Here is a 131349-nt window from a genome sequence, read left to right on the forward strand (position 1 = left end):
AGACATGGAGCTGTCAACCTGTTGATAATAGTCTGCGAAAGGTGTAAAATGCAGTGGGAGACAATAGTGTCTTCTCAGACTGTCTCTATGTACGTCGGGACAATTGACTTTGTAATTACTGCTGAGCCTCTGTGTAAGGGTTTGCAAAGATCACAAGACCACGGCAGAACATGCTGAGGAGGAGTTCCACAGGCAATACAGAACTGGAATGTGATGAAGGTTTGAGATAATGGACTGATGGATAGATGAGTTTGGAGACTCCCAGCAGACTTCCCACCCTGCAGGGATGGATGCACTGGACTGTTCCACCACAGTCTGTGAAAGCAGCAGACACCAGAGTCAGAGGAAGTGAGAGAGTGGCAACCAAAGGTAAGATCTGAGGTCATGTTGAAGGTTTGCTTTAGTCTGTTTTCTTTTTACTTAGCGCTAATGATTATTTTTCTTTTCTCAGTTTGAGTCATATGTCCATCCTTAAGGAAGGCTGGAAGGGGAATGTTGTGGCCTGACCTGATCCACCAAGACCTGGACACCACCTAGATCTCTGGACCTCACCTCCGAAGGACTGTTGCAGGCCACATTACAGAAGTCTGCAAGCTGCTCTTCAAACTACAGGACACGACCAGGAAGTGAGTCTGCTGCATCTAGGAGGTGGATGGCTGATTTTCTGCATAGTGAAGCTCAAGTGCTGATAGAGCACAGACTGTGACCATTTATTAAGTCTATTGTTGGAACCGAACTTTTACCAGCTTTTCACTTGTGATGCCTAAAGAGGAGACGGTCTCAGGAAAGTGCAAATGAAACACAGCTGGATCTGTGATGTTGGCTTTCTCAAGTGGTTTTTTTAGCTCCTAGATCATGTGTTATGAATGAATTGTCCAGCTGTGTTTTTGTGTTTTTTTTTGTTAGATTCAGAAACAAACTTTTTTGTATGTGTGTCAGATTTAGAGAAACTTTATTAATCCCTGGAGGGAAATTCTTTAGTTACAATCAAACTCCCAATGGAAAATGGAGAAAATGTACCGTAGTATGCAGAAGAGTTGGAAGACAGAAGTAAGATAAAAACATTTTTTAGATAAATTTAAATTAAAAATAATACACTTAAAAATAAACTACTACCCACCCCTTAGAATATACATACACCTCAAAATCAGTAAAAATAAAAAGACATCTTCATATTTATATTTACATATGTACATTATAGGTCTGTTGTTTACAGAAGTAATTACTGTTGAGGTAAAAAGGTAGAGTGTGAGCAAGGAGACTGATGACTGGTTTAAATGGAATTATTGATAGAACATTGCTGTTCTGATCTGATGAATTGGTTGTAAATGAGTTTTCAATGTTGGCTTTCTCAAACAGTTATTCAGCCCATGGATGATGTTTTATCAGTGCATTTCAAATCTGTATTGGCTGCTGAGATACATTTGTGATCACATTTTTTGATATTGAGTAAAATCACTGTTAGGTCAGTAAGTTGCTAAGTTTTCCATCATTAAATGGTGGAGATACAGGGGAAGGTCCGATGTAAATAGATTGGGGATCCTCCAAAGTAAGAGTTGTTGTTTAATAGTATTCAGCCTGTGTCCTGAGCATAGTGGCATTGCTGTTCATCATCACCAGCCAAATTTTGATAGAAGCTTTATTGTACAGGCAGGGTGAGTTGGACTTTGAGGTCAAACACTGGCTCGTCTCGCTCTGCCAGGTTTCGTTCCAAAGGGAGTCAGGAGTAGGACCTTTCTGGGTTGAAGTAGATGTGTTGAGGAAAAGTTTTGCGACTCTTACGTTTTTTTGGCGTCGGCACATAGGGAGGCCTCCCAGCAGGGGAATTATTCCCACCCCTGTAAAGCGTTACGTACGGTAAATCACAGACAAGATTTATTGCAGTATCAAGCGACGTGGGGTTATTTGGGTCAGGTTTAAGTGTAGGTGGGGTTGTACATGTTTTTTTTCTTTATTGGGTGGTGGACAGGGTAAGGGAAGGAAGCCTGGCAGAGAGACGACTCAGATAGCTCAGACTGTAAAGATGCACCCAGTTTGGGTATATTTGCTTCATTTTCCATCTAGTGGTGATGATGAACACAGTGACCACCGTGAAAACCTAATAGATATGTCAGCTTTACCAGTTTGAACAATAATGATTAATTTGCTCCTACTGAGCTACATGTTATTGATATACTTGAAATGAGACATTGTCATGGGCTGAATTGAAGAGAACGTCTTAAGGAAATAGGCTTTGTCTTGAAGTAGAACTGCTAATTTTTCTAAACAAATGTGAAGAGAGTGAAAGCCATTTCAGAAGGCAAACCTGTAAAGATGGTTACAGATGGTAGAGAAACCTTTGACTGTTTTGAAAAGCCATGTCAAAGACACTAGAGGGGAAGACACAGTTAAGGCCTTGTTCCAGTGCTTGAAGGAACAGAGTGAGGAAGACATGTTGAAGTTTTGACAGATCATATATTCTGCTTAAATGATTGTGTAGCTGCTGTAGTTCAATTGTTAGTGAACTGAGGCCTTATTCTGTGGCTGAACTTCCAGTGATGGTGCTACTGTCTTTATCCATATTTACTTTTATGTTGTCTGTTGCACACATTGCTCCCTTGTTAGTTCTTTGTCCTTTAGCACTTTTTCCAAATACTTGTCATGTTATTTATTTTAATTTTACTTTATGTTTTTCTTTTGTTTTCATATTTATCCTTTTTCTTAAATTTCTTAATTTATTTTGAATTAATTTAATTTTGTCACTTGGATGAAGAAAATCTTGTACTCTGTAGTGCTTGCTCATTTGAGGTTGTTGGTTTTTTTTTTTTTTTATTTCTTACTTCACATTTGGACTTTTCTGTCTCTGAGCCCAAGACATGGAGCTGTCAACCTGTTGATATTAGTTTGCTAAAAGTGTAAAGTGCAGTGGGAGACAATATTGTCTTCTCAGATTGGTCAGACTGTAGCTAGCTTGATTATGAGTAAACTGAGGCCTTATTCTGTGGCTGAACTTTCAGTGATTGTGTTACTCTCTTTATCTATTCTGTTTACTTTTACTTTGTTTGTTGCACACATTTCTCCCAAATTGTCAATTTTATGTCATTTAGCACCTTTTTCAAATACTTGTCATTTTGTTTTAGTTTTACTTTACATATTTATATGTATTTTATTTTATTTATTTATTTATTTATTTATTTATTTAGATTTTGTTTTTATATTTATCCTTTTTTTAAATTTCTTTGTCATTGTGAATTTGGTTAACTTTGTCACTTTGATGAAGAAAACCTCATACTCTGTAGTGCTTGATCATTTCTTGTTTTTTTTTTCTTCTCATTTTTAAATTTCTTACTTTACATTTGGACTTTTCTGTCACTGAGCCCAAGACATGGAGCTGTCAACCTGTTGATAATAGTCTCCGAAAGGTGTAAAATGCAGTGGGAGACAATACTGTCTTCTCAGACTGTCTCTATGTACGTCGGGACAATTGACTTTGTAATTACTGCTGAGCCTCTGTGTAAGGGTTTGCAAAGATCACAAGACCACGGCAGAACATGCTGAGGAGGAGTTCCACAGGCAATACAGAACTGGAATGTGATTAAGGTTTGAGATAATGGACTGATGGATAGATGAGTTTGGAGACTCCCAGCAGACTTCCCACCCTGCAGGGATGGATGCACTGGACTGTTCCACCACAGTCTGTGAAAGCAGCAGACACCAGAGTAAGAGGAAGTGAGAGAGTGGCAACCAAAGGTAAGACCTGAGGTCATGTTGAAGGTTTGCTTTAGTCTATTTTCTTTTTACTTAGCGCTAATGATTATTTTTCTTTTCTCAGTTTGAGTCATATGTCCAACCTTAAGGAAGGCTGGAAGGGGAATGTTGTGGCCTGACCTGATCCACCAAGACCTGGACACCACCTAGATCTCTGGACCTCACCTCTGAAGGACTGTTGCAGGCCACATTACAGAAGTCTGCAAGCTGCTCTTCAAACTACTGGACATGACCAGGAAGTGCGTCTGCTGCATCTAGGAGGTGGATGGCTGATTTTCTGCATAGTGAAGCTCAAGTGCTGACTAAGCACAGACTGTGACCATTTATTAAGTCTATTGTTGGAACCGAACTTTTACCAGCTTTTCACTTGTGATGCCTAAAGAGGAGACGGTCTCAGGAAAGTGCAAATGAAACACAGCTGGATCTGTGATGTTGGCTTTCTCAAGTGTTTTTTTTTTTAGCTCATAGATCATGTGTTATGAATGAATTGTCCAGCTGTGTTTTTGTGTTTTTTTTTGTTAGATTCAGAAACAAACTTTTTTGTATGTGTGTCAGATTTAGAGAAACTTTATTAATCCCTGGAGGGAAATTCTTTAGTTACAATCAAACTCCCAATGGAAAATGGAGAAAATGTACCGTAGTATGCAGAAGAGCTGGAAGACAGAAGTAAGATAAAAACATTTTTTAGATAAATTTAAATTAAAAATAATACACTTAAAAATAAACTACTACCCACCCCTTAGAATATACATACACCTCAAAATCAGTAAAAATAATAAAGACGTCTTCATATTTATATTTACATATGTACATTATAGGTCTGTTGTTTACAGAAGTAATTACTGTTGAGGTAAAAAGGTAGAGTGTGAGCAAGGAGACTTATGACTGGTTTAAATGGAATTATTGATAGAACATTGCTGTTCTGATCTGATGAATTGGTTGTAAATGAGTTTTCAATGTTGGCTTTCTCAAACAGTTATTCAGCCCATGGATGATGTTTTATCAGTGCATTTCAAATCTGTATTGGCTGCTGAGATACATTTGTGATCACATTTTTTGATATTGAGTAAAATCATTGTTAGGTCAGTAAGTTGCTAAGTTTTCCATCATTAAATGGTGGAGATACAGGGGAAGGTCCGATGTAAATGGATTGGGGATCCTCCAAAGTAAGAGTTGTTGTTTAATAGTATTCAGCCTGTGTCCTGAGCATAGTGGCATTGCTGTTCATCATCACCAGCCAAATTTTGATAGAAGCTTTATTGTACAGGCAGGGTGAGTTGGACTTTGAGGTCAAACACTGGCTCGTCTCACTCTGCCAGGTTTCGTTCCAAGGGGAGTCAGGAGTAGGACCTTTCTGGGTTGAAGTAGATGTGTTGAGGAAAAGTTTTGCGACTCTTACGTTTTTTTGGCGTCGGCACATAGGGAGGCCTCCCAGCAGGGGAATTATTCCCACCCCTGTAAAGCGTTACGTACGGTAAATCACAGACAAGATTCACTGCAGTATCAAGCGACGTGGGGTTATTTGGGTCAGGTTTAAGTGTAGGTGGGTTTGTACATGTTTCTTTTCTTTATTGGGTGGTGGACAGGGTAAGGGAAGGAAGCCTGGCAGAGAGACGACTCAGATAGCTCAGACTGTAAAGATGCACCCAGTTTGGGTATATTTGCTTCATTTTCCATCTAGTGGTGATGATGAACACAGTGACCACCGTGAGAACCTAATAGATGTGTCAAGTTTACCAGGTGGACAATAATGATTAATTTGCTCCTACTGAGCTACATGTTATTGATATACTTGAAATGAGACATTCTCATGGGCTGAATTGAAGAGAACGTCTTAAGGAAATAGGCTTTGTCTTGAGGTAGAACTGCTAATCTTTCTAAACAAATGTGAAGAGAGTGAAAGCCATTTCAGAAGGCAAACCTGTAAAGATGTTTACAGATGGTAGAGAAACCTTTGACTGTTTTGAAAAGCCATGTCAAAGACACTAGAGGGGAAGATACAGTTAAGGCCTTGTTTCAGTGCTTGAAGGAACAGAGTGAGGAAGACATGTTGAAGTTTTGACAGATCATATATTCTGCTTAAATGATTGTGTAGCTGCTGTAGTTCAATTGTTAGTGAACTGAGGCCTTATTCTGTGGCTGAACTTCCAGTGATGGTGTTACTGTCTTTATCCATATTTACTTTTACGTTGTCTGTTGTACACATTGCTCCCTTGTTAGTTCTTTGTCCTTTAGCACTTTTTCCAGATACTTGTCATGTTATTTATTTTAATTTTACTTTATGTTTTTCTTTTGTTTTCATATTTATCCTTTTTCTTAAATTTCTTTGTCATTGTGAATTTATTTAACTTTGCCACTTGGATGAAGAAAACCTTTTACTCTGTAGTGTTTCATCATTTGTGTGTGTGTTTTTTTTTAATTTCTTACTTTACATTTGGACTTTTCTGTCTCTGAGCCCAAGACATGGAGCTGTCAACCTGTTGATATAATTAGTCTGCAGAAGTTGTGAAGTGCAGTAGGAGACAATAGCGTCTCCTCAGACTGTCTCCATGTACGTCAGGACATTGGACTTGCTCATTACTGCTAAGCCTCTGTGGAAGGGTTTGCAAAGATCACAAGACTACGGCAGAACATGTTGAGGAGGAGTTCCACAGGCAATGCAGAGCTGGAATGTGATCAAGTTTTGAGTTAATGGACTGATGTTTAGATGAGTTCAGAGACTCCCAGCAGACTTTCCACCCTGCAGGGATTGATGCATTGGACTGTTCCACCACAGTTTGTAAAAGCAGTAGACACCAGAGTCAGAGGAAGTGAGAGAGCGGCTACCAAAGGTAAGATCTGAGGTCATGTTGAAGGTTTGCTTTATTCTGTTTGCTTTATACTGATGGCTAATGATTATTTTTCTTTTCTCAGTTTGAGTCATATGTCCAACCTTAAGGGAGGCTGGAAGGGGAATGTTGTGGCCTGACCTGATCCACCAAGCCCTGGACACCACCTAGATCTCCGGACCTCACCTCTGAAGGACTGTTGCAGCCCACATCACACAAGTCTGTAAGCTGCTCTTCAAACTACAGGACACGAGCAGGAAGTGAGTCTGCTGCATCTAGGAGGTGGATGGGCTGAATTTCTGCATAGTGAAGCTCAAGTGCTGGTTAAGCACAGACTGTGACCATTTATTAAGTCTGTTGTTGGAACCAAACTTTTACCAGCTTTTCACTTTTGATGCCTCAAGAGGAGACGGTCTCAGGAAAGTGCAAAGGCAGGGGAATTATTCCCTCCCCTGTAAAGCACTACGTACGGTCAATCACAGACAAGATTTATTGCAGTATCAAACGACGTGGGGTTATTTGGGTCAGGTTTAAGTGTAGGTGGGTTCGTACATGTTTTTCTTTTTTTATTTATTGCGTGGTGGATAGGGTAAGGGAAGGAAGCCTGGCAGAGAGAGACGACTCAGATAGCTCAGACTGTAAAGATGCACCCAGTTTGGGTATATTTGCTTCATTTTCCATCTAGTGGTGATGATGAACACAGTGACCACTATGAAAACCTAATAGATGTGTCAAGTTCACCAGGTTGGACAATAATGATTAATTTGCTCCTACTGAGCTACATGTTATTGACATACTTGAAATGAGACATGTCATGGGCTGAATTGAAGAGAAAGTCTTAAGGATAATAGGCTTTTTCTTGAAGTAGAACTGCTAATCTTTCTAAACAAATGTGAAGAGAGTGACAGCCATTTCAGAAGGCAAACCTGAAAAGATGTTTACAGATGCTAGACAAACCTTTCATTATGAGCACAGTGAGGAAGACATGTTGAAGTTTGGACACACCATAATTTCTGCTTAAATGATTCTGTAGCTGCTGTAGTTCGATAATGAGTGAACTGAGGCTTTAATCTGTGGCGGAACTTCCAGTGATGATGTTACTCTCTTTATCCATGATATTTACTTTTACACTGTCTGTTGCACATATTTCTCCCAAATTGTCAGTTTTATGTCCTTTAGTTTTTTTTTCATACACTTGTCATTTTATTTATTTTAGTTTAACTTTACATATTTATTTGTATGGGCTTTTTTTATTTTGTTTTCATAGTTATCCTTTTTCTTAAATTTCTTTGTCATTTAGAATTTATTTATCTTTGTCACTTGAAGAAAACCTTATACTCTGTAGTGTTTGATCATTTGTGTTTTTTTTTTTTTTTTGTAATTTCTTACTCTACATTTGCACTTTTCTGTCTCGGAGCCCAAGACATTGAGCTGTTAACCTGTTCATATTAGTCTGCGAAAGGTGTAAAGTCTTCTCAGACTGTCTCCATGTACATTAGGACATTGGATTTTGTAGATACTTCTGAGCCACTGTGGAAAGGTTTGCAAAGTTCACAAGACCACGGCAGAACATGCTGAGGAGGAGTTCCACAGGCAATACAGAACTGGAATATGATGAAGTTTTGAGTTAATGGACTGATGGATAGATAAGTTTGGAGACTCCCAGCAGACTTCCCACCCTGCAGGGATGGATGCACTGGACTGTTCCACAACTGTCCGTGAAAGCAGCAGACGCCAGAGTCAGAGGAAGTGAGAGAGCGGCAACCAAAGGTAAGATCTGAGGTCATGTTAAAGGTTTGCTTTAGTCTGTTTGCTTTTTACTTAGTGCTAATGATTGTTTTTCTTTTCTCAGTTTGAGTCATATGTCCAACCTTAAGGAAGGCTGGAAGGGGAATGTTGTGGCCTGACCTGATCCACCAAACCCTGGACACCACCTAGATCTCCGGACCTCACCTCTGAAGGACTGTTGCAGCCCACATCACACAAGTCTGCAAGCTGCTCTTCAAACTACAGGACACGACCAGGAAGTGAGTCTGCTGCATCTAGGAGGTGGATGGGCTGATCTTCTGCATAGTGACGCTCAAGTGCTGATAGAGCACAGACTGTGACCATTTATTAACTCTGTTGTTGGAACTGAAGTTTTACCAGCTCTTCACTTGTGATGCCTAAAGAGGACACGGTCTCAGGAAAGTGCAAATGAAACACAGCTGGATCTGTGATGTTGGCTTTCTCAAGTGATTTTTCAGTTCATAGATCACGTGTTATGAATGAATTGTCCAACTGTGTTTTTGTTTTTTTTTGTTAGATTCAAAAACAAACCATCTTCTTTGTATGTGTGTCAGATTTAGTGAAACTGTAATAATTTCTGGAGAGAAATTCATTAGTTACAATCAAACTCCCAATGGAAAATGATATGGGTTTTTTGTATGGTTTTTTTTTTTTAATTTTGTTTTCATAGTTATCCTTTTTCTTAAATTTCTTTGTCATTGTGAATTTATTTAACTTTGTCACTTGGATGAAGAAAACCTTGTACTCTGTAGTGCTCGATCATTTCTGGGGGTTTTTTTCTCCCTTTAATTTCTTACTTTACATTTGGACTTTTCTGTCTCTGTGATGTTGGCTTTCTCAAGTGAATTGTCCAGCTGTGTTTTTGTTTTTTTGTTTTTTGTTAGATTCAGAAACAATCTGCTTTGTATGTGTGTCCGATTTAGAGAAATCATAATAATCTCTGGAGGGAAATTCTTTACTCATAATCAAAACTTTTTTTTTTGTTTGTTTTTTTTGTTTGTGTTTTTTTTGTTTGTTTTTTGTTTGTTTTTTTTATTTGTTGTTTTTTTGTTTGTTGTTTTTTGTTGTTTTTTTGTTGTTTTTTTAAAAATAAAGATAAATGTAAATTAAAAACAACAAATATAATTATAAAAAAAACTACAATATCCACCCCTTAGAATACACATATGGCCCAATATCAGAAAAAATAAAAACATGTCTTCGTATTTATAGTTACATATGTACATTGCTCCCAAATTGTCAATTTTATGTCCTTTAGCACCTTTTCTTATCCTTTTTCTTAAATTTCTTTGTCATTTAGAATTTATTTAACTTTGTCACTTGGATGAAGAAAACTTCTTGGGCTGATTTTCTGCATAGTGACGCTCAAGTGCTGATTAAGCACAGACTGTGACCATTTATTAAGTCTGTTGTTGGAACTGAAGTTTTACCAGCTTTTCACTTGTGATGCCTAAAGAGGACACGGTCTCAGGAAAGTGCAAATGAAACACATCTGGATCTGTGATGTTGGCTTTCTCAAGTGATTTTTCAGCTCATAGATCACGTGTTATGAATGAATTGTCCAGCTGTGTTTTTGTTTTTTTTTGTTAGATTCAAAAACAAACCATCTTCTTTGTATGTGTGCCAGATTTAGAAAAAATATAGTAATTTCTGGAGAGAAATTCATTAGTTACAATCAAACTCCCAATGGAAAATGAAGAAAAGCAGATCATAAATTCTGCTTAAATGATTGTGTAGCTGCTGTTGTTTGAAAATGAGTGAAATGATTCTTTAATCTGTGGCTGAACTTCCAGTGATGGTATTACTCTTTATCCATTCTGTTTACTTTTACATTGTCTGTTGCACACATTGCTCCCAAATTGTCAATTTTATGTCCTTTAGCACCTATTTCATATACTTGTCATTTTATTCATTTTAGTTTAACTTTACATATTTATGTGTATGGGTTTTTTTTTAAATTTTGTTTTCATAGTTATCATGTCATGTTGAGTTTATTTAACTTTGTCACTTGGATGAAGAAAATCTTGTACTCTGTAGCGCTCAATCATTTCTGGGTTTTTTTTTTCCTTTAATTTCTTGCTTTACATTTGGAGTTTTCTGTCTCTGTGATGTTGGCTTTCTCAAGTGAATTGTCCAGCTGTGTTTTTGTTTTTTTGTTAGATTCAGAAACAATCTTCTTTGTATGTGTCTAATTTAGAGAAATTATAATAATCTCTGGAGGGAAATTCTTTACTCATAATCAAAATGTTTTTTTTTCTGTTTTTTTTTTAAATAAAGATAAATGTAAATTAAAAACAGCAAATATAATTATATAAAACTACAATAACCACCCCTTAGAATATACATATAGCCCAATATCAGAAAAAATAAAAAAATGTCTTCGTATTTATATTTACATATGTACATCATAAGTCTGCAGTTTATAGAAGGGATTACTGTTGAGGTAAAAAGGCAGAGTGTGAGCAAGGAGACTGATGACTGGTTTAAATGGAATTATTGACAGAACATTGTTGTTCTGATGTGATGAATTGGTTGTAAATGTGTTTCTGATGTTGGCTTTCTCAAACAGTTATTCAGCCCATGGATGATGTTTTATCAGTGCATTTAAAATCTGTATTGGCATCTGAGATACATTTGTGATCACATTTTTTGATATTGAGTAAAATCATTGTTAGCTCAGTAAGTTGCTAAGTTTTCCATCAGTAAATGATGGAGGTACAGGGGCAGGTCTGATGTAAATGGATTGGGGATCCTCCAAAGTAAGAGTTGTTTAGTAGTATTCAGCCTGCGTCCTGAGCATAGTGGCACTGCTGTCCATCATCACCAGCCAAATTTTGATAGAAGCTTTATTGTACAGGCAGGGTGAGTTGGACTTTGAGGCCAAACACTGGCTCGTCTCGCTCTGCCAAGTTTCGTTCCAAGGGGAGACAGGAGTAGGACCTTTCTGGGTTGAAGTAGGTGCGGTGAGGAAAAGTTTTGCGATTCTTACGTTTTTTGGTGCCAGTACATAGGGAGGCCTCCCGGCAGGGGAATTATTCCCTCCCCTGTAAAGCGCTACGTACGGTCAATCACAGACAAGATTTATTGCAGTATCAAGCGACGTGGGGTTATTTGGGTCAGGTTTAAGTGTAGGTGGGTTTGTACATGTTTTTTTTCTTTATTGGGTGGTGGACAGGGTAAGGGAAGGAAGCCTGGCAGAGAGACGACTCAGATAGCTCAGACTGTAAAGATGCACCCAGTTTGGGTATATTTGCTTCATTTTCCATGTAGTGGTGATGATGAACACAGTGACCACTATGAAAACCTAATAGATGTGTCAAGTTCACCAGGTTGGACAATAATGATTAATTTGCTCCTACTGAGCTACATGTTATTGACATACTTGAAATGAGACATTGTCATGGGCTGAATTGAAGAGAACGTCTTAAGGATAATAGGCTTTTTCTTGAAGTAGAACTGCTAATCTTTCTAAACAAATGTGAAGAGAGTGACAGCCATTTCAGAAGGCAAACCTGAAAAGATGTTTACAGGTGCTAGACAAACCTTTCATTATGAGCACAGTGAGGAAGACATGTTGAAGTTTGGACACACCATAATTTCTGCTTAAATGATTCTGTAGCTGCTGTAGTTCGATAATGAGTGAACTGAGGCTTTAATCTGTGGCGGAACTTCCAGTGATGATGTTACTCTCTTTATCCATGATATTTACTTTTACACTGTCTGTTGCACATATTTCTCCCAAATTGTCAGTTTTATATCCTTTAGTTTTTTTTTCATACACTTGTCATTTTATTTGTTTTAGTTTAACTTTACATATTTATTTGTATGGGCTTTTTTTATTTTGTTTTCATAGTTATCCTTTTTCTTAAATTTCTTTGTGATTTAGAATTTATTTATCTTTGTCACTTGAAGAAAACCTTATACTCTGTAGTGTTTGATCATTTGTGTTTTTTTTTTTTGTAATTTCTTACTCTACATTTGCACTTTTCTGTCTCGGAGCCCAAGACATTGAGCTGTTAACCTGTTCTTATTAGTCTGCGAAAGGTGTAAAGTCTTCTCAGACTGTCTCCATGTACATTAGGACATTGGATTTTGTAGATACTTCTGAGCCACTGTGGAAAGGTTTGCAAAGTTCACAAGACCACGGCAGAACATGCTGAGGAGGAGTTCCACAGGCAATACAGAACTGGAATATGATGAAGTTTTGAGTTAATGGACTGATGGATAGATAAGTTTGGAGACTCCCAGCAGACTTCCCACCCTGCAGGGATGGATGCACTGGACTGTTCCACAACTGTCCGTGAAAGCAGCAGACGCCAGAGTCAGAGGAAGTGAGAGAGCGGCAACCAAAGGTAAGATCTGAGGTCATGTTAAAGGTTTGCTTTAGTCTGTTTGCTTTTTACTTAGTGCTAATGATTGTTTTTCTTTTCTCAGTTTGAGTCATATGTCCAACCTTAAGGAAGGCTGGAAGGGGAATGTTGTGGCCTGACCTGATCCACCAAGCCCTGGACACCACCTAGATCTCCGGACCTCACCTCTGAAGGACTGTTGCAGCCCACATCACACAAGCCTGCAAACTGCTCTTCAAACTACAGGACACGACCAGGAAGTGAGTCTGCTGCATCTAGGAGGTGGATGGGCTGATCTTCTGCATAGTGACGCTCAAGTGCTGATTAAGCACAGACTGTGACCATTTATTAAGTCTGTTGTTGGAACTGAAGTTTTACCAGCTTTTCACTTGTGATGCCTAAAGAGGACACGGTCTCAGGAAAGTGCAAATGAAACACATCTGGATCTGTGATGTTGGCTTTCTCAAGTGATTTTTCAGCTCATAGATCACGTGTTATGAATGAATTATCCAGCTGTGTTTTTGTTTTTTTTTGTTAGATTAAAAAACAAACCATCTTCTTTGTATGTGTGCCAGATTTAGAAAAAATATAGTAATTTCTGGAGAGAAATTCATTAGTTACAATCAAACTCCCAATGGAAAATGAAGAAAAGCAGATCATAAATTCTGCTTAAATGATTGTGTAGCTGCTGTAGTTTGAAAATGAGTGAAATGATTCTTTAATCTGTGGCTGAACTTCCAGTGATGGTATTACTCTTTATCCATTCTGTTTACTTTTACATTGTCTGTTGCACACATTGCTCCCAAATTGTCAATTTTATGTCCTTTAGCACCTATTTCATATACTTGTCATTTTATTCATTTTAGTTTAACTTTACATATTTATGTGTATGGGTTTTTTTTTTTAAATTTTGTTTTCATAGTTATCATGTCATGTTGAGTTTATTTAACTTTGTCACTTGGATGAAGAAAATCTTGTACTCTGTAGCGCTCGATCATTTCTGGGTTTTTTTTTTCCTTTAATTTCTTGCTTTACATTTGGAGTTTTCTGTCTCTGTGATGTTGGCTTTCTCAAGTGAATTGTCCAGCTGTGTTTTTGTTTTTTTGTTAGATTCAGAAACAATCTTCTTTGTATGTGTCTAATTTAGAGAAATTATAATAATCTCTGGAGGGAAATTCTTTACTCATAATCAAAATGTTTTTTTTTCTGTTTTTTTTTAAATAAAGATAAATGTAAATTAAAAACAGCAAATATAATTATATAAAACTACAATACCCACCCCTTAGAATATACATATAGCCCAATATCAGAAAAAATAAAAAAATGTCTTCGTATTTATATTTACATATGTACGTCATAAGTCTGCAGTTTATAGAAGGGATTACTGTTGAGGTAAAAAGGCAGAGTGTGAGCAAGGAGACTGATGACTGGTTTAAATGGAATTATTGACAGAACATTGCTGTTCTGATGTGATGAATTGGTTGTAAATGTGTTTCTGATGTTGGCTTTCTCAAACAGTTATTCAGCCCATGGATGATGTTTTATCAGTGCATTTAAAATCTGTATTGGCATCTGAGATACATTTGTGATCACATTTTTTGATATTGAGTAAAATCATTGTTAGCTCAGTAAGTTGCTAAGTTTTCCATCAGTAAATGATGGAGGTACAGGGGCAGGTCTGATGTAAATGGATTGGGGATCCTCCAAAGTAAGAGTTGTTTAATAGTATTCAGCCTGCGTCCTGAGCATAGTGGCACTGCTGTCCATCATCACCAGCCAAATTTTGATAGAAGCTTTATTGTACAGGCAGGGTGAGTTGGACTTTGAGGCCAAACACTGGCTCGTCTCGCTCTGCCAAGTTTTGTTCCAAGGGGACCTTTCTGGGTTGAAGTAGGTGCGGTGAGGAAAAGTTTTGCGATTCTTACGTTTTTTGGTGCCAGCACATAGGGAGGCCTCCCGGCAGGGGAATTATTCCCTCCCCTGTAAAGCGCTACGTACGGTCAATCACAGACAAGATTTATTGCAGTATCAAGCGACGTGGGGTTATTTGGGTCAGGTTTAAGTGTAGGTGGGGTTGTACATGTTTTTCTTTTTTTGTTTTTTTTTATTTAGGGCGTGGTGGATAGGGTAAGGGAAGGAAGCCTGGCAGAGAGAGACGACTCAGATAGCTCAGACTGTAAAGATGCACCCAGTTTGGGTATATTTGCTTCATTTTCCATATAGTGGTGATGATGAACACAGTGACCACTGTGAAAACCTAATAGATGTGTCAAGTTCATCAGGTTGAACAATAATGATCAATTTGCTCCTACTGAGCTACATGTTATTGACATACTTGAAATGAGACATTGTCATGGGCTGAATTAAAGAGAAAGTCTTAAGGAAATAGGCTTTTTCTTGAAGTAGAACTGCTAATCTTTCTAAAAAAATGTGAACAGAGTGACAGCCATTTCAGAGAGCAAACCTGAAAAGATGTTTACAGATGGTAGAGAAACCTTTCACTATATTTTAAAATAATGTCAAACACACTAGAGGGGAAGACACAGTTAAGGCCTCGTTCCAGTGCTTGAAGGAACAGAGTGAGGAAGACATGTTGAAGCTTGGACACACCATAAATTCTGCTTAAATGATTTTGTAGCTGCTGTAGTTTGATTGTGAGTGAACTGAGGCTTTAATCTGTGGCTGAACTTCCAGTGATGGTGTTACTGTCTTTATCCATGATATTTACTTTTACATTGTCTGTTTCACACATTGCTCCCTTGCTGTCAGTTTTATGTCATTTCGCACCTTTTTCAAATACTTGACATTTTATTTATTTTAGTTTAACTTTACATATTTATGTGTATGTTTTTTTATTCTTTTGTTTTCATATTTATCCTTTTTCTTAAATTTTTGTCATTGTGAATTTATTTAAGTTTGTCACTTAGATGAAGAAAGCCTTGTACTATGTAGTGTTTGATAATTGGTTTGGGTTTTTTTTTTTTAAATTTCTTATTTTACATTTGGACTTTTCTGTCTCTGAGCACAAGACATGGAGCTGCCAACCTGTTGATATGATTAATCAGCAAAATGTGTAAAGTGCAGTGGGAGACAATAGCGTCTTCTCAGACCGTCTCCATGTACATCAGGACATTGGACTTGCTAATTACTGCTGAGTCTCTGTGGAAGGGTTTGCAAAGATCACAAGATCACGGCAGAACATGCTGAGGAGGAGTTTCACAGGCAATACAGAACTGGAATGTGATGAAGTTTTGAGTTAATGGACTGATGGATAGATGAGCAGACTTTCCACCGAGCACGGATGGATGCACTGGACTCTTCCACAGCAGTCTGTGAAAGCAGCAGACACCAGAGTCAGAGGAAGTGAGAGAGCGACAACCAAAGGTAAGACCTGAGGTCATGTTGAAGGTTTAGAGTAAGGGAAGGAAGCCTGGCAGAGAGACGACTCAGCTCAGACTGTGAAGATGCACCCAGTTTGGGTATATTTGCTTTTCCATCTAGTGGTGATGATGAACGCAGTGACCACTGTGAAAACCTTATAGATGTGTCAAGTTCACCAGGTTGAACAATAATGATTAATTTGCTCCTACTGAGCTATGTGCTAGTGACATACTTGAAGTCGAACACCTGAATCCAAACCTTGGAGAAATTGTCTGAACACATGCTGGTATTTGTGTTCTTTAAAAATGAAGAAATCTTATCTTCTAAAAAAATTTTATATTAAAAAAAAAAAAAAAAGTTTGAAGTCAAAGGTTTTCTTTGTCCCTTTTCTCTTATGTTTCTCATTTAATTTTGTCACTTGGATGAAGAAAATCTTGTACTTTATAGTGTTTAATTCTTTGTATTGTCTTTTATTTAGTACTCACATTTTGGCAGTAATTTGGTGTCATTAACAGGATTCAATTGGCCAGAACTTCTCTATTATATAGTGAATAAGGTCAAACTGAGTCGGTTCATATGACATAAGATGTGATACTAATATGACATAGTGCTGTTGTAAGTAGTTATTGTTCATTTAGACTGTTGCTGACTCTGTCTTGAAGCTGCGTTTTTAACAAGTGAGTGATTCTATGAATGAATTTCAAATCTCCATTGGCATCTGAATTATGTGTATGTTTAACAGAAGAAACCATAGCAAATTATTGTTTTAACTTTAGGTTTTTATGATATGGGATATTCTGCTGTTTCCAACGTTGCCATTGTCAGTTTGTACTATGAGGTTGGTATTAGCTGTTATTGTGCTCTCTCTTGATTGTTAGCTGATGCTTTGTGTCACTTCCAGTCTCTGGTCAGTCTGTGTTGAACTGCGATAAGTATGTTCATGATATAACTGAATGTGATGTAATTAGAGACCCAAAGTAATTTGTTCATATTTTATTTAATTTTATTTAAATGACACACACTACTATTGACATCATTTATCCTCCCTAACTCCACTTAACATCTCCTACTCATTGATATTCATCTTTTCCTCCCTTTCCTAACTCCTCTGTGCCCCCATCCCCATCTATCCATCCTTTCTCTGTCCTTCCTCTACCCTCCCTCCCTTCTTTCTTTCCTACAGTAATTTTCCATACTTGCCCATTTTTATCATTCCTCCCCCCTCTGTGAATCGGACCCTTTTCTATCCTTCCTACGCTCCCTCTCTTCTTCTCCCACCCTCTCTTTTATCATTCTTTCATTTACAAAGGTCAGGAATATGTTTTGGTTTCTGCTTTACAGTAACAGTACAGGCAATGAATGGGACAGCACAGCACACTGCACCACTCTCGCAATTTCCCACAGGGGAATTGTCTAGTTATAAAATTCTTCTTCTTTTTTTTTCTTTTCTTTTGTTGTATTGGCGTCCAGACTGAAAATCCACAGATGCATATCTGAATACAAACAGCAGTTTTTGGAGAATGGAGACGTGATAGTGAAGTTGGTAGAGGAATGTTACGAGAGATCGAGGTCACAGTTCACATCTGCACCTGGTGGCCTTAATGACATAAATGATCTGAATTATAGGGCAAGTGTTTTATCTATTCTCTCATCACCTGCGCATAGCTGCACTTTGGAGCTCAATTGTTGTCTTCATTACAGCATGTGCTGAGAGAAGGAACCTCGCAGGTGAACACACTTGAAAAGGAGTGATGCACCAAATAAAGTGCTTCCAGTCGTCTAATCTGCAACAATGAGTCGTGTCTCCACACCTGTTTTTCAAAGAGGAGCTAAAAAGTGAAATGTTTGTGGTGAGTGTTACAGTCTGAAACCAAAGTTTGCCCCTCGACTGAAACCAATTAAGTTAATTACGTCTTCATGTCCTCCCATGACTTAAGACAGCAGGGAAATCAAAGAACTATCCCCATGAGTCAAAAGGCCCCATCTGGGGAGGAACGCTACATCACGGCAAACTGAGATAGATGTGAAGCACAGGCCCTCCTCCCGTTTCCTGCCAAGGGGGCCGATGAAAGAACTGTCACTTTCCCGATGCCTCTGGTAGATAAGCGATAATAAAGACAGCAAGATAGAGCCTGATGGTACCCAGTTATCACACCAGAGCTCCTTTACAGTTCACACAGACAGCAGAAGAGATAAAGGCCAAGAGCTGATCTCAATCATCAGGCATTCAGAGGCAGGTGGAGGTTCTCTGTGAAAACAGAATTACTCTGGAGAAGGCGTAGAAGTCTGATAATTAATAAGAGTGGAATACAGCACTTGGCATCACATCAAGCAGTGGTTCACCACAAATTAGCACCGAAATAGATACAGGTGGGTTTGTGTCAGGAATCACTGAGATTGACTGTGCTGCATGATGAAGCACAGAGGGAGGCAGCAGTTTGAAATGAGTCAAGCTTACACACAGTGCCATTGCCTGTAATAAGCAGGGATGGGAACTGATATGACTTTATTGATACCTGTGCCATTACTGAATCTGCTTGTTGGTCTGATTCTTTCTCGAATCAGCAGAATACAGCCTACAGTGTGGAGGGCCTGGGGGCTAGCTGGTGCAAATGTCTGTCTGTCATCACCTAAAATTTAGGTTTCACCATTTGCTTGATAAAGCAGAGAGCTTAAATAATGAATCATTTGCCATTCATACACCAGCTGTTTTGGTTAGAGTTTTTTTGTTTGTTCTCTGATCTGCGAGAAACCTGGGAAAATATATATGTGTCTCTGTAGCTCCAGTCATAGCTCCACCTTTGGCTGGACAGGGGTTACCTGGAGGAGGTATTTGTGGGTAATGAGAGGGAGGGTGACGGCTGTTTCACAAGCATGCTGAATATCTGTATTCAGGAAGTTCAACACCTGGTCTATGCTGTTCATTGTCACAGTGGGTGCGTGCAGGCTATCTCCCTAAATTATCATGTCTTCATAGACGTCACCTCACTGATCCTACCTACCTCCATATTAAGTCATTAAGTTCTCAACCTCTCCCATGCAGGTTATTAATAGACATAATTTGGACTTAATTACAGGTTTATAATTCACTAGTAATGATAGGAAGCACTGAGCCTCTCTTTGAAGTGAGATCCCAATTTTCTAGAAGATGGATAAGCACCAGTCCCCCCAGATCAAGCTGATACCTTCATGTCAACAGCCTCAGAGGTCATAAGGAGAAATGCTGGATGATTTGTAAAACATACTGTTGCTTCAGTTTGTTAGATCGCACATTGCAGCAAGCCTGAGGACTGCTCTGCTGCTGTGGAAGAAACACATACATTGCAAGTAGCACTTTTATGTGTTTGTCTTTTAGGTGTTTGAGGGGTCATTAGGTGAGGAATTTGAAGCCCTTGGCATGTGTAGAGCTCTGAATGTGCACACCCTGTTTGAACAATGTCTGTGATGCATAATTTAGATTTTGGATTTTAGATTCACAGATTTACACAGGTAGCTGCATTTAAGGTATTTTAATTTGGCGTTCTGGATGAGCTGGATTTCTACTGTCACCAGATCATTTATAAACACAGATATACAACATAAGAGTCTGATTCGGGAGGTGACCCATTCTGAACAATGTTCCCTTTATGTGTCCCCCCTCCTGTGATTATCTGTCAACTCCCCCCCGTCCTCCTCCCTCCCGTTTGGGTTTCCCAGCAGTCAGACAGCTCCGGGTCAGTCTGTCAGGTAAGTTTTACCTGCAGCTGAACTCTGCACCACCTCCTGCTGTAGCCAGCAGCACCGGCAGTGCTCTCTTATCCACTAAGCAAACGGTGAATTCCAGGTTCATGTCCTGAGGCTGTAATACTTCCACCATAGACCTAATATGTTTTTACACAAAGCTTCTAATAGTGAAAAGGGAGGATTTGCTCCTGCGCTGCTGCTCGTATCTGGGAAAGGATCATGTTGCTGGTTGTCAGAACATTTTTCTGCCTAGAATGACATTTACATTATTTCACTTTGAAGGTTAAATTCAGCCTTTTGAAATACAATATTTGCTCATTTTGTGCATTCTTCTGCTGTTTCACACAACTGCAAATCACTTGTCTCGGCTGTGTTTCGAATAAAACTGTCCAAATACATTATTATCAGTTCTGATACAGAACAGGGGGCCAATTCTAAACTGTCATTTAGAAAAATTGATGTTTTACATATTTATGTTTTACAGTTTGTAAATGTAAATTTACAACATACAACATATATCAACACATCATTATAAACACAGACAAACACACTTATCATTCACTAGTCATTCCTGTGATACTTAAAGTTGTACAATCCTCAGAAGTTATTTAAACAACAGAAAAGATTTACAGTTCCCTCCCTCTCAGTCCACATTTGCAGCACTGTGTGAGAAAAAGACAAAAATGTTTCAAACTGTCCCACAACCTGTCTTGCAGAGGACACACTGACCAACAGGCTGAGTTCACGCCTTATTTTCCAAACACAGCTTGATCGTATTTGTGTGTAAGTGAATTTAATCTTTATGTCACTAATCTTGGCCTCTGAGATGGGCTCCCCCCATGGTTTTGGTAAGATGGATGTGGGTTTCAGGGGTCTTGTGTGTACCCTTAGTCCTCTTATGTCCACCTGCTCTGCAACTTTTTCTCTCTCTTTCCATTTCCTGTTTCTCTGCCATTGTCTTGTGACGTTTTGGTGACTGTACCTTTGTCTGGTGCTGCCTTTCTTTGCTGCTTTCTTTCCTCTACTTGGACAAACAAGATTCCTCTGTCTGTGTCTGAGACACGGTTGTAGTCACTGCCATCACTCATCACTCTGTGAACCCCAGTTTACCCCAGTTTATTTCTTTGATTGGGATTCAGGAATGCCCCCTCAGCTTCAGACAAACATCTAAACACGTCTGTTTACTAAGTTTACAATAAAGCCTGTGCATGCCTGAACATTGTACCTGGGGATAACTTGAGTCTCAAATATGTTCTGTATACAGTAAGGCAGACTGGCAAAGCAAACCCTGTGCTGAGAACCAGCAGTTGGATGATCCAGGCTGTGCTGTTGCAGGAGGGTAGAAGGTAGATTCCAGTGCAGCAGCTGTGCAGCAGTTAAGAGCTGAGGAGGAGGTGGTGTGTGAGGATTGGTCAGACTTTGGCAGCCGAGCCAAAGTCCATAAAGTTCGCTTCATCTTCTGAACTGTTTTCTGCCTTTTTATAGCGTGGAGGTATCTGGCAGATACTTGTGCCAGTTCACTGCCTGTGCAACATTCAGGTTCATCTAAAAATACAACTTAAACACAGTGAAAACCCACAAAATGGCCAGTACTTGTTACTGTGCCTAGGCACTCCTGTTATCTGATTCAGGGGTCAGAGAGTGTCGTATGCTGTACAGACTGCAAAAGCCCCTTGAGGCAAATTTGTGATTTATGATATTGGGCTTTTTAAATAAGATTTGACAGGATGTTTTACTGCGGAAGAAATATTTTCACTTTTGACACTTCAAGTGTATCTTACTGATACAACCTTTGTACCTTTACTTAAATAAGATTTTAAATGCAGGACTTTTACTTGTAAATGAGCATTACACGTTGTTGTACTGGTATTTTTACCTTAAATTTGTGAATGCAGGTTACTGCATTTTAATTAATTCTAATAAAGTGCATATTACTCCAGATTTATTCAAACATGACTTTTGACATAATTCTCTATGAATAAGGTTTAAAATGTGAAGAACTCTGGTGAGAATATGATGATGAGTCACAGACACACCGACCAGCCATTTTATAGTTACTTCTACTGTATTATTATTATTATTTGTGAATTAATTTTTTATTTGTGTGCTCTGGGCTGCTGGAAAGATTGGCAAATGCTATTCTTTCTATTCTTGAGTATTTAGGAGGAGGCAAAGTTGAAACCAGTGCACATATATACATTTCAAAGATTCCTCCATTCTGCTGCACAGCTGCAGCTGGCCGGCCAACAGGTATAAATCTCAGGCCTAGATCATATCAATTTTAAAGTTCTCTGCAAAGTCCTTTCATTGGTGCACATTTGACATCTAGAATTATTAATGCCAGGAATTTTGCAGATCCATGTAAGAACAAGTGCAACTTGTTTTATGTTCTTTGAAGACTTATTCACTTACAAGCAAAAATTCCTATCCCTGTATTATCTGACCAACAATTTACAAAGACACACCAAATACCAAATGGAAACAGTGCACACCTCTGTACACAGAGTTTTACCTCACAGTCTTGGCACTCACATAAGGAGTCTTTCATGTGGAACCATTGTTACACATAACTGTACACTGTACAGGTTTAAATTGCTCAGAACTGGCTGAGACCATAAAGCCTAGGGTTACAGTTGTGACAGTTAGCCTACATGCCACACACAATGACAGGATTCATTATCTTTTCTCAGACAGGGTGGCATGAGAATAAAAAAGAGACCAAGTGCAATTGTGTGATTTTTTTTTTTTTAGCCTCATGTTTTATAATAATCCTCATAAATGATCAAACAGGTCATTTTCCAGCAAGACTTACAGCTTGTAACTTGGAATATTTCTGAAAAAAAAGGTCTTTTTACAAACTCTGACCTTTAAGAGCAACGTTTCATTATCATCATGCTGAATCATCAGCACTGAATCATGAAACTACGTCTGCAAAGCCTCCAGATTCCCATAAACAACTCCGGCAATTGCATGTTACTTTTTGTCCTGATTCACTCAGTCCCCTGGAAGAACACCTAGTTCATGAGACAGGTGGAGAAAAAGAAAGCACTTGTGCTTTGCAGGCTCCAACCTTTGACAATTAAACACATGGCTGTTTGGAGTAGAGGACAGAAGCAGGTTTTACTAGTGAGGACAGGACCGCACTGGAATTCCTGAGGTGTGCACTAAGCAGGCAGTAAAAACACTCCACGTATCCATCCAGGACTCCCACACACAGTCAGCCTAGTGTAAAGTGGTCATGCATCCCGACTGATCTGTCACCAGATGCTTAGTGTGTCCCACAGTCGCTGACGGCCTTAGCCCGGCTCTTTGTCTGTCTGACTGCCTGCACAACAGAGCAAATTCACATTCCCCACATCCACAGGCAGCACTCGGCACTGCTCTGTGGGAGGATACTTTATGATGACCTGACACACATTTTGTCTTCTCAATTTGTCATGCAGTGAAAGGATGTTCATTAGCTGTGGATGGGAGCCATTTCTAATCTGAAGGCAGGACTCAGGTCAACTGCAGCCAAAAACTCCACTGCTCAGTGCTGCGTCAGGCTACATTTAGCCAACTGTACCTGTTCATTTAGAGGGTTTTGTCTGCCGCATTGTTGCTGGGAGTGAGTGAGGTGTAAATCACAGAGGGGCTTCCTGCCTTAATTCACAAGGAGACAGAGCTATCAGCACAGCCTGAAACTTCACACACTATAGGGAAAATGTCTTTTGTAATAACAAATAGTCCATGAGAATTCAATACTCCAGAAGCACTGCTTCTCTCAAGGCGAGGCCCAACTCTTCATCATCATGAAGGTCTGTCCATTACTTGGCTTTGGGAAATTTATTGGCCCTAAATCCATTTGCAAAAGACAACATGCATTCCTGAGCTGATTTGTTACTCAAGGCAACAACTGACTAGAAAGCATAGAAGAATGTCCAGCTGAGAGGAAGATACAGATACAGATACAGATAGAGAGGGAGAAAGAAAGAGCACATGTACTGAATGTGGTGTTCAAAATACAACTGTACAGTTTGTAGAAGTTGAGGTTTCTATGAATACTAATGGAAGGATAATTCTGGTTTATTAGTGTGGTTTATTATCAATAACTCTGGATTTGTTCTGTATACAATACATGATTGCAGAAATCTGGGAATGTTGTGATGGGAGAAGAAACACTATAGTACTGGGATGATGAGCACAGTTGTAAAAAAAAACTAACACCAGAAACGACACACTGAGGTTCATCAGGTTAGTAGAAGGTTGGTGAAGCAGTGACTACTTGCAGGCAAGGAATGTATATAGAAAAAAGGCTGCAGCAATAGCTGGGAAACTAGTTGACATTAAAACACTAGCCAGAATGGAACATGCTGGAACTCATCAGATCACATGCTTGGCTGCTTGGTTAACTGTTCACTAGGTACCATCAACTTTTATTTAAGAGGCTTGAAGACTCATAATTGTCTGGAAAGCATGCCTCTTTTGCAGAGCCGACATCAGCACTTTCAGAATGACTAGGATATGTGTTCATATCTCAGAAGTTCTCCAAAGTTAAACTTGACTCCAAAGATTTGTGTGGATTAGCATGTTGTGTGAGTGATCGCCAAGCTCCATGAAAATACATAGGCAAGAAATGTATCTGTTTTAGATGGTGGTGTGGTTGAGTATTGAGACCATACACACTGTAGTAATTCAAACACTTTTCCCCTGCAATGGTTACCAACATTTTATGTGCACTCTCTTATGGTTTACTTCCAAATCAAGTGATAATCTGAATAAATGGTTTGTTTAAAAACCAACAGAAAGCCCATTTCAGCTAGAGTTTATTACCTTGTCAGACTTTGTTGTAGTGATGTTTTGCTCTCACTGAGAAGTCTCAGTGCTTGACCAGAAAATCATGAGAAATCACACTGAAATTTCTGTATTATGATTCAAATGCCCAAAAACGCATTCTGGGAGTATGAGTAACACTGCTTGCCATTGCTTGCTGGTTTTTCTTGCGCATGTATGCACTTGGGTAAAACCCTGTGAGCGTGATTCACTTGTATCCAGTGGAGTCTGGTGGAAGTCTTTTCAGAGCGTAAATAAATCACCCTGAAACTGAGCTGATCTCGGCAGAGCCCAACAAGTAGCTTTGATTGAAGCCCAAAGTAATGTCACAGTCTGTGTGTGCGTGTGTGTGTGTGGTGTGACAGCAGCAGCACAGAAGCAGACTGCATGCCACACAGTGAGACAGCACTGGGATCCGTCATCAGAACCATTATCCTTTGTTGGAGGCAGACCCACCTACGTCAGGCGATGAAAGTTCAGGTTAAAGTGCACTCGGCTGAGAAAAGCTCCCTGCTCTCTGCTTTCTCAAATCCCCAAGTTGATCTGGCTTGATAGGGCGGAAATCTTTACATCCATTACATGACTGTGTGAGTCACTGTGCAGGGATCTTCAACAAGTTTTTTTTTTTTTTTTTTTTTAAATACTTAATTACACAAGAGCTAAAGTTCATTTCCAGTTGCTGCATTAATAGATATTATTACATTACTGACATATATAAGAGTTTTAATGAAAAAATAGCTTCAGTCAAAACATCCGGCCTTTTATTATAAATCAATTATATCTATTACTGTACTGGACTGCTGAGACTGCACTTGCATTATGTCTCATCTGCCCAAGTACAATTATAAACCCAATGCTTTTCAGCTGAAGGCGAATCTAATTATTTACTCCTGTCTCAGATTCAGTTTACTGATTTTTAGTGGTGTGTTTCTAAAATGTATTTTTAACTTTGAATTATAAAATGAAGTTGGTGTTGCTTAACCACTTCCTACCATAAGAACCTGACTTTTAGCTAAAAGAAGCTAGGAATTATGCTTTTCTCTGGAAAAGAAGTATATATTTATTTGATCTTCTAAAGGCTATGGAGCCTTTATTCCAGAGCAAAAGGTGAAGAAGCTTACAAGAAAGACTCATATGCTGGTCTGCTCCTTCTCATCTGTTCTTCAGGATCTTCTTTGTGTCTCAGTTGGGCAATTGTTTGCAGATGCTCCTTGGACAGAGCTGTCATTTCGGTCCAGAATCACATTGGCATTCATGACGAAGAAAGAACTGAATAAGCCTCTTGGATGAGAGTTGAAATGTATCCATAACCAAGTCAAGTTGCCTTGAATTAAATTTTTCTTGGAGAAACATGACCTGGTGACGGAGAATTTTCACAGACATTGAAATTCATCCACTTGTCTTTGTGAAAAAGGCTTAGTAAACTATTGCAGTTGGCAAACTTACGGCTAATGTGCTTGGCAAGCCCAGAACATGCTTGTACCAGTCAATCACAATAGCTCACAAGATTGACTGAGAATCTGTTGGTGGACATCAGTGGTGAGGGAGCCTGTCAAGCTGAAGTTGCAGGACCTTTCAGGCATGGTTGGCCTGGGGCTCTCCCAAAGCGGAAGATGCACACCAATAGACCAGAAGGTGTTGCTCTATCCCCATTCGTGGACTGAATGGCACGTTATAGGGAGCTATTTAGTCCTTATACTATCAGATTAAGAGCTGTGTTTGTATTCCCAAGCAGGAAGTCAAACATGTTTCCAGTTGGTGTTGGCCTCTGCCAGGATTGTCCTCTGTCGCCAATCTTGTTTGTGATTTTCATGGACAGGTTCTCAAGATGCAGCTGGAAGGAAGAGTGTGTCCAGTTTTGGGAACTCAGAATCGCCTCTCTGCTTTTTTTCAGACTACATGGTTCAGTTGGTGACATCGTACCGTCACCTCCAGCGTGCACTGGGATGGTTCTGGCAGCTTAGTGTTAGCTGGCATGGGACTTAGCACCTCTAAGTTCGAGGCCATGGTTCTCAGCCGAATAGGATGGATTGCTCCCTTTGGATTTGGAGCAGATTGGTGCCTCAGGTGGAGAAGTTTAAGTATCTTGGGGTCTTGTTCACAAATGAGAGTTAAATGGAGCATGAGATTAACAGGTGCATTAGTGCAATGTCAGCAGCAATGCGTGCACCGTACCAGACTGTCATGGTGAAGAGAGAGTTGAGCCTGAAAGCAAAGCTTTCAATTTACCAGTGAATCTACATTCCTGCCCTCATGAGCTTTGGATAGTGATCGAAAGAATGAGATTGTGAATACGAGTAGCTGAAATGGGTTCCCTCCTTAATATGGCCAGGCTCACTTTATAGATAGGACAGGTTAAGGAGACATCTGGAGAATAGATGTGCTGCTCCTTCGTGCCAAAAGGAGTCAGTTGAGGTGGTTCAGGAAACTAATTGGAGCTTTTCCGGCCCTTGGGTAGACCCAGAACATGCTGGATGGACTAAATATCTCATTTAGCCTGGTAACGCCTTGAAGATGCAATTCCTTAGGAGGAATTGGAAGGCTTGCTTGAGAGAGGGACATCTGAACTACCTTGTCCAACCTGCTGTCATCGCAACGTGACTCTAGATAAGTGGTTGAAAATGGATGGATAGATGGGTGGATGGATTCTTTTTCTTTCTCCGTACTGAGCTGTTTACTTACCTGACGTTTTGCTCTCATCAGTCTATTCAATAGAATGGTGTTTTCTGCTGGTAACATTTCTCCACGGCGGTTCACCACACCAAAATCTTTGCGACCACGGCAAAAAAAACAGTCAATCATCTTAGGTTATCTACATGCTTTATGGCTGACTAAAGTAATATGAGTACACTTCTACACTTCTCTCACACACCAGCCGAGACCCACTTCCCACAACAAACCTGCCTTGCTAGACTGAGACACATATACTCAGGTGCAGTTGTTGTTACTTTGCTGAGTGAAGAACTGCAGACGAACTGCTGAGGACTTAATTTAGCAACTGCCAAAAAAGACACAGTTACCTGAAAATACTAGCTTACCAAATATCTTCAAATACCTCAACTGCAGAAGGTAACAGGCCTTTATTTGAAGACGGGTTTTATCATAGGAAGGCCTTTATTTCCAATTCCCTCAGTTTGATAAGTATAAGCTACATGTAGCACCATAGACTCTTAGACACCCTTATAATGTTGTTCTGTTTATACTCCAATAGAGGTTGGAGCTGAGGGTTGAATGAACGTGGATAGTGCAACAACTACACTAGCTTCCTTCATTTTGGACTCTACAGTACCATCCATCTATACCTACACTCTGCGTACACCCTGAACAGGTTGCAAGTCTATCATTGGGTTGACATTTAGAAATAAACAACCATTCACATTCACACCTATGGACAATTTAGAGTTGCCAATTAATCTAATCTGCTTTGGACTATGGGAGGGAGCTGGAGAACCCAGAGGGAGCCCATGGTGGCATGGGGAGAACATGTAAACTCTACACAAAAAAACCAATAGAACCTTCTAACTATGAGGCAACAGTGCTAATCTGTGCACCACTGTGCTGCCCCCTACAGCTCTCTCTTCCTATAACAATATAGGAACCCCTTGCTAGACCAGTCATTCCATGCCTACATCAGTTTATTCACCAATAGCATTTCCATCCATTTATTTGATTATTTTGAATTGTAAGACCACTGACGCTTTTACCTGCAGGTGTTTGCAATATTGTGGAAAGTCATCGTTTAGAATTAGCTTTTTAATGTAGTATTTCCTTGCCTGGATGAGAACTTATTTTACTGTTTTAAAATCCTGCACCTTTAAAAGAACACACAGTCCTCTGTGTCTATTTTGTGTGTTTTGTCACTGTTCTGCATCATTCTACTCATTAACTTCACATTCCCACAGCAGCGAAAACCTAAGAGGAGGTGGGGGATTATTGATTGAGTGCACAGAGAGACAACAGCTAGGTCTAGATTCACAGAAGGTTACAGTTAATTCCCTCTGAGCCTCACAGCCAAACCACAAACACAGGAGAGGCCACCCACAAAAATGTTTCTCATAACAGCTCCAATCTCCACTGATAAGCCCAAAGCCAAGATAAATAAGAACACGCTCCTCTGCCAGACTCCTAGTTTACACTGTAAATACTGCAGGAGTGTGCAAGGCAGTTGGTCAACATTTCCTCTTTTAAATCAGCCACACCCCAACTAGCATTACAGGTCCCCAGCTGTGGGCTCGTCAAAGCCAGAGGTAAAGATCCTCTTCTTGCAGCTTTCAAGAAATCTGGTCTGGGGATCAAGTCCAACAGCTCCCGTGAATTAACATGTTCTTTACACTGATGCATTGTTTGTTCAGCAGGTATTAAGATACTGACTGAAAAAAGCTCTTTCAGAAAAAAAAGTAGTAGTCTATCACTTTTGAACTCTATAACTGTTGAAAGAACAAGTTGTGATCAATGAATGCCTGTTTTTTTTCCAAAACAGCCGAACCCCCTTTCTTCTTGAATCTTGAAGTGTTTGAACTGTTGGTGCACGTGTTAAACCCCTAAATTCATTATCACCTCTGATATGTACATGTTGAATGGATGAAACGGATCCTTGAACCCTTTTTGTTTATCAAACAGAGAGCTTGGTAAAATATCTGCCACATCAGAGGGGAAAAAAAAAACGTCTGGCTGGTCTGGGAGAGGAATTAACAGGAAACACAAAGTCGTGTGACGAAAGACGACTGATGGAACGGAAGCAGAGATGTGCTTTGTTGGCCGGTCAGGTGTCATCTGTCCTCTGACCCCAGTGTAAGCTTTCAGACAGCACACACACCTTCCACAGGGAACAGCTATGGTAATTCAGATTTTTTTTTAGGCTATACAAAAGTGGGCGCACACACACACACACACACACATAATATGATAATGATGGTGATAAGGATATAATTCTATAATTTAGGTAGAATATTTATAACACAAAATATAAGATACAGCATTTGTAACATGTTAGATAGCACAGAACTCTTTAATCCTTTCTCTTCTAGTTTGTTCATGTATTTTTTTGGTATTTCTGTAAATGTATTTCTGTAAATCTGACAGTTTTCTCTCCTGTGCCAATAATTGCCACTTTCAAATGTTGTTGGAGTCAGTATCCTACCTCACAGTCATTATTTCTATTTTCTCAGAGGACTCAAGCCCACAGGTTGCGTAAATGAGGGTAGAGGGAATTCGCTGTAGTGCTGCTGGTGCTGAAGAACTCGCCCTGTGTTTTCTCTTTAAAATTGCTGTTAGCTAACTGACTTATAGAATAAAAGAGCTCTCAATCATGGTTATCACCCGTACACCCAGACAATGAGCTGTTTCTAACATGTGATGTGAAGGTGGGTGATCAGAGACCTTGATTCGTGGCTTTCTCCCCACACACCCATTTCACTTGTTTCAGTCATTGTCTTGAAACATGTGATGGTACTGTAAAATGGAATTACATTTGTTTCAGTCTCATAAATGTAATGTCCTCTGTGATGTTAAAGAAATGATTCTTTGGATCAAGTTTTTAACCTCACTAATTCAGCAGGTGTCCCAGTTTTTCTGTGGGTCCAACACTTCCAAACGTCACAGTTCCACCCTTCAAATGTAACTGCTCTACTGTAGATCTAGCAGAGTGGCCTCAGATATCACCTTTCAGATTTACTTGGTGATAAACCTCAAAACCAAATCAGTTTTGTTTGGAAATATAAAACAGTGCCAACATGCTTCAGCATAATAAGTAGTTCCAAATCCTAGAGAGGTAATATTTGCATACTGACACCAACAAGCACAAGCAAGAGCACACGCTTAAATGAGCCTTTCATCTTTTCTCTATGTAGAGATAGTGATCAACAGCATCTACTGTGTGCTTCGCATTAACGCAACCATGAGCCTCAGGAATGCCCAGACTCTACAAGATAGCACAACTTACTATAAGAATCAATATAAAGGAAAGTTTCTTTATGGTCTGCAGCTCAATACCTGTTTATCCCCCATCACATAGCACAGTTCCTTTCATGATGGGAGCCCTGTCTTTGTGTTACATAGCAACTCAAGTGTATGCCTCACTCGTTCAGTATTTCACAACCAGTTAAAGAGGCAAATGGCCAACTGTTGAATTCATACTCCAAATTAACAGGAGGTAGCAGCAGGTAGCAGAAAGTTGGGGTGTCCACCCCTAACATGGAAATGGTTGATGCTTTAACTGCAAACTGCTTTGAGTTGCCTAAACATAAGAATGAAAACGGGAATCATTTTAGTTGCCTCAAATCGATATTGTGGGGAAGACAACTAGATGGAAATTGTGCAACTTAATTGTACAGAAAAATGTTTCCATATATAATCTGGGCAGCATTATGTTTCTGTGGAAACCTATTTACTGTTGTAAATGAACAGTATATTATGGTGGACTTTTCAGTCTGCTTTGGAACATCACTGACTGAGGGCGTGTTTGTCTAAACATTAACAACCTACCTCCCACAACATGCACTTTTCCCTCTGCTTCCTGAATTGATCTTCGAAAAAATTGAATAAATCTGATTAATCAGAAATACCAGACTCTTAGAGGTGTACTGGTGCCAGGAAACATAGAAACTTAATTATTAATCTGCTGACTTGATCAGCGTAACCATCAGTGCTGCAACATACCATGCCCACACTGCAGACTGACCGATAGAAAACTGTCACTACACGGGGTAGCAAGTTAATGGTCTATCATTTTCAAGCGTTCATAAAGCCTAAGGCATAAACCACATGTTTGCATACTGGTGAGCTGTCATTGATGAACAGTGATTGATATTTACATGTGATAAGGGCACGGACTGAATGAGTTTCTTAGCAGTGAAAAAATGGGAGATCTTTCATCATGGCAGCTGGAAAAACAGAGTCATTAGATGGGACTGTTAATCACATTTATGTTGTGTTTGTATTCTTTATCAAATGACGCATCTGCACTGAATTTTGAAATCACATTGACAGTTATGTTGCACAGAATTTCAAGCGTTCTTGATCTGAGTCAGAATCCTCAGCCATCAAGTCCAGTATCCAATATGGTTCAAATAAGAGACTAACAGAGTTGCTTTAAGAGCACAACTGTTTTAATACACCCATTTTTTTAAGCACAGCTTTAGCCAAGATGGCTTTTTGGATGAAATGATGAATTCTGTGCTGATTACACTGGATGGCATTAATTCAGCCTCCAGTACGATTGTGAGCAACCTTGGAGTTATTTTTGATCAGGATTTGTCCTTCAACTCGCATATAAAACAAGTCTCTAGGACCGCCTTCTTTCACCTGCACAATATCAGTAAGATTAGGAACATTCTGTCTCAGAGTGATGCTGAAAAACTAGTCCATGCTTTTGTTACTTCTAGGCTGGACTACTGTAATTCCCTATTATCAGGATGTCCAGTTAACTCTCTAAAAAGCCTCCAGCTGATCCAAAATGCTGCAGCGAGAACACTGACTGGAATTAGCAAGAGAGATCATATTACTCCTGTATTAGCTTCTCTTCATTGGCTTCCTGTAAAACCCAGAATTGATTTTAAAATCCTTCTCCTTACATATAAGGCCCTCAATGGCCAAGCTCCTTCATATCTCAAAGAGCTGATAGTACCATATCATCCCAACAGATTGCTTCGTTCCCAGAATGCAGGTTTGCTTATGGTTCCCAAAATCTCTAAAAGTAGAATGGGAGGCCGAGCCTTTAGCTGTCAGGCCCCTCTCCTGTGGAACCAGCTGCCAGTTTGGGTTCGGAAAGCAGACACCCTCTCTAATTTTAAAATTAAGCTTAAAACCTTTTTGTTTGACAAAGCTTATAATTAGTTGTAGTTACAGTTTTACAGTTCAACAGTCACAATTATCTCTATAGACACTGTTACAGTTAAGGATATAGCCCTTAGTAGGGCTGGCTCAGGCAACTGAACCATCCCTTAGTTATGCTGCTATAGACCTAGGCTGCTGGGGAACTTCCCATGATCCTCTGCACACCTCTTCTCTTCTTTTTTTCTCTCCTCAGGCCCACTCTCACATTTATTAACCTTTATTCCATGTCATTAACTCTGTGTCCTCTCTGTCCCTTAGTCCTGTGCTTGTTTCTCTCTGGTCTCTCTTTCCCTGTACCTTTCTGCAGGTGTCTCTGGCTCTGGAGCTGCATGTTCTCTGTCTGTGGTCCTGACTCCACCGACCTGCTGCTGTTTATTGTCTACAATTATCTCTAACACATTACTATGTTTAATGTTCCACTTTGCTTCAGATACATTTTCGATTAATATTCTATGCCAACTGTAATGTAAATAATTACCAATCATGACAGCTTGATGACAGCCATCGGCAGGAGGATCCCCCATATCAGCCAGGTTCTGCTTAAGGTTTCTTCCAGTTTTTTCTTGCCACTGTCAGCTTAAGTGCTTGCTCTGGGGTCAGGCTCTGGGTCTCTGTAAAGCTCTTTGAGATCATTTTGATTGTGGAAGGCGCTATATAGATAAAATTGAATTGAATATAATTGAAGGTGTTCAGGTATAAAAATCCCTGCTGTAGTCACCACTTTAAACTCATCATTTGTATGCCCTGTAAACTAAGAGCCTTTGGAAGAAAAGCAGAGGGAATTACCACAGTGCCCCAGGGGATGAGACAAGAGCTGATAATAGCTGCACTGCACTCATCATGGCATGCAGTGAGTAATTAAAAAGCTACCTGTAGTTTCTTGCTGCCTTACAAACAATATGAACCTCTCTGAAGGTCAAGGTGAGGAACTGTTTTCCACTTTCTGTGTTTACTTCATAGAAGGTAAATACATGAAAATAACCATTTTGATGGGTTGATAAAGGGTTCGGCTATGAAACTGGGGATATTAGGCGTGTTTATAGCTGCAATAATTAATAATTCTATACTGAAAATGGATCAAATGACTGTGTTATGTGAAAGGGGTTACTCACAAACCAGATATTTATCAGCCAACTCTGCAGCTCTATGGAGCTTTTTTGGCCTCATTTAAGTCATTGTTTTGGTTGTAGAGATTATGCTCTCCTTGCAGCAGCTCATTTCAGCAGAAACATTCTGATAAACCCATTGTAGATGAACTGCCCTACACCAAACAGCAGACAGAGGAAATTTAGCAATTAGCTGGTGAACATAGTGGAGCATTAAGCAGCTAAAGAACAACATTTCAAAACGGATAAAACAGAAACACAAGTCTAAATGCTAACATTGCTGTCTGTCCTCTGCGTGTGTAAATAGGTGACTGATTTCTAACATGTTGGCCAAATCAATTTTATAAGTTAATACTATGTCTAATGTATGTGTTTCTCAGCTCGTTGTGGACTTTTTCTGTCCCTGTGTAGTTAACAAAAATCAGTCAGTGCACCTTATAAGCCCCTACATGAGGGATTTGAAAATCTCTGACTCCCTCTAGTAACTCCTAGTATTAAAGTGAAAACAAGACACTTTGATAATCTTGATAGAATAATAAAATGAATCCAAAAAGACACTTTTTGTGCAGATGTGAAACATCATCCTGAGTGCAGCTTTGAGCTTCATAATCACAGCTCTGGAGTGACCTGTGGCTGATTCAGCTGACCTGAGGATCAAAGCAGCTCGGTGTACCTGTGCGAGCATCACTTGTTGAGTACAAAGGCCTGTGCTGTCAGCCTGACCCTCGATGTAGCTGACCTGCGGCATCCAAGCCGACTCAGATGTGAACCCACCCAGCCTCAACAAACACACTGCTGGACAACTTCAAACACAGCACTCAGTTCTGAACTTCATTACCTCACATGAAAGACAAAGATTCATCTTTGAGCCAGACATTTCGTTTGATGCAATGCACTGACCTATGTGGCCACAGTGCAGGTTTGGTTCTTGACAATCAGGCTCAGATCTGTCACATTACATTATGTAATGTGCATGTACAGTACGACACACTTCTACTAAGATCAGTAACTAAATGCCATCTCATTCTCTTTGCATAGACATTTCTTTGGCTCCTACAATGCTGTAGCTCTTATAAATCCATTCAACAAAAGTAATGTCCTTATTACACACCACTGTGGATATAAATGAGGGAACTCACTTCCTAATGTTTCTGTTAGAGCAGCTCTTACAAAGCAGTTACTCTTCAGTGAAACTGGGAGGCAAAACATTTCAGAGTTGGGGGAAGGTAATTTTTCTCACTTAGCCGAGGGAGCAGTGCAGGGTTGTGTGAAGCAGAATGGGGGTTTGAAAATGACCTGTCAAGTCACTACAATCCAAAATAACACTTTTTTTTTTTTAAGTCAGTGGAATGCACCTTTCACAGTCCTTAAGCTACACCACGTGGCCCTCACAGACACATTAAAATGCCTGCATTCCGATAAGAAGCAGGACATGCATTTTTGATGAGTTACAAAGGCAATCAGCTTAATTCTTTAGAAGCTCAAGTTTTCAGCTAAAACAAAGTTAACATTTGCAGTTTTACTGGTAAAGTCTTAAAGAAATATTAACTGCTATTTTGATAGTTGGGGTAGTGGAACAAGATAAAAACATAGCATTGCCATGAAAAGTTGTTGTGTGCAAACACATTAACTAAAAGTTGATAAACTTGAGTCAAATATTCACGCTACTGTTCGCTCTGGTCTCTACAAACTATGTTCACCAGCTGCTGCTGGAAACAGGTTTGATGAGAACTGCGAGACTGAATCAAAACAAATAGCTGCAGGGTGTAAAAATCAAAACAATGAGCTGAAAGATGCTAAAAAAGCCCTGTAAATATGAGGGGACCTGCAGAGTTGGGTGATAATTCTCTGTGGTTTCATCCATAATGAGCAACTCCTTTCTTATTACACAGTAATTTAATCACATGTTAATATAAAACTATTGATTAGTGCAACTTTAAAGAAAAAATAAACATAACCACACAAAGTGTTTTGCTGAAACAAAGCCAACTTTAGCATAATTGTGCTATATCTGAAGAGTTCTGTAAAAGATACATTTGAAAACCCATTCTGATATTTTACCTGTTTATCACAGTTGCATTTCCTTGTCTTTTGAGGATACTGTGCCAGTATACCTGGTTTTAAGTTTATTTGAACAAACATGAACATGAACATCCTGTTCATGGAAAAAACATGAAACTGAACTTAACAAAGATAAGCTACATGTCAGCCATGTTCCCTGAAGGCCGGAAACAAGTGTGTTAAGGAATGATAGAGAGAGCTCTTTTTACTGTCTGTGCCGTAGGGAAAATTAGTGCTTGGTATGTCAGGGAAAGTCTCTCCTTACCTCTGGTCATATATCCATGTACATAATGTATTGGCACTCATTCCTCTTGGTTACCAAAACAGTTGACAGACAGGGATTTACATGTTCAACTCTTTTCAGCATATAGCACACACATAAAGTCTTCACAATGTTTCAAAGTTAAAGGTGCAGTCAGTAATATTTGATTGGTTCCTTGCACATAATGACCATAATTTGTCAGCGAGATTTTGCAAATGTTGCTGATTGTTATCGCTCTTTGTTTCCTCAATTTCATCTATGATTTCAAGCTTTTGAAACAGGCATTGCTAGACCAGTGGTGTGTTTTTACTGGGAATGCTCCAGTCTCCCAGGCCCCAGTGTGTACCATACTCTTAAGGCTCTAAAGCCAACCAGAAACATCAGTGCTGCAAAGTGGAAGGTTCTGAAAAACATCAGTACCAATGTGGAGTTGATCCATAGAGCTGGATGCTGAAATGGACTGCATTGACAAAGCGCTTTTCTAGTCTTATTGTGGTCATTCCCACAAGCTAGACTGCACTTCACTGAGGCCTTAGGCGGTTAGGGGCTATGTTATACCTTGTTTCCCTCTCAGGGAACACTGGTAATGTGCATGACCCCTAGTTGCCTTTCAGTCAGTACATGCCGTACAATACATCAGAGCAGGGAAATAGCCTCATGCCCAGAGATGCCCATGAAGAGACTATGATGACAGGGCCCTGAAACAGCAGAGACAGTGATAGCCTCTGTATCACTTCCCTGCTGAAAGAACTACACGACTGATGTCCTGGGCGGTCACGTCTAGGCAGTAAAATTTAACAAATGTATGAAGAGCCATATCTCCATATCCTCAGGGTCTAAAAACTGGGTGAATGGCAGGGAGAACAGGGCCTTGGGGGATGCCAAGGACTGGATGAGCTCCATAATAAAGTCAGGAAAGACAGGCACACTAGGCAAGCCTCATATGTATGTGTTGGCTAAGCTAAACTATCATGGAGAAATGTAGCCAGTTAGTTAGCTAAACAGACAAAATTGTTAGCTGGACTAAATGGTGGTAAGGGAATACAGCTAGTTTGCAAACTGAACACACACAACACAGTAACAGGGAGCTAGCTGTCCTCCAAAGTTGAGTTGCATGCTCAGACTGCAGTACTGCAGATCAGGATACGTGAGGTGAAGTGCAATTAGACTGAGGAGATGAAACTGTGCAGCATCTTTTATACTTCTTAGGGAGGGTAAGGCCTCCTATGCCTGCAACAGTCTCATTAACTCTGACAGACCTCTTGAAAATAATTTTTCAGGTTGGTCTCGCAAGGATGCAGTCCCCATACAGATGTGTTGTACTGGGTGTTCTGACCAAAGGGGAAATGGATTGATTAAAATAACTGCATATCTGTTCCATCAGATGCACACAACGGCTTTTTTATGTTTTTTTTTTTCAATCTGTGGACCTTTCCACGTACACTGTGTAATTAAGAAGAGCAGTGGGAGCAATTATGATTGAAAATGAGGAGGAATTTTCCATAACGGGCCCATCCAAGAAAAATACTCTATCACTCCATCACTTGAAATGGCATTTCATCATGATTGCAGTTATGAAGAAGAATTAATCAAAATGAGGTGCTGCTTGTCACATCAAGGAATGTTCCAAAGCACATTAAACCTGGGAAGAGTCAGATGAGTATGACTAATTGTGAGTGTGCTGACAATTGTGAGGTCTGCAGCGTGGTAAACAGAAGGAGGATCTTGCCCAAACAGAAACTGTTTGATTTCTTTGTTTTTTTTGGGCATCCACAGGCTTCACTGACGGGTACAGTGTGATAAAAGACTTTTATATCTCTGTGATTACCGGAGAATGGGATGAGTAGTGTATAATCAGCCAATCAGGGGCATTGTTTAACCCCAGAGAAGACCTGGCGTTGTTGTCACGGAGAGATTTCTCTGCTTTGGAAGAAACACATAGCATCTGTCCATGGAAAAGCTGAGTCATGATTTCACACAGAGTCTGCATGATAACCATCCACTAATAGTTTGGACTGACACATTATTACGGTGGGAATGTGATTAACCCCAGCAGTTAAATGGAATCAGTGGTGTGGCTCTATAGTGAGGAAGCTCCTGTGAAAAGAACGGGAATGTGTTTGTGCTCACGTGCTGGAATGGAAAATGTAGGTGTGCATTTGATGTGCTGACGCTCAGACTGCTTACGCAAGTGTATTGAGCAAGTGAACATTCTTTTAACAGCATACTATGGCTGTTGGATTGGTACAGTCTGCTGCCCCCTATTGACCAACCTGAGGTTGCCACAGAGAAAATTTGAGAGCACTGTCAACCTGAGGGCTCCTGATATTCAGGGGCCAATTTAGAAACCTTTGAATCAAGGGCCCAGATTGGGGCTGGGTTTTAAAGGTGGTCATATTTGTAAAATCTGTTCACACTCATATTTAAAGCCCTGGATTTTAGCAACAATGAACTGTACATTATTAATAGTTCCATGATTTGTTTGGTGTAATGAGCAAATGCCAAATAAATGACCAATATGAATTAGTAAAAGTTTTTCATATTAATAATGAAGTATTGTATTGTATTGTCCATGGCTTAGAGCCATGCATATATTCTGTGATACTAACCCTAACCCTCGACAATGAATCCTCCATCCCTCCTAGACTGGAGCAAGACCTCAGACTGAAAGAGACTCTTTCTGGTAATTTTGTCTCATTTTCATTTCATTTTAAATCTCTCTGAGTCCATTAGTCTTTGAATCCATTAGTGGTCATTATACATGTGTGTAGTCATTTTTCATCTCTTTGTGACTGTAGTAAACTGTTAGCTGAGAGCTAATGGTGAACATCTGCTCTTATTGACTAAAAATTAATAATTACATGCAACAAAAGCTAAAAGTTAAAAAGAATTGTTTGTTGCTTCCATGTTGGATCATAGGCCTATAGAGAGATCCATCCACAATCATAACAAGCCAATTATCTGTCACCTTCTTACATCTGACTTACATCCATGACTGAAGATTTTCATTAATTCAAGTGTGAAAATAAAATTTTAATATAAGTAAGGTCCAGGCTTGGCAAGGCTACAATACGGGTAAAATGATTAATAAAGTGACTGATAATATAAATTCTTTACAGGCTAAATGGATATTTACTTGTGTTTCTTTTGCCAGTTTCACACTTAGTAGATTAAAGTAAAAAAACAAAAAAAACAAAAACAAAACAACAACAAGCAAAGTTATTACTAAAAACGATATGCTGGCTCCATACTGCAAAATACGTACGAACATTTAGCCTCCTCCATTCTGCTCATTCATGATAATCATTTTAACATATTTCTTGTTTTAATCAGGTTTTTACACAGTCCTGAATGGAAATTAGTCATAAAATCCTGAAAAAAACGTTTTTTAATTTCTGAATTGAATGTATTTAGGCAGTATGAGTTTAGGACCACAGAATTCACACAAAATCAAACAGTCAGTAACAACACAAGAGAGGTTTTTGTTTTCAGTTTGAGTCCAGATGAGATATTATCATAGTGTGTTCCAAATTGTTTTATAGGGCTAACACAAATGTTAGTTTCTCCAACAAGCCAACATCACCAGCACCTTATGTAATGTGTAAACCAGGTTGTATTTCTAACTAATTTAGCTGAACATTTCTTTCACACCTAACAAGCCACAAGAAAGAATATTCAATATACTTGACAAAAAACATTACATCAATGCTTCTTAAAGTCTTGAAAAGTGAAATGTGACCATTTTCAAATCTTGTAAAATAAGATTTAATAAAAGAAGTGACACATTTTACATTTTATGTATGCACTCCCCACTCTCTTCCTGTCTTATTTGTTACAGGGTCTTCTTGGACCAACATCAGAGAGGGTGACAGAACCAGCAAATGGAAAACACAACTAGTATCAGGAGCTCTGTGCTGCACCATGGAAGAACCAGGCTGTGAGCACACATGCGAAATACTCCATTAAACCAATGACTACCTACCACACTACCTACCTATTGGTGAGCATGCTGCTATGATGTTGTGACTTGTGGAGTTTTTAGGTTTTTTTTTTTTTTTTTTTTTGGTAAACTGTCAGTCTGCTCTTTGAAGTAAAACTGTGGATTTCCCCACAGCACTGGAAAAATGATGAAGTTGCTGCTCTGAGCCACATCACCGTGCACCAGTAAGAACCGAGCTCCACTGTCTTCACATCTCCATTTAAGATCAAAGCTGGCTGTTCTGAATGCTCAGAGTCAAGATCACTGTCTGTAATGTGTTGCTTTCAATTCATTGTCTGAGCTCTGATGTGCCTTTGTTCAAGTTTTGCTGATGTGGCTTTTGAAGGCTGTCTTGATAGTTTTGTGATGCTGCCACAGTTCTTCAAGGAATCTGCCTTTTGCTCTGAATTTTAAATCCTCTACAGTGAAATTCAGCCAACTAAACTCTTTATCTTGCAGCTCTGTAAAGAACACCTGTTCAGTTTTTTGGGGAACTCTGGAGTTAACAGACATTACTGAACACTTTGAAACTTTAATTTCAAACTTTTATTTAAACTTTTATTGCAGGTTTCACCAACCTTTTATTCAGCGTGGCACTAACAACACTGGGTAATACAGCTAATGCAATATTAGCAAACTTTCACTTGCAGTGGCCCAGTAACTCAGCCATGTCAGTGAGTCAGCGTTCACAGCACCAGGACCCTGGAACGAGCACAGGAAAATTTCCAGTTAGGTGAGCTAACCCCTCACCCTTTCTCTCCTCCAGCCTCTTGTCTGCCCCATCCTTTACTTTCCTTCACCTTTTTCTTGTGTCTTATTTTGGGCAAGATCCTGGAGATCCAAAAAGAGTCTCAGACTAATGTACAGATCTTAATTAAATGCACCTGAGTTACTTTTCAACACTCTTAGCTATTTTCCACTACCCCCATTAGCAGATATAAACCTTACCTGAACCGTAGTCGAGTCAACCTACAGTATAAAATAACCTGAGGCTGCAGCTGTTTGTTGATGTGATATAGTGAACCTGCTGGCATGTTGAAGGCATCAGCAGAGTAATTGTTAGTGGAGGTCTGCTTGTTCTCATGTTACAGTTACAAGGTGGGACCTCATCACATGTATTTAGTTGTCTTGATAACCCTTTGAAGCTGAGACACATAATCAGGGTTTACACCCCTACATGTGTGGGACGCCGCTTCAATAGCCGGATGTGAAGAGGCCACCCAGTGCAGACCAGTGTCACCACTGTACTGGCTGAGCAGTTTCCTGAACAAAGCTTTTATCATCTAGTCACATAAAACACATGTGGACCACTGACCCCTGGGATAAATACCTGTCACAATGCTTGTGTACCTTTGCAGATTCCATATACTTTTTCTATTTTATTTATCTTTTTATATTTTGAGAAAAAAATCAGGTAATAGCTAATGAATATTGTTCAGATATGCTGGCTCTTATCTGAGCACATAAATGAAAAGTTTGATTTTCTTTTTTCTTTTTTAACTTAAGTACTTTTTCTTTTTTTTTCTGCCGTTGGAGTTTCAGGGGTTTTTCCATCTCATCACAGATACAGAACCGGTGCAAACAGTTGATACTGAACATCTACAAATGGGCAACAAAAGGGAAACCTGAAAAAATATGAGAGGAAGAACATAACCAGAGGCCAGGAGGGCTCATTAAATGGTGTGAGGACTATGATGTGAATCGTGTGCTATGGTCTCCACAGTCGCCAAATGTAAGTGAACACCAATGGAACAACATGTTAGACAGTGCCCTCCACCACCTGCATCAAAGGGGAGAATATCTTTCAGAATAAAGGCAGAACAATCTGTACAAAGGGAGCACTGAATCTGTCCTGGAAGCTCGTGGTGGGACAGTATTTTATTAAGACACTTTAAGTTGGTTCATCCTTTAATCTGTCACCCAGTGAGCTTCAGCCCAGAAAGACCAGTGTTGATCACATGCTCTAAAACCTTGTATCAGTCAGACTGTAGTGTTTATTTATACGGTGACCTGGGAGTGATTCACTCTGCCTACTTTCCATTTGAAAGGCTATCTGTTGGGATGTATTAATAGGCTGAGGTAGTAAAGCACACACACTTTCCGGGTGGGAATGTTAGAGGGTGTAACGCACACTAAATGTTCCTTGTGCAGCAGTGGAATAGGTGATAAAAACAGGGTAAAAACAGTTAAGATAAAAAGTGCTCAGACTTACAGTGAAGCAGTTTATTTTCAAAATAACATTGAAATTAAAATGTTACACAGAGATATAAACTAATGAGTATTCAGTGGTTTATTAGGTAGAGAGGCCCAGGTCTGCTGACACTTTGACCAGCAGATGGGGATGTTGGCTCACTGTTCACCCAGAACAGGAACGATAACAACAGAACACCACTGTACAACACACATGAGGAAAAACTGACTCTGACACTCTGCTGGAATTTCATCTGTACTTTTATTGAGCAAATGACAACAGTTTGATCATCATTTATTGACTGGTTTATAGATGTAAATGTCACGTGACAGCTGAAACTGCACATGCTGTGTGAGGCCAGCCTGGAGTTATAACAGTAGACTGGTTTATTCCTGTACACTACACTGGAAATTTGTCTGGTGTATACTAGATTGAATGATTTTCACCCTGAGATAATTACAACACAGTAACATAGAAAGATATTTCCAATAATAAAGGAAAAAATATAACGTAACAATAAAATGATCAGTAATGCTACATTAATATTCTCAGTGCTGAAATTTACCATACATGAATGTTTTCTAGTGTGATGTGCACTGAATTTTCAACAGTTACATTTCATCAGGTCACATCTTTAAAAAAAAAAAAAAGAAAATAATATACATCAAATGCTGAACAGAATGGACTATATGAAGGATCTGCTACTTTTTTCTAACCAAATTAAAACTGGATGGTGACTGCTGAGGCCCAAAACTGACAAAGTAAATAAAAAGTTTTTACTGAATATATCAATAGTTAATACTGTTAGTTAAATAATTGAAGTGGAATGTAGAAAGACATAAAAAGATTTATAATGATCCTTTGATCTCTGATTATTTGGTGAAACAAATAAAAATTGTATTCATTTAATTTAAAATAAATTGAAAATTTACTTTACTCTTGTATTTAGCGTACACACACACACACACACACACACACACACACACACACAAGCAGATAAAAGTCAGTTAAATTTCTGCCAAGAACCCAAAAAAAAAAAAAAAAAAATTTGGAGTAAAAAATAAAAACCAAACTAAAACTAAAAAACTATCAAAAAGAAGAAACATTAAAATAAATTAAAAATAAAACTAAAAATAAACATGAGTAAAAAGTAATTTAAAAGTTTTTGATTTATTAATTTAAAGAAAGAAAATTGTTTTCATTTAATTTATCAAAAAAATGAAAAGCTTTTTTGTTTCAATGTTCTTTTTTTTAACCAACTGTTTAGAGGTTAAAGGAAAAATATAAAACTCTGTTTCTTCCTACACTCCATTCTAATTATGTAACAACATAATTTACCAAAGCAATGCAGTTATAGTTTTGAGTCATCTGATAAACTTTTCGTACATTTTGTCAGTTTCAGGCCTACACAGTGACAAGTGCCCTTAACTTGTAGTGCTGCACAGGTTTACTCGTATCATCAGACTTTCAGGAGTCGTTCTCATGAAAATGAACATTTACACAGAGAGGCCAAAGAGCAGGAGTTTTAAAGAGAGTAGAGTAGATCACAAACCACTAACCCAGACTTGTGCAGTGACCTGTGCAGCACCCTGCCACAAACAGCTCGAGTAGATGCTAACAACAGTGGTGCATAAAAGCTAAATTGCATAAGAGTAAGAGTCAAGCTGAAAAAATACTTTGGTAAATACAAATGGAAAGTTTCTCAGGAAATATAACTGTCAAAGAAAGTGCGGAGAAAGAAGCAGAAAATCTGTGTTGAATATGTTTGAATGTGGGAAGCCATTACAAAAAGAGTCTGCACATACAAAAACAATTAGCACCATACGAAATAGTCTCTTTCTCCATCAGTTTGGTGTTACATAGTGCTGGTTGTGATGAAGACATAGATCCTGGCGAGGAACGAGGTGAATGTCCCCTGCCTCAGCAGCTTCATCTCCACGTCTATTAGGAAGTCTTTGGGCTCGCGGACTTGTCTCTGCAGGTAGACGGCGCCCATGAAGTTGTTCAGCTTCCTGGTGCTGAAGTAGCCCTCCTCGTTGCCTTTGGTGATGCTGATGACGATGTGGTCGCCGGAGTAGGCGGGGGAAGGTCCGATTCGAAAGATCTGGGCCGGGACGATGATGTTGGTCTGGAAGCTGAGCTGGTAGTATGTGATCCGCACAGGAGAGTTCTGACAGTCCACGGAGTTGCTGGGACAGCTGATCCGCTCACAGCGCCTGAGAGAGACAATATTTAGAACCTCTGTATTTTTAGCGTACTGACAGATTTTATACTGGAACAGTAAAACTTTGTTTCCAGTGAAAGTGTGTGTTTGCGTGAGGCTGTGGTGTGTTGTCTTCCTCATGATGTCCCTGTGCTGGTACATCAAGAAACATCTCCTGTTTAGTAATACAGTATAATGCACCACTCCCCTCATTATCTTACGGTGTCATTTATTACAACATGAAACATCTGGCTGGCAGAGCCTTCAGTCTGCAGTGCAGTTCACTTCACTTCAGTGATTAATTAATGGCAAGGAATCAATTTGCACAACCAATAAAGTGAAGTTTCAGTTTCATGTCGGTTGCCTCTGTGTGTAAACACACCCCCTCTGTCTTGTCGTTTGTGTCTCTCCTGTATCAGAAGTTGAGACAGTGTGGATGCACAATCCACAGACAACTGGAAGCCTGTGTATAATTTACAGTATGACAGCTGTGGCAATTCAGAGAAAAGTGAAATGAGCTAAATCTAGTGCCAATGCAGAAAGTGGGCATCCTCCGGTGGCAGCTTGCGGGGCTTTTCCAGTCCTGTACACCAGTGCTCTGAGGCCGCCCATCCATCGCACATCAGAATTTACAGCCTGGAATAAAGGTTGATGTAGTGTACCATAAAATTTGCCCAACTCGTGCCAAAACAAGAGTGTCTTGGAAGCTGCTCCAATGACTCACAGGGTAGCACTAAGGCCAGACCAGGAGACGTTCTAATCTCAGCCGTCTGTCTCCACGCCTGCCAAGTCTACTCATGAATGAAAGGTGTCTCTCCATGCTGGGCCAGGCCACGTCACACTGAGGTTAATAAGGTGTCTCTCGATAACACTGATAAAACACCGCTTTTGGACTGACTGGAAGGTGTGTGTGTGTGTGTGTGCTGTTTCTGTCCACTGGAGCGCAGAGCGGGGAGAGCTGCAGAGACTGCCCCGGGAAGCACCAGGCTGATCAAAGCCATCTGATTCATCGTACCGCTCGATGGGAGTCATGTTCATTTACCAGCCAGCCTCTGCAGCTGCCACAGGTTCACGGCTAACAAGGCCCCTCTGTGCAGTATGCTGCACTGTAAGGACATGGATGTACAGAATTTCTCATTAGAGGAGAACAGGCTGAGAGGAGCTAGAGGGAAACCATATAAAAAACTGCATATATACAGGTAGATGCTTAAAGGTGTAGTACATTATATACAGGTACTGCAGAAATGACCCAATCGCACTGCTTATGACCATGTTTGATTTGATTGTATGTTGAAGAGGTCTGACCTGTTGCTGCAGTGAAAAACAATGTCAGACACTAAACAGGCAACATTAAAACATAACATTTGACATTTCAAGATTCTGAGAGATAAATGTGACTCACGTGTCTGAAACCTTCTTGTAATTCTGAGGGCAGTCATAGGACAGACATCTGAATCCACCCTGTAGGTTGTAGCAGGTTTGTCCATATGAACAGTTGTGGGTGCCAGTTGTGCACTCGTCAATATCTGGAAAAGAGGATAAAGAAATGGGATAACTGAACGGGTGGTGTTTTGGTTTCTCAGTTTGAGTCTAAGTTAAGATAAAGACAGAAACACTTTGTTTGTCCCCCACAGGAAAAGTTCTGGATCAGAGTTTTGAACCAGCACAGAGCAACGACCCAGGCAACAAGAACACACGCTGGTGCTGGTAAGTGGATTTCTTTAACTTGGGTCTAAGTCAGGCAAGCCTTCCCTCACACTGCTTGTGCTAAGATAAGCTAATCACCTCCTGGCTATCAATCGTTTTACTCATTTTAAGCTCACGGTGAAACTGTACTTCTAACTGTGTGTAAGCACTGTATTTCTAAAAAAAAGTCAAACTATTCCCATAAAGCCTCAGAGTTAACTGGTATGGATGAAATAATAGAACCTATTTGCCTGAATATCAATAGATCCATCTCTATGACAAACGAGCCAACGCAGCAACAAATCTAGCCATGGAGGCTGCGTGAATGTCAAAATCCAGTGAGTGGACCTTGGCTTGGAACTGTTTTGTCAAAGTTGTTCTTGAAAATGAGTGGAGTAAAAATTTAGATAATTGAATTTTATTTATCAAAAAAAGAAAAAAAAAATATGCTCATTAAAACTTTAGTCCTTACTACTGCCTCAGCATTTTCACAGCCTGCCTGCACAGTAAAAGCTGTGAATGTTATGTGACAATGCTCAAAATGCAGATTTTCACATTTTTAGGAATATGTGGTGCTGTTTCTTTCATTAGCGCTCTTTGTTCTTTTAAACAGCCTTTAATCTTATTTATTCATTATTTTTACACACACACACGAAACATAAAAGAGGCTGAAGACTGTCAGCGTCTCTCTGCCAGGCACAATAACAGCAGCCACTTTCTGCACTTTTAACAAAGTTTCTTTTCCATTTAGCTTCTATTCCCTTTAGAAGAAGTTAGAAAGCTTCCGATAAGGAGGGGACATCAAATAAATGAGTTATGACATATTGCAGAGAAACTGGTATCATGAGTGAATTCACAGATGAACTCAACTCTGCACTATACACACTGACGTCAAGTTCACACTTCACTTTTAATTCGCTTTGGGCCAATTAAGAGTTGTTTTTAACACTTCAGCCTGCAGATGGAAATGAAAAACACTTAAAAACGGATTTTGTCTTGATTCTGTTTGAAATGCCGTTAATAAAACTCATAGCGTATGTTCACTGAGGCTTCACCTCTGCACGTGCGTCCATTGGCCGACATGCTGTATCCATGAGGAGGACAGGTACACTGGTAGCTGCCTGCAACGTTAACACACTGGAAGGAGCACAGGTTCCCGATGCTCTGAGAGCACTCATCAATATCTGTTAAAGAACACACACACATCTCATCAGTCAGATTATAGAGCCCTGTGTGGAATCAAAGGTAAATAAAGTGATAGCACTTCCTCCTTGTGTGGCTGTGAATGGGAGTTAGCAACACGAGCTACCTCAAGGCCCTGTCACCTTAGATGAAATGAAATCTGTTACTAATGACAGGAGTCATGCTGCTTTCAAGCTGGTCTCTGCATTCATTACAGAAATGAATCATTATTTGGATCATTTGCTCTTTCATCTGATTTGTTTTAGGGGTTATTCCACAATACCAGTGTGTTTACCCAGTCTGTCCAGTGAGAATGTGTCTGTGTTTTCCATGTTCTGTTCCCCTCTCTGCCTGTGTGTGTCGTATGCTGAAGAAGGAGAGCACTGCTTAGCTGTTCTGTTAGTGTGTGTACTGTTGTCAGCTTTGGTGCACTGTGCATGTGTGTATGTAATGACCATGTCTACACTTGATACTCTGTACTGCTTTCTGAAGACCTGAAATGTAGACAGTTATTGATGTGATCAGACGGTTTTCTGCAACATGCGTTGTATCTTTAAAATTATGGCAAGCTGAGGGTGAATCCCCTTCCTGCCTTATTTATATATATATATATATATTGCATTTGTATTGACACTTCACTCAATACCAATGAGTACTGAGTGAAATGAGTCCTGAGTTAGGCCTCTTTTACACAGATGTTTTCCCTGCGTTAAAACAATGCAAGGAGCTGCACTGGTGGGGCTGTGTTGTTGACGATGAAATGCGATCTTGGAAGTCCAGCTGTAGGAACGGGTTTGCATGTGCATGTGTGTTATTGGCTGACGCAGAGCTTTCTGATGATGACAAACACGTACGCACCATGGCCACTTTCTCAGGTACACCTACACAATCTAATGCAATCCAACACAACAGCCATGCCACATGCCACTATATGTTGAATTATATTTGTGTTTCTAAAATTCTGCCCCATATTTGTACATGAGAGGGCATCACAACACTGAAACACCTCTCAATACAGTTCAGTACAACACTACTGCAAACTACAACCTCAGTAATAAACATAGTTAAATCAGAGCCTCTCTGAGGTGTCAATCAAAACTGGGCACTATTATAATAGAATTTATGGCTGAGCTATTGTATTGTATTGCATTATATTATATTTCACATGTGTAACTAATAAAATGGCCACTGAGTATACGTGTTACATTGTTGTCTAATGTGTCTAAGGTGGACTAACATGTTATCTGTCATGCATTTATATATGCAGTGAACCCTGAGCAAAATACTGTACATATAATGTCTAACTGGTTAATATAAGGCCAATATTCACTCTACTATTAGATTTGTTTTTGTCTAGACCAACCCTACCAGTCTGCCTAATAACCTTGGCAGAAAATACCTTCACAGGTGTGTCCGTCCTCCTTAAGGTAGTACCCTTGGCGACAGTAGCATTGATACGAGCCGTAGATGTTGGCGCACTCCTGGCTGCAGGGATTTTTGTCACATTCATTTATATCTAAGCGCAGAAAAGAAAGGATATGATTAGAATTATCTGTTATTTCACAGGATAAGACTGGAGTTTTTAGCCAGCAAATACTATAAGAAGACAAAACTGCATTAGCCTCTCTCAGTGTTTTCTGACATCCCTATCCTGTCTGTGGCGTTCAACCACAAGTCCATTGGTTCCCACAGAAGAGTCAAACATTAATAATAAATATATAGTTTCATTTTTAAAGACCATTAAAAAATGTATACAATTTAGCATTTTTCTAAAATCAACTGGTCAGTGCAGTTTTTAGCAGACATTTATCAAACAGGAGCAAACAATACTTTTATATAATAAATGAGAAAAAGGTTCCTGTTTGACTGACAGGTGAATTCTGGGGAAATGCTGGCTCTTCAGTCATGCTGATGGCGCAGTGATGGTTTCTAATATCATTTGTTATTAAACTGCTTCCGCAAGAACGACAATCTTCAAGTGTCTGGAACGAATTAATTTGAAAAGCACTAATCAAAACCTAATCATGTTGCTCAGACAAGCTTTTATAATAAACCCTGATAAATGCAAAGCTTCACCTTTGGATTGTGAACAGAAACTTTCACAACTTGATTAAGTTCCCTCAGTAATAGCTATGACGAGCTGAACGCAATGCGAATCACGCTCCTGGTTGACTTTGTTCTTTGAAGCACAAGCGTGTCTTCAACCCACTGATGACTGATGGCACCTGAACCTGGAAACCATTAAGTACTGTCAGACGCCTCAGCATCCCAGAGATGAGGACTAAATTCAATTCCACCAGAAAACAGCTTTTACTGATAACAAAGACGTACAAAGGGCTCATAAACAGTCTTCTGTCAATTTATATGTAATCTACAAAGTCTGTGCAAAGCCTGCATTTGGCTTTTGATGCCAAGGCTCTCCTCAGAGACCTAACTCTACATCTAAGTTAAAGGAAGATAAAACAGTCCATCTAAACAAGGTGGCATTTAAATTCTCAACAAAAAAACCCAAACAAAACTAGCTTACCTTCACAGTTCTTGCCATCAAATGCCAGGGCGAAGCCGGCCGTGCATGAGCAATGGTAGGAGCCTGGGGTGTTTTCACAGGTCTGGGCACACAGCCTGCCAGGATAGCGCCAGCACTCATTTACATCTGTCAGTGCAGGAGTAAGAGCCATTACACAGCAGGCGGATACCTCAGGGCTCAACACTAGTTCTCATCCAGACACACACACACATACAAGCGTAGTGACTTTTCACCATGTTAGCCAATTTTTCATATTCCTACATACATCTATACTCACCAAGCACTTAATTAGGAACACCAAGTACTTTATTAGGAACACCTGTGCACCTGCTTTTTCATGCAATTCTCCAGTCAGCCAATCATGTGGCAGCAGTACAAAATATCACATCAAACATCAGAATGAGGAAAAAAATGTGATCTCAGTGACTTTGACTGTGGACTGATTGTTGGTGCCAGATGTGCTGGACTGATTTCTGAAATGCTGATTTCTAGGGATTTTCACACATCACAACAGTCTCTGATGCGGTCTCAGCAGATGGTGCAGAGACCGCATCAGGTTCCACTCCTGTCAGCCAAGAACAGAAATCTGAGGCTGCAGTGAAGACTGGAAAAATGTAGCCTGGTCTGATGAATCTGAATTTCTGCTGAGTATCAGAATTTAGCATCAACAGCATGAATCCATGGACCCAAACACAGTCCCGGCTGGTGTTGGTGGTGTGATGGTTTGGGAATTGTTTTCGTGGTTCACTTTGGGCCTTAATACCAATCAGTCATGGTCTGAATGTCACAGTGTGTCTGAGTATTGTTGCTGACCATGTTCATCCCTTCATGGTCACAGTTCACCATCTTCTAATGGCTACTTCCAGCAGGATAATGCTCCATGTCACAAAGCTAAAGTCGTCTCAAACTGGTTTCATGAACATGACAGAGAGTTCAGTGAACTTCAGTGGTCTCCCCAGTCTCCAGACCTGAATCCAGTAGAACCCCTTTGAGATGTTATTGTAGGCTTCTAAGAAAGTGTGAATGCCATTCCTCCCTCTTCTTTAATATTTCACAGACTAAACAATTGTTTATGTGATGCATTTTTCATGTAAAGCCTCCTTTCCACCTCTGACACCTCACCTTAAAATGAATGTGTTTCATCTTCACCAGTTTCAGTCGTCCACATACTGGTCACTAACTTAGTTTAACTTGCCCAATGATTGCTATAAGAAATGTCATCAGATTCTATTCAGTAAAAAAGACACTCTCCAGATTCTATGTCATGTTTTTAATAAACAGGTCCACACTATTTTAGGAAAGATAGATGTTACTAAGACATGGTTATAAATTTTGTTCAGTAAGTAGAAAGTCAGGTAGTAGCTAACATGCTTCAGGACCTGTGGATTTGAAGAACAGACTGCTCATCCAGGATTAGTCTGTTTTCTATCATTTCGTGTCTGCGTGTCTGCCAGTCTCCTCCAGTCTAATAATATTTCATTCATAGTTCATTCTCTTTGCCATATATAGGCAGTTTCTCAAAGCCGCTTTGTGTGGAATCTGTATGTGATTATAGCATCTCTCAAATTATTCTGATGGAATTACATTTTGATTGAAAAATAAAGCAATACTGATGGAAATTAACCCCCCCCCCCAAACATTTCAGAAAAGCTAGTACATGAACTTTGAATGTAAGGGCATAGGAATCTATTATACTCACCGATTGTTTTACATTGATTTGAACTTATTAATTAGTAGTATCCATAATTATTAGTAGTAAAGTTTTACTACAATGTTTCATTTAGTCAAATCTGACATCCCTCTAATCTGTGTACCGAAGTTTAACTGAGGCGGTGAGATGGTTTCTGCCTCGAGAGCATCTCTGGCTTCAAACACTGTGTGGACGACTAAAACCTCCAATCTGCTTGTCATCATCTCACAGGTCTGACATCGTGATACGTACCAGTGCAGACTTTGCGGAGGGCATCATACTGGTAGCCCGTCTGACAGTCACAGCGGTAGCTGCCAGGGAGGTTGTGACAGATCTGGCCCACTCCGCACCGGTGAGTCCCCATCTGACACTCATCAATGTCTAGACAGGCAGGGAGAAAGATAAAGCACCTTAGCACTGACACAGCACAAACACCCACTCACACACAAAAACATTCACCCAGGGTCACAAATATCACTTGGCCTTAAACTGTTCTCTTTAAACTCCTCAGTGAACTTTATGTATTTTTTACACAGTTTATTCCAGTTTATTCATATGATTATTTATGTATTTAACATTTAACACTAACATTCCATACATGGTGCAATTGAAACTTTTTTTTTTTAATCTGTTTTTAGTGCTGCTTTTATTATTTAAAATCACTTTTTCTTTCTGAACTACCTTGCTTCACCTGTCTGCTCATTCATGTGAAAGCAACAACCAAGAAAAGTGGCAAAGGTGAATTTATGGAATAGAAACATACTTTGGATAAAAACTGCAGGAATAAAATAGAAATAAAAATAACCACGAATACACTCCGTTAATGTGAAGAAATCATAATGATCGGCTGAGTTATTCCTTACTGTCTAATTTCATTTATTTAATCTCATACACCTGAACTGGCTTGTATCTGGGCTCATTCTTCTCTCCTGTGTGTAATTATGCGTCCTGAGCACAGCTAGCACCAGGGTGATATCACTGCATTCACATTTGTCCACAGTTGCCAGTCTCGTTGTGTGTCCATGCCGTTGTGTTTAAGAGCTGAATCTCACCGACACACTTGGCTCCGTCAGGGCTGGCGTGGTATCCGTGGCTGCACATGATGATCTTCTGCTGGCACGTGTAGGAGCCCACTGTGTTGATACAGTTAAAGCCTGAGCTGCACGGCTCACTCAGGCTGCTGCACTCGTTTATGTCTTCAGAAACAGACAGAGAGAGAGAGAGAGAGAGAGAGAGAGAGAGAGAGAGAGAGAGAGAGAGAGAGAATCAAGCCTTAAGACAGCTGAAAAATTACAGTTCCTCAGGAGAGTGATTGTTAGGAGGTTTAATCCTGATTGACAGCTCTGCCTATATCCATTTCCTCACAGTAGTTTCAACAGAACAATAATGGGAGTTGTGTATTCACTTGTTAACTTTTTAGGTGGTAATTGTAACTTCTTTGCATGTAATGGTTCCAAAACCCGTTGAGAAGTATTATAAGTTATGAACTGCAGAATCAGTATATGTTAATGTATTCATGTGGATCATAAAAAAAGGGATCTGGACTTTGAAGTAACTAAATAAGCATCACAAAGTCAGCCAAGTTTGAACTGCCACTAGTGGTGTCTGCGGGCTTTAAAGCAGCACTAATAATCACTACGTGAACAGATAACGTACTTTGAGGGAACAAAGTCACAGAAATGTCAAACAGTTCTTAAACAGCAGGTGCGTAAGTCACAGATTTTGCATAATCGTAGCAGGAGGGGACATTACATGAGTTTACATTTATAGAAAGCCAAAGGAGGCCTTCCACCCTCAGTGACACTTCAGATACGTACGTGCAATCATCTGCTGGGAGTCATTAAACTGATGATTACTCTGCCCTGTGCTGCTGTAAATCAGCTGATGTATATGAGACACTTTTATGATATCAGGAGCACCCAGAGGTGAACATTATGGCTACTTCACGATATTTCCCCATTCCAAGATGATAATGTTTCCCTACACACTGGTTAACAAATTGTAAGTCATTTAAGGAAAAGTGAGCTGTCATTTGTTTAATCTGGACCAAAATCAAAGTAGTTGTGGTTTTATTGAAGGTCATGTTATACTGGACTGTTTCTTCCCAGCTCCCTGGAGTCTGGTCACCATGAGGTTACCAGGCAGCCAGTGGAGAATCATATAATCATATCATATGATCCTCAGTAACACCACAACATGTCATTTTTAACATTTTTCTTTACATCTTGCCCCAAAATATAGAGATTTTGGCAGAATGTGTGAAGATTACTTCACCATCATAGTCAGGGAAATCCTGTTAAACTCAAAGAAAACATATTACTTACTGACAAAAAAATGTGGCAATCACAAGCCCCTGTGCCAACCGAAAATTAATAATCTAATAGTAGTAGAGAAAATGGCACATTGACTGAAACAAAAAGTGTAAAATCCTTGACAAAATAATGGCAGCATTTTATTGATTATGTGAAAGACAACCCTGATTCCTAATTGACTGTTGACCTCTGTGTAAACCTATTTTATCATGATTTACTATTCTACAGTATACACAGTCAGTGAGCTTTAGAGACTTTAAAGAGTCTAGAATCAATATTTTTATAGTTACACCGTATTAAATGGCAACGTGAAGACAATTTAACAAAGGGGGTTCACAGATATTTCCCTGGTAGAGACAGAGCTTAAAGACAGAGAGAGCGTTGGACTTAGATTCATCAGTTGGACAGACACACCACTCCCATCTCACCGTGCTGCTGTGTTGTACAGGTGTACGCCAGTACTCCTGACTACACCCACCCATGCCCATCAGTGATGCTGGCTCAGACATGAAACAGACTTTAAGTGTTCACCCAGACAGAACATTTCAGTTTTGAAAACTGTACACAAATCAAAGAAAGCGTGAGGGACGGGGACGTGGACAGAGGTCCAGCAGCTCATTTTTGTCCTGGAGTCCTCCTACCAGGTTAATCCAGCCTTGATGAGACAGCAGGACAAAGAGCACTGAATCTGCTCTGAGGATAAAAATTGTACCCCACTGTCTATTAGCTATTTAATGATCATGTGTTATGAGTTCCCATTAGTCAGCAGAGAGCAGCCCTGACAGTCTCTTACCAATACAGTTGCCATGAGAGTCCTGTGTGAAGCCGCTGATGCACTTATGTTTGGGATTACACAGGAAAGAGCCCACCGTGTTCTCACACACAAAGCCCACACCACAGTTATGGGTTCGCAGGAGACATTCATCCATGTCTAAAGAAAGAACAGACAAACATAAAGACAATGAGTCATCTCCATAAACCAAAATAATCCACACTCTGTTCAAACGTAAAAGGTTTACATCTGCTGTCAGCTCTCTCAGTTCAGTCTCAGCTCCTGACTTGTTAACAGTACAGTAGGTGGCACTGTGGCACAAGCATAGAAGAAACATACGCAGCATCTCTGAAATTCAAACTTTCACTCGTCAGTGTTTAACTCCAGGAAAAATTCCCTTCCCCAAAAATATATCACTTGTTCCAACTCTGCAATTAACAGAGGTTGAACCAAACTTCTTAAATGACAGTTACTGAATCTCACGAGCAGCGGCTGGAGTGTAAATGGAAGATTTTTTTGCTTTTGTGCCGTGAGCCCGTTTCTGAGGAGCTCGTGATATTTGGTCCTCTGAGATTCATCCTGAGGTACACAAGGTCTTAATTTGGGTTTTTCTCCATAGATATCCCACATCACCGCAGAGATCTCTTTTCTTTCATGCAGCTAATTAGTTTTTTCCCTGTTGGATGGTCGACTAAATATTACCGTCATTATCCAGCTACATTGATTAGTCCTCCCTGGTGCCAAGTGCTGATGACACAAGTCACAGAGCTTCAAAATACTTTACTGCCCACATGATGCTGCCTCTCTGGGTGATTAGCATGTCAGATACTGAACCTGGGCATCTGCTGAAGCATAAACATCACTACTGCAGCCAAAAAAAAAAAACACGAGCATAAATCCTAATGAAGCTTTGCTAACTGAGCTGAGTTTCAGTCATGACTGCAGACACACAGCTGGCACAGTATGGCAGGAATCTCTGAATGAAAATGACCTGAAATCATCTGCATAATGGTCCATTTTCTTTGATTTCTACACATTGCTTTAAGGATTTGTGTAGATAATGTTGATTGTATCCATCAAAAGACAAACTGAGCTGTCCAGATATATGCTGTTTCTGTTTACAAGCCTCTTCGAAAACAGTTGTCTGCTAGGAATAAGGTCAGGACAGTAGCTTCCACAGCTATTCATGCGGTACTACACAGCAGTCTTGTATTCAGGGATAAAGGTGTCCTTTAAGGACAAATTATTTTGGGTTTGCAGCGATGCAATTAGAAAGAGCAACAGAGGGGATGTGATGACAAACTTTCGGACCAAAATAGCTTGAGAGTGCATGTGTGAGCATCTGTTACAGAGCGCCACAGTCAGAGCTGGGGGTGTCGGACTTGTGTGTTGTTAGTTGCTGGATCCTCCAGAAATTTCTGATAAACTGGAAACACTCAGTATCACACTCTGGTAATGTCCAGAATCTCACAACTTGAAGGCTACAGCTACAATTATATATGAATGAATATAATGGGTTTCAGCTGGATGTATTCCACCTTAGTATCACCAGACATTACATAAATATGAGACAAATCTGTAGCTCAAGATTTAAGTTCTGTTCCAACTTCCAGTGCCAATAAAGGAAGCAGTGTGCCCAATATGTAGGAAAAGGGAAAGTACGAGAGTGGAGGTCGGGTGTGGTGGGTTGGCATGTGGAGAGTTTGACTTTCATGCAAGAGTCTGTGTCCCATTTCTGTTTTTTTTTTTAACCATAACTGTGATTTCCTAACCTTTAATTTCCTGTCTATACAGTAGTTTTTGTTAGTGGAGGGTCAGACAATATGTCTATAAAACAAGAAGACTGTATTTCGTGTGTTTTTGGCAGTTGACTTCTTCATTAAAACAACATCAGCTTGTAAACAGACCAGTTGATCTTCTGTTGTATTTCTGACAAAGTAGCTGCCCAAGAATATGAAGCACCTGCAGTATTAAATCACACTTGCTGTTACCACAGTAACTACAGGTATCGCCAAATTAACCAGAACTGAAATCTTAAATATTATAAATTGGCCATATTTTGTTGGCTATTATTATGATCTTTCTCTAACTTGGCCAGAGCATTTGACACGGATATAAAACCCAAAACCCAAATATAATCCAGGGTTTTGTAGAATTGTCCAGTAATTACGCTCTTGTCTGGCCATAAGGTTGTGTGGTGGTTTTGTTTTACCGTCCTTTCTGTCTCATTTCTGTTTGTTTACCACTACAAAGAAATTACAAATCCTGTACTGCACCTGAGAAAGACATCATCAACATTTCCACTGACTACTTAAGTGGCTCTGGAAATGACTGCTGGGTAAATTGTCTTAATGAAACACATCAGGAACAATGAACTCACCCTCGCACACACTGTTCCTCAGCTGGTAGCCTGCAGGACAAGTGACCTGCAGCTCGCATACAAATGAACCCACTGTGTTCACACAGCGCTCACTGGGCCGACAACTGTGGGTGTTGGTCACGCACTCGTCCACATCTGCAGAAGAAGAAAAACAGAGACTGTGTGTGAAATGAACGAATGACAGGGGAGGGAGAGGGAGACGGACAGAGGCTGTACGATTATGAGTTGGACTAGAGGCAGAGTTTGTTGATGGACAAATCCCCGCCCTGACTGGTCCTGACTTTCTCAATGATGTGGCTCAGCATCAGATGGACGTCACCAAATAAATAGTTCAGAAACTAACAAAGGAAGTTCTTTCCAGGAGTCTTGAGGCATACGAGGAAATTACATGTTTTGCTTTTGCCTGAATGAAATTGACCTGCTTGCATTAAAATTCAGCTGGAAACACAAAAGTCATTGGTTTTTGTGCAGTCAAAAATCATGTGTTTGTGGTTTTCCAATTCAGAGTGAATGTGTTTTCTGTTACTGCAAGGAAGAAACAAAGGTCTTTGGAGATCATCGTAAATACTCTGATACCTTCAAAACCTCTGAGTGGGTGGGAAAGCCACAAAGACAAGTGCAGTGGTAACTCTAGCTTATAACCCAAGGACACAGTGTTTTGTTAGCAGCGGTACTGAAGGTTAAAGCTGCATTAATCTTATTTTTTTACATTAACAGTGGATCAAATGACTATGTGTAATGTGAAAAATCTCTCATAGTGAGTTTTATTATCCATCAGTTCATCGCTATGTTCTTTTAGGGCTTGCAACTGCAGCTAAAGGAAAAAAAACCCCAGCAATTTAATTTTAGCTCCACTAAATGAAGATTTGGTTTCAGTCCCACTGATACTCTCCGGTCCGGCTGTTTGGTGGACCACTGTATCAACTTTGATCAGTGACTACTGTAAATCCCAAGTCAAACTTAGAATATCAGGTCTTAGCAACAGCCGAGTGATGTTTTGCTTGATATGCTTGTTTGTGTGAAATGAAATACACAGTTGGGAAACTTTGCTGTTTATCAGTCAAAGCGGACTGTAGCTGGTAAACAGTCGCTGTTGATTTATGACACTGGTGGGCTTGTGCCGAGACGGTGGATCGTCACTCTGTTGTGGCTCATCTTTATCAAACTGCTGCATTCCCTTATCATGCATCGCAGTGCATGGCCGATTAGCAGGATGCGCTGATAGGACTGGACTGGGATTATTGTGCGTATCTGCACATTTGTGCGCTTGTAGAAGTGTGGCGGGCATCCAGATTTGAAGATCACCTCAAAATGTGGGGCATTCCACAGGGAACTAGACAAAAAGGTCTTGTACAAATCTGCATGAAGGAGCCAAGGCTTCCCATGCGGCAGTCCCGTGCTGTAATGCCTTCCTTGACTTTCAAAGCTTTTGCCACAGGGAATCTGAATGAACCGTGTGCCTTACAACACTGTCACATGGGGAGCAGAGGGAGGAAAAACACTGATCTGAGCTTTTCAGCGTGTGCCTGGTGTGTGAGTAACACCCCGCAGCTCTGTTCCTGTAAGGTTATTCACCTCAGAACACCACACAAGCATCACCCCTCACAGTGCATAACACAGCTTATTGTGCTATATAAACCCTCCGTGGAGCTGAAGCAAACACATTTGTCTTACTAAAATTAACAATTTTCCTTTTTGACACTGTAGCATTCAGTCGAATCTACAGATGCTATACAGGCAGTACAGTAGTGACATGCTCTTGTTCTGGGGCCTGCCTTCACAAATGCCCCCGAGAGACATCTGCTGTCTTCGTTGTAGGGAGGATATTTCCAGGAGCAAATCACACTGAGTCCGCCCCATCCTCTGGGCCCTGCTCTCTGTCAAGCCTAGGGATGGATGGATGGAACTGTTTCCAGGGTTTGCATATTGCCAGTGGTGCAGAAAGTCGCCTTCTCCTTCCACCGCAGGGCTCTGGTGTCCAGCATTATTTCCAGTGCGTCATTCAAGGAGGGGAAAAAAAGAAAAATAAAAGGAAAAAAGTGCCTATTGCCTTGAGGTCCCTACCCTCCTTGACTGGTCCCCGGGGACAGCCACGTTACACAGTCGTGAGGAGTGAAGTGGTCCAATACAAAACAAAGACTCTATTTTTGAAGAATACAAATGCTTAGTTGAACAGAGAAGGGAGATGGATTTAGAAGAATTCTATCAAGAGACGGGAGGAGGCCGTGCACAGGGAGATGTCTGAGAGGCAGCACCATAAAGAAGAAAACACACACCCTGTTGTTCTTACACACTGGACCCTGCAGAAGATGAGATTTTCTGAAGAGTTCAAGCTGAGGTAGATGATGTCACACTTGGCTTATTTGCACATTTGGTTAGAGACGGGAGGGTTTGTGTTACTGGTTGGGCTCATGTGTAAGCTGTGTGCATGACTTCTCAGTCATCAATGACCAGGTGTGAAATCAGAGGGATGTGTCAGTCAGGGGTCCAGAAGAATATTTTCTCAGGTCATCAGGCTTTTTTTTTTATCCATAAAAAGATCTACGGCTCTGTTTTTAATCTAAACACCACTACAGGCCATGTGATCATGCACACGAGGACAGATTCGAGTGCACCTGCACATTTTTGTTCATAGACACGCAGAATGTGCTGAGTGAGGTGAAATATAAACCAGAGGGTGTGGTGATTAATTGTTATCCTCCCCCACCAGTCACATTAACCATGTCCTTCATTTTAAACACAATTTTTACAACACAATGATCTACTGTGTATCAGTCAGTGTAGAGAGTCTATAACAGTACAATACAGGGGAGGCTTTTTTATTGAAGTGATTAATGGAGATGTATTCAATAAGACTTGGTTTACATGTGACAATAAAGCCACTGCTGCCAAAACTGAGTACAGCAACAGTTTGCTCAAGCTGTTAATAAGACTCCATCAGTTCTGATTTCCATATTAATCCCATTTACATGATCATGCAGAGATGCTTATGGAGATTATCTGCTTGACTCGCCCCTCGAAGATTTTACACAACTATTACAATCATATTTCTGCTTTATCAGATAATTTAAAGTAGGATGTAAAAACATTTACTGTGAGCTGTGTTTGTGTCCGGTGTGACCGTCTCATGTGTGTAGAGTGTGTGTAGTTTACTCTGATTTTGATCAACAATTGTTGGCTTGTGGATTGTGTGTAAAGCTCCTGCACATCCATGGTCCACCCTCTCAGGTGTTTTCACTCACTGGCCTGATTAGACCTTTCATCAGGGCTGTGTGAGAGTGATTGCTCCTCAGCCCTCCTGTTAGCTGGCGTCGTTATTTGTGGCACCTCTGAGGGCAAGATAAAGATAAACTTTATCACTCTTAATGGAAGCTCTCCATGGAAGTTTTCAACAGCATCTCCACAGGCACAGTGTAGTTAGAAAGACATGAGTTTACCAGACCTCTGTAGCCTGCTCCTCATCACTGCTCAAGGTTTGAGGCTGCTAGCATTCGATCATATTTTAACATACCTGAATCTCCAAACAAACTGTAAGAGACTGATTGCATTGTGGGTAATACACATACTATCTTGAGTCTGACAATGTTACAGGACTGCAGTGTTAAATCTGTGAAGTAATGCTGCCTCACATGATGCCTGCACTCCACTTCAGTGAGTTTGCCCACTGTTTACTGGCCAAATGGAGAACAACTGTTAGCAGATGGACTTTGGTGGCCTCAGATTTTTCTCAAGATAACTCTCCCCAACTTCAACCTGTAACAGGGCCCAATCAACCATAAAAACACCTCTGTGGGTTTGCACAGCCGTTGATTAAAAGTGTTTATTTACATTGGTCAAGGTTATTCCACAGCTGCTGAGCATTTCCAGGAAGTGTGTTCACTGAAGGAATGACTAAATTATTGGCAAGGAACATCACCTGACTGTGAAGACTAGACAGCTGGGGACAGATCAAGGAGGACATTCACATCCGACACCAGAGACCATCTTTGACAGATATGATGTTTCCCCACATCTGACTGAGTGTTATAATGTGATTAAAGTCTCATTTAAGTACACAATAACAGGGATTCCCACACAGTTTTATAGTAGAGGTGTCCTGCCTCGCTTGAAATAAAGAGCCATTCTGCTAGAGTAAGAAGAAATCATGAAATTTTTATGAAATATAATATTGGGTTCATGATGCTTCTGGGAAAATGGGTGGTGGTGATTCATCACACAGCAAAGTCGACAGTTTTATTAAGTGAGGTGATGTTTAAAGGCCTTGAAGACTTATTTTCTCAGTCTTACTATGAGTAATTGGGTCCCACATGAACAAAACGTGGACATGGACAAACAGATTTATATTCCACAACTCCACCTGAGAAATTTCTGTATTTCTATTCACTGTGTGATTGTCTCACTGCTTTGAAGTGTGTGGGGCTCATTTAGAAAAAAGGTGACATGTATACTGTGCACCAATCAGGGTTGGTTAAATCAGAATCTGACGACAGCTGGTAGGTTGTTTGGCCACTGTCAATCACTCACACAGTCCTTATGCAGCAGATTCGCTGAGTTTGAGTGTTAAGTTCTGAATAACTAATAACAGAATAAATGGGATCCAAAGTTTTTAGTCATGATTATTTAATGTTAAAGAGAAAGTCTCAAGTTTTCAGGGGCTTTAAACCATCATCTAGTATGTTGATAACAAGATGAGATTAATCAGAATCAGTGTGATTCAGCTCAGCAGTCTCATATTTAAGCATCTCATCTGCGCAGAACTCCCATTGTGTCTTACCTGTCTTACCTTTGGACCACGTGTGCTGCACAGGGCACCAAAATATCAAAAAGCCTTTCAAGGTTACAAAAACACCATTATGCAGTAGTGCTGCATGTGCTGGTCTTTGTGCTGCCAGAGCACCTGGAGTGATTCTATCAGCCCTTTCAAAGAACACACTATTGAAATATCTCTATGGTCCTATATTTAAACTCTCGATAGGCAGATGATATCAGTTATAGTGATGTTTCATTTTGACTGCAACAGCTGAAGGGATGACCTTTAGCCTGGATGAGACTACAAGGCTCATCTCTGTTCAGCTGGGCGGGTCCGTGATTCTGAAAACGATGTGGTTGATGAGAGCTGATATCTTCCACAAGGTTTGGTGGAGCAGAACAGCATCTCTCTCCAACAATCCCAGCCACGTAAATCTAAAGATTATGTTAGCAATGTGACCACAGAAAGGATGATAAAGTGAAGTTTAGCGCAGAGTCTCATCCATAACTCTGAGAGCTGATCTATATGCACCATTCTGAGGAATGCAAAACAAATCCAACCCTTCCTTCAATGGTTTGTTTAGTCCTCAGAGAGAATTTCATAAATGGGTGAAGGTAGCGACCAGATGAATTGAAGCTGGAAGCTACCGTGATGTCTGAATTACCAGCGTGCTTGTGTGTGTTTGCCTGTTAGTATCCATTCACACCCAAGTGATCAGCAGAAACAACACAGGAGTGCTGATAAACTGTCTAACCCACACATTTACCATTCAGACTGCACATAAAGCTGTCTTCACACACAACCCACTCTTGCTTATTCAAACACATATCTCCATGGGAACATTTGTGTGTTAACATTTTGACAATGATTCACTTTCATATGCATCTGAATACACCACAGAGAGAGGAGCAGGTTTATTTACAATGAAAACTGGGTGAATTAAAATCTCACACAGCCGTGATACAGGGCTAATCACAGCAGTATTTCTGATAGAAGTGCAAATTCAACAAATCCATCCTTGGTGTTAATGCTTACACATCTACATCTACAGCAAGCACTTCACAGTTTACTTCACAGTCTACTTACATCTCTGTCAAATACTCAAGTACCCCCCCCCCCCCCCCCCCCCCCCCCCCCCCCACATCTTGTGGTGCTATTTGCTTTGTTTCATTCCAGTCTAAACCAAATGTTGCCCACCCACATGTTCACATGTGGGAGCACTTTAGGGGAGAAAGTGCTCGCTCTGTTCACAGAAGGAAGCGATAGGAGGGGAAACACCAACTGTTATGTAATGCTTTTGCATTTAGAGGTATTATCCAGTCTGATGACTGACAGATTAAATAAACTCAGCCAGGACTGCACTTCCAGTGTGTATATTCACTGTGTCACAACTGCATGGGTTTTTCACAGCGGGCCTTCAGTAGTATGCAGCACATGGTCTTGTTAATATCAGTCACCTTCTACCTATCCACCTCTGTAACGCCATCTTATACAGACAGCAGCACATGTGGTGTAGGTATGGATTTGCTCGAGCAACAATTACCGAGCTGGTGTGTATTGAATTCCATAGGTGGACCGTATATATCACTTTTTTCACAAAGCAAAATTTCTGCCAAGTTTTCGCCCTATTGCAAATTCATGGATCAATTTACTAACTACTGCAGCAAATTTATTACTGAATGCCCGTCCATGGAAAAATGGTCTTTGGCGTGGTAACAATTACATTCCCTTCTGGCGAAAGGTTTAATGTTGATGGTCTAATCTATGTGATTAATTTTCCTCCACAGCACAATGTTGACTTTGAATCAACCAGCACCTCTAACACGCCTTTATTTGATGAGGAGCGACCTTTAATTATCAAATCTCTGTTTTTACCAGTGATGTCGCCTCTTAAGATCTATGATTGGAAGTGTTTGTATCAGTTAAGATAGACAAAATACTAGAAGTCTATTATCACCTTATAAAGCTGTAAAGGCTAACACGTTGACTATTTATACATCCAGCAGACACGGAGCAACATTAGCATTTATTTGAGCTCTAAGTACTGGCTGGTTTACTTCACAGTAAACAAACCTGACTAAGCTGCCATGTATAGTGGGTATTTGGGGGCCCCCAATAAAGTTTTGCCCTGGGGGCCCCTTAGAAGGTTAAGCCAGGGCTTATAACTTTGCTTAACAGTTTTTTGAGGAGAAACCTGAAATACAATATTTCACTAAGAAATGCAGTGTAGATGTAGTGAGTAGCATAATATGGAAATATCTGGGTGAAGTACGAGTTCAGCAGTTGAATAAATGTACTTTCCACCCATACACTGACAGCAGTCGACAGGAAATGATGTATTTTTGTTTTATAACGAGCAGAAATCATCAAAACAATGTTGTTACAGTGTGTTTTCTGACACACTGTGATTTGGAAGCACCAGGCAGCACATGCTTATATTAAATTATGGTCACTAAAGGTGCAACAGACTGCAGTGGTGACTGCTGACCTTCTGTCAGAGGTGCCACTGTTGTGCCAGGTTTTGAAGGAGGGTAGCCAAGTACACAGATGCTATGTGTGGTGTTTTGAAGCTTTCGCTGCCACAGAGTAATTGGCTATGGTTGACTCATGCTCCCGGCAACAGTCTCCACCACAAGGAAGTGGAAGCCCAATAAGCCCATGCATTGTTTAGTATCACAAGACCTGCATTTTCCTCCTTCATGAGTGACTGCATCCAATTAAAATGTGTCCCAATCTCTGGACAAACTGCTCCATTGCACTTTTGTTCTGTTGTCATGGCTCTGTGTGTTTGCTGTTGTTCATTTGTGCAGTATTGTTGATGGCGTTGATGGTTGTTTGTTGCCTTGTGCAAACCCAGCTTGGGGTAGACAGCTTAAGGGAGCTTTATGAATTGCTCCAATTACTGCCACCAGTAAGACGACAAGAAGGAGCGGCAGCCCTTACCTTCACACATGTGTCCATCTGTCATCAGTGAGAAGCCTGGGAAGCAGGAGCAGTGCGCCTGACCTGCCACCACCATACACTGCTGACTGCAAGGACCGTTTTCTGCAAGAGACAAAAATATGAGATGCTTGACCACAGTCATCTCTGGTTTGCACACAGCTATGCCTCCAGTCAGACAGTCATTCGCTCATAGTGTCTTAAATTTATCATCCATCGTGCTGGTTCTCTGCCGTCCTGGTAATTCTGTGCCTTGTTGTTTTGCTCCCCCAAGGTTCCCATGGAAGCCCGCCTTCACTCCCTCACACTGATCATCACTGCCTGCAGGAAGAGCCTCACGTGAGCTATCGCATTCAACACTATGGAATCAATTCTCCTCATTTAACAGCTTCATAGTCCTGTCACAAAGAGGCATGGACCAGGAACTGTTTCCCCACAATGTTACACACATCCCTCACAAAAAGCTCTGCAGTGGTGAAGTGTCAGAAGGCCACTCCATACATTGATCAGGATATTCTTGTTAATAACAATCGGAGACACTTTGAACCAGCTTGGATCAGAGACTCCAGCAGCTCAAGGGTTTGCAGTCCTGATCTCCTCCTGACTTTATCAAGATTCAGCTCATGAAGCTACAGCAGCGTAAACCCACTAGATCAACTATGGCTGAGCAGTTTATCAGTGATAGTGCATGCAGCACAGCAATTGTCCCTAGTTTTACTTCTGTTCTTAAGGGAGGATTCGCTTCAGGCCAGTCAGGCAGCACTCGGAAGCATCGTGTCAGCCCTGCCTGCTTGCTTTGTTTCAATAAAAGCAGATGATGGGTTGAGCAGATGCATCCGGCCTGCTGGGCTGCAGACATGGAGTTAGAGGCTGGAGACACCAGTGAGTGTTTATACACTTCACTGCCTCATGTTAAACATTATGTAAAGCCCAAAAACTCTGTCAGCACCCTTTACATATACAGCTATAACACACCACAGGGGAACAGTCCATGAAGACTAGTCTCACAGCAGGAAGTGAAAATCAGAACCCAGTTAAAAATGATTTTGGAGAACCCAGAGCCAAAGTTACAGCGGAATTAAGGTTTTTAATCCCTACTGTAAATGTGAGATTTCAGTTTTTGATTTTTACAAGAAATTTTAAAAATGGTTTAAACTTTGTTGTTATGGGTTACTGAATGTAGTTTGATGGCCAGTGTTTGTGTACTGAGGGAGGGACCAGTTGTTTCAGACTCCTATATACATATGAATGAGATAAAATATCACAGACGGCAGAAAACAGCTGAGCTCATTAACTTCCCATTATCAGACAATTTAACATTACTCCCTGTATTAATTCCAGCAGGTTAGTTTGAGAGTGAAAGCAGGTTCTAATCCTCTGTTTACAGTTTTTTCAGACCACTTCAGACCAGTATTCAGACCACTTCACCTTTTTCATATTTTGTTTTGTTGCATTCTTATGATCATCATCTGATGATCACTCAAACTCTACTCTATATAAAGTGGTATCCACATATTGAGGATGCTCACCATCTTGCTGCACTAAAAAGATACATTTTTGTGGTTTTTAGCCTTTAGCAGTCTGTAGAAGGTGTGTTGTTTCCTGCGCACAGAGAGCGTCAGTGCGCATTACAGCATAATGCTGGCATTACCTGCACATGGGCTGAGGCGGACAGGGCTGGTGGTGGTTGTACTGGTTGTAATGGTGGAGGCTGTGCTGGTTTGTGGAGGGACCACTGCAGGACTGTCCTCTCTGACTCTGTTGTCCTCATCAGGACTCACTGCACATAGAGGCACAATAACAGAGACCATGAGGATTATATATGAAGTCCTACAGCCAACGGAGGGGTTAAACTACAAACAGTAAATGACTTCAGACTCCTTAATGTTTCTGATTTCAAAATGAGTAATAGTTCACATAATATCAATGTTCCTAACAGCAGAATTTGACTTATGCTGGATGCTTTTGTCATTACACTCTTTCATAGAGCAGAGAGAGGTCTGTGAATAAATTATCTTTCATTTGAGGTTGCTGGGAATTTAGATGATAATGACTCTTGTTCAAGTGCCATAAGTATGATGATGAAATCTGTTGTTGCTTTAACCGCAGCATAATCACAGTGAAATGACCATAAATGCGTATACAATAAAATTAAGATTCTTGTAGTTAAGTTTTTAATGGAAGCAAAATGCTTGAGTTTTATTGTTCAGCAGTTCCTTCATCTACTGTCAGTGAATTCCAATCACACATCTGTGTCTTAGTATAACCGAGGGAACACAAGGTCAAACAGGAGACAACATGAACAGCACTTGCAAATATACAGTCGAAACATAACTCTAACAGACCACTCTCTGAGGTAAGACCTCTTCATTACGGGGTCAGCTCCAAAGCTCTGTGGTCAGTATTTTACCCATTCATGGCAAAGCCCTTTCAGTGTGCTTCATTTGGATTGGCAGTAAAGAAGAATCTATTCGGAATACATTACAGATTTTGTACATTAGAGACACATTAAACTACAACAAAAATATAAGGTAATTTATATTCACATTCATAATTAAAGAGTGTGAGCTGTAGTTTCACAACCTTCTATCCAACTCTAGCGTCCCACCCTCCGACTTAAAGGAGAGACTCAGTTTGGAGTGTTATGATCTGCAAGGTGAGGGTCACATGACTGATGGAGACTGCTAAAAGCATCTGTAGGAAATTAGTTAATTATAATGAAAGGTGGAAGAGTTGGCGTATCAATAATGATACGCTGGTGCTCTTTCAATCATGCCTTCTTGTCGTGCCCTCTCCTTCTGTAGTGGTTTAACATCACCCGACTGGAGAGTTAGTGCCACCAACTATTCACCAGCTATGTAATTAATGCAGTGGAAATCTGCATTAGTTTGTTCGTTCTTTTGCCAACTTTCAGAGAATTTAATTAAAATTTGCACAATGTTTGGATGGAACCTTGGGAGTCTGGGAGACTCCCAGCATTTTTGGAGAAAGTTTGAAATGTGGGCATTTACCAGGCAAGGAGGGTTTAATGAAAGACGCTATCAAGTGTCATTATGGGAAATGTAGGATCCAGCTTTCTTGGAGGTTGAGCCTCATCAGGGACTGAAATTTCAGCCTCTGCTCAATTTTAACTTTAATCTGCCTTCTGCATGATGAGAGGGTAATGAGAGTTCGTATGGATGGAAAAAAACAAACTTTGGGGAAGCAATGTGTTTACATGTCTCAGAAGCCCGTTTCATACTGGACTAATCTGGACTAGATCACTGGCCTTTTCTCTTACCTGTATTATTTCTAAATAACCAAATTCTGAAATTTATAACAAAAAACGATCTGATCTCAAAGTTACTGTCCATGTGTGAATTAACCCTCGAAGGTGTGTTCGAGTACCTGGCGCACAGGAGTGTCTGTCTTGCTGCAGGATGTAGCCTTGGTGGCATTCACAGCGGTAGGAGCCCCTGACGTTGGTGCATTTGTGCTGGCACAGCTGGTCTGCATACAGCTGACACTTATCCACATCCTCCGGCTCCTCCACCACGTTGGCAGATTCATCTGTGGCACTGATGGAGAAGGCCTCCTTGGGGTACTTGCTGTCTGACACTGGAAGGAGTGAGAGAGGGAAGTTGGGAGGGGTCTCAAATTAGAGACAGCACCAGATTGCCTGTATAATTTATCCTGCACACTTACCTCATGGAACTGACTTGAAGACACAAAACAACATCTGCTCCTCTTTAACATTTACACTCGGAGTATTTTAAGTGATGCTTTTATCCAGAGCTTCAATACCTAGATTAACATCATTACAAGAAACCACCAGTAACAAGTGCAAAGGTCAGAGCCTCATGCATTTACAGAACTGTTGTGATCACAGGACACTAATGTGGGAGTGACTCACTGGGAAAAGAAATATACAAAATGCTAAGTGAGAGTCGGTAGATTAAGCAGAGGGGGAACGATATGAGGTATTTATTAAAAAGTGTTTTTTAGCTTGAGGCTTCTATTACTGCACATATCACACTTTCTCTGTCACAGTTGTTCAGTCAGACTCGTGTCTGAGAACGACTTTTAACATGAGCTGGCCAGACACTGAACGCCGTATTAAACTGTGCATCACCTCACACTGCATATTTTAATCACCTTTTGTACATGGCCAAAATACACAACTTTGATGCTCACATCATTCATGGGTTTACCATCTGACAGATCCAAATGTGTTATTCAAATTAGATGGACGGGTCCTAAAAAGAGAAAGGCAGCTTTACTTCTTCTTTCCTTATACTTAAGCCACACTGGAACAATACCCTCAGAGGAGAGACTCAATCCCCAAAGAGTTTGGAGATTGGAGCTTTTTTTTTTTTTTGTAATCACCTTTCCAAAACCAAAAGCATGAGGGATATTTGAAAGGAATGGCTTCAACTCTAACATAAGCTGCAAACACTAGCATGCCTGACTAACTAGCTTACTATCAACAGTAATGACTTAGAGTTACTTCAAAGACAAGAGGCATGTCATTAGCTAAGACAGCTCAACCTAAATTGCCAGAAAGCCAACTGATCATCCAACAGCCAGATCACAGATTGTTTGGGCAATTACTGAGGTGTCGTGACTCCCCTAAAACTCAATGTCAAAAGACAGGCAGTCTGGTGGAAATTAGCTGGGTGCTTCCAAGTTGATGTTAAAATGTGGCTTAAAGGCTGTCTGAAATATCCTGACTTCAAGTCCCTAGTATGGGTAAAGCACCAAAAACACTGGATCCTAAATTTCCCATAATGTGAATCAGTCGTGTCTTTCATTAGACCTTGCCTGAATAGTCCGCCCATGATTTTCCAACTTGACATCCCTGGATTGTGACACAGATTTTCTTGTACAAATTTGTAGCTTCTGAGCCCAAGACTCAAGTAATGTTACTTGTGTCATTTCCTCCCTCCAGAGCCACAGATGACATTGTACAACTGTGTAATAAGTTGTATAAATGTTGCTGTACTCCTTTAAACTGTAGTGTCTGTCCTGCATCATAGACACCATTACACATCAAGGGGTGAGGGCCAAAAGTATACTGTAACTATAATGGGTCCAATTGTGGACTTTAAGTAAATATTTCTCACAGTCATTACCTTGAGTTTAAATTCAGAGGAGCAAGGCGATTAAATGTTTCCTGTTTTAATTAAAAGGCAGTGAGTCATAAGACTGAAAACATATCCCCCATGGAAATAATTACAGTGCATCTCATCCATTTTTTCATCCATAAAACACTCACAGAGCAAATGCATCTTTCATGCATCCTGAGAGTGAGCGTGTGTGTATGTGTGTGTGTGTGTGTGTGAAAGAGAGTCAAATACACACACCGGCTGAGAGCTTGAACAGTTTTTGCAGCTCCTAAACCTTTCACAGCTTTCAGCAGGTTAATTGATTCCCACTTCAGTATGACATCATTCAAATTTCCCTTTTAAAGCTGAAGGAAATGAGCTGCAGTCGATGGTTAGAACCGAGTCCATTAAAGGGGCGGGATTAGGAGGAATTCCTCTGATGTCGTGAACGAAAAAACAGACTAAGCCTGTGAGGAGACTGACCTTACCTCACCATCATACTTGGATACAACTATTCTCATTAAAGCACAACCACGAAGGCTGACTAATAATGAACTGCAATTCCATGCTGTGCCTCTGGTCCCAGTATATAAAGTAGCACAAAGGCCTTCTGAAATCCCAAATCAATGATCTGGACATGATTTTTGTGCATTTCTAAGGAGGATTTAATGCTCTAGTTTCACGGCAGAGTACAAGCAGACTAGCACACCAGCCAACGTGGTGTCATACTGTAATCTTTTTAAAGTCTTATTTCACTCATCACACCTCTGATGTCACTGATGAAAAACATGCAAATCCCTTCTCGTGGTGCTTACAGCTGCAAACAAGATATATAGGTCATATGCAGAGGCCAGTGCACTGAACAGGAGCAGAAGTATTCTAACCATTTTTCTGTAGATAGAAGAATGCATCCGAATGAGGCATGTTTACTCTCAACCTCAGCTGCATGAAAATTCATCGCATGCAAATGTCACTGGCATTATGTACTTGATGGATCAGAGACAGAGGAAAACTTTGCTGGCACAAGTAGAGACACAACAGCCCGGGCTGCCATCTGTTCCTGATTCATCACAGCTTGCATGAATCTTTTCCCATCACTCTGAATGGTAACGTGACTCCTGACCAATCAACCAAGAGCATCTGTCTTTTGGAAGATCAAACTCAGCCCATACTCCACCTCTGACACAAACTTCAATGAGGACAAAATAGCGATGGCTCAACCCAGGGGTATTCCATACATCAGATACACCAGTGCAGAGTTTGTTGAAGCTGGCGACAGTAGATACACATTTCTATTTTTGAGGCAGAGTTAACCATGTTTTTGTGTTTGAGTTTACTAACTGCTAAATGCATGAAAAAAAAAACTCTTACAGGAACTTTAACCAGGGACAAAACAGACATGAACATGGTGTGTAGACACGTGTGTGTAGCAGGCTGGTTGACTAACCTGCCTTAAGGGGAATTCCACCTATCTGACGCATCAAAAAGGTTTTATGTGTGTGCATATGTACATGTGAAAAAAGTAAAAAAAGTTGCTGCCTGACTCAAGTAGTGTCTCCTGAGTCAGTGTGGGTCAGGGCTGAAGAAAACATGAATGAAACGTGAGTGAGTTTACCAGACCTCTGCACCCCGCTCCTCATCTCTGCTTGAGGCTTGAGGCAGCTCCAGGTTACCTCAGTCACTACGAGTGTAACATGCCCAGATTTGCAACTGAGCAGCTGCAGGTTGAGTTGCATTGTGGGTGATGTAGGTGCCAGGTTTTGATAAAGAGGGAGAATGCATGGAACAACAGATGATATCTCTGGTTCTGCTGCATTGTTCTACACTGGGTTTGATCCTTTATCAACTGTCCATTGAGATTGTTACAGGAGTGCAATGTTAAATCACTACACTCTTTTAACAGCAGTACACTGGTATGACTTGTTTGGAGACATCTGTACCCAGTTCCAGACTACACACTAATTTCAAGCAGGTTTGGGGTTTTTAGCGCATTCACACTGAAGAAATGACAAAGTTTAGTACACTCAAAATATCTTTAATCCCTCTATGCAGCGCATAAAGGAAACAGATCTTTTCACAGCTGCAAAACATTAAACAAATTGCCAGCTGTGGTTAAAAAAATCTTGAGAAAGTATTACATCTTTTTCTTGTTTTTTATTTATTTATTCATTTTTTTTTGCTAACTTTTGCTTTATCTTTGTGATGCTTGATTGACAGTAGCTTTGACATCACTTGGCATCACTTGAAAACATGTCCAGCAGATTTCAGACTTCATCCTAACGTGTCTCAGCAATGATAACATCACAAGATCAAGGTGGCTGCAGTTTTTACTTGTTCTCCAGCTGCTACAAGACCACAGTGCATGATGGGAAATGCCTGGCTTTCTCTGAACTAAGAGCTCATTGGCTCAGATTGTGTGTGTGTTATATTATGGCTTGAATCAATGTTGCGTGGTTAATCACTTTTACGAGTCCAGAGAGGCTGAATAAATTAGAGACAGAACTTCAATGTTTTTTTTGGTTGAAAATATTATGAAGCAACACAAAAGTTCTGGTAATAAGTTTGACATGAGGATTATTAATAAAGTGTATGAACGGATGTTAGGGCCTAGCAGTCTGATTATGCCTGACTGGAAGGAAACAAATGTCTTGCATTTGTGCGTTTCGCCTTCCTGTGTATGGATGTAATTGTGAGGATTCTTTGACTACTGTATTTCTTTAAATAAAAAACAGCCGTCAATTAAAAGTCAGGCCTCTGAAAATGGGCGAGGATGTGGTCAACAAGAACATATAAAGGCCGGCCCCCAAAAACAGGCCAGGGAAAGAAACAAGGGTGGATAAGCCCCAGGTGTCTGTCACATCATGTGCACGTCATTTAAAGCAAAATATACATTTCTACTGTTTCATGTAATAAATTCTACAAAATAATCATTATATTATATTTAATCCTGTTGAATGTGTGTTAATGAAATGCTACAGGGCTTTTACTTTGAAATGATCACAGGAAGAGTTGAGTTTGTATTGACAGCATAATGTAACAACTTTAACATGGCAAAAGGGGGACCGGATCAAAACATGTCTTTGTACTAAAATATGAACAATGATATCAAACAGAGGGAATTAGAAATGAAGACCAGCCTCTGATACAAGCCTGCCTGTTACCTTCTGCAGCTGAGATAATTAAAGGCAGCAGCCACTATCTGAGGAAATCCTGTATTAAGATTAATACTAATATGAAAGTTATGATTATCAAAAATGTGGCATTTTAATACCTAGTTGCATGGAACATCTTATAAGCACCTTGTTGTTGGATAAATTAGATGGACAAATAAATTGTTACTGACAGCCATTTTTATCACTCCCCAACCCGCTGATTTCTACTATTTCTATAGCTTATCTGACTAAATTACAATTTTTAGAAGTTCATTACTGACAAATCTCACCTTAAGATCCATTTAGTAGTTCTGGAGCTTTTAGCCATATCATATGATCTTCATGCAGAGATCTCATAGAATTGTAGATGATCAAATGTCTTTCTTTTTCTAAGCATTTTAAGAATCTCTCATGACTGTGTCTAATGTCAGGTTATGATGTCGGGTTATGAAGATCACATGATACAATACAAAGCTCCAGAACACGTAGTAAATGGACCTTGAGTTTTGTAATATACATTTTTTTGTTAGCAAATGTTCTATCCTTGTTAGCTTCCTCTTTGCTTACCTCTTGCTTGCTCCTTAAACCAGCTCTGGCTCCAAGAAGCTAAACTTAGTTTTACTGTTTTAACACAGTAAGTCCTAACAATGTGTGTGGTGAATGGGTTTTCCTTTTTGAAAGTTCCATGTCATGAAACATTGCTGAGCAGTGGATAACAGATACCTTTCCTTGGTGAAGCAGTTGGCACAGGTTTCTGCTTTCTCTTCAGTGGGATCTGGCTTGGACCGTCCTCTTCCTCGCAGCAGGTGAGGAAGACGTGACCACATGGGTAACCCAGGTACTGGTGGGCATCGCAGCCCCGTCCTTCACTGCGCACCCGTAAGCCGAGGGCACAGCAGCTGCAGCACACCTGGCCATCCAGACACAACAGCAGAGCCTATTAGGAGCGTGTTACTGGGGTGCCCTTCACATCTCTAATTACCACCTCTCCTTACGGCCCTCCACTTTTAGCCCTGTTTGGTAAACAGCAGAGGAGACATAGCGAAACAGGCAAGCAGGCGAGTTCATCCCTGTGAACACACTGCAAAGGATTTCAGCTGCAGCCTCGAGTTGAACCACGTCATGCAAAGAAAACCAGACTCTCACCTTTTTTCACTTTCCTCTAAAACAATGACCTGGCACAACGGCTTGGCTCGGCTGCCTTAACACATGAACAACTGGCTCGAGGGCTAAACCACCGGGTTTCCTCTTGGAGAAACGGGGAATGCTATTTGAGCTGACTCTGAGCAAAGGCATGATTCCAATTTCCACATGAAAGTATTCACAGGTCTGAAGGATGCAAACAGAAATAGGAGATTCTGGCAGTTCTTCACTAATACATTTCAACCTGTTTGCCAACAAACACAAATAAACTGTCTGACCTTTACAAAAGCCTTTCCGCTGGCACAGGTATCTGAAACTGAAATCTCACTCTGGCCAAAACAATGAAAGACTCCAGGAGATGTTTAAACTGTTTGAAGTCTAAAACACTCTGGCAAAGTCGGTTTTCACCATGTTATTGTGGCAGTTCTAGAGGATCCACAGTCCTTGACCACTGCTGAGCGGTGGAACTGCTCCCGCTGTCCATTTTTCTGGTCTTGAACCATTTGAAAGAGTGAGTCACACTCAACCTGACTCACAAAAACACTTCATTTTCCCTTCTTGAGGTAAATGCAACAACCTTTAATCAGTTCAGTGTTTGTTTCACAAAGAACTTGGTGGGTAAGAAATATGGGCATCATCTATCCATGAAGTCATGTGTTTCAGTGATGAGTCAGCCATCCTCCTTGTTTCCTCCCTGTCACCCTGTCACAATAAAGCTAATCTATGGCAGATGCCTTGACTTTTGAAAAAACAACACTGCTGTAATAGTTCTCATGGTGGTGAGAGAGTGATGTACCTGGGAGGAGTAATCTGTGCACTGATCCTCCTCATCCACCTCACAGGTGTCCCCTCTTCTGGCTGAAGTCATACCTGATTCACACTGGCTCTCCTTCACTGAGCTGAGGCAGCACTGCTTCTGTGCAACACTGACACACATACACACGCATGTTATATTTACATATACATGTTTATATGTTACATTGGATGAAAATTATATGCACACAAAAATGGGATCAAGATCAAAAACATAAATTAAATGAACATAAATTGGCAGTGGTGAAACTATGTTCTGAGGTGACTCCAGCAAAGAAAAAAAATAAAGCTGAAGTTGATTTATTGTATGCTCAACAAGTTTAATCTAACTCAAGTCAGGCTTTTCACACCTTTCAAGTGTAATGTCATGTCATCCTTTATCTAAGCTGTTCTCATAAGGCTCATTGGTGTGATATTTTGTGAGTACAACACTGCTCCAAATTTTAGCAAAATTAGAGCAGCTGTAATTTAAAATCTTGATATTTATTAAAAGTGTCCCCGTGAGTTGAATCAGGGTAATTTGTAAGGAAATGGATGCGCTACTGTGGATCTCAAATTTTCTGTTAGAGTGATTTTGGGCCTTTTAGCAATTTAACGTCAGTCAGAGAATATTATATTCATAATTATGTTTTCAGTGGTGTGTACTTCAGTAATTCAGTTTTGCACTTCCATAAGTTTCAGGGTTTTGTAAAATAGGAGGCAGAGCCTTCAGCTGTCAGGCCCCTCTCCTGTGGAACCAGCTCCCAGTTTGGGTCCAGGAGGCAGACACCCTCTCTACATTGAAGGTTTGGCTTAAAACTTTCCTCTTTGATGAAGATTTCAGTCAGGGCCGCTATAGTTGTGCCGCTATAGGCCGAGGCTGCTGAGGGAACTCCCATGATGCACTGAGCACTTCTTCTTTCTTCATCTCTCTCTCTCTCTCCATGCATTTGTATCACACTCCTGCAGGACATTAACTTTGAGTCTTCTGTCTCCCATAGTTTGTGCTTTTCCTCTCTGTCCTCATCCTGACTCTGGAGCTGCAGCAGACACTGGACCAGATGTTGAGATATCCTGACTGGCTCCTATGCGTAATGCACCCTGAATTCTGGGTCCTACACTTTCAATAATGCTTCCCTAATGACTCCAGCATCTTTCGTTAGATCATACCTGCAACTGAAACAAAGGCTTTCTGTTTCAAATGTGAGGTACCACGCCATAATTTAACCTGCTCTCCCCTCAGACTTTATAAAGCTAACTGTTCTCACATGCTGAGTAATGTTCTCCATGACGACTTACGCGTCATGAGAAAAATTGGTGGAGTGCCCCTTTAAATAATCTAACGTTGAGGTGTATTTCACCGAAGGAGTAACAGGGTCTAGAGCTTGTGCTAGCTGCTGGAGTTGGGGGTGTTTTGCTCCAACCAATGAAATGATTTTTCCAAAGAATCTTCCAGAAATGTTTATGTAACTAAAACCACATTCTCACCCCTAAGACCACATCACTTACCTGCATATGTGCTTGTCACTGTTCAGCAGAGGCATGTGGTTGCAGTGGTGGTTTTCAGTGGCCCACCTCTGGCCAGCAGCACAGCAGCTCTGCAGCAGGTCTTCAGCAGAGACACCTGGACCTGCAGCCCAGAGACATGCAGGTATGCACACATCAGCACGCACAAGACTGATGGAATAAAAACAGTTGAGCAGTAAATCCTCTGTGTCTGCACAGCTACGCTATGTGGAACCGACTGAGGTCTGAGCAGTGCAGAGGCTCAAGTACGGAGTCAAACATATGGTAGACTGCACCAGGCCTCAAAGGCGCCTTTACGATTTCTACAGCTGACTAAAGAGGTGAAGTCCAGAATACAGTAGTCCATTTTATGATTGGAAACTTTTTACTCAGGTCTAAAGGAAGTTACAGTTTATTCTATAAATAGTTTTCACAAGTAGAATGGCAGTGCTCTGGTAGGGCTGTGAGCAAGAAGTGTGGCAGGCTGACAAAGCGTGAGTGTTTATGTACAATGTTAGGAGTTGGAGAACTTCCAAGGTTTGGACGAACATGAAACTCCCCTGGTTGAATCACAAGAACAAAAGATGAGCAACTGCTTTAGAAAATATCTGGTTCTAATCAAAGAACCAAATATTTGCTAACAGTCTACAGCAACTCTATGAGACAGTGTGCATATGTCAGTATGCTAACATGCTCACAATGACAACACAAACATGGTGGTGTGTAGCAGGTCACGTTTAACACGGTCACCATCTTAGTTTAGCATGTTGGCTTTCTGACCTTTTCTGATCCGCACTACACACAAAGTCCAGCTGTGGCTGATAAAAATGTCATGGTTTGGATGTGTTGTCATAAATCAAAGTGTAGCCTACATATGAAAATTTGGACCTGATGATGGCAGATGAAAACTCAACAGATCACCAAGATCACCATGTGGTACAGTTCATCCATGAAGTCTGTTTTCACAAAGTTTATATATTTTCAGTTTTTGTTGATAGAATTTGATAATTCTACTTTATGTTTATCATTGAGGTCGCTGTGGGTGGTGGTGTCTGTCCAAACAAAAATACATGATTGGTCAGAAACAAAGCTGAAAAACTAAAATCAAGGGCCATAACATGATCCTATAGTACTGTTTAGTCTGAGACTTTATCCACTGGATATCTACTGAATGGTTAATGAAACTGACATAAGACAGCTTCATGAATGGCACTGTGCATTAAATCAGTTGTCAGAAAAATACCAAAATAAAATTCCAGTAATGGCTCCTCTTCAAAACCATCTCCATTCTGCCATCCACTGATTCAGAGGAAAGATGGCATGGATTCAGTGTCATCACTGAGAGAAAAGAGCATAGAACATGTTAAACCAGGAACCTATTAAATCCCCATAATTGAATGAATGTATTTCATATTTCTAAATCGCACATTTCTTCTGGTGCTTGAGAAAAAAAAGAACCAATCCATCTTAGTTGCTTCTAATTAGGCAATTTGAAGCAAACCTTGCCTATATCAAAAGCATGCTGACGCGGCAGCCGTCACAGCAATCACTGACATTCTTCGCAACACTACAGGTCCCACAGAGACTGAAATGGCCCCCCACTGCTGAGTGTGTCACAGCGAGCCTGGCTGCTTTGGATGGAGCTCAGCTGGTGGATGAACACACTGTGAGGCAAGCTGCTGCTGCTGCCGCTGCTGCTTGGCACTATAGAGCACCAAGAGCTTGTCAGCTTCCCCGCTGCCTCCACGTCAGACTCAAAGCCGACTCACCCTGTCGCTTTTATCCACGTTAGCGAGCGTACACACACACACACACACACACACGCACGAACACCAAACTTCACTCTGTGCCCTTTGAAGAAAAGCCTCTGACAAAGAGCTTTTGTTTTTCAACTCAATAATCCTTCACAGGCTTATATACAGAACATTTGCATATTCTTCATATTCACACTACTGTGAAATGAAGCTTTGTTTTATAACTCTGAAGACATGAACCTAATATATGTCAACAAAAAACGGTAAATATGGAAAAAATTTCAATAACTTTCATAGTGTTCTGATGCGTGAAAGCATCCAGTATCGAATACACTTGTACTTTACACTTACAAAGCAGAGTTCACTGTACTTCATTGTATGAATTCCTGTTGGAACATGAAGCTTATTGCTTGTAATTAAAAAACAGCTACATTAGAAAGAGTGCTCTACATGGTGCCAAATAAAGCACTGAGATCAGATTTAGTGGATTTAGTGGTGTATTCACCCTGAAGTGTATTATGTCTGAACTATGTTAATCCTATGTACATTCAGATAACAAAGAGTGACTGAGCCAGGAGTACCTTAAACAGCTCTACTTTGAGCTTCACGTTAAAACTCTTTTTATTTCAGTTGATAGCTTTCTCTTTAAATCCTACTAAACAGTAATTTAAAGAAAAGGCTGCCTGTAAGTTACAGTGCATTATTTATAAGCACTGTCTTCAGGAAATGGTGTGAAACTGAGGGAGGAAGATGCTTGAAAGTATTTTACTCCAGAACATTAGCGTGTCACTCTGTATTACATTATCTTTGTAGACTGTCCTTGTTGAGAACATACTTTGAAAAGCCTTTAATCTCAAACACAGTAATGTGACGACAGATGTTTAAATACAACAGAAGGAAATGACTGCTCACACAACATCTTTGCTGGTTTGCTTCTCACCGATATTCTAAACGTCTGCAAGAAGCAAAAACAGCATCCCAGTCTGAGTTTGTGCAGAGGGAAAATAAACTGTGGGGCTTTATTTAAAGTTACAACCACACAGGTTTTTCACACTGACACTAAATGATAAAGTTGGTAGCAGTGTAATTTCTCACTGTTATGTTAAGTATGTTCCTGAAATGCTTGCCAAAGGCCAAACATGGGGTTGAACCGGAGGGTCAGATGCAGCCTAACACTCAGGAGTAGCCTACTAATTACCCCAGAAACAATGGAAACAAGCAGATATATTTATATCTCAGAAAGCACACTTCTGTCAATAGCCATTGTTGAAAGAGTCAACACGGTTGCTGGGATGGCAGCACTGCCTTTCTCCCAAATTGGGCTGTTTTGTAGGAGATAGACCAAAAATCCACCCACATCCGCCCACTTAAGGAACTCCCACGGGGTTTGTCTGGACTGATTAGCCTGGCCTCACACTGCTTGCCCATCATTACTCTGTCTGGCCAAACACAGACCTGTCTCACACCACACTGAGACACGTCAGACACATCTGCGCCGCCTGGGAATGTCGGACAACATCCAGGCTCCAACTACAGCATGTGATGTTATTACTGTTTGCAGCCAGTAATGTCTCTGTAGTATGGATACTCCATGTGTTAATGATGTGAAAATATATTGACTTGCTGATTTATCATGCTGGTATTGGGCTGCCTAGAAATATCAGCCAATTAGTGTTGACCACTACTGATATGATGGACGTTCTTCTCTGACCGAACCGACGAAAAAACAGCAGTGACATTTTGTCATCTTTGTCAAATGAATTCACAGTATCCAGGATTCAATTAATTCCTCATTTAAAGGCAGTGATTCCAGTGTTTTTCTGCTGTTAAACAGATGAATTGGATAGACCTTAAAGCTGCACTAATCAATATATTTTATATTATCTGAGCTGTCACCCCACTCTTCTTTCACCCTCAGCTGTACGTAGAATCACAGAAACACAGAATTTCATTAACCATTAAAACCATATTTGTTCAAATGCATGAGCTTGACCATTCATAAACAGAGTTATAAAGTCAGGCTGAATCACAAAGATGGACCAAGACAAAAACAGCACTGTCTCCAGCACACTTTCTGAAGAAGAAAAACTCCCCACATTCCTGTTGAACTTTCACAGGCGTAAAACATGATGGATTCTATCTTTCCTGCCTCTGAATGTTTTCTGTTTCGATGTGCTTATTTGTGCAGCCAGTATGAATGGACTGATGAGGCACTCAGGGCATTCAGGGAGTGTCGTTTTTACGATGTAATAATACGAGCAGGCCAGAGCGGGTAATGGTTTAGAACAATGCGAGGATGCTAACTGCCAAAGCTCCCACTCCTCTGGCACAGTCACAAGCTTTTCTCACCCTGAAACACACAGTGATGGTCATTCATCAATATGCCTCCTAGACAAATAAACCAGGCAGAGCAGAACTGACTCACTCCCTCTCCACAACAATATGAGGAGACTGTCAGAATTATAAAGTACATGTTTTACAGCAGATTGGCAGGAATATTGTTCAATGTTCAGGGGCATATTAAGTCACTGAAATACTAAGTTCTAAGAAAGGATGAAGAACAATTTCAACGTGTTGTGACTTTGACCTTTTCAGTCCTGTATGACCACAGAGGAATGAGTTCTGGAGGTATGAGGAATACCTTCAATTCTTGTGAAAAATTTATCACTGTACCATCTCCACCTTGTGCTTTGGTTCTGTCCTCTGCCTGAGTCTTTGTAATGTGATGCTTGTCTGTGTATGTTTTGGTAGGTCTATCACTCGCTGTGTTTTGTCTGGGTTCACCAACATACGCAGCACCAGACTTACTGGCTTCAACCTGAAAGCTGTTCTGTTCATCTTGTGTGACACTTGTTATTCTACATCCAGATTTTTCATATGAGTTTTCATATGCATGTGTTTTAAATGGAAATGGTCAGAGAGAAGTGCTGACAAAATGAAAAACAAAGCCGCCTCCTCTGCCCTGTGTAATCTTTTTTGCTCAGCCCATTACAGATATTGGGAGCACCAGCAGTGTTGCCAGATTGGATGATTTTCCGCCCAATTGGGTTACTTTTTATTTATTTTGTACCATTTGGGTGGTTTCCATCAATGAAAAGTTAGGCTATAATCCAATAAGCCGGTCCCTCCTCTCGCCCTGGTATGACTGAGACTAATGATGACCATGAAAACCAAACATCATTTCAATTTATTTTATATCACTAAAACTTTTTTTTCCTATTCCAATTATTATTCTATCAAAGCTCTGTGGCAAAGTACTTAAAACTCTTTCTTAAATGAAAATTAAAACTACTTCTTGTCAGTCAAATCTGAAAATGAAGTGAAGTTAGCTACGATGTCTCAGAACTAAGCTGTAAAGCTTTAAGCTCAAGGCTTTAATGAGGGTTTGATAACTTAACAATAATAATAATACAGGACCAGACTGCAGACTGGCATTCTGATGACCACGGCAGTAATTGGCACAGTACACTTTGCCCTGTATTATTAATTAGCAGTTTCCTGTCAATGTCAAACATTTTCAGCCATAGAGCACACCTGTCACAGCTGTTTCATTTTTGCAGACAGGGACCATTTTGATTTCGATAAGAAAGACAGGTGTATTTTTACATAAAAGATGGCTCTTACTGTTGATTTAAAAATAGCCACAATTTAAAAATAATAGAGTATTGTGGTCTCACGTGGATTGCAGCAACAGCCTTGTTCCTAGATACAATTTTTTTTTTTACGACTAGCTCAAGGACTGTTGAATTTCCTGGATCCGTGCGAGGTTTTAACATGAGCACATCGGCATGAGAGCATCATCTCCATTTCTCCTCTGCCTTCCTTCTCACTCAGCCCCCCAGGATCTCATCTGTAAAGCAGATGGGAACATAATGGACTGTAGGCTGCAAAGGACTGTCCTTACACTGAGTCAGGGTGGTGCCTGATATATGTGGTCTCGGCAAAACAGAAAAAGAAAATCCTGTACAGCACAGCATTTCATCTCTGCCTTCCTGAGGGGCAAAGCCTGACGTACAATATTTTCCACTCACTTTTTGCCTCTTGTTTCTGACACAACAGAGCTACGAGCTTTGCTGTTGCTTTTAACAATTACACCTCTATGCCGAGCAAAGCTAATCTCCTGCAATGCCTAGCATGGCTAGGCTTTGCCTCCCAACACCAGTCAGCCCTTTGCATGTCTGGCAATCGATCAGCCCCAGATACCAGCCAGGTCTGACTTCAGCTGCCTCAGGAGAAATATTTGCAGCTGTTTTCCTCCGAATATGAAACAGCAGTGCGGTGCAAACACAAAATCGTGTCAATGTTACAAATTTGGCCACAGAAGTTTGCTTCAGTTTTTGATAAGCATGTGAGGTTAATGAGGTCAAGATGTGATTTTAGCTTTACAAGTACAAATGTCATAAAATGCTACAAAGCCTACAGGCTAATACATTCATACACATGTTAACATGCCTGTACTCTGAACCTACTCACACCAAAAGTGAGTAATGAGTAACTTCCTTTATATTCAGGGACCCCCTCACTCTCTCATGCTTCATTATGCTTAAGGTCATTGTGGTAGGAATCTACCAGCAGCGGTGGCAGCAGCAGTCTGGATGAGATCTGAGCTGTGGACCAGACATGGCCTTGAAAGCAGAGTTTAAAAGAGCTGCACTGCTGGCAACAAAATCCAAGACTGTCTTTCAAATCGACTTCTCACATCTGCCAGTCATAGCAGCCCCACTGTGGAGAGTTCTGGTCCCAGAGTTGAAAATGTGAAATAAACCCATTTGGAATCTTTTTTTCCAAAAGGAAAAAAAGAAGCATTTCAGTAGTCAGTGGACATATACCCTGGCATTAGAGGGAGAAAATACAAACATTGAGCTCCTGATATTACATACTTAAAGGAGTAATATTGCCTACTGAGAAAGACAGAAGATGGGACAAAGTGAGAACGATTTGTTTGGGGGAAGCTGGCTGCACACAAGGTTGGATTATCAATTGCGCAAAGCAGGCAACTGCATCAGGGTCCCAGCCGTCCCAGTATCCCCTGTCTCACTGTGAGAGCACGATGTGAAAATCAATATCAATCTAATGCCTGTGCACTAAGTACAGAGCTGGAGTCAGGATGTGGTTATCTTAGCTTAGCATAAAGACTGCTAAGCTAAGATAACCAGGAGGGACACAGCTGGCCTGGCCCTGTCGAGAGTTAAAATATATAATTTATATAATTTAACTCCCCATGTGAGTCTTTCTTTTCTTTCGTTTAACTCAAAATGGAAAAAAACACTATTTGTTGTTTTAGGCAGACTTGTGAGACATAACTATTTCTTCTTCATCTTCACCTCTGGGTAGCTCTTAGGGAAAAAAGTGAATAATGCAGTTTCCTGAAATGCCCAATCATTTCTTTTGGGCAAGATATTTACCCATTTTGCCCTGTGTAAACACGCAATAACATAACAATAACAGATTTTTTGGCCATGTGGGCAGGGAAACAAGTTGTGAACAACACTAACACATCGTCACCTTACAAGCTGGTATGTCAAACTTTTTAGCACATCAAGCAGCAGCATTATTCTTTATTTGGGGTCGTGTTTCACCCAGCAAATATAATATTCACTCCCTTTTAGCTGTGTTTGTTGTCTCTACCATGTTCTCAGGAAAACTGTTAAATGCTCCACCGTGTTTGGTGCTGAGCAGGTGGTGTACCACGGGTTTTTAGATCTTTTTCTCTGAAAACAGCTGCCTGCTGCATCTGAAATCAGCTCTATGAGAGCGGTGAGAGTGAACCAAAACGGTAAAGCTGTGGGCCAAACCGCTAAACAATAAAAACAGCTGAAACTCCCTAGTTAGCTCTGTAAAGTCGAGGGGAGCTGCAGGTTCAGGTGAAAATTCTCATTACTCCAAGAAACTCCTTTCACATTGTTCCACTCTTTCCATATTGTCATTTGAATACATAGTTATTACAAAAAGTTTGATTATAGCCACTTTCCATAAATATAACTGCTGATACTTTCAATCTTTACATGTGATGGAATAAACATGAACAGAGCTGAGGGCTGACATCCACAGCTGCTACAGTGCTACACCTGTATAACTTGTTCAATAACCGAGTCTCTGAGATTTCTGCCACCACGTGTCCACTGGAGTTTTACTACATGCTGAAGAAATAGTTCCTTTGAAAACTGTTAACAGGGACTTCTCTGTATTATCGCGCTCAGGAAAGAGAGCTTCTATCCACCTCCATTGTATTGCGGTGTAGGCAGAAATTACAAAGACCAATATGTCAAAAACTGGGCACATAAAACCAGAGCTATCTGCATGGCCACATACCGCTAGACATAGGTGGAGTTTAGTTTTTTTTTTTTTTTTTTTTTTGGTGGACTGACCCTTGTTGCCGTATGACATATGATATACTGTCTGTAAAAGGCACAAGATGTCTCATTTTGTCTTCACTTCAGTTCTGACTCCGCTGGCAGGAGAACACCACTTTCAACTGTTTCACATGCTCTCTTTGCAAAACTATGTTATTACAAGGAAGCTTGTTGCCTTGATTAGATGCAAAAATAACATTCTTTGGTTTCCCCAATTACCTCCACTGCTCCTCAAGAAGAAACAAAGATTTTTTTTGTACCCGACAGCAGATCCAAGTGTTTGTTGACTCATGCTTAAGTCCTACAAATACAAAAACAAATGTAGTTTTTTTCGTGATTAGCGGCTTGATGCTCCACTTTTGAGCTGGCAGGAGGCGCTGAACACAGCGTGACTGGGGTCACAACAAAAGTAGGCAACCCACGCTCATGACCCAGCTATCACTCCACATTCAGAGATAAGTAGAACGACCTTGGTGACAGATGAGGGACCCACTCTACATCATCATCCGCTTTTATTTAGAGGATTTGCTCCCTGCCAACGAGCCCCATGAACAAAATGGCTCTGACATCGGCTGAGAACAAAGCAGGCGATAGTGCGCTGAGAGGCGAAAGCTTTCACAGATCCACTTAAGATATGTAAAAGAAAGCCATCAAGCAGAGTTGTATGCAAGAAATATAACAGATGAGAATCAATATCATCCATTATTCACAGTATCTATGCCAGTTGCTTTTAATGCAGACATCTTAAGAGACACTCACTCCATTGTTGAGAGTAGCAATAACAATAAAAAAAAAAAAATCAGTTTCTGATTTTTCCACCCAGACAGTTGGTGAAGAGCTGAGTTTTATTCCGTTCGGGGCCAAGGACAAAACGCCAGAGGCAGCGGAGAAAAAAAAGGAGGTACACGTTCTTTTATGTGTGACACAAACGGGATGAATCTAAGTTAAGATCAGTGTGTTTTTCTAGGCCACTATGTAAACATTAGGATACCCTCTTGGCTCGTGCACCGCGCGCTAAAGCACCAACATGTGAAATCTTCAGGGGTTCTCAGGTAGCCATCTGTCCAGCCTGTGGGCTCAGCTTCAGAGAATGCAGTATTGTTTTGGTGATTGGGGTCGTACAGTATGTCAGGCTGACACCTGCAGAGGAGTGTGCAGAGGAGCAGACCTTCATGACATTGGCATTATCCAGGGACAGCTGCATGCAAGAACTGCTGAGACACAAGGGGGTCGTACTGACTCCCCCCTGCGTCCAAGGCAATAACAGTACCCTCCCATCTATTACAAGTAATGCTGCTTTCACACCCGGACTTCAAATAAGAAGGGAAAAAAAAAAAAAAACAACCTCAGGGCACTTGAAGATCTTGTGCTAAATCAGGGGCTTGGAAAGGGAGCAGGTGCAGGACACCTGAGGGCCTCATCCATCTTGGAGCTGATAATCAGATAGAGCTTCCTCTGACATCGTAAATAACTGGGTTTGTGTCCTTTTGCTCTGTTTGCCTTCGAGTTACTGATACCCCGCCTCGGTCGAGTCGATACTGTTGGCAACACTATTAGACAGCGTGATGGTTTGTGCCTGCTGCTGAGCCTGGTTGACTTCATTTCAAAGGTTTTCCTCTTGACCTTTTGACTTAAATAGCTTGATCTGGCAATGGTCAATCTCCCAGGATGGACCCTCTAACAGCTTATATGGAGTCCTCTGAAGGACAACAGTATGCTGTTGCTGAGGAGGATAAAGCAAAAACAACCTTTATTACAGGTGCTGTTCCAGAGGTGCTACAAAGTATGTCCTGTGGTCTCGTTTCTCTGGACTGGGAGGATGAATGAAATAAAAGAGACTCATTTCATATTTCTGTTTCTAGCTGCCCGTAAGGAACACCTTTTCACACAAGGCCAGGACTCCGGCAAAGGACACCAGCTTGACAGAATCACACAGGGAGCTGTGAGAATGGACGGGGAATCACCAAACTACTAAGACTTCAGCACTCTCAACTGATTCGGTGTCTTGAACCCATGGTGTTGCGGAGTATCCTTAAACCTGACAAAACATAATGCTGCGACTGAGAGTCAAAGTCAGCTGACAGTGATGATACGTAGAAACAATGAAGCTGAAAACAAGAAATTTGCCTTGCTTGAGACTGAAGAACGAGTGACTGAAATATCTAAAAGCGAAAAACGAAATCCTGAGCTCATCATTTCAGATAATGAGGGATGATTACACAACCATCTGGGGAAAAGATGATGTGTGTTTGTTTTTGATGTGTCTGCCACAGTGTGTTTTTGGCTGAGCTTACTTCAAGTCATTGCAATAAGTGACTATTCCTGGAATTCAACACAGACACCACTGTGTTTCCTGCATCGACTCCTACACATACACAGAGTTGCTATTACTATACTATACTTAATTCAATTCTCTATTTCCCAGTCTTGTAAGTCATGTCACTTTTTGGCATTTAAATAGTTAAATTTAAATGGAGACCTGAGTCCTTACAACCTTGAGCTAAAGTGAGACGGAGATACGGAGAAAGTGAGGATCGCCCAAATGTCCTCATCTTTAGAGAATGTTCCTCATTTTATTATTCCTGTCTGGCCATTCGCTCAACCTTAGCACCTTAAAACAGTCTGTGCCAGCACACACAAACTTTGTTAGCTAAAACAAATACTAGCCTCGACACAGCGCAGTCATAAAGTCCTGTGTGAAGTATGTTTAATTTCCGTATCAACATCAGGATTGATTAATTTAACACCACATGCATCTGCTGAAGGATTCAAGCCTCTTACTTTTGTAGGAGGTGATGATCAATTTGCAGAAGCCTGATGACAAATTGGAGAAAACAAGGACTTAAAGCACAGAGGTAGATGGCTGATTAGAGAGAAGCTTCTTTCTGACTACTTTGCTGTCTGCAGCAGTTAAATAAAAATACTGCAGGTCAATGAAAATACTTGGTGGAGAAGACTGAATTTGATTAAAGTCTAGTGTCTGTGAATGGGGCCCAGTTCTTAATGTGTTCAGCCATGCTGGCTGCCACTACTCATGCTAACTACCTCATTATTCTGAAGAACTCTGAAACATAAAACTCATCTCCTCCTGTCCTTCTGTGCATCAGAAGTTTATTCCAGGAAGACCTAACCTTAAAAAAACAAAAAAAATATTTCCAGCTCTAAACATTTGTTGAATCACAATTGACATTCATTAATAACAGATTTTTTTTTTAATTCTTTTTTTTTTTTGAAAAAAAAAATAGCAGATTACAGCTTTAATTGCCTCTGAATTAAAACCATTAAAATATTGTGCCCATCCCAAAATTACCCTACTCCCTCACAACCTCCAGCACTAATTAAACTGCCCTTCTGAGAAAGCCATTATAAATAATCACAATGCAAAATCCTAATCAGCACCGGTGTTGGAGGAAACAATCGGGTGATAAAACCGGACTTGGCTTAAATTGCAGGCAGCACAGCCAAGGACAAACTGCAAATGGCTTTAGTGCTTCCAACTCCTCTATTTGCTTATTTTTGTAATGTTGTAATGTCCTTTGTAAGTATTTAAAAGGTGACCTCAATGTGATCATTTGAATTAGAAACAGAGGCATTCAGAGCCAGGTGCCAGGACAGGAGAACGTTACAGACAGGACAAGTTTGTCTTGATGACTGAGCCAAAAACTCTGCAGAGATTAGCTGTTTGATTTGTGCAATCAGTCCCTTTAACTGATCTATTAGCAAACTGACATGAAACACTGCTTAGCTGATGAAGCAGGTGACGAAGAAACTGATGAACAGCCGTACTGAAATCTCACTTTGGGTCACATAACATTTAGTGTATGAAATCATTGGTCTGTTCAAACAGTGACATTTGATGTCTTGGGCTCTTAAGAGAAAAACTGTGATTTATTACATACTGGGACTTATTTTTGTAGCTCTGAGCATAATTTCTATCAGTAATAATAACAACGTACTCACCAAGTTAATGCCTGACAACACTGCAACTACAGTGGGGCAAAAAAGTATTTAGTCAGCCACCGGTTGTGCAAGTTCTCCCACTTAAAATGATGACAGAGGTCTGTAATTTTCATCATAGGTACACTTCAACTGTGAGAGACAGAATGTGGAAAAAACATCCAGGAAATCACATTGTAGGATTTTTAAAGAATTTATTTATAAATTCCTGCGTAAAATAAGTATTTGGTCAATAACAAGCAAGATTTCTGACTCTCAAAAACCTGTAACTTCTTCTTTAAGAAGCTCTTCTGTCCTCCACTCGTTACCTGTATTAATGGCACCTGTTTGAACTCGTTATCTGTATAAAAGACACCTGACCACAGTCTCAAACAGTCAGACTCCAAACTCCAAGACCAAAGAGCTGTCGAAGGACACCACGAACAAAATTGTAGACCTGCACACGGCTGGGAAGAGTGAATCTACAATAGGCAAGCAGCTTGGAGTGAATAAATCAACTCTGGGAGCAATTATTAGAAAATGGAAGAAATACAAGGTCACTGATAATCTCCCTCGATCTGGGGCTCCACGCAAGATCTCATCCCGTGGGGTCAAACTGATCATGAGAACAGTGAGCAAGAATCCCAGAACTACACGGGGGGGGGGGGGACCTGGTGAATGACCTGCAGAGAGCTGGGACCAAAGCAACAAAGGTTACCATCAGTAACACACTACGTCGACAGGGAATCAAATCCTGCAGTGCCAGACGTGTCCCCCTGCTTAAGCCAGCACATGTCCAGGCCCGTCTAAAGTTTGCCCGTGACCATGTGGATGATCCAGAGGAGGACTGGGAGAATGTCATGTGGTCAGATGAGACCAAAATAGAAATTTTTGGTAAAAACTCAACTCGTTGTGTTTGGAGGAAGAAGAATGCTGAGTTGCATCCCAAGAACACCATACCCACTGTGAAGCATGGGGGTGGAAACATCATGCTTTGGGGCTGTTTTTCTGCAAAGGGGACAGGACGACTGATCCGTGTTAAGGAAAGAATGAATGGGGCCAGGTATCGTGGGATTTTGAGCAAAAACCTCCTTCCATCAGCAAGAGCATTGAAGATGAGATGTGGCTGGGTCTTCCAGCATGACAATGATCTCAAACACACCGCCCGGGCAACGAAGGAGTGGCTCCGTAAGAAGTGTTTCAAGGTCCTGGAGTGGCCTAGCCAGTCTCCAGACCTCAACCCAATAGAAAATCTGTGGAGGGAGTTGAAAGCCCGTGTTGCCCAGTGATAGGCCCAAAACATCACTGCTCTAGATGAGATCTGCATGGAAGAATGGTCCAAAATACCAGCTACAGTGTGTGCAAACCTGGTGAAGACCTACAGGAAACATTTCACCTCTGTCATTGTCAACAAAGGTTATGTTACAAAGTATTGAGTTGAACTTTTGTTATTGGCCAAATACTTATTTTATGCAGGAATTTATAAATAAATTCTTTAAAAATCCTACAATGTGATTTCCTGGATTTTTTTTTTCCACATTCTGTCTCTCACAGTTGAAGTGTACCTATGATGAAAATTACAGACCTCTGTCATCATTTTAAGCGGGAGAACTTGCACAATCGGTGGCTGACTAAATACTTTTTTGCCCCACTGTACATTTGACAGGGTAAAATATTTGAGCACTCAGATGATCAGACATTTGTTTTTAACAAAATTGTACTTCTTGTAAACAGTTGGTCTGTAATCACAGCTTACAGACCAACTTCCTGGTTTAACTTTGGCCGAACATTCATTTTCACGTTCATGTTACCATGGACGCAGACTAATCCTAACACGTACCTTCAGACCACCAATATGGATTATATTGACTGTATTCTGCCTCAGACAGTTAAAGCAAATGGTTTCATTTTAAACACTGTCGTTCTCTGCTCTGAAAACCCTCAAACTATGAAATATATTGACAGAGACAGTTCATTCTTGACCTTGACTTATCAAAGCTACAGTATGTAACTTTTTTCTAATATTTTTTAGTTGAAACATGCTCCAAAACACATTTTAATATGGAGAGGCTTTGTGACCCAGACTTGTCGAACAGCCTGGCAGCAGTGCAGAAATATTCCCTTCTGAAGTTTTTCACCGAGCCTTGTCCTTCTGAACAACCACAGAAGGCCAAAGTGAGGGCTGAGAACTAATGGCTGTCAATCAATATCTGTATGTGGTTCTGGTCTGACACTGTGCCCGCACAGAGGCTTCAAGCTAGTATTAGCTGCTTGACTGACAGGCTAGCAAGTTCCTGAAGTCTGCATTAGCTGAGACACTGAGGAGTGAAGGAAGCCATCTATGACAGCAGTTATCAGTGGCTAATGACTCACATGACGGCAGGGTGGGTCGATGCCTCACATGTGACCTCAACAACTCTCAAGGTGCTAACGACCCTAAACCCGGTCAGTAAGAGCTGAAGAAGCCTTTTGGCTGTGAGGTGAAATGTCCTCAGTAACCTCAAGCAATTCCAGCCATCTTTAAATAGCAAATAGAAATGTAAGTAAAAGGCTGGACAGAGCGTAACAGAGAAGGGAGAGGAATGGATGAGAGATGGGGGTGGTTTGCTTTAGAGTCCCATGCTAAAGTGAGCCTGATTTTCAGAACTTGCCATTGCACATTTTAGCTTTAAAACCAAGAGTATGTAAATATGTCACACAAGTCAGCACTTGACTTGCAAATATTGTGGGTATAAGTATTGGTATAGACCCTGTCTGTGTCTTAAATTAACAAGTGGGTAATGACACCAGGCAAAAGTAAACCCACTGCAGTGAATCTGTTCTCTCCATGTGCTGTGAATCCTTTAATGGATGAGACAAGTGCTTCAAAATGACACAACTGTAAGTGATGTAATGTAAGCCTGGAAATCCAGTCACTTCACCCAGCGTCACACGTGATGCAGCATTTCATCATTATTTACATATGAGTCCTTTGAAGGAGTAAATCATTTCTGTCATGAATCCAGACACGCAGACACATACGTTTTGAGGGTTGTGTACGTCCTCCCCTGCTTGGACAGAGTCCAAATTTCAGATCAAAGTCCCATTTTGATCTGAAGCACAAATAGCTCAGTGTTTGCTATTGTATATCCCAGAGGAAGCAGTGATTATAGATGAACAGATGGAAACCTTTGCCTCGCATTTACTGAGCACATGCAGACTGCCTCATCGCAGGTCTCAGAGAGTCTGCTAGATGAGCTCTGTTCATGGAGTTGAAAGAGGTCCTGTGGAAATGATGTGAAAACTTTTTTTTTTTTGTCTCTTTGCAGTGTAACAACATGAACAGCCATTAGCTAGCAGTCCAGACTGTGTGAAGCATATTCCATGACTATCCTATCTGTCAGGTCCTGTGAGTGTGACTGTCATTTTGATTGCACTTTTTCTCAGGGGACTGTGTGGGGCCTTGAATCTGGATCAAGGTTGCAGAGGCACACATTTTTTCTGCTAAGGAGAATCATCGACAGTTATCTCCTTAGTCGTGTATCTTATTTTTAAAGGTGCAGATGGTCATAGCAGATAACCATAATAAATCTGTGGGTTGACTGGTTGTTGATTGATACCAGTTACCAGTGACTCAACAATTACTCCACAGGGAACTAAGATTTCAGTCTTTCCAGCACACTTTCCAGGCTGTACTGTGTACTGAAACAAATACTTCCCTGCTATTTGAGTGTCAAGACGCTCCCAGCAGTTACCAATGATGCAAAACATCCGTGAAAAGAATGCTGAAAGTCTCCTTTCTCAAGACCAAAGGGGCAATGAGCAAATCAGTAATGTTATTCCACTATTTACTATGGTGATACACTTAAATTCATACTTCTGTTTGACTGTAGCTGTGATTGGCTGTTTGCTAACCTCCGATTGTCTAATCGAGCTTAGCAACCATAACTTAGCACGACAGGTCTGTCACTGAGTTTGGAGCCTGGTGTTTTGGTTTTTTTTTGCGCCTTTACAAATCCAAAAACACAAGGGCATAAACTTAAGGACTGGATTAAACTGTGTTTTTCTGCATCAACATAAGATGAAAACATTGAATAATAACTAGATAACTACCTAGAGTAGTAACGCTAATGTAGCATTGTTTACAGTTGCATCCACATCCACTGTGTGGGATATCGTTAGCAACTCGGTCCTGCTGGATTTGGGGTATTTTCCAAAAGTAGCTGAGCCGACTTTGCTAACATTCAGCACCAGAGCTGACAGCAGTTGGAGCAGCGAACAGAAACTAATCGCGCTGTGCTGCGCGGCTCTGCCTCCATTTCTATCACCACCTTTATCTGATTTAAATCTAGCTAAAATTAAATTGGATTTTTTTGACTGCCAAAGCACGCATATCTGCTCTGTAAATCACTCGTCCTGTGTTATCCAGACAAAATCTGAAACTGAAGAAAGTTATTTATATTTTAAACTTTTTGGTTTCATGATGGTGCCCCTAGTTTTACAGTAATTTGATGGAATACGCGCCGGCAGTTGTCCACGTAGACAGAAACTTTATTTGTATACAGCCAATCAAATCTTGCATAAAATCAGTGTTCTATCATGTTTTTGAGTGTATGAGTCAGAGTATCTTTATCCCACACCTCCATGGTGACATTGATTGGCATCCAAGTTTGCAAACTTCAGTCTCCAGTTAGCTGATATCATTAGCCGAGGGGGTCACTGTACTGTGAATATTTAAATGGTCAATTCGATATGGATGAGAACAATACGATAATTTCTGTGTCTGACCTGACCTGACCACTGTAGCTCCCACAAGCACAATTTGTTCTTTGGTTTAAATGATGGTTTGTTTCAAAGTTCAACAGAGAAGGGTCACCCAGAGTTGTCCCACTGTGAGAACTATGAAAATTAAGAAGTAAACATTAATGAAAATAAATTTAAATCTTAAATTCAAAGCATTCACCTGCTTTTTCTTGCCAATGTATTTTCAGTGCTACATTGCCAAGCCTACTAGCAGGCACACCTTGATTATTTGATATGTCAGAGCTAACAGTGTCGTGCTGCCTGTCACAGTTACAGTACAAGCTGTAGATAAATACTTAATATCCCTTTCTTTTTTCAAGCAAATGCCATAGATACACCAGAAATTAAATGAGTGACACAAAAATCAGCATCTTACTTCAGGTGATTCACAAATGTCTATCAAAAAGTCGAAAGCAATGTAACAGATGGAAATCTGAGCCAAACACACACACATGCACACACACGCCTCAGACAGCTGTTATCATCATGCCCAATGTATCATGAGAGCAACCTTTGAAAAGCCACTTCAGGACTGACTCACCTCAGTCCAGGGACAGGGAGTGTGAAGCAGATACCTGACAAATAAATCATCCTCGTTTGATTGACCAGACTCTCTATCTGTTAGGGATATCTGTCTGACTGAGTGTCATTTATATGACTCACTGTGGACAGGGGACAGGGTAAGCCTGCACTGCAAAATATTCCCTTCAGCAAACACTTAAAATGTTGTGTAATCTAGAGAAAATTGTTGAGGAGCATCATAACAGACTCCTGGGAACTGAGACTCCACAATTTCTCAACAGAATCTGCTCTTTTCCAGGGACAAATACCTGCGGCTAATCTGGGATTTTTAGCGTGTGAGTGTCTGTCTGTTCGTCTCATACTGCAACGGCCCGTTGCACCAGCTGAACATAAGTTTGATGTTAAGTCTGAGAGTAAAGTTAACTCTAACTGGCTCCATCTTAACTGTGATGACTGTAATCCAAGCATTGTCACAGAGGGTGACGTTTCATTACTGCATCATTATACAGTGTGGAAGAGAAAGACACTACTAATGAGAACCACAGTAAGAGACCTACAATAGATGGTTGATTGTACTGAAGTGATCAGCTAACAGCTCACACATGATGCAGCTTGCTTGTCAGCTAATGATCATTTATCTGTTATCTGGTTTTTTTGTTTTGTTACTTTTCTTTTCTTAAGGGGAAAATAAAAGTATTACACCAAAAATATCAGCTTTCAATTCCACCAATATCTTCATCTAAACAGTTACAGCACAATAAATCCAGTGACTCTGCAGTGAAGTTATCTTAAGTGTAAAGGGTATAAAGATGAAGATATAAAGATGTACTGTGGCCTGTCACTGGAAATGAAAATAAGGGATGACGTCCACCTGTTTGGGTTGGCGTTTATCTTCATCCTACGCTGTAACCTGTACAGAACAACCCACTGCTACTACACTGACATTTAGCTGACAGGCTGACAGTCTCTGCTGTAGCAAATTAGGGTTTCATCATCCCAACATAACATGTAACCTTCCCTTAAGATTAATTTCCCTTTATGCAGTGTGTGTATTACACAGACTGCAGGACACCACCCTGGGTTCAGAACCATCTGTGACCTTTGTTGTGCATGACAGCTTTCCTCCTCAATCTGACACACAAAGGAAAGGAATCGTTTAAAGTGAGAGCTAATGGAGGGATCATCTAATGACTCTTTTCCTTATTGATTCATCTCCTATTTGTTTTCTCAATAAACTAATTGCTTGGTCTATAAAAACATAAGAAAAATGCAGTCCAAATCATTTACTACAATATAAGATGAGGAAAAGCAACAAATTTTCCCATTCGAGAAGCTAGAAATGTCAGATGTCTGGCATCTTTGCTTGAAAAATAACAATCAGTTATCAAAACAGTTGCTGATTCATTTTCTGTCAAGCAACTAAATTATGAATTGTAGTGGCTTTTTTGTAAAACAATTTCATATTACTCAGGCAGAGAAAGAGGAAGGACGTGTCTGATTTACCGTGTTCTAATTTGCATTAAAGTAACCATTAATGGTTTTCCATTTTTCAATATGTTAAAATAACAACGATTAATGTCAAACAGGAGTATGGCATTATAAACACACAATGTCCTTGTTTTTTAGTGTGACTTCAAACTTCACCAAAAAAAAAAAAAAAAATTTCAGAAAGAGCCACAAGTGCCAAAACACACAGATGTAATTCTAGCACATAACTCGTGAGACAAATCGTGTCTATCATCTACAAAAAAAAAAAAATCAAACCAAATCCAGCTTTACGAAAAAAACGGGCCCGTTTGTGTCAGATGTTAAAGAGCTGCCAAGTCCTGCAACGCTGCCAGTGCTATTCTGAGATGAAGGGCCATCAGCACTGATAAACTTCATTATCAGCAGCCTGGAGAGAGGCCCTGCGTAGCCCTCCACTCTATCTCTACTATAAGATTGTGAGCAGCCACCTGTCTGTGGTCTGGAGCGTTTCTATCTGGAGAAAGCAGTTTATCTGGTATGAGAACACCCTGTCACCCTGACAGATAACTCCTCCTGAGCTTATCCTCCTACTTATGCTCCACAGGACAAAGACGTGTCATTTTTGGGAAGAAGCTTTCGGGTCAGGTCTCAATCCACTAGCCACTCGACACAAGTTTCTCTATAATACCATGAATTAATGTGTATGTAAATAAACTTTGATTGAATGTGCTGAGCGTATGCATCTCATATCATGTCATTTTAGTGGAGAGCCTCACACACAGGAGAGCCACGCCTGTACAGTCTGTCTAATGTGATTCAGTGCAACAGTGCTGACTTAGATTGTTCATTTAAAAGGTTAAAATGTTAAATATTTGTTTAGACTGTGTCAGACATCAGTCAAATACTTATTTATATTTTGGCACATGAATATCACCATATATATGACGAGTTAGCAATTAGCAGCTCCTGTACAGACACCTATCACTGCAAAGTGTAAATCACAATGAAATGATTTTTGCCTCCACAGACTGTGCGTCAAAGCCACTGCTGCTGCTGCTGCTATCAGTGTTAGTGAGGGAAACAAACCAATGGGGCCAAACAACAATAAGTTACGTCCTGTTATTTTTAGAACAGTGACATGCACCTGTCCCTTTCACCTCAGGCAGTATCCATGCTTCATGTCTCCTCCTCCTCCTCTCATGCCTCACAGTTTGAGGCATGAGACATTTTCCTCAAATGTAATGGGCTGCGACCAGTGATTATTTATTTTGGGATTTTTTTTACTCTTACAGTATTCAAGTACTTTTACAAAATATGTAACTGTGGTCCCACTGATACTGAGATCTTAAACTGCTAGATTTCAGCTTTCAAACAATATACAGTTTGTTAAAGAATGAGTGAGGATGAAACAACTCAGTTTATGTAGCAAACCTCATCCACAGCCTGCTTGTTAAGGAGCTTACCAAAACCAACCAAAAAAAACCTATAAGGGTATTAAATTACAAAATCAGGAAACATTCACATTGAATACCCTGGAACAGCTGGAACAGGTTTACTGTATTATGTTCTTTTGATTTTCAAATCAATTCATCAACTAATCATTTCCACACAGAAAATTGAATGTTTATACATTCAATCTAAAATCTTCACCAAAACTGCTAGTTTCAATCAAACCCCTAATCAATATATACAATATATACACATGTACAGTTTTTATTGCAGGATTATTGAGTTATATCACATTATACTGTACAGATATGATTGCAATTGTGTCCAATCCCTGTATTAGTCTACAGTGTTAGTGCAGTGTACAGTGTAACTCTGCATATCGAAGCCCTTCAGGGCACCAACATCTGGATCTGCTACTGCCTCATGCTGCTCACATCTTTTAAAAACCCTTTTCATATGCATCAGCTGTGGATCAAATAACTCAGCCATCCCGTTTAAAGAGCAAGGAGTCGCCAGTCTATTCAGGCCAAATGTTAAAATCACAGTCCGTGACATTTGCAGCTAAATCCATGTTCTATATGCTGCATTCTACCATCGGTTTATAGACACACTGTCATTCAGTCTACTATATGGTCAGTTCCTGAGAGCTGTTACATTTCCTGATTTAAAGAATTGATGGAGAAAATATACAAGAACAGATGTATTTTACTTTTCCATTTTCTTTTAAGTAAACAGAAAGAAGTATTTAACACAGGCAGTGATCACCTCCATATGATCCCACCTGTAGAACTTCAAGCAGAAGCAGACATTATAGTACCAGTCACAACGTTTGACATCGGGATACTAAAAAAAATACAACAATGTATACAGCAGATTCTATATCTATCAAACAAAAACTTTCCAATCTAAGAGACACCTCTGAAATAAAAGCAGTCGAAGGCTGGAGGCCAAAGAGAATTTATTACCAAAATCCAGCTCTCGAGCTTGTCTGTCTGTCTCCTCTGGGACAGCTGAGGCAACGTGCAGTAAAACAGTGGCTTGGCCTTGTTCGCTGGCTGAGTGATGGTGCTGACCGGTGTGAGACTGCTGTGAGAGGATGTTCACCACGGGAGGAGCGTTTCACTCCCTGCTCCAGACAGACCCTGCACTCACTATTTATGTTCTGTTCATATACCTAGGGACTGGAGAGTGTCTCCACTCCTTCCACATACTCATGACATATGGCCTGGCTTGGCATATAGAACAGGATCAAGAAAGGGAACATTGTTCTGTGAGGACAATGTACTAAATGCACTGGACTGCATCACAGAAATTATTCTTACGGCTAAAGCAATATAATTCAGATTTATGAATTGCTATGGATGTACACATAAGCATGTGTCATTTAGATTAGAGTTATTCTCCTGTTAAATTTAAAGTGTTAAAGCTGCACTAACCACTTGTTTTATATCAACAAGGTCAAAAACACACCACACTACCTGCCTAGCACCTAAGGACAGACAAAGTTGGTGGGTAGCTGGTGGATATAGCTGAAACCAAGCAGACAGAACCACCGATCTGACCCAGAGTCTGTGTGATATTTGGAAACAAGACACAGCTGTGAAAAACCCTTTCCCAGTAGCTCTGCACTCCTGTGCCTTCTACTGCTGTGAACAGACCTTCCTGAAACCATTACACTGCAACTGTATCACAAAATATGCAGGATCTGTCAAACCTCACTGCTCATTTAAGAAGGTCTGAGCATCGACAGAACAGTTACTGAGACTGAAAACAAGTTTTATTTGTTGTTTTATTTACAGGGAGCTGAACCTACACAGTCTAACTGAAAACACCAAAGCCTGAAAGGTTCAGGAGGTAACAGCTTTCTGAGAAAAATTCATCCAGCATAGGAACTGAACCAAAAAAATATCCAGTTTACCACTTTCACTGCTTACCACTGTTTACCATTTGTATTTGTGTGGCAGAAAAAATATTTTTTCTGTGGCTTTTCTAATTTAGTACTTTAGTACTAAAATTAAGAAACTCATTTATCTATTAGATATCAAATCCTATTTACTGCCGAGATCACACTGTATCAAACAACGTATCTATTGTTACACATGTATTTTATGTATTCGTATTATTTGAGTATCCGGTTGTTGAGTGTGTATCTGTGAATCAATCAATCAAACGTAAACAACAATCCTGACATGGATTTCCATGAATAAGATTCATACTGAGCGCCACATTTTTCAATGTAAAGATTCCACCTGGTGGATGCACTACATGACAGAGACACTAAGAATTAGTTTGACATTTCTGTGCTGCAATTTTTTACTTTATCAGCTGACATATAGCCTACACAGATGCCAGTATATCTGAAATAAGATAATATCAGCTGATATATTGGCCTGGCTGACTTGTGGGTCTACCACTAATTAAAGGTTGAGGACCTCTCCTCTCGCTATTGATATTAATTTCTTGGGCATTTTGGTGGAAGCGTGCAGTAGCATGACATGAATTCTTCCACAGCTGAAGAAGCAGAAGCAGGTGCAGGAATGTAGAAGTTTAAGTTTTTTCATTTGTTTTTTTACAAGCGAGGTGACAACTGCTGCTAATGCTGCAAGTTGCAACCTGCCCAAGTTGTACGTGCGTCATGCTGCTAACTGATGGATTACATTCTGAAACAGAAATCGCTGTCCGCTATTTAAAAATAAATGAATAAAAAGAACAGCGTGTTTGAACTGAGCATGTTGGCCTGTGCTTTGAAAGCAGTTAAGCACCTTTTGACTTACCTTCATCAGGTCTGGTGAGTGAAACGGCCTGATCTTTCTTCCTCTCTTTCTCCATCACCCCTTTCTTCACCTCCTCTCTGTCTTCACTGTGAAGGTTAAACAGCCTTTGACCTGGCTTTCTGCTGGGCTGACTCTCATCCAACTTGACCCTTACAGGCAGCTGGGTGGTGGTGGTTGTGATAAAATGGACCATGGGGGTTGTGTGGTAGTCAGGCCCCCTGGGGGAGCTGGTGCTGGGCTCGGGCGTGGTCTTTTTGGAGATGCTGGTTGGGTCGCTGCTCTTGGGGTCTGTGTCGCTTCTCTCCTGTTGAGCTGACTTCATCTTGTAGGGCACATCCTTTCCTTCAGGCTCACTGATTCTCTGAAAGGTTATTATTTCTTCCTCCTCCTCCTCCTCCTCCTCTTCCATCTCTTCTGCATTCACCCTTTCCTCACTGTCCGGTGCGACTGTCCCCTGTAATTCTTTTTGACCATTTGAACTTGCCTGGGGATGGACTGGGCTCTCTGGACTTCTCGGCGTGTACATCGGAAAATTCCCTCTATCTGGCTGTCTCTGCTGATGGGTTTGACTCTCTGTGCCTCTGACTGGATGGCTAACGTTGATCTGACCGTTTGAACCTCTGGGTATAACACTATCTGATGCATTCTGCTGATGTGTCTTAGTCTCAGAGCTTCTCTGATTATGTCCTGCACTCTCTGAAATCATCTGTGGATACTCTGGGTGTTCTTCAGCCCCCTGCTTTAATGGAAATACGACACTCCTGTGTGCATGCAGTGGATTCACTAAGTGTGTCTGTGGACTCTGATCACTGAATGACACACTTTGAGCACTTGTCATATCCTGTGAGGGCTGCCAAGAAGTAGTGGTGGTGTCCTCGTCCATAAGTGGCCTGACAGTGCTCGGCTCTTCTCTCAGGGGATTTTCTGTCACTTCCTCTTTGTCTGTAGCATGGTCACGAACTCCATATCGCTCTCTCAGCTCCAGCTTGCTTCGTCTGTCAGGCCTGTCAGAGCCTCCAGACACAGATATGACCTTATTGGTGGAGGAGGACTGGGTAGGGAAGACCAGAGATTGAGGGTAGGTCTCTGAAAGGTCTCCAGGACCATAATCATAGTCTTCTGGCTCCTCCTTATCCAATGGCGATGATTTGAAGAGAGGAAGATTCCCGTTAAGGTGGTATGGTGCTGAGTACTGATCTGAATGACCTTGTTGGTCCAACTTGTAGGGGTAAATGTCACGCCTGCTGGCTGTGTCCTCCTCTGTTGTTGCTGCTAACATGGGTTTATGGACTTCCTTCGGATCACAGTCAGGCACAGGGTAGCACATCAGCTTTCCCCCTTCGTTGGGGCAGTGGCAGACCCGGCAGACGTCGATGTGGAAGGAGTGCCCAGCCTCATACTTTTGCCCGCCATGGATACACCCGATGCGTTCGCACTGCATGCAACCATCTGCAGGCTCTGACACCTCGATACAGTTCGGTGGCATGTCAGGACAGCTGATGAAGTGGCAGCTGATCCGGCCTCCTCCCGCAGGGCAGGAGCACTCTGTGCTGCCATAGTCCACAAAGTAAGAATCTCCCTCTGGCACTTTGCCGTTCTTGAATCCAGCATTGATGCAGTCGTAGTATTGGTAACCCTCACACGTGCAACCCTTTTGTAAGCATGAAGCGCAACAGGCGCCACTTTCCAGCACTTCTTCAATACAGTTGTCCAGCAGGGGACAGTCCACGCCAGTGCAGTCACGCTGGCACAAGCAGACACTCAGGTAGAGAAAAAGCAACGTACACCTCAGCAGTGCTGCTTCAGCTCTTATGAGACAGGCCATGGCACAAGGTGTATGCACAACAATCAAAGGAGATCAGGTATCATCCAAGGCCTTAAGTTTATCTTCAAGGATACTGGCACATTCTGTCCATCTGAATCACCTTTACTCTGCCAGAGATTAGAGACAGAGAGAGAGAGAGAGAGAGAGAGAGACAAGCAGACAGAGACTTATTTCTTAAAATGAAAGCAGACCAACATCTGGCTCCATAGTTGAGCTCACGTGTGTCCAGTTTTTACAGCCTCAGAGTTGTCCTAACGCTAAGACTACACACTCCTCATTAACATCAGCTGCAGCACAATATTTTTGCATCATTATGGAAACTGACATGATGAAAATTTGGAACCTGCCCAAGTTGTACATTTCTACCACATCTTCATCTCCATTAAAAAAAAAAAGAAAAAAAAACTGCTATAACAATTTCGTGTTGCAATCAACCCTTTAGTCTAACTGCTGAACACAGATGCTTCATAATGCTTTGGCTGTTGACTCGGAAAATGATTATACTTTTTGGGAGTAATTAGTGGAGTATGGACCAAAGTGCACCGTCTCCTCTGACAACTGATTGTTGTTGTAAATGATATGTTTAGAGTTACAGAGTTACAGTTTTAGACTTAAAAGCTGTTTTCACACATGAACTGCAACTCTGAACTTTTCTTGATGTAGGAGCAAGTGTGTGTGAACGCAAATGTCCAAATCAGTTGAACTGGACATTAAAAGGACTTTTATCCAGCAGCTCCCTAGTCTGTGTAAGGTCCAATTGAGCTGATGTGTGAATAGAGCAGGTCATAGTTCAGAGAATTCACAGTGAGCAAGTGGGTGTGTGGATGAGGTTTCTGTCTCGGCTCCTGCACGCTTTACCCAGGTGCCACCGCTCGTCTAAAACAAACGGAGTATTTCCAGGAGGTGAGAACGTGTCTCACAGGGACACTCTCTGGTTGTGTGCTGAATGTGTGAAAGGACAACTACAGACAATGTCCAGACCTGATTCTCCAGACACGGAGTTCATATGTGAAAAAGGTTAAAGTGACTGGATTCACACAGCTCCATTCTGAAGTCAGCTCACTGGTTCATTTCACCATCGGAAAGTAAAAAAACAAAGATGATAATTAATAAATTATTAAAAATCTGATGGTAATTGTGTAAAATACAAACAACTAAAGAATCAAACCTTCTAATCTGACGTTACTCCCTTGCTGCTCCACACTGTTCTGTTCTGAACTTAAACTAAAAAAACTAACCCTAACATTTACAACATGTTGTTGAACAGATCTAATGTAATATCAGTGAAGCAAGGCGTATTTTCCCAGGGCAATGCATGCTGACTAGCCTGTGGGTCATCTCTGCAACTTAACATCCCCCCGCATCAAACTGTAACTGTTCTATTCTTGTACTGATATTCACAAAGTGATGTAAGAACTGCTGTATTTAACACCGGTGTGCGTTGAATGTTGCTGTCAGAAGTCAGGAAACCTGTTAATCACATGGTCATCTGACCTATGAACTACACATTTACACATTTTACTTATTAGTGTATTATTGTAAAAACTGCTTTTATTACCTTTACCTTGATTTTTACAATAGTACAGCTTTAAAACACATCAAAAACTCGACTGCTTGCACTTAAAAAACTGTGTGACAAAGTGAACATTTGGCTAAATAGTTCCATTCACAGAGAAATTACTGTTTTTTAAAAGCATTTCATTTGGAAAGCAAATAAACTGATTTGCATTTGTTATTAGTCAAGTTTCAACTTCTCATAAACAACTAACTGTACATTAACTTGTTAACTCCACACAGATCCAATAATTTTCCCTCTATAAGACAGTAAAAATCAATGTACACAACACGTCATAGACTCATTAGTATGATATTAACTGAATGTCAGACAAAAACCTTCACAAATTCTATAAGTTTTTTCTACTAAAAACACTGGTGTTGATATTTCAGTAAGAAGGAGTCTGACTCAAAATTCAATCTATGAAGCAGAGAAAAAGAAGAAGAGTGAAATAATTGGGCTTTTTTTTTTTTTTTGTCCTCTAAACCTATAATTCTCAGAGTTAGAGCTCCTGCAACAGCCTTCCTGGGGGAATAACCAGCCCCTGCCTGCCCCACAGGCCTTCTGACACTAAACTGAGCTTATTGCTATCCTAGAGAAGTGAATATTGCTGCAGCTCTGTCAGGGAAAGTGACGTGCATCACCACTGTACAAGTCATAATAAAAGTTGGCAAGGCACGGCTGCAAAAGAATGCAGATTGAGAAGTCTGAGCAGCCTGGTGTTTCCTAGAGCAGTGAGGGATGGGGGATTCCTCCTCTCTGCCTGTACACACACACACAGCTGATGCCTACACAGGAGAGGATTTGTTTAATGAAAAAGAAATGTGGCATTTTCAGAGAGAAAATGCATCTTTGTCACAGAGAAGCCTGTAACCTCCTCTGAGTTATATACAGTAAGATTCATTTACAGTGAGATACTTAAGGTGCAGTTACTTACAGAATCTGTAAATAACAACTCAAATATTACAAAAACCTTCACTAAGTCTATTCAGGTGTTCTGGTTGTTGATCTTGTGTCACACCTGTCTACACGCATCAACATGAAAAGTCTCTCCTCGTGTGTACAAACACAACTTGTCATCTGTCTCCACCTGAGAAAATGTTTCCTAACTCAACCGCTGGTTGTAAGGCTGCAGCGAAGCATAGGTGCGAAGCTGAATTCACAAATAAAACTAAAGTTTAAAAGAGTATTTATCGTATTGATCGACTCATTAAGTTCTTACCACGGCATCAGTGGATTAATGTTTTTAAGCAGACGAACAGAAGTCGATAGAAAAAAAAAGCTGAGGAAACTTTTTCACCTCACGTTTAACAAGTACAGCTATGTTACCTTGTCATGTACGGACTGATGGGTTGGAGAGCCGCCTGCTGCCGGTCCTTCGAGCGCCGCAAGTGGGAACCTTTTGACCATCGCAGCGCTGCAGGGACCAGCAGGCAGGCGAAAGGGGAGGTACGAAAAGTTTCCCCTGCTGGAGACTCCGGAGGAGATCCAATCATGATCCATAATGAAGAGCAGACTGCACGGGCAGGGGCGGGCCGCAGACCACAGCACCAACAGATGGGGAGAACTGTTTGACTTAGTGAACTTTGAAGCTTTTCCATAAATGAAATGTAACTAAATTAAATTTAAAGTAAATATTAAAATATAATAACTTTTTATTGGTGTAAGATGAAACAGCAGGTTGCAACAGGCAAAATGTAGACGGGCAAAACACAACACACCAACACACCCACTGTGTCAGTGTCATATATCTATACATATATATATATGTGTGTGTGTGTGTGTGTGTGTGTGTGTGTGTGTGTGTCGTGTGTGTGTGTGTGTGAGAGAGAGAGAGAAGCAACAAGAGGATGGATACATTAAAAAAAAAAAATACAATTGCAAAATATCTTTTTCGGCTATTTCTTCTTTTTCGGTTTTGTTTTTAACCTTTAAATTCCACACATAGTACTTGTATGGTGTATATCAGTGTGAACAGGAAGATAAGCTCAGTTGTTATTTTTATTCCGCTTGGTTTCTTCTCTCAAATTTCGCTTATTGTCGTACACAGTCATACAGTCTGAGTTACTGTGCTGCTGCTCTCTCTTTTATTTCCTTTAGAGCCATGTTGTCAGCCCCCAGGGTAAACTTAAGCTGCTGTCCACTGCTGTGTTTTAAGGGTCTTGCATGTACCTCTTAAATGGAAGGCCGTAACCTTGGCTAAACAAGAGCCTTGTGCTCACATCATTACTCATGCTGCTGTCTGTCTCTGCCAGTTGCAGCTCATGCATGACACAAGGCCATAGGCTATCTCAACTGCATGCACAAGACTAAATCTCTTTCAAATACAAGCCTGCTTTTAATTACCTGTTTGATCCGACACTGAGCCCTACTCCCTGGAGGGATAAAGATGCATGTCATTCAAGTGAACATGTCTGTGTATTCACATGTGGCGAAGAAATAATTTATCCTCAGTCATTTTAATATATTTCCACCTTTTGGAGAGAGCATGACCCTGTAACAGCAAATGGCAGATGACTAAGTAACTTTACGACTTCAGACCAATCTCGTGTCTCACTTTCACAACACCCTTCCTTTATTTGAAGTGGCCCCTTTGGAGAGCATCGTAAATTTGGCCCAACGCAGCACCTTCAGAGGATGTCTGAGTTCAAAGAGTGTAGGGAGTGTGAGTGTTGTTTGGAATAAAATGTGGCATGCTAGAAGTTTGAATGGACTCACTCATCATGTTAGAGCGCAGTGACCTGATCGCCAGTCTGGACCCCACCCATCAGCCTGTATGAGAGTTCTAATGAGAAGCTGTCAGAGCCTGGGGTGAAGTGGTGGTCGATGCTGTGATAAACATATTAGCTGATCGCAGATAAGACCACTGCCAGGGGAGTGGGCCAGCTTTCAACCAGAGATGAAAGATGAGGTAAAACAATAGAGAGGACTCACATTCAGAGTGTTCAGGGCTGGGTCAGTGGAAGGACATGTCAAAACTTGCTTGTAGGCCTACATTTTTTTAAAAATTTAATGTACTGTACCGTGGGCCAGCTGCCTTATTTTTCACATATAAAAATAGTCTTGGTTGTGACAGCATGGCTCCCTGGAGTTAACTGCAGTTTTGTCTGAAGTCGCTCAGATGACACAGTGTAGGATAACAAGATCAGAAAGGGGCTGCCATGGTGTAGTGAACAAACTTGCATGTGCATAACAGGATCAGGCTCAGCCCCACTGTAAAACACTGAGTGGGACTCGACAACGCATGGGTGAGATTTGTGGAATCCCAGTGTGATCTTGGAGGAAAGCCGTCAGATACAGACGTGGCTTTGAAATAGCAGGGGAGGCCTCAGGGAGTCAGGCTTCATGTGTGGGGTCAGCGGGGAGCATCTGGCTCAAGACTCAGTGGTGTCCCTGCTGTATGGTTCATTGAAGTGAAGCTTGGCAGGGGCCTCAAAAAGTGGTTTTGGAACCACGTCTGAGGGCATTTTTCAGTTCCACTTGGAAATTGGCTGCAAGGGATGCATCAGTACTGTATAACATGTAAGCCTCACACATCTGCATAAAGACCATTTAGGATGGGTGTCAGTTTGGGACACGTGGAAGACAGTTTGGGTCTACCGGAAAATGGAACAATCTTAGGATAACTTTTGTTTCCAGGTTTGGCTTGAAATTTCAACTGCTAACTCTGTTTTCTCCAAACCAGCTGGAGCCCGAGGAAAGTGAGATCATGTTATATATGTGCAAGATTTACTTGAAGATAATCTCCCCATGACATTTGAGCAGCTAGAATGAATGTTATCTCCCAGATAAAGAGTTCTAGTTCCGAACAACCTGTCTCATAGCTGTTTTCTGCTGACTGTGATCACTGTCAACAGAAAACCAGGTGACCAGGTGTTCCAAAAATTATTTCACGAGATTGTCCCAGTGTTGGCAGAGAAATTTTGGGTACAGAGCATCATCAAAATGGAGATTTACTGTGGGCATCAGGATATAGGTTTGCTGCTTTCAGTGACTCTTTCTTGACTGATGTGTGACCCTGCATCTTTTTTCTAAGCATGTTTTTCATTGCTGAGTGTGAAAGTCTATACTTGGCCTTGGAAACAGAAGGAGTGACTGATTTTTTTTTTGTTTGCCACTTGGGGGCAGTGGAAACAAGTTGTGAACACAGCATTTACATATCATTGCCATTTCTGTTTATATAGCAAACTTGTTAGCAAACAGTATCATACTCGTACATCCAAAAGCCACAGAGAAAGACCATCATTCCTTTGGAATCACGTTTCTGTCCACCTGATGAATGGAAGTGTAATGCTCATCTTCTTTCAGCTTTGTTCTTGGTTTTACCATAAGAAAAAAATCAGTCTGTTTAGCTCTAAATGTGTCTCTCAGGGTTTTTCAAGCTGCCTGCTGAAGCCACCAGATGCCAGGCAAAAACACCGGCATCTGGTGAGAATGAACCAGAGCAGTAAGGCTGTGGGTCGAACAGCTGAGCGATGAGCTGAAACTCTCTGGAAAGCTCCCTAAAGCTGAGGGAAGCTGCAGATTCAGGTGATCATTTTCTGTAGGTTCATTACTACAAGCAGCTCCTTTCACATTATCATTTGATACATTGCTCTTCCCCCCAAAATATTGATTATAACTGCGTCAAGTTTGTGCTTGTTTTGGAAAGAAAGTATACAAAGACACTTGCAAAAATAATGAGACCAGTAAATCTGAACAAACTTCTAATTGTACAGATAGCAAAATATCCAGCAGTAGCTTATTCATGTTTACTCAACCATTGATCCAAAAGCTGACGTCACTTGAAAAGTCTGTCTAAAGACAAAAGTTGTACCTGGTCTGAACTGCCACAGTTACAGGCAGAAAGGAAAGTCTGCCATCACAGGCCCCATGTACACTAATCCTTCTCAAGGGTCTTATATCCAGATAAAATCCAGATGCTTTTCAATACACTTTCAATTACAGTTTAGCTAGTTAACTAACATTCAGCCAACAGTTTACAGGCTTTTTTTTTTTTTACATTGGATCCACTCAAGATGCACAAAGTGACAAAGTGTAATGGGGTAAACAGAGAAGGGCGATGAACCGTTAAAATGGGGATAATGGCACACACCTTCAGTCTCTACTCCAAGTTATTCATAGTGTTGTCAGTTGTATACGTGTGAGCTAAAGAGAGAAGCTCAGTACCAACCTCTGTACACCTGCGCAATTGCTGCATGAGATGGACCATGATTGACTGGGAAAAGGTTTTAAAACACTGTCAGATATAGGTCTCAAAGTCCTGACTTCAGAAAGGTGTGGGATGAGAAGGTTTCATGTGCCATTTGATGATCTTGAAGCATGCTGAGGCCATTTGATGATCTTGAAGCATGCTCTTTGTCCTGTCAGGTACTGCATTTGTTCCTCCTATGAATTGGAGACCAACTGGCTGTGGTTTTCTTTTGTTATAGTATATTATTGTTTATTATTGTTTTGTTTGTCTTTTGACATAGTTTTCACTGAGTGACTGGGAGACTAAGAGGTTTGGAAATATCTGCCTCTCTGTGAACAGCTATGATACGTGCAGCATGTTGCAATTAACTTCTGGCATCAGCTCAACTGCAAATCCTTATCTCCTGCCGAACACTGATAGTCCACAGAATGTATGGCCTCTGCAGTTAATGATTTACAGGGGATGTGAATACCTGGTCAGAGCATCAGCGCACCATCACTGATTCATCCTGCCAACAGCTCAGAAACACACCTACTCCTGCAGAAAGAGAAAATACTGTCTCTGGTGCACTGTTCCCATAAGGCTTGGGGAGGAGTGACCTTCACATGGGCCTCAGTCTGCTGGGTTATCTGTGGGATACAGTGCAGTGATTTGCAGGACAAAAGCGAATTCTGAAGAGAGAGGGGAAATGGGTGGTGTCGTGCTCTGGAATCTCCATTAGCCCGGCACTGTGGGGGACAGAGCGGCCCTGCCCCACGGCACTGATTCTCTTAACACTGGGTCAAGTAACCAAGGGACCTTTTAAAAGCAAATGCAAAGCACACTGTCAGTAGACTGTTTTATTAGAATAATATGAGCTGAAATCAAGACTTTAAAAGACTCAGGTAAACCCTGCAGAGACCTAACACATGCTGTGTTTCATCTCTATTTGCCTCAGCTCACATACATGTATTTCATCTCTGTCTGAGAATGTGCTGCACATGGAGCGGCATTAAAGCCACATTCAAATCAAAACTACTACCTGGGCAGATAAACAAAAGCTTAATGCCTCAATCACCCTTTTTTCCCCTCAGGCTGTTGTTTTGTACAAAATGGAATGAGACTTTCCACTCGGATTAATTAAAAACACTGACTCACCAAACCAAATCTGAACCTTTTTGGGAGAACAAAACTTGCCACATTGGGCAAACGAGCACCATAATACCTAGCGTGTGCCTGCCAGTGTGTCAGCTTGTCTTAGTTACCGGCTGACTTGTCTTCTTTGGCAGCACAGTGTGTTTGGATGGAGCAGCATGAGCAAAGAGCGGGACACTGACAGACATGTGCTCTGACTGCTGCCTGTGCCAGTCAACAGGATGCTGGAGACGTTTCTCCTCTGTGCACTGAGATTAATAGCTTGTTGTTGACTGCAGAGGGATAAACAAGCAAGAAGGGGATTCGCCATTTAGGTCAAGATCAGTCTTTGTCTGTGTGGAGCTGAACTAAAAGATAAAGCAAAGAAAAAATAAATTACTGCATGTGATGCACGTACAGTATGTTCATGTATGCAGGGTAAATAGGGACACATACAATATTCATATTTTGTGAGCTGCATTAGGAAACCATGATTAGTTAAGGTGAATGTGCTAGCAAGCAGTTGCTTGGCTACACAGAGCAACATTAGCACTCATTTGGAGTTATGTTTCTGTCCAGCACTCCTGGGAAAAATATCTGGATCTCTAGTTGCTTGATGTTTTTTTTTTTTTTTTACAGCTATTTGCTTACTCTCTGTCTGCTGCTTGGTATGGGGCAGGTGGTGTACCCTGGCTTTATCAGTTCTTTCACTGAAAGCAGCCATAGAAAACAAATGAGAGTGAAGCGTAAAGGCCATTTAACCATACGAGCTAAAATATACTAAAATGCTCCATAGAGCCAAGGCTGAATTATCAGCTGGGCAAAGTGGACAATTGCCCTGAGGCCACGGAGCCACAGGGGATTCCAGGGAACGCTGTGGCCCATTACCATTACTATTACTGCACAGTTACTTTGAGCATAATAATAACTGGAATGTAAATGGAGGCTCCTACATTTTTACCTAATCGTGAAGTCGTGTCTTGATGGTCGCCCTGTGCCAAAATGTCGTTTTAACACCTGGAATATTTCAGGTAATGTAATTCAAAAATAAATTTACACAAACTGGGCAGGAGAGGCCCTCAGTCAGGGCAACAGTTCACTTTTGCCCTGGGGCCAGATAGTGTGTTAGAGGTGGGTGATGATTCTCAACATGGTTATTAACTGTGACCCCTTTGTCAATATAAAAATATTGTTTAGTGCAGCTTCAAAGAATTACCCAGAAAATGCCATTCACATCTGACTTACACTATCTTGTAAAGGACAAATCCTAGCTTACATAGTTTGCAATCGCATTACAAAATTAGAACTTATAGAGGGCCTTTTATTTTGAATTCATGAACAAGGTTTCATTCTTTATGTCTGAAAAGCAGAGGCCTTAGATTGTGTGGTCATGTCTTGTCTAAAACTTTACTCCATCTGTTTTAACTAAAAAATGATGTTTCTTTATGTTGAGCAATTTTGTGGTTGAATGCAATTATTTGCACCCATTCAGTTAATCAGCTTCTGATTTCATGAAATATGCATGGGCTTCCAGCAGGCGCTCGGCAGGGAGCTCTGGCTTCCAGGGGATGTTGCTCGATACGGAGGAGGCATCCAGATTACACGTTGCTCCAAATTGGCTCGCTGTGTCTTCAGCCTTCACCACGGCAGCAAAACACAGTCACAGCATTAAGGCCCAGAAGTTTCAGACTGTGAACCTCTGACATCAGGAGCCACACATTACTTCCTTCACCCTCTTAACCCTTGTGGTTTGAAAGACTGGCTTCAGCAGCACTGATTCAACCCCCTGTGTTGACAGCAAGATGCATTCTTGTCCTGAGTACATTCCTGTCCTGATGAATGGACCTTCAAGTAAAGCGAACACCACTGGCCTTTGTTGTCATTTCTCTTTGTTATGTTGGAATCCAATGCTAAGCGGACAAAACCAGTCTTTAAACATGAAAAACAAAACCAACACCTGGAGTAGAGTCAGATGTTCCTTCTCTAAGCCCAGGTGTCTGGCTTCAGAAAAAACAACACTGCCGCAATATGGAACAGTTCATCATGTCATAATATTCTGACCTTTACCTTGAATTAAAAGAAAGATCAGTAAAAAGTTATTGCTGTTGGACAAGCTCTGTAAATGTCACAGATGATCCTGTTTGCTTTGGAAAACTCCTTCCCACAGTTTTCAAAATCCTCATACAGTTCTTTTAAACTATACAGATAAAACAATCAACAGTACTGAGCGGTGACCCTGATTTACTAAAAAAAACGGTTAAATTGCTCCTGTTATCTTCTACTGGGAAAAACTATAAAGAAGTGCCATTTCGTCTCATTTGTAAAACAGTGTTTGCTTTTGCCCGTGTGTTTTTCTTTCATTGTTTCATTATAACAGCTATTCAAATGAGTATCCCTTGAACTCTGCAAATGTCAACCCAATCAACAGTCGTGCTGAATGTCGACAGTGCACCATTGTTTTATGCGGTTCTGAAGGCCATTCGAAAAAGCAGCGATTGTGTATAAAATAGGACAAAGGATCTCTTCCCATATGGACAGCAGATCCTCATGAGCTGGCCCCCAGCGCTACACCTCCGCCTGCTGCAGCGAATCCAGCAGGAACTACTGGGAGAAACAATAACATAGCCTCTGCTGTTGTTAGCACCACAAGTCATGTGGCAGCATGTGTTGTTGCATCACTTTTTTTCCAGGCAGCGCAACAAAGTCCCCAAAGTATTTACTCAGCATCCTGCACGTCCCTTTTCTCAGACTGTTTGGGAATGCATGATGTAAAGTTCAGCGTTTTACTCTGAAACCCAATGAGGCAGATCGGTTCTGCCTGACCAGTCCCATAGGCCGACCGAGGTCTGTGTCTATCTTAATGATGTGCGCAATTAGCATAGCTGTCCCATGTCATCCCCAGTGAATAAAGGCGAAGTGAGATGCCTACACAAAAACATCTGTCTCATCGTGCTAATACCACTGCATTAAAAGACTGTTAGTAGAAAATTAGAATTCAAAACATGTTGATGTGACGTATTTGCTCCAGGAGACGGATGATAAAATGGGCTTTCAGATCACATAATGCACCCCCAGGTGGCCATACTGGAGGTCCTCAGCTGTGGGGAAGTAAAACACAGAACATCTGTTTATGTCTTTGTTGTTTCCGCAGGATTTTATGTTTTGTGGCCGAGTTTTGTTCTGGTTTTTAGTGCGAGCTCATGTTTACTAATGATACACCAGACATTTTTATGCATATTAGCAAGTTAGCTCACAACATAGTCCACTAATCATTTGAGTCACGAGAATTTGTTAATCATCAAATGACTAAATGAAAGGGTCAGCTCACCAAATGGACATGTTTTCCTATTTCCAGACAATTTTAGATTTGTGTGCCTAGGTACTGAGATATTTTCCCTGGGAACTTTTGATGCCAACCCATTTCCTTTGAAATATTGTATGTGGTACTCACAGTGTTACAGCCTCTGAAAATGGGTTTTTAGATATTGGTACTTTTGATAACATTAAATATCTGATACTAAATGTGCAAAGTTTATGCAAAAAAAATGTTAGATATGATTTATTAAGAGGTTCACACTCACTGTTAATCTGCTTCAACAGGACTGCATAGATGTTTTTTTGTCACATTTGATTACTGTGGCCTCTCCCTCAAGCAGCACTGGCACACTGCCCACCAACAAGGGGTGGGGGTGGATTCACACAAGAATCCAGATTTGTACCTTCTACAGCTCTGCATAATGTTACTCACAGCACATTGGAATTGAATTGCATCAGCAGATTCCCACCACTGTCAAACGTCATCACATTTTGATTATCAAATTGCTGAAGTCTGAAAAATGAGTCATCAGCTTTTTCCATCTGAGATTTCTCCATTTCAAACCAGTGACAAGAACAAATACAGAAAATCTCTCATGTGAAATAACTTTCAACAGAACATTTTTGTGTTGATGTAAGACCCCATCACTCATAGTAAGAGGCTGATTGAGAAAATAGTTTTTCGGGGCCTTTAAAATCCATCCATCCATACATTTTCTATACCACTTGATCCGCCAGGGTCGTGGGGGGAGCTGGAGCCTATATCCCAGCTGCCTATGGGCATCAGGCAGGGTACACCCTGGACTGGTCACCAGTCAATCGCAGGGCTGACACACAAAGACAGACGACCACACACACTCACACCTACGGGCAATTTAGAGCAGCCAATTAACCTAATGTGCATGTTCTTGGGATTGTGGGAGGAAGCTGGAGTACACGGAGAAAACCCATGCAGGCACAGAGAGAACATGCAAATGGCCTTTAAATTATGATGTGTAAACTCATCGGGATTACGTCTTTCCAGGAACAATGTTTAAGTTACTCTGGATAATCCACAGATCTCACTGTGAGGTGAAAATTTCACTGGGGCTATTTTTCTTTTCTTTTTAAGTTAGAGAGTAGTTCCAACTAGGATTTGGAAACAACTTGACTTGACTTGGAATAACTGATGTGTGTATACAAGGAGCAAATACACTTACTGGAACAATGCTAAAAGTACACCGGGGTTGCATCTGGGCCTTGTTCCACTGGCCCTCAGTCTCTATGAATGGGCTGAGTGTCCACTGAGTTGGAGACAAGAGCCTGAGGCAGAGTGCCAAGCATGTGTTACATTACGAGGAGAGCTTTTTACACTACTCATAATATGTCACTGCAGTCTGGAAAGGCTGCGTTGGCAGGACGGAGTAGCTGAGACAATTTAAAACATTATGGATTGGTTGTAAGACTTTACAAATCACAGCATACATTTGTACAAAGAATCATCCAATAAAAGTCAAGCGTAACGAGGACTGATTCTGTTAAAGGCAAAGATCCCCAAACACTGGTCTTAAAGAAACCAACAGTCTTGTCTTCAATATGTATTTCAGCAGCAGATTATGTAGCAGCCTTTCCCAGGGCCTCATGTCTTAATGAAACTGCTTGTTCTGATGGGAAAGCACTGATGACAGCGCCGGGGTAACCAAGGTTATTTAAACATACAAGCCAGGTTTTATCCTGGCTGTGAATGACATGGACATCTGTGTATTTGTGCGTTAGTCTAGTCAACTTACATTTATTTGTGTAGCACTTACAAAGCACGAGTGTGTATCAAAAAACTCCTGAGCATTTATTTCACATTAAAACCAAACTCAAAATAAAGAAATAAAACAATTGCAACACTCAGCTAGGACGTGTCAGAAAGAAAGAAAACTAGAGTGAAAAATACATAAGATTCATAAACATCTGAAGGAAAATTTGTTTCTGCACTATGCTATGGTGAAACAAAGTTGTTTGTATGAAGTGTTGTTGGACCACATCAACTTGAAGACATGTTCACAAAGATAGGTGAGAATGAATTGGTCAGATGGGGATAATAGTGTACACTTTTAGTCAGGCATTCATAGTGTTGCCCTCTGCTGTACAAGACTGAAAAATGAAAGTCCCCCTCCCCATTTATGCTAAAGAAGGTATGGATAAAACATTTGGATGAGTGAAATGATGCTTTTGCAACAATGGAACAAGAGAAATATTACAGTGCTTCTCATGTTGCGTTGTCCCAGGAACTGGTTGTGATTGTGGAGGAGAGGGAACCCGCCTTGTGGTATGCTCTCAGGGTGTATCTTATGTGATCCAGAGCCCCACAGAGGCCCCTGGGAACCGAGGCTGTGGGCAGTCTGCAGGATTTCACTGGAAAAACAGCTAACTCCATCTGTCTCAGCAGCTAATCAGTGTCCCACGGCTTCCTGTACTCTCTGCAGAGTGTTCTCCTTTCTGCAGCAGAGACGTACAGTTACTCTGGGGCATCTTTTCTCCTCCTCAAGATGCTATTGTCTCTATAGAGATGCTGTTTTTCCAAATGACATTTGCCTCAGTTTATAGCATGACAGTACCCCGGCCATCTGAAACTCTTTATTCAACCAAAACTTTATGGAGCTATAATCTCTCCTCTGTCTCTGTGGGAGGAGTACTTGTGATGCATCAGGGGAGAACTGTGGTACAAAGGAAAGTTCAAACACTCAAGAGAATGTGCTACAGAATGACAAAAGCGCTTAAAGCATTCATTTTAAGAACGAAAGCACAGACTGTCCAATTTGATCTCTTCCTTAAAGGTATTCAGGCATCAGCACTGACTTTGATAACCCCTGTAAAAGTCCCTGACTGTCTCTTTATTCCAGCCAATATCAGGGATTTTTTCAAAGATGGCAGAAACAGCAGGGTGCCTGTGCTGCTTTTATAGTTTCACTGCAGGGACAATGTGCCAGCTGAGTCAGGAGCACACCAATTCTGTTGTTTCATCCCTCCTTCATTCTCATATGGGAAGTATACAAATGAAGATTTATGTATATGCATAACTAAGACAGCAGCAGGGAGCTCATTTTCACTTCTTAAAAACGCTGGCCACACTTTTTCCTCGTTAATGTATCACTGTAACATCAGGCTAGTAAAATAAAATAAAAAATAAAAGACCTCCTGACCTTCTTGTCTTTTTAAGCAGCCGCCCCAGCTTCCTCTCGCAGCTTTCGTTTCGTCTGATTTTAGTTTTATGAACATGGTTAGACATCTGCATTTAGGATATAGAATGGACTAGATTTAAAGGAAAATTACAGTTTATCACAGCTCTGGTTTCATTTTAGTGTTCTGGCACTTGTTTCTATCGGTTATGAAAATGTGCTCACCGAAGTAACTGCTCTGATCTCAAAACCTGGTGCCATAACTAAAAACAGGTCAAACACAGCAACAAACAAACAGCCACACAGGTTTTAATCAGGTTTGCATGTATTTAACTGAATAAAAAGGGACTGTCCTTCAAAGAGAAATAACATCAGCTGTTTCAGCAAATGCCCAATAGGAATTATAATATGGCAAGATGGAAAATTGGGCCCAGGTTAAACAATAGTGGAATTATCCTTTAATTTTTAGGACTTCTATAAAAAAAAAAAAAAAGTCAAAATTCTGGGTTTAACAAAACCATAACAACACTTATCCTCCACTAAAAAAGAGCAATTAAAAATCCTTTGAAAGGTAAGTACAGAACAGCTCCACATGGATGTTTATAAGTGCAGACTCAGAACACAGGCCAACCTTGATCCTAATCATCCAACTTTAGTCAGCATAATAACATTCTGAGGCGGCTGAATGCATACCCTGATTTGATTAAAATCCTTGAGAAATTTAAATAATCCCCTGATAGTCAGCATGTATTCAACTGTGAATGTTCACCTAGATTTAAATCCCGAGCCCTGCTCTATGCAGCTCATTTGTAAGTCTTGACATTGTGTAGCTTGAATTCATCACAGGGCTTTCTTGCTGGGGTTTTTTTTTTTTTTTTTTTTTTTGTGTGTGTGTGTGTTTTGTCCTGCCAAGAATTCCTGAGATGGAAGTTGTGAATCAGCAGCAGAAGGAGTGTGGATGAGACTCCAGGCAGCACCATCTGGATGTGTTTGGCTCATTCCTTGATGTGCCATCACGGACCCAAAAACACCACCTGAAAGAATAACATCCCAAACTTGAAATGGGATTTTTTTTTTCCCTTTTATGCCAATATGTGAATCAATCAAACTAAAGTTGTAGAAGTGTTATAGCAGATGTTCAGCTGCAGCCTGAATACAGGTAAAGATGACAGCGGGACTTACAGGAATGTCTGCCTTGAAGAAGAACTCTTGAACGCAATCTGGCTGAATTATCAATCAAGGGCTATAACACTGAGTGCTTCAGGTTTGCTCATTAATCACTGGAAAGTTCCACTTTGGAAGATTACGGTATCAATGAATATGAAAAAAACTCCACTTCCCTCCCTCACTCTATGTCTTCTATGAGATTTAATTATGTCATCGATCATGCAGAATCATTACATATTAAGTACATTTAGCCAAAAAGCATTGTGATTTCACAGCACTGTCATTCATGTAGGCCAACAGTACCACTTTATTCAGAGCAGACAGAAAATTCAAAAGCCTTAATAAACTCTACCTTGTTATGAAAGAACTATTGTTTTCCTAATTCTTTGCTCCTAATTGACTGTGGCAGCTTGGATGTGGACAGCAGTTTCTCCACTTGTTCATGGCGGTTTCGGAGACTTCCCTGACAGATTTGTCTGGGGCGGATGAATAAAAATGCCTGGCTTCTGTCCGAGGCCCACCAGCAGGCCGATCAAATGAGGGCTCAAACAGGACTTCTTTGCTGTTTGCGCAGCAAGAGCAGCCGGTTCCCCTGAGGAACACTTTTAATGGGTCAGGTAATCAACCTCTGAGTCTCCGAACACCCTCCAGCTTGTCTCCTTTACGTGAACAACAACTCTCGCTTGCTGACATCCTGTCTCCTTTTCACTACTTTCTGGAAGTCCTAGATGCTCAGATAACCAAATCTCTGACTATGAAGCTATAATATGAGACTCTAAATTTTTTAACCTTTCAGAATTCTGAATCACTGCCCTCATCTCTGATTTGTTCAGTGCTTCAGATCTTTGAAACCAGGAGGGTTATCATGTTCCTACACACTGTAGCTAGCTACCTGTTTACATCCAAGTAGTGATAGGTAATAGCCACAATGGTGTCAAGTGAGGACAAGACTGACCAAACTATGTAAATTGTTCAAGTCAAGTTACAGAAACAACAGTGATTGGTTATAGAGTTAAACCCCAACCCTGCCATCAAACAGAAATCAGCTAATGTAAGGAGGCTCCAAAACGTGCTCCGTTCCCCTAAAAGTTTGATTTTGACATGAATTTCCACAGAAGGTGAAAAAATTTAATCTATCACTTTCCTAATAGTGCCGGGATTTTTTTTCCCCACTGTATTTACCGGGTGCAGACCTCTAAATTTAAACAGGTACTAAAGTTGTGTAACTTAACCAAACTTCAGTGAGTCTCTCCAAAGTCTGCAGGCAGCAGGAATCAGGAGTAATTTAATATCCACAGGGTAACATGCTAAGAGTCTACTGTCTGTGGTACATGAGTGAGTCTGACAAACCCTGAAGCTCCCTGTCTTTTTGGCATTCTTTGGCATATGGGCTGCAGTTCGGCATATGGCTCAACGTTTCCTAGAGACAGTACATACCAGTGTAAACTCAATTTCCATTGAACTCACAAAAATACCAGTAGAAAAGATTCATTGATTCATTTTTGACCAACATTATTTAATATCTGTGTGCTCACCACAGAGCGAACTTCAGAGTTTGTTAGCCAAGCATAGTACAGTTGGATGCCGGCTAGCCTTGTGTTGTCAGACCTGCCTTCTAAAATCTTAAAGCTTTCATATTTACATGTAGAATTTGTTCAATTTAATAATGTAGAAGTAGTAATAGAACCCATGATACTGCAGTTTCAGCAGCTGTTAGCTAACACACTAAAAATGATTTGCTACAGCTAAGCTAAGTGACCTACTGTATATAGCCCATGTCTTGTCCCTGAGTGTCAACTTTCAAAACCTTCTGACTCTTATTTGTACCTAATTTGGTAAATCGTGAGTATGTTTTTCATGTTGTGTAAGAAGATACAACATAAGACAGTTTTTGATGCTGTTTTTGTTTTAACTTTTGATGGAAGCCAGCTGTTTGCCCCTGCTCACAGTCTTTGTACTAAGGGCTAAACATGTCAAGGATTTAACCCACATACATGGATTTAACATTGAGCTTTGCCTCTACTCTTCAGTGAGACAGGCCGTCAACAAACTTCCAAAAATTTTGGAGCGCTCCTAAGAGTAAAACTGTTTCCTGAACAGCAGTTAGTGCTCCAGCCAAAGAAAGCTGGACCCAGGAGCGTCTCGTGGCTTTTATGCTTTGGTATAAAATCATCACATGCATCACATTACATGATTTCTGGGTATTGGGTCAGATTTTTCAAACACTTCTCACTGCTATTTGCAGACACATGTCTCTTTAAAAACTCAGCATGCCAATGAATTTGAAACTATTTTTAAGAAAAATATCTGCTAAATCTTCCCAGAAAAGAGGAAGGGAAATCTCTAATACTGTGGCAACAAAAACAGAAAATCAACACAAAATCATCACTGTCTCTAGACATTGAAAGCCTGCAGTGTGTCTTGGCGTGATAAGTCAACAGCTTGATTGATTATCTTTCGGTTTGCATCTAGGCAGAGGGCCATGTCTCTGCGGCTGTTGGAGGATTGAAGGATGAAAGCTCAGTCTGGAGCCCTGTGTGGTCCTGCAGCTCCAGAGGCCTCTGCTCTGGCAGCCTCCTCCTGCCTTGAACACACCTACATATATTTTCCCAAATTCATTTTTTATTATGAGGAAATAGGGATGGAAATGCTCATGTACATGCCACAATGTACACTGGGTCTCATGCAAGAACCAGTCACATCAACACATTTGTTCTTAAGTGGCATGAACAAGTGGTTTGAACAGACAAGACTACCAATACCTTCACAGGTGGAAAACACTCCTGTTTGACTTAAGAATTATAGTGGATTAATCAGAATGAATTTGAAGTTTAAATATGATAACAGAATTAAATCCTTTTCACCCTATCATCATCATCGCTTGCCAATTTACTGAGAGGTTTTTAATATTTTTATGAGAATATTTTGTCACAGTAGCTTATGCATTTCAGAAGTCATTCTGAAACAAGTAATTTATGACAGATTTGTGCAGTTTGGAGAGCTGGTGAATCCCACTTGGAACACTTGTACTAGCAAGCCTAAGAAAAAGCAGGAGAATTTTAGGACAAGAATACGAAAATGTTCTTGCAAGAGACATCATGTCTCTCCTTAATTTGTAGCTTTGGAAAACAGGCAACTTACTGTGCACCAGAGCCAATAATCACAGAAAGGGATCAAGTAATGTTTGGATATAACTCCTGATTTCTGAGGTATGATCATCTGAGCCCTAAGGAAAACTCATGTTCCAGCTGTGAACTGGACCCTACAGGGAAAAGAAACAACTTCCTGTGAGCAGCTCCCTCTTTTCACTCCCTTTCAGTGGTCTACTTGCATCATACTGTATGTCTGCTATATGTCAAAAGCAATGTATTGAATTATATTGTTCTTACTTTGAAAAGCACTTGGTCTCCAGATCATGCACTTATTATACATCCATCTTCCTGTGTAGTTTGTCCCAGGTTGCAAAGGCAAAGATTCCATGAGTGCTTGGTAAGTTGGGAACCCTCAGGCAGCTGTGTGCACCCAGGGAAAAATCTACTGTGAGGAGACCATATTGAAGGAATAGTTCACTATAGATAAATAAAGATGAGCAATGTTTTAACTGTGAGCAAAACCTGCATCTGTTTTTATATCAAGGTTTCTGTGTCTCCTGTTGGCTTTCAAGCTACAGGCTTTGATCACTCAGCGGTTTCATGATAGCCAACAGAGTCACTGAATTTATTTTACCTTGTGAACTGCACCCAGGTATTCTAAACACGTGTGTGACCCAACTCAGAGTGTAGAGAGGCCTGAGGAGTTAAAATCATTAACCTCAAGGTAATATAACTTACTGATACTGAGTGGTGACACAAATAACTGAAAATAGTACAAACTGAATACAACAATAAAAGTTAAAAAAAAAAAAGGGTAGAGTACTCACTGTGGGGAGATTCTATCGCAACCTACTACCTACATACTCATGCCATGTGCGCACCTGGTGCCCACTAGAAGACACTTCAAACACTTCAAGGCTTTAAACACTGCAAGTCTACCAACACTGCAACACTGCTACTCCCCACAGCCTGGGCCTCTACCTAAAAATAAAAACAATTAAAATCAGTTGGTTCAGATAAAATGAACAAATAAAATGGACAAGAAAGGACTTATATGGACAGATAATTTAAAACTCAATAATGTCACGGGAACTAATGTCGGTGCAGCAAAATCAGCAGTGTGAACACCTTCACTGTCAAGACGGCATGCTACTGGTCAGTGGTTTGAGGGTCAGGGTTAACAAAATTTGGACAGCCTCTCCAACTCTGAGTTGTTACCATGAATGATGACTTTGTACCACGCCAAAGGCAATGTCAGGTACCCCTGGAGAGAATAAATTCACCCTGATGTTGTATTATTTTATAGATTTTTATATAAACTCTTCTGCAGAAATGTCTGCTTGATTTAAAGCCAGTTTCAGGTAAACTTCACCTTCCCCAAAGCCAAGATAGGTCGCCAACAAGTCTAAAACCATCTCCAGCCATATGGCACATTCATCTTCAAGAGAGGCTGTTCATGACAGCTTGACGTCTTCCTAAGAGCCAAAGACAACAGTGCTTTCCCTCTGTGCTCACATATAATTGCTGTACTTCTACTTTTTCTCTCCTGTGCATGTTTTTGTTGTTCAGCTTTGAAATATCTTTCTGATGGTTCCACCACAGACATAATTTTTATCAGAGAAAGTGTGTTTAATGATCTCTGTGGAAAAAAATGGGGGTCAGCAAACAGAACTGAGGAGGCGTAATTGCTGTGTAGTGTTTGCATTGTGGAAATGTAATCCATTATTTATACGCCCTGATTGTGTAATTGTTTCTTTCTGTAGGTCAGAGTTCTCACATACCTAAAAGTTAGGAAGCCGCTTTTTCAAGATAATGGAGGAGAGTCCATTTTTTGACATAATGAGAAAGCATGTTCCAGCCCAGCAACTGTGCAGCTGTATACACAGCATCTACCCTCTTCATGGGGCCACCTGCTGGTGAGGAGCAAGCATTACAATTTAAAGAAATGAATAATTCATGGCCATCTGTAAGGTGGGAAACTTCAGAGCAAGCCAAACAGCAAGACAGCCTGAGTCATACCGTTCAAAACATCAACAAATCGCACACAGCTGCCAGCATCACTCTTCTGGCCCAACATCATATATCACAATACAGATGCTGGAAATGAATGTGTGGACTGTAATCTTCACCACAGGAGCCATATGCACAGAAAGAGATAAGGTAAAAGAAGACAAAGGTTTAATTATCCTGAGGGGAGATTAGTAAAATGCCTCACACATCTATGAATTGTAGTGTGTATTGTCAGTACTGTCATGTGCCACTGACTGTGAGAAAGTAACTTGATACAAAACAGGAGAAAGTATGTTTTTTTTTTTTTTTGTGGATAACCAGAGCAATAGCAAACACCTTAAAGTCTAAGATCATGAGCTCAGATTCACAAACCTACATCCTCTGTGAAATTACATATAAAAAAAAAGAAAAAAAGTACCAGCTATTAATTTCTAATTAATAATGTCATCAAAAGTGTAGGCATAATCTCTTCGGTTCCTGGTAGACAGCTTACAATTATTTTTTTGGTCAAGATCTCATATGTCTTTTCACTGAACTCTGATGATCTGTCCCCTGAAAGAAGCTCTTGCAGTGTTTACAATCTGAAGTCCTCAGTAAGCAGGGTGCGTTTGAGTAGGTGGTTGCTCTATGTTAAGGGGATACGATGTTATTGAGGGAAACAAAGAGGTGGAAAATCTGTAAATGCCAGAGCAGAGGCTGCATAAATATTATTTCAGAGATGGGTAAACAGTGTTTACATGTGTTTAGCCTCCACTACAACACTGGTTATTGAATAAACTCCACCTGAGGTTGCTAAAACACCTACACTCCCATAAAAAAAATACTGAAGGCATGACCTTGGTGTTCTAAATGATAGCTATGTTCATGCATTCAATGAGTGCCATATGTAGTTTAGGAAGGAAAAGAAGCAGGCAGGGGGGATGGGATGAGATGACAAAGATTTTTGACAAATGCTGTGGGATTCTCCTAATGCTGACTTTGGCTTCTTGGAGCAAAGCTTGTTTCACTATATTAGTGAACCAAGGAGGCAGAATGAGGTGGGAGGACCAGCCTCTGTGGTGGTGCACAACAAAAATGTTTGTTTTTACACTGATGCACCAGCTGATGCACTATTAGACTCCCTGTGCTCTAATACACAGAAATGATCCACTTAATGTCTTAAAGGGTCACTGCTAAGTTCCTCTGAATAAATTCAAACCCACTGGGAATGAAAAATAGAACGACACCCTGCGGTGCGTAGGCAGCTTTCCTGCAACACAAAACTGACAAGGTGAATGACACAACTTAATATTCCCACAGCATTGCAGGGGAGAGACTGCATAATCTATCAGCTACAGTAGGTTGTAAACAAATTCTATTGTGAGGTTTTTACCAAATTGGAGGGAAACAATGAGAAAAAGTCCTCGTTAGCCACCACAGGAGGTCTGTCTGCCACAAACATCTCACTGTCACCGGGCTCATACAAATCAAAATTACACAACACTAACAGCAACGAGGGGATGAGGGTGTGATGGAAAACAAGATTTGTCTACAGTTTGGGTGGATTTCTCTGTCAGACATGTTATCTAGGAGCTGTAAAAACATGAAACCAGTCTGCCACAACTGCCTCTCACTGTGAAGTAAAACTGGGAACAAATACGATTAACTCAATATTCATTCTTCCCATTTTGGGTCTGAATCGGGCTTGTATACTGCCAGATATGAAGTCGCATCTTACTGTATTCCTGTCAAGGTGGGTTGTCAGGACCACCAATACTGCCAGTCAACCAGAGCTCATGTTTAAAAAATCAGTATGTTAAAAGGTCATCTCCCTCATATCTCATGAGATGACATTTTATTCAGAGAGGATATCTCCCTGATTTGTTGCTGTGTGTGTAGATGCCAGTCGAGCTGAGTGAAATGGGGGAAAATTGGACTTTTTTCATTTTGAAATTGTTATTTTGTTTTCACTTGACGGTTTAGTCTGACATTAAGCTCCTGCTAACTTAAAGTTACACTACTTAATAATTTATATTGACAACAAATCAAATGAGTATGTGGCAGGTGAACCACAGAGGCAGGTGCTCTCAGAGGAAAAGTTCTGGTAAACTGACTTCCCACTGCAAACAGACAGTGAGCACAGCAGAGCATTTAGCAGCCAAAGAGAGAGAGCTTTTATTCCAAAGTTGTTGCTGGAGACTTAAAGAACGATGGACTTGAAATGTTATTTCAGAAACATGATTCTATAATTCTTAATGCTTGTGTTGCTTTCTGTCTGCTGGATGTATAGATAAACACAAATGGGGAAACAGGCATCAAGGTGGACAACGTGAGGCCTATTTGAATCACTGCGACAGTCTGAGATGTGGCAGTGATTCAGAGGCCAGAACCAAGCCTTCAATGCCCTCCAAACATTTTGTGTTGTTAGGCACAGTGGATGAGGAGTGCTGGAAACAAATTGGCTTTAGGTGAACTTAAAAACTATTTAGCCTCTCACTACTTGAGTTCCACTGACCTTATGGGTTACCTACCATTGAAAAGACTTGTTTCCACACTTGAGCATCAACATGAACTCCAGAACATTAAGTTAGGGTGAATAGTTTACAAGTGTGCATCTGTACAAGAAGCAGAGGCGTATTAGATCTTTATTTGAGAATGCAAACCGGTGGCTTGTGCTTCACACCCCCTTTGGCAAAACTGACAGAGACAAAAATTCAGCTTCACATCAGCTGTTAGTCAGCCTACGTGCTGGAGTCTTCTCCCACTAAAACACGGGCACCAACTGTCAAAACAATACAACAACTCCTTCTGTTCTACTCACGGTTTAGTTATTCTCTGCACATCACACTTGCCACTTATCAGAGGAAGGAGGGCCGCACTGAGAGAGCCGAAGTGGCTGATTTAATTCCTGCTTTAAGTGCCCGAGTGAGCCTGAGTCGCTTTGAATCTCCTCCAACATTACTCTGACACATTCGACTTGACCACAGACCAAAAGCTCTAAGGTCCACCAACATTTGGTCAAAGTCTGGCCAATAACCCTGAAAATTAGGCGCTTTCATGCAAAATTTGTTTCCAGTTATTTTGTGGCCATGCCTGAAAAACCCCTTTGGTCCCAGGTTTTAAACAGTCATTAAAACTACTTAGTGAATCTATCTTCGTAGAAGAGGACTTTGTTATATGAGACCTGTGGCGTAACAAACACTTCACAAATCAGGCACAGAGTCAATACCATCAGCTCTGTGTTTTCCTTAAAGATCAGTTTTCTAAGTCACTGACAAGATCAGCACTTTGAAACAGTTTGCCTGTGAATACATTTGCCATGCAGCCTCAGATAGGATGCAAATCTAGACCTCACATTATGCTGGTAATTGCCTGGTTAGTTTAAACACCTGAGCAAATTCTAATACGACTAATCAAATTTCCATCCAGATTATATCACATCCCCGCTGGGCTGGTTTGGCCCATTTACTCTGACAGCTCAGCCAGGAGCCCATTGAGTCACCTGTTTCTCAGCAATGGTCTTTTTAATGATGTTGCTGGGATATTTGAGGTGGGAGATTCCACTGAATGTCTATTGATTTTCTCTGGGAGAGTTATGTTTGTGTAAAGAGAATATTCACCACCTTAATAAGCCTTAACCAGAGGAGCCCTGAGCTTTTATTCTGATGTAAGTAAAACCATCTCATAGCACTGAACAATGAAGCAGGATGCATAGGAGTATCTTAGAGCAAGATTTTTCCATGTTCATACTCGTTACACTGAGTTTACAAGTAACCTACCACTAAACATTAGACGTCTGATGGACGTGCAGATCATGTCTATATTGCGTCCGTCGGTCCATGACCAGTTCTGGACATTTACACGACGTGCAAATAGGTCCGATATTTGGACGTCTAACCACGACCCCACTTGGACGTCAATATGCAGTTCAACATTTGAACGTAGGTAACTAAGGTAAAGACAGGTGCATGAAATTGACATTATTAATGAACGTCATTTTTTTAAATGACAAATATCAACATTGTTGTTATCAACATGATTTATGAATACGAATATAGATTATTTGTGATTAAACATTATTTGTTAGTAATTATTTATTTATTATTTGTTTATGTTTTTATTCATTTATTTATTTGGAAATGCAACTTGTTACGTACGAGCCTTGATTTTATAACTCTCATGAGTTCAACCAGTCAACGCCACTCTGATTGGCTGAGGCAGCACGTCGTCATAACCCAACCAGTAAACGGCAACTTGATTGGCCGAGGCAAGACGCCAAGCTTTTGGGCGCGATTCTTCCGTTTCTCCGTCTCTGATTTCATCTCTGTGGAAGCAGGTGGTCATTCGGTTCGTTTCAGCGTACATCAAAAACCACCGTTTTCCACTATGTTGAAAGTAAGTTGGTTACGTTTGTTCATTTGATGTTCATTTATGTATTTATAGTGTTAGCTGTTCTAGCTTTGCTGTTTTAAACTACCTAAAACTACTGTGGCTACAATTGGCATTGCATGTCATCCCATCAGCTAACGTTAGCTAAGCATTGGCCATAGTTAAAATGGAATGGGAATCGCTTTTGAAAAACAGCGTGCCTAAAAATATTCACGTTAGCTGAAGCTTTAACGTGAACAAGCATTGTTCGGTCGCTAAATCACTACTCATTAACCAGAGCAAGGCTGGTAGCTAGCCTAAGCTAAATTCGCTAAGCTAGCGAAAAGAACAAGCTGCGAACTTTATATCTAGCAGCTCCCTCATGGCAGGGAATATGCGTTTTACATGCTAGCTTGCCACGAAGATATAGGCAGGTGGTGATGTAGATGTATTAATCCAGTATTGGTAGTGGATGCACAGGTAACATATTTTTGCTTACAAATATGGGGACTTGGTGTATGTGTGCTGTCTTTAAAGGTTAAAAATAATATTCAGAGTTCATAAGCTAAAAGCGTTAAAAAGTATAAAAATGAAAAATGTGTATTTTCCTTTGGTTCGTGGAAGTTGTATCAGAGTGAGTGTTCTGTACTTTTCTTAGTTTCTGGAAACGGCGACAGAGTGAGCGCTCTTTTTCTTAATATTTCAATTCGCATCTTGGCCGCTCCGCTCCGTTCAGTTGCATCAGTCAATAAGTTTGGTCAGTAACATAGAGATGGGCTCGTAAAGTTGAATGTTGTTGCACACGTATCAGCCAGGGAACGTACAGTCTGTAATTATTGTGTGTGAGTAGTTTTCAAAGTGGTATGTTTGCCTTGTGTTGTTAACATTGTTTGTTTGCTAGCCGCATTACGTTTTGCGTGATGTCCTATTGTTTAATGTATTTGTGTATTTATGTAGTCACCGTATTTGTGCGTAAGGGTACGCGTGGTGAGAGCAGTACAGTATGACTGCAGATTGCCTTTGCATATTTCTAATAATTTGTCTTTTTCTACTCGTGCAGATGGAGTCATGAAATTTGATGACAGCCACAGAGGACTTCAAGCAAAGGACCGCAAAGAAGTGGAGGTGGAGGATACACAGCAGTGACTCAGGACTGATTATCCATTGTGGAGAATGTTGTCACAGCTTTTGTACGTTGTCTTCTTTTCTGTATTCAGTATAATTGGTTCTGGCTGGATTTTACCTCAAAACACATTGTTTAGCACTTAAATTTTTATTGTTTTAAATTTCTGTTGTTGACCCAAGCAAGGTGGGCTGTGTAATTTATTTTATTATTTTTATATTTATTTATTTTTATTTTTCTATTACTGGTAGTTATTGGCTATCACTTTCATTTAGTTTTGGCACATAATCAAAAGTAAAGCATGTTGGCTTCAACTGATGAACACTGAAGCAATGTCCACATGCAAGTCATTAAATTCATGTTCCTTGTTTTTACTACTAATTGGCATGAAATTCAAAGTCAAAAGCTTTATTAGTGACATGTTTGTGCCAGTGATTAACAAAAATAAAAATGGAAATAAATGAGTGGGGATTGAATTGTGATTTATTCTAAACCTCTGTGTATAACTGTAGTCCCATGTGTTTCCAGAAGGTGGAGGACCTGTTTCCTGTACCAGTTAATTTTCCTGTAGCTTCGTTGGCTCAGCAGCAAGTTTAAATTGGAAATGCATCACACCTTTGTATGCGTTTCCAGTTGTCACCTGCTGCTAAGACAAATGAAGCTATAGGAAAGTTAATTGGAACAGTGTGCCACCTTCTGAAATGGGACTACAGTTATGCACAGAGTCTAGAAGCAGTATAAAAACAATGTCTAAAATGAGTTTAAATTTGATGTAGATAAGACTTCCACAACAACCACATTTGGACTACAATTAGCCCCTATTCAGAGGTCCTGTGGACGTCAATACTGGACATTTGGTAAGACGTCTGGTGTCACAGTCTGCACTTTCAGGGTAACAAAATTGGACGTGCAAAAACGACGTTGAAAAGATTTCTCCATTTTACCCATCCAGATATTAAAGGGGCACAGCAGCAGTTTAATTCTGCTCTGCCAAAGTGTTGGAGGACTCAAGAGAGACTTAAAATTAAAACGAGTCCACAGCCGTGCTTATGGTTCTAGGATGGCAGTAAAGCTGTGTTGTATTGGCTTAATGCTAAGATCAGCAGTGCAGGATGCTCACATTGACAATGCTAACATCCAATGTCCGTCTGTTTTGCTGGTGTTTTGTAAAATATCGGACAAATTAAGATTTTGACCTCATGATTGAGTCTGGAACAAACCTGTGCCCTGACTTACTGAAGTTCATAAAGGTTTGTTGCTAGCTTGGCTGAAAAAAAAAAAAAAAAAAAAAGGAGTGGTCAAACTTGAAGCTGCAGAGCCCAGGGTATCCTGATTTTTGGTCCCTATGATGTGTCAAGGTCCATAATCTACACTTCCATTCATTAGACCCTCACTGCTTCCTAAATGCCACCCACCTCTTTCAAACCCCACACCTCCAATGTTCAACACAACGTTTCTGTTCAAAGTTTTATGTTCAAACTGAAATGTTCTTTTGTTGAACTTTAAAAAGCTCTTCCAAAGCCACAGAAGATATTATATAACTTTTTTCACAGACTGACGATTAAACTGAATTTCACATGTAAAATCATGAGTGCCCCCCTAACCCTGCCAGTTACATGTGGAAGTAAAACATATTGAGCAGAGCTTCCATTAACTTGTAATGTTTCTCTCCTGCCTTGTTCAGGGCTGCTGACTGTGAACTGTTTTTAAACCCCACTTGGGTCGGTTCATCTGGAGAGGTGAAAACATCCCAATCGAAGCAGCCAGACGACGAGCACTTGACAGTCTCGGCCTCGGTCCAGCTGAACCCCCCGGAGCAGTTCATCTGAGGTAAGACGATGTCCAGGAGCCAGGCAAACAGCCAGGGAATCATGTTTAATGAAGCATACTACAAAGGTTCTTTGTCCCAGCACTGCAGTAAATGGTCTGCCTCAAATTATGTTGTCATGATGGACTCTCTCTTCTGTCTGTCTGTCTGTCACATTTTTGGAGAATAGAATAGGCCAATAACAATGTTAGATAACTTCACACTCTCCCTGATTCCATTTAGAAGTTTCTACTTAATAACCCCCAGAGTTCATATTAATATCACCCATGTGTTACATAAAGACAAGTATGATGTTTCTTCCATATGCATTAATTAGTGTTATTAATGAGCTCATTAGTATAATTGGATATGGTGATTATGGGAGGGCATCAGGAGGCTCCAGTGGCTCTTACTTTAAGCTTTACACACCTCAGTATGTAAGTTAAAGAGTGTTCATTTTTGTGAATTGTAATCTTGTTGAAGAGCAAAACAACAGCACACATGCATGATCAACGGCTGACAGAAAAATAAGGACTGCTCATCATGTTAGAAGTAGAAAGGACCATATTTTCTTTGTCTGCATGGTCACTTTTTATAATAGATTTTTTTTTTCAGTCAACAGCTGAGCTTTGCTGCTGCACTGTTTTGTTCATAAAGTATAGTTACCTTGTCAGTTGGGAAATGAAAACAAAACAAACATGCGTAAAAGTTAAAGCCTTCACAGCCATTGTCCTCCCTCACAGGTGTTTTTTATTTTGCCTGATTGCTGTAGACCTCTTCTGAGGACTGTGATAAAGATGTTGTGTGTTTTCCATTTTGTTCTGTCTGAATGTCCACTGACAGTGATTATCCCCCGTGTAGCACATTCAGATTAGCCCCCCAAAGTTCAAGTAGGGTACAATCAGTGGTCATTAACCCAGATATACTCAGCTGCATATAAAAGTAGAAAAGTAACAATATTCATGCAGAATGGCCAGCTAATGAGCACACTGTCCTTTCAGTCCTGTTCTGATTCTGATGAGTTCTCTTCTTTCTAGTGAATATGTAGGAAGTGTGTGCTGAAGGTAGACGGACTCACTAATTTTTATTGGACAAAATACTCTGCTTTGGTGAATCAAATTCTATTAGTGGTCATTATTTTGTATGTAGGTTGGCCATACACCATATTATTGCTATAAGGGACATTTTAACCTGATTATGGTGCTAGACATGAATTCAAGTGGTGATGATTCATCCTGGGCGAACTTGAATGCCCGTTACAAAATGTCATGGCAAACCATTAAATAGTTGTTGAGATATTTCTGAGTGAATGGAGTTACAGAGCCCCGTGACCTAGCATTTGTGCACGCCCAGCAGTGTTGGTCCCTTGCCAAGATGACTTTCCACTTTCTGCTCAAATCACATGCACACGCATGGCTTTTATGTGCACGTGTCTACATTACATCGTTTTCTCAGATTTGGCGAATGTGCACTAGATGTGAAATCTGCAACGTCTTGTCTGCAGTAACTTTATTTTGCCAGTTATCACCAAATAATCCAGCTATGTTACAGCTACACTTGTGCTTTGGTTATAGCAAAGTAGCCTCTGTGTAGTTTTGTTAGACCAAGAGTAAACTAATAGAAATAATGTTGCATCTCTATGTTTTACTCAAGGGGGGAGTGCACGTGTCTACATTACATTGTTTTCTCAGATTTGGCGAATGTGCACTAGATGTGAAATCTGCAACTTCTTGTCTGCAGTAACTTTATTTTGCCAGTTATCACCAAATAATCCAGCTATGTTACAGCTACACTTGTGCTTTGGTTATAGCAAAGTAGCCTCTGTGTAGTTTTGTTAGACCAAGAGTAAACTAATAGAAATAATGTTGCATCTCTATGTTTTACTCAAGGGGGGAGTGCACGTGTCTACATTACATTGTTTTCTCAGATTTGGCGAATGTGCACTAGATGTGAAATCTGCAACTTCTTGTCTGCAGTAACTTTATTTTGCCAGTTATCACCAAATAATCCAGCTATGTTACAGCTACACTTGTGCTTTGGTTATAGCAAAGTAGCCTCTGTGTAGTTTTGTTAGACCAAGAGTAAACTAATAGAAATAATGTTGCATCTCTATGTTTTACTCAAGGGGGGAGTTGTAGGTTTCAGCAGTGAGGATCACTTCCGCGTTCAAAAAGCTGCAGTTCCTCGGCTGCCGCTGGGGGCTGGCTCCAGAAGTGAGCAATTCTCCATTGACCCCCATGTTAAAATAGCCAACTTTACAGCCTAAAAAAACATATTTACAGCCTGGTACATTTTTTGTTTTTGGTCTCTATTAATAGTTTCCACCTCAGTGAACACTGTTGGGGGGGGGGTCTGTACCACAACGGTTTTAGTTTAGCCGGCTACATCCAGAGGCCTACGGCTACCTCCAGCGGTTGACAGGGGCTGCAGTGTCCG

At 40.7% G+C, this 131349-nt stretch overlaps 1 protein-coding gene across 1 annotated transcript; it reads right to left on the reverse strand.

Annotated features, from left to right (window-relative positions):
* Window positions 1-43292: 43292 nt before the first annotated feature.
* fbln2 (fibulin 2) lies at window positions 43293-103984 on the reverse strand. The gene is made up of 17 exons (XM_041034101.1): window positions 103926-103984; window positions 99217-101148; window positions 76183-76303; window positions 74678-74807; window positions 73462-73648; window positions 67890-68099; window positions 66154-66282; window positions 64506-64607; window positions 56813-56947; window positions 54454-54591; window positions 52401-52544; window positions 51601-51729; window positions 49659-49784; window positions 48531-48647; window positions 47005-47133; window positions 45666-45789; window positions 43293-44276 (listed from the first exon to the last, which is right to left on the reverse strand). Exons 2-17 carry the CDS (start codon window positions 101039-101041, stop codon window positions 43916-43918), a joined length of 4107 nt encoding a protein of 1368 aa, XP_040890035.1. The 5' UTR covers window positions 101042-101148; window positions 103926-103984; the 3' UTR covers window positions 43293-43915.
* Between the last annotated feature and the right edge of the window lie 27365 nt (window positions 103985-131349).

The sequence above is a fragment of the Toxotes jaculatrix genome, chromosome 3, assembly GCF_017976425.1.
Source record: "Toxotes jaculatrix isolate fToxJac2 chromosome 3, fToxJac2.pri, whole genome shotgun sequence".
In the NCBI taxonomy this organism is placed as follows: Eukaryota; Metazoa; Chordata; class Actinopteri; family Toxotidae; genus Toxotes; species Toxotes jaculatrix.

Coding starts and splice junctions, on each gene's coding strand:
- fbln2 (XM_041034101.1), bottom strand. CDS start 101,041: ATGGCCTGTCTCATAAGAGCTGAAGCAGCACTGCTGAGGTGTACGTTG. Junction 51,730..52,400: donor TGACGGAGCCAAGTGTGTCG/GTGAGATTCAGC, acceptor CTGCCTGTCTAG/ACATTGATGAGTGTCAGATG. Junction 45,790..47,004: donor CAATGGACGCACGTGCAGAG/GTGAAGCCTCAG, acceptor CCTCTTTTCCAG/ATATTGACGAGTGCACAACT.